Source organism: Macaca fascicularis, chromosome 14 (assembly GCF_037993035.2).
Source record: "Macaca fascicularis isolate 582-1 chromosome 14, T2T-MFA8v1.1".
NCBI classification, from domain to species: Eukaryota; Metazoa; Chordata; class Mammalia; order Primates; family Cercopithecidae; genus Macaca; species Macaca fascicularis.
Window position 1 is genome coordinate 20,101,417 of NC_088388.1, and position 142,347 is coordinate 20,243,763.

At 48.4% G+C, this 142,347-nt stretch overlaps 1 protein-coding gene and 1 long non-coding RNA gene across 19 annotated transcripts; both read left to right on the forward strand.

Moving 5' to 3' along the window:
- Positions 1–2,575: 2,575 nt before the first annotated feature.
- LOC123568784 (uncharacterized) lies at positions 2,576–77,631 on the forward strand. Of its 8 annotated transcripts, XR_006692325.2 has the most exons (7): positions 2,576–2,849; positions 3,786–4,057; positions 5,137–5,360; positions 7,418–7,530; positions 21,975–22,143; positions 29,295–29,527; positions 29,780–30,875. It is a non-coding gene; the product is annotated as an uncharacterized lncRNA (long non-coding RNA). The 8 variants fall into 8 exon arrangements; XR_006692327.2 differs by lacking the exons at positions 29,295–29,527; positions 29,780–30,875 and adding an exon at positions 77,204–77,631; XR_012423304.1 differs by lacking the exon at positions 5,137–5,360 and having other exon boundaries at positions 3,786–3,999; positions 7,426–7,530; positions 29,780–30,881.
- Positions 77,632–91,412: 13,781 nt separating this feature from the next.
- Positions 91,413–108,458, forward strand: CHST1 (carbohydrate sulfotransferase 1). 11 transcript variants are annotated; one of them, XM_074013849.1, is made up of 5 exons: positions 91,413–91,857; positions 101,677–102,444; positions 104,754–104,837; positions 105,269–105,366; positions 106,378–108,458. In XM_074013849.1, the coding sequence occupies exon 5, from the start codon at positions 106,420–106,422 to the stop codon at positions 107,653–107,655; it is 1,236 nt and encodes a 411-aa protein (XP_073869950.1). In that variant the 5' UTR covers positions 91,413–91,857; positions 101,677–102,444; positions 104,754–104,837; positions 105,269–105,366; positions 106,378–106,419; the 3' UTR covers positions 107,656–108,458. The 11 variants fall into 11 exon arrangements, with proteins under 11 accessions (XP_073869950.1, XP_073869953.1, XP_045227643.1 ...); XM_074013852.1 differs by having other exon boundaries at positions 101,677–102,022; positions 104,754–104,913; XM_045371708.2 differs by having other exon boundaries at positions 101,677–102,022.
- The last annotated feature ends 33,889 nt before the right edge of the window (positions 108,459–142,347 follow it).

Sequence of the window (142,347 nt, forward strand, 5' to 3'; positions counted from 1 at the left end):
CTGGGTGCGGTGGCTCATGCCTGTAATCCCAGCACTTTGGGAGGTCAAGGCGGGTGGATCACGAGGTCAGGAGTTCAAGACCAGCCTGGCCAAGATGGTGAAACCCCGTCTCTACTAAAATTACAAAAAAATTAGCCAGGCGTGGTGGCATGCGCCTGTAATCCCAGCTACTCCAGAGGCTGAGGCAGAGAACCGCTTAAACCTGGAGGGGCGGAGGTTGTAGTGAGCTGAGACTGCGCCACTGCACTCCAGCCTGGGGGACAGAGGGAGACTCCGTCTCAAAAAAAAAAAAAAAAAAGAAAGAAAGAAAGAAAGAAAGAAAGAATGTCCTGGGATGGCTTGTTAAAAATGCAGATTTCCAACCTTCACTTGCAAAGATTCTGACTCTAGGTCTGAAGTGTGGTGCAGGAAATCACATTTTTAATTATTATTATTATTATTATTTTTTAAATTTTAGACAGCATTTTGCTCTGTTGCCCAGGCTGGAGTGCAGTGGCTCGATCTCGGCTTGCTGCAACCTCCGTCTCCTGGGCTCAAGCCATCCTCCCACTAAGTGGCTGGGACTACAGGCATATGCCACCATGCCAGTTAATTTTTGTAGAGACAGAGTTTCACCATGTTGACCAGGCTGGTCTTGAACTCCTGAGCTCAAGCCTCCTAAAGTGTTGAGATTATAGGTGTGAGCCATTGTGCCTGGCCTAGGAAACTGCATTTTTAAACAAACACTTCCTGGAAAGCAGTGAGAGGAGCTACAAGTTTGTGCAAGGAACACTGCACCAGGAGTCAGGAGACCTGGATCTCCACCTGCTGGCTCTGGGAGGGGCTTCCACGGATGTTCCCTGAGACCGAGCACATAGGACACCAGCCTGGGGAGATGGCAGGAGACAAAGATATAGCCAGTCCTGGAGCTCAGCGGCTCACACTCCAGCGAGCACGTTTGGGAGGTGATGGGATTGCAGTTTTAGAGGTTGCTGGCTGTGCCAGTGGGCTGAAGCCGAGAAGCCGTGACATTCTGCTTGCCTGAATAGAGTTTGTTCTTTTATTAAAGCATTGAGCCAACATATACAAATAGGGAGATTTCAAGTCATAATATGATTTCTGGCATCTCTTGAAGAGTCAGATCTGGTGACTTAGACTGTGTTGCTGCATGACCAGGAGAGGCTGGAGTTGGTCTGGGCCTGCCCCTGTTCAGTTCACCACAGTCCTCACCACTCCCTATTGTCTTCCCTGCCACCCACTCATTTATAGGCTGCTTCACCCCGTGGGCATGTGAGAGTGGGTTCCTGGACTCCATGGTGTCCAGAGGCCTCCATGCTCTGGCTCTGAGACTGTAGGTTTCCCCCAGCTGCACTTGACCCACGTTTGCACACTCCTCCGTCCTCCCTCCATCCTCTTCCCACGCCCTCTGTGTTCCCTTCCCCTGGACTGTGGTCTTTTCTCTGAGACATAACTGTGGTGGTGTGGAAAGACCATAGCCTCTGGGTTCCAGTGCCCACCCACCATTCACCACTGAGTGGCTTTGGGCAAGTTAGGTAAACTCTCTGTTAAGTAACCTCAGCTTTCACCTCTGTAAAACAGGGGGAGCACTTCTCATCCACTCCTGATATTTCCGTCCTTGTAGAGGGGGCATCTGTTAACACGGTTGACCTGGGCCTGATCTTCCCCAGGGAGGAGGGGGTGACTGGCCTAACTGGCGCGCCTGGGACCTGGTCGCTGCCTGTGTGGCTCAGCCCCTTCCTTCTCTTCTCTTTGGGGCTCTGCCCACCTGCGGAGACAAGCCTCCTCTCCACGCTCTTCTCTGCCCCAAGTTTTACAGGGGCCAGCTCTGTCTCTGTGAGGGGAGGCTGGATTCTGAGGGCGACGTCCAGCAGTCTGGGAGTGAGTGGGTTTGTCTAATTCTGGGGTTCAGTATTAGGAAACTGCAGACCCAAGATGTATTCTCCCAAATCACCTCCACCAATAGTCAAGTCTGAAATTCATCTCACTTCGTTCTGAACAGGGGCTGGGAAGACGGGTACTGGGTCCAGACACCCTCAAATAGTAGTTCCTTTGGTGGCTGTTGTGAGGGGCCGTGCCTGGCAGATAGTAGTTGCTCAATAAACGGCAATTGTTATTGTTAAAACTTTTGCTTTTCCTACTTAGTTACACATTCAGAAATAGGAAAGGGGGACCAGTGCAGGGAGGGGTGGAGTAGGGTGGGGACAAGAGGAGGTGGGTGTGTGTGGGGGCTGGATTCAAAGGACTGTGAAGAAATAGATAAGGAGGAGGGTAAAGTAGCCTGGATAATGCTTCTCTTAAAAGCTGCCTTCCAGGGCCTTAGAAGTGTATGGAAATCAAATGCAAATCTCACGCATATTTATCAGCAGCCCTCCTTGGGAAATCGGCCGGGATGTGACCCTGGGGGACAATTTGGGTGGAGGTCACTGAATTCCAGAGAGTTTGCAGTGACAACCAGGGAGAACAGTTGCCTGGGAATGGGTGTGGGGGAGGGTGGGAGGAAAGAGTGGTGAGAGTAGACATGGTGGGGGTAGGTGGGGTGGGGCTGGGATCTGGGGTGTGCAAGGGGGCGGAGGCCAGTCAGGATGGACACAGGAGCCTACGGAGTGGAGCGGGGAGACTGTGTGAAGGTACAGGTGGCCGCCAGCAGCAAGGGGCACTCAGCAACTCTGCACCCCTGGACCCGCTGCCTCTCCTAGCCACGCCTATTCCTTAGACAGTCCCAAAGCTTAGAAAGACAGCATTGGATCCCGAACAAGCCCTGGCCCTGGCATCAGACAGACCTTGGTCATCCTCCAGCTGGGTGACTGTGAGCCAGTTACCAAGCCTCAGTTTCCTCTTCTGTAATACAGGTTAGTAACAGTCTTCTCCTTACAGAGCTCCTGTGAAGATGCCGGGAGCGAGTCATGGCGAGGGCCGGGGAGAGAAAGTGCTCAGTGAGTGTGAGTCTGGAGCCTTCAGACTCGTTCCAGCTGCTCCTACCCTTCACGGCCCAGCTGGGAAATCTGTGCTTTACACGCCCTGTTTCATTTAATCCCAATGAGCTCTGGCTGCGTAGCCACTATTATTACTCCCAGTTTACCGATGAGGATGCTGGAGTCCCGTGAGGTAGAAGAGCCGGGACGGAGCCAGCTTCACACTCAGGCCTGGGCTGTTTCTCCTGATGCTCTACAACCTTCTCCCAAGTGTTAGAGCTGGTGGGTTTCCGAGATGGGTAACTCTTCATTTAATACATGAAATGAAGCCCAGAGAGGTTGAGGGACTTGCCTAAGGTCACACAGCCAGTTAGAGGCAGAGCTGGAGCTTGACCAAGGATCCTGACTGGCGGTCTTGCTCTCTTTCCCGCGCAGCGTACAAGACCTCCCCTCTCAGGCAGCTCAGCCTGACGGCTGCGGGGACTCTGTTTCCCCTTCTTGGTCTTGTGGCACTGAGTGCCCGGAGTGGCGGCTGGGTGCCTCTGGGACTCCTGGGAGGTCCCCTCCTCTCAGCTGAGAGTCTGGGGGGAGTGCTGCCTGCTATGGGCTTTGGGAGACTTCCTGTCCTCTGCCCACCTCCTCCCCCATGCTCCCTCGGCCTCTGCCTCTGCCTGGGTCTCTCCCGCCCCTGCTCATCCGCTGTCCCTTCCCCTTTCCCACTCCAAGGCTGTCAGTGTTTGGGGGAGATTATGCAGTGTTGACATTGGAATATGAATTAGGTGACAGCGGCAGCCAAATATTGGAATTAGGGAAGGCAGGAGCCCAGGCGGGGATCCAAGAGTGGCTGGAACATCTGTGTCTTGGCTGTTCCAGATGCCTGACCCTGCGCCCACCTGAAAACGACGGGTCCCAGAGCCGCAGACAAGCTCTGATGCAGCCAAGGCTTGGTCCTTGACTTGCCAGCCGAGACCACAGCTAAGAGTCCCACAGAACTTGGCCCCATCAGCTCGCTGGATTCCGAGCCCCAGAAAAAGACAGATGCTTGTGTTGTGAGTTGACAGACGGAGGCAAGACGCTGCCCAAGGATGTATCCTTCATTGAATTGTCTGAAATCCCATCTTCACTGCTGAGTTTCTACTGCTCAGGTCAGCATTTGCAAACATGTGTTCCACAAAACCCGAGTTCTGCAGGCTGTTAAGAAGTTTTGTGTAGAAGGGGGTTTCATGGCCATGTACTTGGGAGAGATGTTAAACAGAGCTAAGCAGGACTTCCCAGGCAGGGCCTTGAGTAATTTAATAGGCATAGCTATTCATCAGAAGGGGGAGGGACAGAGTCTGGAGTATTTCCTAAGCTTGTTTGACATGTTCTCATGGAGTCTCTTTTCTCTTGAGTATCTCATGAGTATCTGTTCTCATGGAGTATCTTTTTGGACCAACGCGAACAGATTTAATTGTATTCTAGCAGCTGCTGGTACCTCTGTCCAGGGGCTGACATGAGATAGACACTTAATACATACTATGGATTGATACTAAATCTCTCAGAACCTGCTTCCTGCATCTGTAAAATGGAATAGCAGCACCTGCCCTGAGTGTTTTTGTTTTAGTTTTTGAAAGTCAAATGAGAGGCCTGTGTGTGGGAGTAGTTGCAAGCTGAATAGTTGCACATTTCTTGGGAATGATTACGATCAGCCCTGTCTCTTCTTTTAACTAATCTGATAAATGTAGACACGCTGACAGATTTGTGATAATACTCCCCTCTGGGGCTTTTCCATTTTCCTCTCCAGGAAGAGGGCCATGTTTAGCAGAGCATTCCTCAGTGTGAGTTCATGCCTTCCTGGGCCTTATCGCATGGGATTGCTAGTGGCAAGCTCAAGGCCAGCTTGCTGGGTGGCAGGGCAGAAAGGCAGTAGATTCCAGGACTCTTGACTCCCGAGTCCAGCACTGTGCTTGTCCCAGTGCTGCCATGGTGTCAGGTGTGGGACAGGACACTGGGGAGGCACGTATGTGACAGAGGCACTTCCTGGACCAGCTTGTGGTGACACCATGCCCGCCACCAGACACCCCTCTCAGGGTCTGAGCGCTGCCCCAAGCTCCCTGCAGGCCAGCCATGCTCGAGTCTGGGGCCAAGAGTGCTCTCTCTAAGGAGGCTGGGATCTCAGAGTGGGACTCTCAGCATCCAGATACCAAAGGGGGTCATCCTCTTCCTCCCTGTCTTCTTCCTGCAGGGGCTTCTTGGGCCACAACCTCACCTTTGCCATCCCGCTCAGTTGGGAATTGTCTGAATTAAGAGTTAAATAAGGTCAGATCTTGGAAAGGTTGAGCCACCTCCACCAGGAGGCCCGGAGAAAACTCCAAGTCATAAGCCTATTGGCCTGGAATCCCTCACTTCCCCTATCTGTGCCTCGGTTTCCCCATCTGTAAGCTGAGGAACCTCATCTAGCTCTAGAAAGTAAGTCTATGGATTGAGAAACATCATAAACTCCTTCTATTTACGTATGAAATACTTCTTGTAATTCCGTCTCCCGCCGTCCACCCTCCTGTGGGGTCCTCCTCGTGTCACCCCGTGTGATTACAGCAGCTTCCTAAGGTGTCTCCCGGACTCTGGCACTTCTCCCTCATGTCTGCCTGGAGAAATCTTTGTAGGTTCTGCTCTCCTCCTGTCCTTTCCATACTTTCAAACTTGGGATGGCTTCCTGCTGCCCCTGGGTAAGGGCTGTGTCACGTCTCTGCATCTCTGCCGCAGAGACCACTTGGGATTTTCTAGAGACCTGAACTTTTACTCCTCCTAGCCTTTGCTTTTGCCATTTCTTCAGCCAAAATGCCTTTCCTCCTCCTGATGATGACATTTTCTGCAACTTGCAAGACCTAACTTCTTCCTATCCACCTTGCTTCTCCTCTTCTCCCTTAGTGCTCCCATTGTAAATGCCTTTTGTGCTTGTTTTGTTTTTGACACAAAGTCTTGCTCTGTCACCTAGGCTGGAGTGCAGTGGCACAATCAAAGCTCACTGCAACCTCCATCTCCTGGGTGTGAGAGATTCTCCTGCCTCCGCCTCCCAAGTAGCTGGGATTATAGGTGCCGGCCATCATGCCCTGGCCACCATCCTCGGCTAACTTTTGTATTTTTAGTAGAGACGGGTTTTTGCCATGTTGGCCAGGCTGGTCTTGAACTCCGGACCTCAAGTGATCCACCCTCCTTGGCCTTCCAAAGTGCTTGGATTACAAGTATGAGCCACCATGCCTGGCCTGTGCTGGTTTTTTTTTTTTTTTTTTTGCATTGTATCATAACCAGTTAACGTACTTGATTTTCATCACTATAAATCACCTTGTGTGACCAGTGATCCCAAACATTTAGCATTTCCCTTAAGTTATAAAAGTAAACCAGTCACAGTAGCTCACTCCTGTAATCTCAGCACTTTGAGAAGCCAAGGCGGAGGATCGCTTGAAGCTAGGAGTTCAAGACTAGCCCTGGCAACAGCGAGAATCCATCTCTACAAAAAATACAAAAACACTTTGGGAGGCCAAGGCAGGTGGATCACCTGAGGTGGGAGTTCAAGACCAGCCTGGCCAACATGGCGAAACACTGTCTCTACTAAAAAATATAAAAATTAGCCAGGTGTGGCGGCCAGCACCTGTAATCCCAGCTGCTCAGGAGGCTGAGGCACAAGAATTGCTTGAACCCGAAAGGCGGAGGTTGCGGTGAGCCGAGATCGGGCCACTGCACCCTAGCCTGGATGACAGAGTGAGACTCCATCTCAAAAAAGAGAGAGAGAGAAAAAAAAAAAGACCCAAAACAAAAACTAAACAAATACAAAAAATTAAGTGGGCACGGTGGTGCACACCTATAGTCCCAGCTACTCAGGAGGCTGAGGTGGGAGGATCAATCACTTGAGCCTGGAAGGTCAAGGCTGCAGTGAGCTGTGATGTGCCAAGGCACTCCAGCCTGGGTGACAGAGTAAGAGCCTGTCTCTCTTAAAAAAAAAAAAAAAAAAAAAAGCACTCTTGTAATATCTCCAAATGGTTGAGAAGTAAAGTGAAACGCCCCCTCCTCCAACCCTACTGGTCAGTCCTGCAACTCCTGGGTAATGCCTGCTAATGGTTCCTTGTGTTCTTCCACCCGTACGCCTTTGCATATTCAATGTGTATGCATGTACCAAAATTGATGTAAATGGCCTCCATTACGGGACATTTAGGTTGTTTTCCATTCCCTACTGCTATAAATAATGCTGCAAAGATCTCCTTCAGATTCAAGTATTTCTGCAGGCAGTGTCTTAGAAATGGGATTGCTGGGTCACAGAGAACATCCACTTAAAATTTTTAATGCACACTGCCAAACTGTCATCAGAGAAGACACCCAGCAAGTCTCGAACTGATATGGAAATATCTGTCCTCCCTTGAAAGCGGGTCTGGATCTTAATTTATCGCTGTGGCCCTGGCATGTAGTAGGCTCAGTAAATGCTTGCTGAGTGACCCTATGGGTTGTCAAGCTCTGGCTCTTTATTTTCCCAGAAAAAAAGCAGCCTTTCTGCCCCTAAAAGAAGTCTACAAAGTCCACTGTGAGACCAGACCTTGACCTGTTCTGTTTGGCGCCCTGGATTGCGGAGCATACCGAGGAGTCCTGGGTACTTTCTTTGTTAAGTGGGGGGTGTGTGGATTTTGTTTTCAAAGCTGGCCTGGAGGCTCTGGGTTGCCATGGCAACTCTTGAGCAGGGCTGCCTTTTCCCTTCCCTCCATCTTGGGAGCCCTGGTTGCCATAACAACTGATTGGTCCTCTCCACTTTCTCCACCTCTGCCACAGGGCTCCAGCTTCCCTCTGGGGGCACCACTGTTCTTAGGGCTGGGGCAACCCTGATTTCACTTGACCCATGTACCTTGGGACCCTCTTGAGAGGAGATGTTAGTGAGGCCCTTATAATGGGGAGGGTGGTGGCAGAAAACAGCACGGCCACTGGGAAGGGGAGAGGGCTCAGGTGGAGGAAGAGTGAGGTTCCCTGCTCCATCCTAGCCTGGGAGAATCAGTGTTGCCTGGGGACCAGGGCAGGAAGCAAGTTCCTCTGAGGTTCAGGGGTGGTTTTGGGGATCAATGAGGTACAGGGACTGTGAGGTCTCAAGCATTCTTCCTCAACATTTCCCGTTGTAGATGGCAGAGCAGATGCAGTGGCACCCCTGAGCTGCCCTCAGGGGGTCCTCAGCCTTGGAGGAGGCAGGAGACCTGGGCTATGGAGCCACTCACAGACCCTACTGAGAACATCTTGGTGTCCATCACAGTCCTCTTCAGAATGCCCAGAATACAGGGACAAGGAGTGAAACGGGCGTGTTTATTAACACAATGGAATATTCTGTGGCCAAATCAAAGGAGGACATTGAGGATTCTGGTGACACCTGGAGACGTACTAGTAAGGGAAAAAAGCAAGACCCATAATGCTATGTGGATACTGACTGCGACTATATAATGCCAGTGTGGACTTCGCAGAGATGGAATTTGAAAGAATGCAATATAGATGCAAATAGAGTTTTCCCCACACTACCTTCTCCCCCGGCGTTTCCTCATCTCTGTCAACAGCCTTGCCACCTACTCTGTTGCCCAGACCAGAAACTTGATTCAAACTAGACTTCTCCCTCTGCCCTCATGCCCCGTTCCTGTTAGTCATAAGTCCTGCTGGTTCCAACGCTGAGGCAGCTTTCAGAGTAACTCCTCCTCCTGTTCCCACATTCACATCCCCCAGGGGCCTCTCCCAGCCTGTCTGTTCCCCCACATTCCCCCTACGCTCTGCTCCCCTAGCCCCCCTGCCATGCTGCTGCCTCAGGGCAGATGTGGCCAAAGGGCTCCTCTCCACCTCCTCCTCATTTACTCCAGGATCAAGGACACGCTTCCTGGCCCATTGAAGGCCCTTCCAGATCCACTTCCTGAGCCCAAGCTCTAGTTTCTCCCTGCTTCCAGCCATGCAGAAGGCTCTCTTTATTCCTCTTTGCCTGTGAAGACAGCTCCCTCTGGCAGGAATACCCTTCGCTGCCTGATTTGCCTGGTCAACTCCTATCCCCCATTTCAGATTTTGCCCAAGACTTTCTAAGATGGCAGAAGAAAGAGGTTTCCACTCCATTCCCCTCCTGAAAACTGTACAGAAACCACAGGAGAACAGGAATAGAAGCCTGAACTCCGTCTTTGATGGAACACGGAGACCTCTCTACTCTTGAATCTCAGTACATGAATGGGGGAGGGGGAAGCTGCTGGAGGAGGATAAAGGGCTCAGCAGAGGGGAGAAAGATCAAACCTCTGTACTTACAAGTGGGGAAGGCACTAGAGAAATGAACTGATTTTCTCTACAGAGACCCAGAAAGGGTCCAGGATCAGAGGCACCAGGTATCACAGGAAGTGGGTCAGGACTTGAGAATGGGGTGGGGGTAGTTTGAAAGTCTGTGTAAGGTGACTGTCCTCCTTACTCACACAAGAGACCAGAGGCCCTGGTCTCAGAGATGCCAAGTGTGAAGGGAAGGGGTGAGGTGTCCTAGTAAAGGCTCCCAGCCTCCTTCCCCACCCACCTCCAGGGTACCAGCACTAACCCTATGCAAAGACTGAAGTGTGTTTTCCCTGGAGGAATTAAACAACCCCAAAGAAATGACAGATGTTTATGCTCAGGGGTCTGTAGCAAATAAGCTGGTGGGAGCAACTGAGTGTCCAATTAATGTGCCTCACTCAGGTACTTCATGCCTCCAACGGGCCTTGCGGTGGGGAGCCCTTAAACACCAGCATACACCCAAGGATCACGGACACTTGAGGGACATTTTCTCATTATTCCAAGGAAGATATGAACCAAGAGGAAATGGAGATTATGCAGGGAGCAGAATACAAGGTTAAGAAACCATAACTGATCTCCTTAGAGAAATACAAGAACATATTGCACCCATTAAAAAGTAACAGAGTGAAATAAAAAAGTAATAGAGAAAAAGAAAGAACCCTTGAAAGTAAAAACATCGATGGTAAAAATTTTGAAAAGTATCAGGAGTTGGAAGATAAAGTGGAGGAACTTCCTCTGGAAATATAACGAAGAGAGACAGAGGCATGAAGCAGAGAAGAGGCAGGAGAGAAAGCGTAAGCAAGTAGGGGATCAGGCCGGGCATAGTGACTCATGCTTGCAATCCCAGTGCTTCAGGAGACTGAGATGGGAGGATTTCTTGAGGCCAGGAGTTTGAGACCAGCCTGGGCAACATAGTAGGACCATATTTCTATAGAAAATAAACCAGTTAGTTGCATATGGTTGTGTACCTGTAGTTCCAGCTACTAGGGGAGGCTGAGATAGGAGGGTCACTTGAGCCCAGGAGGTTTTTTTTTTTCTTTTTTTTTGAGATGGAATCTCGCTCTGTCACCCGGGCTGGAGTGCAATGGCATGATCTTGGCTCACTGCAACTTCCACCTCCCAGGTTCAAACAATTCTCCTGCCTCAGCCTCCCGAGTAGCTGGGACTACAGGCGCGTGTCACCATGCCCGGCTAATTTTTGTATTTTTAGAAGAGATGGGGTTTCACCACGTTGGTCAGGTTGGTCTCAAACTGCTGAACTCGTGATCCACCTGTCTCAGCCTCTCAAAGTGCTGGGATTACAGATGTGAGCCACCATGCCCGGCTGAGCCCAGGAGTTTGAGACTGCTGTTGAGCCCTGATCATACTACTATACTCCAGTTTGGGTGACAGAGCAAGACCTGTCTCTGAAAAAATTTATATATAATTAAGGAATCAATCTAGGAGGTCCAACATTCAGCTAATAGGGGTCCCAGAAATGGAGAGAGGAAGGAATGAAATTGTCAAGGAAGTGATACAAGAAAATTTCCCAGAATTAAAGGACATGTGTCCTAGATGGTAAGATCCACTGAGTATCCAATTCAGTCAGTGAAAAAAACATCCACATTCCAGGCTCATCATTACAGCCTTTCAGATGCGGGGATCAAGGCAGCTCTGTGAGGTTTCTGGAGAGAGCTGCTGGGACTTTGACAAGACAATGAGGCACTTGCCTTGTGGGTGGAATTTAAGGGGGCGCCAAAAAACTCAGTGATCAAGGTAAAAAAATTAATGCACTATTTAAAAAAGAAGCTGGGCGCGGTGGCTCACACCTGTAATCCCAGCACTTTGGGAGGCTGAGGCAGACGGATCACTTGAGGTCAGGAGTTCAAGACCAATCCAGCCAACATGGTGAAACCCTATCTCTACTAAAAATACAAAAATTAGCTGAGCATGGTGGTACATACCTGTAATCCCAGCTACTTAGAAGGCTGAGGCAGCAGAATCGCTTGAACCTGTGAGTTGGAGGTTGCAGTGAGCCAAGATCGTACCACTGCACTCCAGCCTGGGTGACAGAGCAAGACTCTGTCTCAAAAAAAAAAAAAAAAAAAAAAAGGAAGAGAAAAAAAAAGTAACCCATGATAAACAAACAGCAAAATTTTAAGTTAAGACATGGTCCGACAGGACTGGGATTTGTGCGAGGTGAGTGAGGTCAGGCTGAGTAAGTGCAGGTTCGGATCCCGTCTTTATTTGAAATTGGCATTTCAATGGGTGAATTTTTTGGCACTCCCTTGCATGTTTACATCTCAGATGGGTGCCTTACTCACTTCCCAGCCTGCACAGGAGTCCCAGCCCTGCACAGGAAGTCTCTGGAGTGGCTATGGCATCAAGCTGCTCAACAGTGACACTGGAAGTTGGAAGACAAGGAGGCAATGCCTTTCAAAAATCTGACTAAGACTGGCTCATGAGCGGTGGCTCCTCCCTGTAATCACAGCACTTAGGGAGGCTGAGGTGGGCGGATCACTTGAGGTCAGGCGTTGGGGACCAGCCTGACCAACATAGTGAAACCCCATCTCTACTAAAAATACAACAATTAGCCGGATGTGGTGGCACAGGCCTGTAGTCCCAGCTGCTCAGGAGGCTGAGGAAGGAGAATTGCTTGAACCTGGGAGGCCAAGATCACACCACTGCACTCCAGCCTGGGCGACAGAATGAGACCTCGTCTCAAAACAAGGAAAAAAGATCTGACTGAAAATGTTTTTCTAACTAGTATTCCACACCAACCCAGACTGTCAGTTAAATGTGATGGGAGAAATAAAGAGTTTTCTAGACATACTGTGTCTTCAAATAACTTGCCTCCTATGTACCTTTCTTAGGGAACTGCTGAAGGATGTGTTTAATTTAAATCAGGGCTCCAAGAAAGAAGTTAGATCCAGAAACAAGGGCTGCAACACAGGAGGGAAGAGAGAAGAGAGAAGGGAATTCCTTGGGTCATGGCTCCAGGGACACCAGGAGACAGCTATGCCTTGGACCAGAGAGCAAGCTGCCAGATCAGCAGGAATCAGAAGGCTCTAGGGGCTGGGGGAGTTTGTCTTCAGGGAAAAAACTTGGCCTAACAAATGATCTGACAGGTTTGGTGATGTGGAAAATGATATTGAGGGCATGGAAAGATTTCATCAATTGTTTTCAACAACAACAACAACAACAACAACAACAACAACAGACCTAAGTTGATGAAAAGTGAGGTAATTGTTAACAGGAAGAACAAAGAAGAAAGGAAATAAGATCATAGGGTGCTACTTGGCCCAGGAATAAAATAATATTTGTGTATTTATAAAAGTGAAAATGTGGAATGTGAATTTTAAAAGATTGAGATATTATTTTGGGAGCATAAGGGGAGGAAAAGAGGGAATGGAAGAAAAATTTCTCTAAACACACCCAGGCTGAGATGACTAGCCAAGAGAGTGAAGAATACACATATTATTTAGTTTAGTTTTATGTATTTATTTATTTAGAGACAGGTTCTCTGTCACCCAGGCTGGGGTGCAGTCACTTGATCTCAGCTCACTGACACCTCCACCTCCTGGGCTCAAGCAGTCCTCCTGCCTCTGCTTCTCCAGTAGCTGGGACTACAGGCATGTGCCACTGCACCCGGCTAATTTTTGTATTTTTGGTAGAGATGGGGTTTTGACATGTTGTCCAGGCTGGTCTTGAACTCCTGGCCTCAAGCGATCTCACCTCCCTTGGCTTCCCAAAGTGCTGGGATTACAGGCATGAGCCACCGCACCTGGCTTAAAGAATACATGTATTATTTAGAAATGGGGATAGAAATAACAGAAGAGACAGCTTTGGGGAAACAAAGTGAAAGGATAGGAAACAGGACACTTCCATTTTCACTTGTAAGCCTTTTGGGGCATATTTGGTCTTTCAGATTTACAAGTAATACTTTGATGAAACTAAAAACAAATTGGCCGGGCGCAGTGGCTCAAGCCTGTAATCCCAGCACTTTAGGAGGCCGAGACGGGCGGATCACGAGGTCAGGAGATCGAGACCATCCTGGCTAACACGGTGAAACCCCGTCTCTACTAAAAAATACAAAAAACTAGCGAGGCGAGGTGGCGGGCGCCTGTAGTCCCAACTACTCGGGAGGCTGAGGCAGGAGAATGGCATAAACCCGGGAGGCGGAGCTTGCAGTGAGCTGAGATCCGGCCACTGCACTCCAGCCTGGGTGACAGAGTGAGACTCCGTCTCAAAAAAAAAAAAAAAAAAAAAAACCAAAAACAAAAAAAACGAATTTAGACAAATAGGTTTGGCTCATATTCTCTCCTCTATGAAGGAAGATGTCCCCTATGACCCTGCTGTCCTGAGCCTTCTGTGACAACCTGAGCACAGGGCTTGTATCCCCAGCACTGACACATAGCCCTATTCTTCATTTACTCAAAGACTAAGTGAGCGATTTTTTTTTTTTTTAAATAAAGTTCGTCAAGTTCAGGATAATTTAAAAAACAACAAAACCCAACTTTTGAAGAGGTCGAACTGGGAAAGTTATGCTATGCTTTTAAAGGGGCACTTATCTTTTACTGGCTGTTACAGGTGATAATGACACTTTTTTTTTTTTTTTCCATTTTTGAGGGTCCAGTGTGTTTGGGTGAGGTTCCAGGCTGGATGGGAACACGGTGGGATTACAGGCAGATATACCTGGGCTCCAAGGCTCTCTCTGCCACTTATGAACTGTGGGCTTGAGGCAAGTTACATAACTTCCCTGAACCTGTGTTTCCTTATCTCCACTGAGGGGATAATAACAGAAAAAACACTTTGTAGTCTTGTTCAGGATGAGAAAAATGTGGGTGAAAGGCCTAGCCCATAGTAGGTGCTGATTAAACAGGATCATTTTCTTAAGCTGCAGGATATTCAGTGACAGCAGCTCTTCCCTCGACTCCACTTCCTGAATTCCTGTCCTTATGGAAACTTCTGGGAAGCTCTGGCCTTTGTCTTTGACACCACTGGACCCTGGGCTCTGTGTGGACACACTGCATATTAGCACAGTGGCTCATGGCACCTACAGCATTTCAGAGACATCCGAATAATTCCATTTTGGGATTTGTGCTGAGATGGTTTCAGTGGCTTTGCTTGGTTTCTAAACAAAAGTTATTTAGGTGGGAACAGATTCAACTTGAGGTTTTCGTGATTTTCACACGACCTTTAAATACCCCCGATTTGCAGTTTCCTTCTTTCTCTAATGAAAAACTGGATTGCCTTGTTAAAAAGAAACTTAATGTGATGCTGTTGGCCTGCAAATCTCCTAGCCTCCCTCTCTCCATTTCATTGGCTCCCACCCTCTCCTGCCTCCCTTGGCTGCTGCACCCACCCTCTAACCCAGCAGTCCTCAGCTGGCCTCCATCCACTGCTCCTTCCGTGGGAACCACGGCTCACTCAGAATTCACCAAGGCCTTCCCGGTAGCCACATCCAGAGACCTTGTGCACTTCCTTCTTCAGGCTGAATTTAACCCCTCTTCTTGAAATGTTCTCCTACTCTGGCTTTGGGGCACAAAAGAAGCCTACTAATTTGTTCCCTAAAGTTCAGTTCTTGCTTTTTTTTTTTTTTTTTTTTAACTTTATTGCTTTATTCTTTATGCCTTTAATGATCACCTCTATGTGGATTATTTTCTTAGCTCTCTTCCCCTTTCATGCCAGTGTCTCCCTGGAGTCCTACTCTTGAGTCCTGATGGACTACTGGCCATTTTCCCTGAGACATCTTGAAGGTACCTCACCTCTAGGATAGACCCAACCATCTGTCCTGGTTCCCTGCCTCTACTCCTTCCTTTAATCCATGGCCCTTGAAACCCTGGAGTCCTCTTCCCTTCATTACCACTCTCCCTTCAGCTTTTACATCACGAACATATCCACGCCCTCTGATCTAATCAGAATGGCCTCTGCACTGTCCCCAAACATGCAGTCATTCCTGTGTTATGCCTGGAATATCTGGGAGAGCACACTGTCACAGTCACATTTTTCAAAAAGAGAGTCTTGGTGTTAACCCATTATAGATTTGCTCAGAGACCAAGGATCGTGCAAAGCATCCTTTGTCCCATCAGTCTCCCAAAACCGGGCCATCACCCGGCAGAGGTGTGTGCAGGGGGAGATGGTACTTCTAGGTTCACAGTTCAGCCCTCTCCTCAGAGTCTCGGCTCCATCCTGCAGAGGAGACGTTAGAGCCCTAAGAATTTAAATTCTCCAGATTCTTAGAGCATGTCTAAAACAAATCAACTATTCTCTTGCTCCTGTGATGCATTATTATGCTAATAAAGTCGCTGTCTTTTTACTTAATCTTGCCAAGGAGACTCTCTCCTCAAGGATGGGGAGGGGAGGCACATTCCATCCCGCCATGCATCTCATACTGTTCCCCACCTATCTTGGTTTATGCTCTTCTGGTCATCTATTTGGGATATATACTTCTCTCTCATCATTGTGATAACAATCTTCCTATTCTCCAAGGCAGGGAGCTCTTAACCACTTTTGTGCCATGGGCACCATTTAATGGTCTGATAAAGCCTATTAGGCCTCTGTTCCAAAAAATGATTTGAAAGATATAAAATACACAGGATTATAAAAGAAACAGAAAACAGTAACTATTCAAAAAACCAAATTTATGATATAAGAATACTGTCCTTCTTTATTAACATAAAAAAACCACCATAATTTCTTTTCTCTCTTCCTTCCTTCCTTCCTTCCTTCCTTCCTTCCTTCCTTCCTTCCTTCCTTCCTCCCTCCCTCCCTTCCTTCCTTCCTTCCCTCCTTCCCTCCTTTCTTCCTTCCTTCCTTCTCTCTCTCTCTTTCTCTCTTTCTCTTTCTCTCTCTCTCTTTCTTTCTTTCTTTCTTTCTTTCTTTCTTTCTTTCTTTCTTTCTTTCTTTCTTTCTTTCCTTCTTCCTTTCCTTCCTTCCTTTCTTTCTTTCTTTCTTTCTTTCTTTCTTTCTTTCTTTCTTTCTTTCTTTCTTTCTTTCTTTCTTTCTTTCTTTCTTTCTTTCTTTCTTTTTCTTTCTTTCTTTCTCTTTCTCTCTTTCTTTCTTTTCCTTTTCTTTTTCTTTTTTCAGGGTCTCTCTCTGTCACCCAGGCTGGAGTCCAGTGGCATGAGCTTGGCTCACTGCAGCCTCGAACTCTTGGGCTCAAGAGATGCTCCCACCTCAGCCTCCCGAGTACCCGGGACCACAAGCACATGCCACCATATCTGGCTAAATTTTAAATCTTTTGTAGAGATGAGGTCTCACCCAGGCTGGTCTCAAACTCCTGGGCTCAAGTGATCCGCCTGCCTCTGCCTCCGAAAGTGCTGGGATTACAGGCATGAGCCACCATGCCTGGCCAAAAAGCCACTATAATTTCAAAGTACAGTAGTGATGAACATAAATGATATTTTGTTCCTCTCTCCAATATCTACCATATTATGTGTGATAGGAAAGTATCTGTTACATCTTCTTCTGTGGTTTGTAGCCTACCTTTATAATGGAAGAAAATGTGAAGTTTCGGTTAGAGATCAGTGAATTTAAAGATGTAAATTTTTCCTCATCTAAGTTATTCTGTCCATGAATTCTATGAGTTCTTAATGGGAGGCCCCTGTCAAGCACCTTAACTCCTGCTTCCTTAATTCAACCCTCCCTGACTGCCACACTTCTGTTGGAGTTTTCCCTTATGCTAAACTCTTACAATAGTTATTTGCCTATTCATTCAACAAACATTGATCAAGATTGCTCATACATGTGCAAGTCACTGTGCCACATGTGGGGAGCCCACATCATGCTAAGCAAGAACCAATTTTACCAGTAGTGGAAGAGACAGACCCATTCCCATTCAGCCATAACCCTAAACATAGTGCAAAAAGCAGATGGGAGAGCTTTAAACAAAGGTCCGAAGTATCCCAGAGAAGCAGAAGTTAACATTTCGACTTGGCAAAGAGATGGAGGAGTGAAAGGTTCCATGAGGAAGTTGGCATATGAGCTTGGCCTGGTAGAGGGAATAGGATAGAAACAATTTCAATATAGTTTAATTAGATCTTGCTGGTATTTTTCCTTTTTCTCTCTTGACATGAGTAAATACAAATCTTCTAGCAGGTGGAGATCATATTTTTTTTTTTTCTTAGACGGAGTTTCACTCTTGTCACCCAGGCTGGAGTGCAATGGCACGATCTCGACTCACTGGAACCTCCACCTCTCAGGTTCAAGCAATTCTCCTACCCCAGCCTCCTGAGTAGCTGGGATTACAGGCGCCAGCCACCACGTGCAGCTAATTTTTGTATTTTTAGTAGAGACGAGGTTTCGCCATGTTGGCCAGGCTGGTCTCGAACTCCTGACATCAGGTGATCCGCCCGCCTTGGACTCCCAAAGTACTGGGTTTACAGGTGGGAGCCACTGCGCCAGGCCAAGATTGCATCTTAATATGCTTGTTGATTAATAGCATTTTTGTAGAATGTAAGTTTCTGTATTAGTTAGTTATTGCTGTGCAACAAACCACGCCCAAACCCACAGCTTTAAATGATAGTCTGTTCTTTCTCATGGGTCTATGGGTAGTTCTGCTGACCCGGGCCAGGACTGGCTGTTGTTAATTGGACTCTGTGGTCACTGGCAGCTTGGCAAGAGTGGCCTTGGCTGGGATGACTTGGCTGTCCTCTTCTTTTTCAAGTTGTGTTTGCATCAAGTTTGCTGCTGTACCATTGGCCAAAGCAAGTCACAGGGCCAAGCACAGAGTCAGTGTGGGAGGACGCTGCCCAAGGACAAGGGAAAAGGGAGGCATAAAAAAATGTGGCCATTCATAGAATCAATCCATCATCATCTTCACAACTTAAATCTTTAGCCTTAAATCCTTAGTGGAATGGGACAGATCTAAATCAATAAAAAAATGCATAAGTAAAATAGTTAAAGGGCAGGGCGGCAATTTATAAATTCAGTTAGTGATGGTTCTTCTCCTGTGGCTATATCCTAAAAGTTTGAAGAATGTTATCCACAGAGGTTGATTGGGTCATCCTTTTACTATTATTTTTTAACCAGGATGCAAACCCATTGAACTGTCTTTTCACATTTGATGTTCCATCAGTTAAGCATCCCACACGATTTTTCATAGAGATGTTTTCTCTCTCCCTGAGGACATCTGCAATAGTCCAGAACACACTTTTCCTGGTGCTTGCCTCTAAGTTGCTGTAAATATCAGACATTCTGTCAGCAGCTCAGGGTCGCAGCTCAGGTTTCCTGAGCCAATATCGCTTGCCCCTGTGCCTTGAGTTGTGTCAGTTAGAGGCAGTGGCTGGGCAGGCAAAGTGAAGTGCAAAATATAGGTGAGAAAATGTGTTTTCTGAGTAACTGGGCAAAACTGTGTGTGTGTGTGTGGGAGGGGGGGCAAGTTTATCCATAACGGCAGTGTTGAGCTTGGTGTGTGGGGTCATGCAGACCTGAGTGTGAACCCTGGCTCACCTTTTGTGGGTCATGTGACCTCTGGCAGGTGGCTTAAATCTCTGAGCTCCAATTTCCCCTTATCTGTGACATGGAAGGAACCCACATGGATCAATTTCTCAGTTTGTGACGAGGATTAAATGAGCTACTATGCTTATAAAGTAAGCGCTCAATAAGCGTTCAGTGTTATTTCTTACAGAGTGTAAAATAATCTGAATGAGGTTACCAATAGTTGGAATACAGTTCTCTGTTAGTTCAGATAAGAGAGCCTAAGAGGCTTGTCTTTTGACCTGTGTCTTGCTGCTAACAGGAGGACCGTATGAGCCCCAGTTCTCGTCTGTAGAGTGATTCACATTGTCCTGCACTGAATTCACAGCCCCGTTGTGGCAGTCAAATAGCATATTGCACAGGAAATTCCTTTGCAAAAATAATTTAAAATCTCCTTAAACAAATACTGCACGATCTCACTAATATGTGGAATATAAAAAAAGTAGACGCTTAGGAGCAGAGAGTAGAATGGTGGTTGCCAGGGGCTGGAGGGTGGTGGATATGGGAACAGGTTGATCTATGGGTACAAAGTTCCAGATATGCAGAATAAGTTCGGGAGATGTAATGGTGACTATAATTAACAATAGTGCATTGTGTATTTGAAATTTGCTGGGAGTAAATCTTAATTGTTCTCACCAAAAAAAAAAAAAAAGAAAGAAAAAAATAGACTTTGGGAGGCCGAGGTGGGTGGATCACTTGAACCCAGGATTTTGAGACCAGCCTGGGCAATACGGCAAAACTCTGCCTCTACTAAAAGTACAAAAAATTAGCCAGATGTGGTGGTATGTCCCTGTAGTCCCAGCTACTCGGGAGGCTGAGGCAAGAGGATTGCTTTAGCCAGGAGGCTGAGGTTGCAGTGAGTCAAGATCACATCATTGCATTCCAGCCTGGACGACACAGTGCGACCCTGTCTTAAAGAAAAAAAAAAAAAAAAAAAAGGAACTATGTGAGGTGATGGATATGTTAGATAATCGGCTTGAGTGTGGTGAACATTTTGCAATATATACACATATCAAAAATCACATTGTTCACCTTAAGTATATATAATTTTTGTCAGTTACACCTCAATAAAGCTGGAGGAGGAAAAGAAGGCCCAGAACTGGGCAACAGCACTCAGGTCTGATCAGTCTGCATACCCAAGACCCCAGCACTTCTGGAAATTTTGTTCTTTTGTTTCTGGTTTGATTCTACTCTTTTTTGAGTCCCAAGAAACTGCCTGACCAAATCCAGCCTCTGTACACATTGGGTCAGGCTCACTTCGAGGCCTGTCATCTTTAGCCTGTAAGTCTCTGAACTCTCCAGAAGTCCATCTTCTAGGCTTGTGATTCTTATTTGGAATATGCTCCACTCTAACACATTTGTCAGTGTTTTTCTTTTTGATTGCACTTGTTTTTACCTCAAAAACTGAACTGGCTGGCACGGTGGTGAGCACCTGTAATCTCAGCGACTTTGGAGGCTGTGATTGAGGCAGGAGAATCCCTGAAGCCCAGGAGTTCGAGACCAGCCTGAGCAACATAGCGAGATCCTGTTTCTAAAAAAAATAAAAAATAAAAAAGACTGATGTGAATTGACATAAGACCTGTGGTTTGAATACTTGTTTTTTGGTTTAAGTATGTTATGGTGGTTATATTTTCAGTTACATCATACCCATAAAAACAATGTTTAAAATCCAGCAAAAAATAAAAATAAATAAAATAAAATCCCCTTGAATACATTTGAGGTAATGCTGTAGTTTTCAACTCCTCCCACGAGAGATCTTACGGAGTGCCTACTCTGTGCTACCTGGCTGCGGCTCCTGTTGTTAGTGGTGGCGCCCAGGAGAAATTAAAATTACAAGAGTGTTTCCTTCCAGATGTTGTTGCTACAGGCTCAAGGTGCTCTTTTAACTGGGACATCAGGCTTTCTTGAAATAGACAAGAATTCTAGAAACATGACATTGTGCCTGATTCATCGCTTCAACTTGCCGCTGACTCATTCTCTCCTTGATAGGTTCTTCAAGAGTAACTTTAATTACATCATTTACTTATTGTTTTCTTCCTTGATTTATTCTCTTTCTACAATTCTTGTTTATCATCTCAGTGATTGGCTCATCTCACCTCTGAGACTTGGGTACAATCCTCTGGCCTCTGGAAACAGACACTGAGGTTTTCATGTATCTCTGTTAATGTGTGCAAACACCCCCAGGCTTGTACACTTGAAATACATCAGTAGAAAGGGTACTTCTCAATTTGCTAGTGTTTACACAGCTTATCTTATTTAATGATCTCAGCTGCCCTACAAAGTAGATACCATCCTATTAAAAAAATGCAGGAGCAGAGGCTCTGAGAGGGGACTGTAACTTACCCAAGATCATGTAGTAGATTGCAAAACTCTTTCCAATTCTCTACCCTTCCCTGTACCCACACCTTTTGCCATTCATCTGCAATGTCCTTTTCTGATTCTGGGCTCAGCAATATAACTTGCTCTGGCCAATAGGATAATAACAGCAAATGTGATGTAAGCAAAAGCTTGAAAAATATTTGCGCAACCAATCATGTTTGCCTTCTCTCTTATACCTGTGCCATTGCCATGAGAACATGCTTGGGCTAGGATTAGAGACTCTTGGAGCAGAGCTGAGTCATCCTAGCGGTCCCAGTTGAGGCCAGCCTAGGTCAGTCGATGCCAATCAAGACCTAAGCATGTTAGTGAGCCCAGCCATGATCAGCAGAACCACCTAGCCAACCATCCCAGACCTATGAGCAATAAAGCCTTACTATTCTATACCACTGAGGTTTTGTGATTATTTATTTCACAGCATTGTTATGGCAGTATGAAACTGATAGAAGCAGTATACAGGGAAGAGTATGTTTTAGTCTGTTTTCATGCTGCTGATCAAGACATACGAAAGACTGAGCAATTTACAAAAGAAAGAGGTTTAATGGACTTACAGTTCCACGTGGCTGGGGAAGCCTCACAATTGTGGTGGAAGGTGAAAGGCACATCTCACATGGCAGCAGACAAGAAAAGAAGAGCTTGTGCAGGGAAACTCCCCTTTTTAAAACCATCAGAGCTCATGATACTTATTCACTATCATCAGAACAGCCTGGGAAAGACCTGCCCCCGTGATTCAATGACCTTCCACTATATCCCTCCCACAACAAGGGGGAATTCAAGATGAGATTTGGGTGGGGACACAGCAAAACCATATTAGAACAGATCTCTGGAATTGGGCAGGCCAAGGTTTGAATCCAATCTCTGTTATTCGGAGTGTGTGTTTCTTTTTGAGACTTAATTTCCTTATCCTTGAAATGAGGTAATATACTTCCTTCATAGGGTTGCTGGGAAGATTAAACACAAGGTGAAATAAATAAAGCCCCAGGGACATAAACAAAAAATGATGGCTTCTCACAGCAATGCTCCAGAACAAACAACAAGGGAATACTGGGCCCAGTCCCAGGACTGTCCACCTGTGAATCCAACACCTTTTCACATCAACTCCCAGGTAAGAATTAAGAACAGAATGGCTTGGTTCTAATCTTACCATGAAATGCTGCTCACCTGAATCTTCCATTGCAGTATAGAGAGCAGGACAGGCCTTTAAAAAATTAATGTTGCTTAAATTTAGGGGCCTGAAAAAAAAAGCCAAATCCAAGATTTTCCTTTGGACTTATGGTTTTGCCAAATAGATGGCAGTGACTTGGGGAAGGAGAGTTGCTTTTGTCCTGGGTATGGATGTTTTTCAGATCAAAGTCCTCCCAGCATGGTTGGGTGCAGGGGCCAGCCTGGCTTCATTTGCCCTGACTCTGTTAGTTGCCCTCCTGCTTGCACATGCATTTTTGATGACAGATCATTCAGGAAATGTGAATGTTTCCCGAGGAGGCTTTGCTTTTGTCACCTGGCCTTCTTTTCTGGGCCTCCCGTAGGGCTGCCCTTTCCCTTCCTTTGAAGCCATTGTCTTCCTGACATGAAAAATGTACTCAGGTAAGCTGAGGGCTAATTATCTCAAGAGGGAAGAAAAAACAATGAACTCAAGGCTGAAATATAGAACCACTAACTCTGTAAATTCTGAGAAGTCATAAGACACTCTTTTAAAATTAAAAAAATACATATACATTTGAAACAGTTTCTTCTTAAACAGAATTAACTTGGGATGTTTCCTACACAATTTAGCTTCCTTCTCTCCCCCTCTACTCCTACCCTAGAGAGCTCACTTCCCTTCATCATCTCTGAGGCTGATGATGGGTGACAACAGTTAGCTGCCCTGTACTCTGCCTCTAACTTATTGTATGACCTTGGATAGTTTCATAATAATGCCTAAGATAATGCCATGTGGCATTTCTGAGCTTCTGCTTCTCATAAGTAAGATGACATTGCGATTACATTTCTTTAAACATTGTTTTAGTACTGTAAAACAATAATTTATTATCTCTTAGAGTTCCATGGGCTGACTGGACTCCACTGGGAGTTCTTGGTGTCTCTCGTGTGGTTGTGTGAGATAGTGGTTGGGACTGGACTCATCTGAAGGCTTGACTGGGCCGGATGCCCAAGATGGCCCATTTTTAGGCAGAGGTGGCTGGCAGTTGATGCTGACTGTCAGCTGAGAACTCAGCTGAGAGTGTTAACTAGAGTCCCTAGACATGGCTCCTCCACGTGGCTTGGGCTTGTCGTGGTAGGGCACCTGGATTCTGAAAGAGAGCATCCCAAGAGACACAAGTGGAAGTGATGAGGCTTCTTATGATGTATACTGGAGGTACTGAGACATCACTTTTGCTACATTAGAATGTTTGGTGCTGACATTTTATGATTTCACAACTTGGATCCTCTGTCCTCTGATACTGAATAAGATATTAGTTTATGGAGCCGAGCAGAGAGCCAGCTGGTCCTGGGCACAGAGGAGGCTGTGTTCCATGCTGAAGACAAGAACATATGGTGGATGTACCATCCTAACTATTTGGGAAGGGAGCTTTGTGGCTACATGGGAGTTATTATCTACCAGTGCCGGCTGCATCCTGGCTGTGCCCACCTCTGGGCTCTGAATCTCTGCCCCTCAGTACCCCCAACTCCAACACAATTGTAATGTTAGGCATGTATTAGGCATGTGAAGATGAGAAAGAGAAGACACAGCTCCCACATTTATCTCCATGAGAAGGTAAGCCATAGGGAGAGAGAAAGACTGCTGTGCACGAGAGGGAGCGTCAAATGCCAAATGGGTGTCACAGTTGGGGTGTGCTAGAGGCACTCAGGGGAAGGAGGGCTGGGCATAGAGAGTATTCCTGGAGGAGGTGACTCTCGATCTGAATCTTGAAAGGTGGTAGGAATTACTCAAGGAAGGAATGAGAAGGGTATTTCAGGGGAGAGATCCACGTGAGTGAAATATGAGGACTGGCAGGGAACAGCAACTCACCTGGGTAACCACAGAGTGATAGGAGAGGTAAGAGGTGGTGGGAGATGGAGCTGGAGATTCAGGCAGGGCCCAGGGTCATGCAGGGCCTGGGAGGACAGGTTACAATATTCCCATTTTCCTAGGCTAGGGCATAGAAGCTCGGGAAGATAAAGGGACTTGACTAAGGTCACGTAACTTGTAAGTCACCGGTCAGGCTTCAAACTCAGGACTCTGTGACGCTTTAGTCTCATCCCTTTGGGTCATCGTCTAACTGCAGTTGCTGCTGCTGGGTTTCCCAGCTCCCTCTCCCATTTCTCTGAGGCTCCTGGCAGACAAAGGGTGTTGCTTTTCTGCACCATTTATTGTAATGACTTCAATTAAACCATCTTGTGCTGGATCAGTGAGCAGCTCTAGGGAATCGATGAGCAGGGCTGGCTACCAGGGAAGCAGAGTCTCCTCCCCTTGTTCCTGCCAATCCTAGGTCTGAGTTCCTATCCCCAGGTCTAGGGAGGGCTCAAGAGAGGAAATGGGGACCAGGGGGCAGGTAGCAAATCATGAGACAAGGAAGCAAGTGTCTATTACCTTCCTGACATTGAGGGTGCGTGGCCAGCCCTTGGATGTCCATCTTTCCTGGCCCTGCCCACTGCTGCCCTTGCTCAGCTGCCTCCCTCTGGCTAATTGGGACCTGCAGCTGCAGCTCCAAGACAATGGGGCATCCTACCTGGCTGCCTCAGTGCAGGCCCAGTGTGCAAGGAGCCTGGGCCCCAAGGAAGAGGAGCTAAGGGCCCTGTCCTAACTTGCTACATGTGCTTTGGCAGGTTGCCTCCACTCTCTGAGGCTTCTTCTGGGGAAAAACAACAGGGTGGAAATTGCGGTGCATGATGCTGTTGTTCTCCACTTGTCCTCTTCAGTTCATTGTCTCTCCTTCTTAGCATTGCTCTGTGCCTCAGAAGGCTGATCCCTGTGGAATGAATCAATGGGTTCCTATGCCTATTGGCTCCAGTGTGATTTGGCTACTGGGAGACACAGGCAGGAGGCTGGAGGGTGGGAGAAGAGAGGGTGGAGTATTTCTTCCCTGCTACCTCTCTGCTTTGATGCAGGGTTTGGCCAGTGCCCTTCTGCCCGGTTATAGCTTCTGCCCAGCAGTCCTTCCCACTGCTCCAGGTCTCAGTGGGATCCAGTAACCTCCTTTAGGCCCATGGGTGGTTTCCAGCATGATATGGTTTGGATCTGTGTCCCTGCCCAAATCTCATGTGGAATTATAATCCCCAATGTTGGAGGTGGGGCCTGGTGGGAGGTAATTGGATCATGGGGGCAGTTTTAATGCTTAAGCACCATTCCCCTAGTGCTGTTCTCATGATAGGGTTCTTACGAGATATGGTTGTTTAAAAGTGTGTAGCACCTCCACCCTCTCTTCCTCCTGCTCTGGCCATGTGAACATCTGCTCTGGCTTTGCCTTCTGCCATGATTATAAGTTCCCTGAGGTCTCCCCAGAAGCAGATGGTGCCATGCTTCCTGTACAGCCTGCAGAACTGTGAGCCAACGAAACCTCTTTTTTTTGAGACAGAGTCTTGCTTTGTGGCCCAGGCTGGAGTGCAGTGGCATGTTCTCGGCTCATTGCAAACTCCACCTCCCGGGTTCAAGCAATTCTCCCACCTCAGCCTCCCGAGGAGCTGGGATTACAGGTGCCCCCCACCACGCCAGGCTAATTTTTGTATTTTTAGTAGAGACAGGGTTTCACCACGTTGGCCAGGCTGGTCTCGAACTCCTGACCTCAAGTGATATGCCTGCCTCGGCCTCTCAAAGTGCTGGGATTACAGGCATGAGCCACAATGCCCGGGCCTCTTTTCTTTATAAATAACCCAGTCTCAGGTATTTCTTTATAGCAATGCGAGAACACACTAATACACAGCAGTTTGCAGTCTCTGGGTTTCTCAACATTCTTCTTGGTTTCTTTAATCCAGCCTTATGTAAATAGTACCTCCTCAGTAAAGTCTCTCCACTCGAACTATTTGAGCAGAGTTTTGTTTCCTCTTGGGACACTGATGTATTCTCTGAAGGCCCTTTCCAACTCTGAAGTCTTACATGTTTGTGAGGGGACGATGCAACGACCTGGCTGACTCTCAGGCACCACAGCCTGGGTTATCCCGTGACAGTTTACAGGCTGAGTGATCCCAGCTCCTCAGCAGTTCTTCCTTCCCCTCCTTTGGTCCTCAGCCCTCACAGCCTCTGCTCAGATTCCCACCATTTATTTCTTGTTTTAATCCAACTTTATTGAGGTATAAACTACGAATAGCAAACTACATCCATGGAAAGTATACAATTAGATGAGTACCTATCTGTTAAGGCTTGAATGTTTGTGTCCCTCCAAATTCACATTGAAACTTAATCCCCATTGTGGTGGTATTAACAGGTGTGGCCTTTTGGGAACTGATTAAGTCATGAGGGTTCTGCCCTTGGGAATGGGATTAATGCTCTTGTGAAAGAGGCTTCAGAGGCTGGGCACGGTGGCTCACGCCTGTAATCTCAGCACTTTGGGAGGCTGAGAAGGGTGGATCACCTGAGGTCAAGAGTTCAAGACCAGCCTGGCCAACATGGTGAAACCCTGTCTCTACTCAAAATACAAAAATTAGCTGGGCATGGTGGCAGGCACCTGTAATCCTAGCTACTCGGGAGGCTGAGGCAGGAGAATCCCTTGAACCTAGGATGCGGAGGTTGCAGTGAGCTGAGATCGTGCCATTGCACTCCAGCCTGGGCACCACGAGCAAAACTCCATCTCAAAAAAAGAGGCTTCAGAGAGCTGCCTGGCCCTTCTCATCCTTTTGCCATGCGAGGACATAGGGTTCATCCCCTTTGGAGGGTATAGGAACAAGGTGTCTTCTTGGAAGGAGAGAGCAAGCCCTCACCAGACACCAAATCTACTGACACCTTGACCTCCGGAACTGTGAGAAATGCATTTCTGTAATTTGCAAATTATCCGGTCTAAAGTATTTTGTTTATAGCAGCAGGAATGGACTCAGGCAGCATCCTTTTTACCCAGGACTATTCTAACAACTTTCTAACTGGGCTCCAGTCTTCGTTCTTCTCCCTGCAAACTCATACTCCTCAGATCTGATCATGTTACTCTCTGATCATGTGCTGTCCTGCTCATAAACTTTGGCCGGTGCTCCTTTGTCTTGAGGTCAAACCCTGGCCAGTGCTCCTTGACCTTGAGCATGACATATGAGGCCTTCATGAGCTGGACTTGAGCTTCCCAGGCTCAGCTCTCCCTGATGTCCTATGGATGCTCCACTGTCATGAACTACTTGAGTCATACTCTCTCCAAGCTCTCTGACTTTGTATGAACTGTTCCCAGCCCTAATGTGCTCTGCAACCTCACACCTTTGACCCTCAGCTTCCCTCTGTGTCTCACTAATTCCTCTTTGTCCTTGGCCATCACGAGTCTCTCTTCTGTGCTTCCAAAGTACACTGCAGGTACTTCTCTTGTTACACTTATTCTGAACCATAAACAATGCCCGTTTCTCTTACTAGAGTGTGGGCCACTTGAGGTTAGAGTGTGTGTTTCATTTCTGCACCCCTAGCTACTAACACTGTATAAGGTGCATGGTTCATTTTTCATCCATCCATTCAACAAATATTTGATCGTCTACTAGAGGCCAAGCACTCTTCCAGCATGGCGCTAAGGAACTCTACAAGACAGGTATACTAGGCATTCTGCTGTTGTATCTCTGCTCCAAATCCCACCTTTGTTTTTTTGAGATGGAGTCTCACTCTGTTGCCCAGGCTGGAGAGCAGTGGCACAATCTCGGCTCACTGCAACCTTTACATCCTGGGTTCAAATGATTCTCTTGCCAGCCTCCCAAGTAGCTGGGATTACAGGCACCCACCACCACATTCGGTTAATTTTTGTATTTTTAGTACAGATGGGGTTTTGCTATGTTGGTTAGGCTGGTCTTGAACTCCTGACCTGAAGCAATCCTCCTGCATCAGCCTCCTAAAGTGCTGGGACTACAGGTGTGAGCCACCGTGCCCAGCCTCAGCACATATATTCTGACAACACACACTACTTCTTGTGGTTATTACCTCTGTCTTACTTCAGTGTTCGCTTTTAGATTTTTCTTCTTCCTCTAATATGTTTTATTTAAACTAACTCCTTTTATTAAATGACACCTCTGAAATATCTAGTGCAGTTCCTGTTCTCTTGGCTGGACCCTGACTGATGCCATGGGGAAGGCCCTTGGGCTCGTGGACCTTAAATTCCAGGTGAGGAAGGTAGACAACAAACCAATAAAAGAAGGGTAGTAAAAAGTGTTACAGTGAAAAATTAGGGTAATGGATGGAGCCTGGGCTACTTTAGATTAGTTGGGGAAAGTCTGTCCAAGAAGGTGACATTTAAGCAGTGAAAGAATTAAGTTTCCACCCATGTAAAGAGCTGGGGAAAGATGCCCCAGGGACAGAGACCAGTCAGTGCAAAGGCCTTATGATTTGAGTGGGCTTGGATTCAAGGATCAGAAGGAGTGCTGGCGTGGGCAGAGTAGGGTGAGGGACGGGTGCTGCGGAGGAGCGGAGCTGAGAGTCAGGCAGGGGCTAAATCACATGGGCCTCCTTAGCCAAGGATTAGTTTCTCTTTTTTGTGTTTTTTAGAAATTCTGAATGTGTTGAAAAGGCTTTAGAGGGATTTAAAATATAGGAAGTAACAAGGTCTGACTTAGATTTACAAAAGATCTCTCTAGCAGCTGACGGGGGATCATCTATAGGGAGCAAGAGCAGAAGCTCTATTCTCCTCAGGGCAGACCGTAGACACCTTTCAAGGACGAGGAAAGTGAGGCCCAGAGAGTTGACAAGATCTGTCCTAGCTCACTCCATTTTAGACTTTTGGTTCCCAGACCAGTGGCCCTTTGTGGCTACACATTCTCTAACTGAGGCACAACTGACCCGGGTTCCGGGTGAAGCTTCTCAGCCCGGTTTGCAGAGAAGACGAAGTCCTTGGAGCAGCCAAGCACCCGCCCTTGACAATACTCCTGCTTCATCACAGGTCCTGTTGTGTCCAACTCATGATTTATCAAGGTACACCAGTCTGGTCTGTCACAATAACAGGTGGGGGAGCCTTGAAAGAAAACAAGGCTCCCTGGGGCCTTCTGCAGATGTTGGTGTGAATTCATAAGTCCCCAAATTTGCATTATTCTCCTTTCTTCTTCCTCAACATCTAGTCCATCACCAAATCCTTCTGGCTTCCCAAACATTTGCTGACTCTGGCCTCTTTTCTTCAGGGTCACCAGGAAACACACCTTCAGGAAGCACCTTTTCTGTTCTATCCCAGAGGGCACCATCACATACACTATGATATGAATCATGACCCCTGGGGCTGTGTGGAGTTTCTGCATCTCTCCCTCCCCACCGTGGCTACCCTCATCCAGCAACCATCCTGTCTCTCACCAGTATTACCGCAGCTGAGACCCAAGTCTTAAGGAAGCTAAGATCCAGGCCAGCAGGGGCCACACAGGTAGAGTGAAGTGATGCTGGTGGGATTTGGGGCTTACCTTGAACAGGCAGGGCATTTTGGGTAGAAGGGAGGGGTCACTTTGTAAATAGAGGTAGGAGAAAGAGAAGAATATTTCTAAATGCTTCAGGCAACAGGTTTTTGCTTTAGTGAAATAACACTTCCTCCTGCAAACTTTGGGGATGGGGGAAATGGCTGGATGGGTCCTGGGAGTGCTGCTGAGGTGATCTCGGGTCAGAAGTTTTTCTCTCACAGCTTGGAAAAAGAGGAGGGTGTAAGACTCTGAATGAAGCTGAGAGATCCTTTCATGCTTGGGAACTGAGAGACCACACAGACACGAGCTTCGGGAGACTCCAAAGCCTGGGACCCACTTCTAAGCTAGCACTGAATTCTGATTGGCTGCCTTTGCCTGCCTCAGTTTGTTCCTCTTACTGATTGGCAGGGTTCTTCTGCCCATGGCAGAACCCTGCTCCAGCCACCGGGTCCTCCCACCTGCCACAGTGTCACCTGGGATTGGCTGGGCTCTGAAAGGCCAGGCTGGCTTGGCTCTTGCCGTCATCAGATTCTTCCTCATTAAACAAATGAATCACAATCCTAATTAATTTGAGCAACAGAATTTATGTAACTACTCCCAGCAGGATGTCTGCTCTCAGTCGGCAGAGAGATTAATTCCTCTCTCTGGGAAATTCCAGCCTTGCTGGTCAATAAACCTTAATGATGACTGAAATCTCCCATCTGTCTCTGCTCGGGGCAGGTAACCCCTGCTAAGCAGACACCCAGTTGGCTCGAGGCAGTACCCCAGGCACCGGCAGGACAAGGGCAACGATCTCCCAGCCTAGATGTGTCCTGAGCCACATGGAGCACACAGTAGGTGTTTACTTAAGGACGGGGGCTACCCCTTCCAGGGAAGTTCCGAACCACTTAAAACCCATAGGAAGTGTTCAATGTCTGTTTACGGAATGAATGAAAGGAAGTGTGTGTCACTCAGATACTTATAAAATGGTCTCGAGATCCTAAACTCCAAGCAAGCTTCTCCAGCTCTTTCCAGCCCTTTTTCTCCCTCTATTTCCCATGACCATAACCCAGTTCTGTCTTTTTCCTATTTTGAACTTTCCAGACTCAGAAATTTGGCTCTTAATGTTCCCTGCCCTTGAACCGTCCCAGCCCTCTCCAAAACAGCCTTCAGCTGCGTGGGAGGGAGGGGTAGCAAAGTGGAAAGTGTTTCAGAGTGAGTGCTAATTCTGGTTCTGCCACTTACTCATTGTACTTCACCTCTCTGTTCTTAACCTTTCTCTCATATGTAAACCACACGAGGTTCTTGGGAAGATTAAATAAGAAAACATGGTGAAAATGTATTGCACGGTACTTGACTCGTTTAATTAGCGATAGACAGTGTTTTAGGTAACGGAGATACAATGGTGCTCAAGGCAGGCAAGATTCCTGCTCCCAAAGAATTTAATTTCCAAGAGACAAGAAGCAAGCTAGCGAATATGTAAGATAATCTTAGTTAGGGATCAGTGCTCAGCAAAAATAAAAAATGTATGGAGAGGGACTGAGGGGAGTGAGGAACTCCTTGAGGAGGCACCACTCTGAGACCCAAATGACAAGAAGGAACTAACCATATGAAATCTGGGGGAATGACATTCTGGAAAGAGGGTAAAGAATTGCTGCTAAGAAGATGTGGGCGTGTTAAAAAAAAATTGCAAAGTCCCTGAGGTACGACTGAGCTCCTCGTGATCAATTTGAGGCTTCTGCTCTTGTGTCTTGTAGGTGAACGGGGTAAGGTTTGGTAGGACTGAAAAATTCATCCAGCCACCTATCTAGGGAGTGCGAGGGTCAAGATGTGGACCCAGGTCTTCTGCCCTTGAGAGCAGAGTGCTTGTCACTACAGCACAAAGAAGGTGTAAGAGAAAGGAAAAGTGAGTGGGAGGTGGTGAGGGAGGAACAGACTGCCTTGTCCTCCACCAGATCTAAATCTGTCTCCTCCTTACGGTTGGCAGGATTATAGGATCTGGCTCCCATGAAGGCCTTCCACCTCCGCTGGCCTAAGCTGTCAGTGTCAGAGAGCACTGGCCCTAACAGCTCCCTTACCAGAGCAGCTGTGATTCCTTCTTCATTTCCAGCAGGGACGACCCAATAACTTTTACAGTATGGGATTTCTTTTTTCTCATGATAATAATGTTCATTGTGGAAAAAAAAATGATAAAATAAAAATCAGCTAGAATTCCAACTTCTGGCAATTTGGGTGTCTATCTTTCTGCAAAGTTCCTATACGTGTACTTTATAAAATTACGAACATACTGCACATACAGTTTTGGAATATGCCTTTTGCCTTCTGTCATGAAAAAAGTCTTCAAATGCCTTTTAACAGCTACACAATAGTTCACTACATGAATCAACTCAAATGTAACTATTTTTGGCCTTTTATTATAAATAACACAGAGAACCCTCAGTCTTTTTTACATAATGTCCTAACAGAGTAGGGAAAATGCTCCCCAATCCGGTGCAATGTCCTGTGCCCAGGGAAACACATTTTTTCTTTTCTTTTTTTTTTAAAGACGGAGTTTCGCTCTTGTCACCCAGGCTGGAGTGCAGTGGCACAATCTCGGCTCACTGCAACCTCCGCCTCCTGGGTTCAAGCGATTCTCCTGCCTCAGCCTCCTGAATAGTGGGGACTACAGGTGTGCACCACCACGCCCGGCTAATTTTTGTACTTTTAGTAGAGACGAGGTCTCACTATGTAGGCCAGGCTGGTCCATCTTCTTAGCTGGTGGGAACAGGGACATCTACACTCCCAAACACCTTGCCCTTAAGTGTATAGCACAGTTTATTGTCGTTTTCTTCTGAGAAATGGAGATTGTTGCACTTTCCCCAAATTTACCTTCATTCTCAGCCTCTCCTTGTCATTGTAATCCCAGAAAAGATACAATGGGGAAAAAGGGGAGAAAGAAGGGGGGATGTAATTTGATGCTACATTCTGAAACAATACACATATTTGAGACACATGAATATTCTTTAGCAATATTTTTATTAAATGATAAATTGCCAGGCAGGCAAGAGGTCCAGGATCAAGCCCTGGTCTCAGTATGCCAGAGTCTAAGGTGACTATGTTTGGTTTCTGCAGGGGCCTGCCATGGAGGCAGGCAAGGGAGGGAGGAGTCAGTGGTTCTAATCATTGGAGGGTGTTGGGGGTGGAGTCAGGGTAACCCATCTGTAGTAGGCCTGGAGAACAAACCTGGCAGCTGGGGCATGACTGGGAAAGCACTTGAGGACCTGGGTGGGGGCCGACATTCGTTTGCACTGGTGCTGGGAGGGTGGTCTGCCCCCTGTGAGTGGTGCTCAGGTTTAAAGCTCCTCCTTGGGGCCACTGCCATCACCATGTCTCTGGTTTCTTGCTTGGCCTGGAAAAAAGAAATCGAACCAGAGAGAGAGAAGGGCACAGCAAAAGAGACAACGAGGAGAACAGTGTGAAAGTGAGAAAAAGGAGACAGAGGGTAAAATAAGTCAAGGCAGGGAGGCAGGTGCTTTGACAAGTGGAATCTTTTTGGTAGACATTTAAGCAGCAAGAGGCACTTTTGGTCCTGGACAAGCTTATTACACATCCACAGTTGATGAGCTCTCAAGGGCCAATGACAAGTATTCAGATACCCAGTGGATCAGGGAAATGGCGTTTGCCAACTCTACTGACTACAGACCCTGCCTCTAAACTGATTTGGTGCCCTCTTTCTGCAAATCAATTTCTCAAACTTTCTGGGAGCCGGTTATTTCTCAGTGGAGCAGACAACGATGAACCAGTGCTAGGGAACAGGTCTTCTGGGGAGGGACTGAAATGCAGAAAAAATTTTGGTGGCCTGGGCTAGATTCAGGAGGTGGGAGGAGGGAAGGGCTGGGGAGAAAGAATCTGGGGAAAAGGAAAGGAGAGAGGAGGAGGGGTGGGTGTGAGTGGAAGAGTTCCGCCCTCCTTACCCATGCTCACCTCTCGCTGCCAAATAATTATACTGTCTTCTTTTCAGGCTGCAGGAAATGGTATTCACTGGAAAAGTCCAACAGTCATTGTCAGCTTCTGAGGCGTATGAATGGGGTACGGGGGGAGGCCTTGGTGTTGGTTGGGAAAACCGAGGGCAGCAAATGCAGGGCCCTCACTCTTACTATGGGAACACATCTCCATTCAACTTGGTGAGAAGAGAATGAATGTTTCAAAAGGACCTTTTATCAGGAAACTACAGGAAAGAATCAGAACAATCCATAAGTGGGGTTAAAGGACATTCTTCATTCTCAATAGCTTTTTCCTCTCCGCCTAACCCTGTTTGAGTGGACAGTGGACTAAAATGTTTCCTCTATTTTTTTTTTTTTTTTTTTTTTAAGACAGGGTCTCACTCTATCACCCAGGCTGGAGTTCAGTGGTGCAATCTCGGCTCACTGCAGCCTCCAGCTCCCGGGTTCAAGCGATTCTCATGCCTCAGCCTCCTGAGTAGCTAAGTAGCTGGGATTACAGGCGCCCGCCACCACGCCTGACTAATCTTTGTATTTTTAGTAGAGACGGGGTCTCTCTATATTGGCCAGGCTGGTCTCGAACTCCTGTCCTCAAGTGATCTGCCCGCCTTGGCTTCCCAAAGTGCTGGGATTACAGGCATGAGCCTCCACGCTCGGTCATCCTTTATTTTTTGAGTTCACACTCAGAGGCCCTTCTGGTAAGCAACCACTTCCCTTCACCCTCCAAGCTCTCCCTTTGGCCGAAGGGCATCTCTCCTTCTTTCCTTTTGAGCATCCTCCTGGCTCTGGATCCTGGAAGTGCTTCTGTACTCTGGTCCTTTCCCTGACGTTCACAATTAACTAGCCTGTGGATAATCTGGGTTCTCCCGTTCTTGAGGCAGGGCGTCTTCCAAAATATCCAAAAGCAAAGGAGTAGAAAGATCATGGGGAATCAACCCTCTCCTTATGAAAAGGCAACTGAGCCCCAGGATGAGGAAGAGACTCGCCCAGGGTCACAGAGTGAGGGAACGGTAAGCGTGGGGGCAGAATACAGCCAGCGCAGCCTACCTAGCACTACTACTATTAATAGAACCCATTAGTAGGTGCTAAGCCTTTTCCCCTTCCCCGTCCAAAGGCTCTAACCTGCGTGTGGGTCTAGGCTGATGCTACCGTCCCCTCCCCATTCCCCAGGCCTGTGACGTCCAGGCCCTGGCAGTGAGACCAGCAGGTGTGGGCATCAGGAACTTCTCCAGTGGCTCAAATAGCCGGGAGCGATTGGCCTGTCCTCCAACCTCCGTTTGTGTCAGGGATTGCTGCTCATTGGCCTAGCAGAAGTGATTGACAGGTCAATAGCCCAATGAATGATGAGCCTTGGAAGCATGGTAACAGTTACTAGTCAGTTCTTGCTTCGCGAGATCCTGGGGTAACGGTTTTCTTTTTTTCCGAAGTTGATTCAGCCATTTTTCACACTCAAAATCCAGCGTCTTCTCAGTAAAGGGTGTAAAGCAATTTTCGGCCCCAAAGAAAGAATGCGTTTGGGGCTCTAAAAGTACAAACGAACCCTTCAAGAGAAAATAAGAGTGTCGTATTGAATGAATCACTTAATAAAGGGGGTTTTGCTTTGCTAAATAGTTGGTGGGCAAGTGAGTGGGCAGGAGGGAGGGAAAGATGGCCAGGAATGGGGACAGAGGAGTCAGGCAGCAGAAGACTGGAGTCAAAAGTGCTTATTGCAGTTCTTGTAACCTGTGTGAAATGCTGTGGCCATTCTTGGGGCCTGGATAGGTTCTGGGACCTGGGGAAAAGGATGGGGTCACTTCTGGGGACTCTTAAGGTCCAGGAATCGGGGCTAAACTGGCAATGGGGTGATGAGGCAGTGCTTGTGGTAACAGCTGGCTTGGATGGTGAAAAAGGTAGCCTGGACCATGAGATAATTCCTGAGAATAGCTAGTGATGGTCAGATAAAAGGAGTGGCCCATCCTTGAAGGGTGTAGTCACATAAGATGGGGTCCCTGGAAGAATGACAGTGGATCACCCCATAACTGGTTAGAAGATGGAGTTGGAGATAAAGAGAGATGAGACAGGGAGTTGAGAAATGGAAAGTTTGACAAAGGAGAGAGAGTGTCACAAGGACTGAGAGCTGGAGTCCCAGAAAAGCTGAGCAAACCATGCTTGGTACATAGTTGTCACTCAGTAAGTGCTAGCTATTATTATTGCTCCCTTTGGGAGGGGAGGGGAGGGGTTAAGTCTGGTAGTTCAAAGGCAGTAGGAGGCAGTGAGTGGAGAACTAAAAGAGTGCCAGGAAAATAGGCCATTCTAGTTGTCTGTTTCTCTCCCCACTGTGATTATGAGAATTGCAGAAGCCACTCCTTCATTGGGGGAATGAGAGGGAAGAATTGAAGTAAAGAGAGGGTGCTGGTATATTCTGCAGCTGGAAACCCAAAGGATGGGAAGTAGGAATGGGGAGAGGCTGCCCTTGCAAGTGTCTTTGATAGAGCCTGTTAGAAGTGAGGTGAAAAAGGAGGGAACAGGTGAGAAGTAGAATGGGTTGTGGCATGGTTAGGCCCTGGGTGAACCGTGTACATTATACATAACTGTTGTTGTGATTGCTGGAGTGGGGTCGTGGGGAGGAGCCCCTCTAGTTGTCTCTCTTGGGAAAAGGGAATGGTGATGAGATTCAAGACTCCATTGGAAATTCCCAACAATCATTGCCATAAATGTCAACTGACTCAGGGACCACACATTTCTGAGGGAAGAGAGGAAAAGACTCTTCTAAATTTTCTATTTGACAAGCAGGGTGTGTACCAACAGAGGCTCCTAAATAGAGAGTGCATAGTACAGTTCATACAGGTTCTGAACAGAAAAAAATGAAACTCCTGATGTCAATACTGCATTTCCCTTGACCTTCCTACCCTCACTAGTGTGTGCTCTCTTTTTAGCAAGTCATTGAATGATTGGCATTTGTTGGGAGGAGTGCAGACTGCGCAGCTCTGAGGTAGCTAAGAGAAGGTGATGTTGAAGGAAGAGCAAAGAGTGCTTTTGATTCCCCAAATTACACTTAAATATGTATCTGTGGGGAACCAACAAGCTCTCTTTGAGCAACAGTTGAAATGCAAAGCCATCTGGACTAGCCTATGACCTAAGGAACTCTCTTCTATAATGTCTGGGGGAAAAGCAAGTAGGGAAAGGGGAAGATAAGGTAGGCCAGAGAGAGGGGAGACACAGAGAAGAAGGCAGAGACAAGATGGAGAGATCAGTGACAGCAGAGGCTGAGGCTGGACCGAGAGGGTTACGAGAGACAGCCCTGGAATGAGCTAGTTAACTTACTTGCCAAATCTTCAAAGTCTTTTCTATTTCTATTTCCACTGAATATGGTTCTCCTAATTTACAAAGGAAATTTATACAGTCTTCCATGATTCAAGAAAGGCTTGCATTTACTGACTTCTACCCACTTGATGTAAACGGTTCAGAATTTTGTTGAGGCTCCCAGGAAACTCCTGATGATCTTGCTCATGGTGTTCAGATCTGGGTGGGGCAGATGAGCTAGGCAGTGGGGTGCTTGTGGGAGCCAAAGCTTGGAAGTTGGTTTCTGGAAGGTGCTCTCATTTCTTGTCTCCATGGATCGAGGGCTAAACAAGCCATTGGATAGGAGTGGAGTGGAGTGAGTCTCCTCATTAGCATGCTGGGAGGTGGCATGGACTGTGGCATCGCAGTTGAGGTGCTAAGGTGGAGATAATAGCATCATGATAGAGGCTGTTGGCCTTGCAGTGGAGAGAACCTGATGGAGCGCAGGAGTGGGGAGTGAGGGTAAACTGGCCCTCAGTGAGGGCTAGTTTCTGATTATTGTGGATATTTTACTCATAGTCAATGACTAGAAGTGTTTCTGATAATCTGAGTAAGGTCGTAGGCAAGGGGCTGGGAGGAAAGTAGGGCCTGGGTAAGGAGGGCACAGGTACTGAGCAGGGCCCTGAAGCCACCTGTTGCTAGTCTGGAAAGGTACTCTTCCCTCCCCTCAGAAGGAAATCAAATAGGCCTGACGGGGTCAGGGGCAGAGTCAGAGATGGAGAAGAGGAAATAAACAGATGATGGCGAGAGAGGCAAACGAGTGTGATGGAGAATCGTGAGAGATGGCAGGCCATTGAGCTGACTCTTCAGGTCATCTAAGGATGTCTCTTTTTGCTCGTATTTCCCCCTGAGATGATTCTAATAAAACACCAAGGGTGATTAAAATGGATCTAGGGTTTGGGGCTTCAGAAAATGGCCTTTTTTCATTTACGGTACTGACTTCCACTAAACCCTCTCCATGCGTGGAAGCTTGTATGCAACAGAACATGGGTTTTCAGCTTGGAAGGGTAAACGACTCTCCTGTGCGGTGGCCTTGTCTCAGTGACTCCAAATATGGGAAATGTCCAGGAGGAGGGAGTTATTGACACACTGGAAGTTAGTTATCCCCTGATTTCATGAACTTTATCTCCTAGTTCTTCCCTCTGCCGGTGGGAAGTGGTGACAGGGTCTGATGGTCACCAGGAGGCTCTGAGGAGGTTGGGGAGAAGGCAGGCAGGCAGAGAAACCCAGCTGGTGGCAGGGCGGCAGGTGGGTGCATGAGTCCTCTACCTCCTTCTGCCCCTCCCGGGTTGTGTTCTGTAGCTGGACTTTCTGTGAGATTCAACTTCCCGGCCTTCCCAGCCCCCTAAGCCTGTCACCTGTCTTGTGTCTTGCAGTAAAGTGAGGAGCAGGGAGCAGGAGAGGGGGAGAGAACAGGAGGGACAGGGATGGGGAGAAACCGAACCAAGGTGATACATGCAGAGACAGAAAGACAGATCTACTGAACAGTGGCGCCGCCTCTGCGTCTCTTCTGTTGCTTTTCTTCATAAATGATTATGCTCATTTTCCAGGGATCTTTGTGTCCTCCATCAAGGATTTAGAGCCCAAGCATCACACTTCCTGAGCTGAACTTGCCCAACTTGCATGTAGTGCCCTTACTTGCTAAAAAGTGGGTACCTCAGCTTATGAAGAGTTGAAGTGATTCCGAGACAAGGGGTTTGCACTAGGTCGTAGACAATGTGAGGGCACTCCTGAGAGGTAAACACTGCCAGCTGCCCACTTTCCCTTCCACGTGGACAAACACAGGAAAAGGAGGGGAGGGGAGAAAATGAGGAGTAGGAGGCAGGAAGGAATTGTGAGTCCTTACTCTCTCCAAATCTGCTGCAGTCGCCTGGTTGAGAGAGGGTAAAAGAGCATAGAGGAAGGTGGACAGGCCTGGATAGAAGAGGTGATGAAAATAAAATGGGAATGCCTGAGGGTGAGGTCCCTGTGTCACTTTGCTCCTTGGGTAGTCGTGTTATGTAATGGGTAAGCCTGTCTCCAGGCACCAGAAATGAGATGAGCCTCCTGATCCCCATCTGAGTACCCTGAATTATTTCTTCTACTTGTGGCATAATTGGAACTTGATGCTTTTAAGATTCAGGAGTGAGGTTTTGGGTGAATTGTTTTCCTATTTAGGGATGGGAGGAATACCTTCTAATGTGTCGTAAGATTCAAAGGAAGCAGAAACTCCCCATCCTATACTATTGCCCTTCCTTGATCCCAGCCCTCCGTTCTTCCTCCAAAGTCCCCTCTGATGAGATACATGTAACAGGCAGGAGGGAAGAGGCTGCAAAGTTGTCTGCCAGCCTTATTGCCATGGGAGTGAGCACACCCCTTTGCACCACAGCAGCCTAGGACAAGACTGGAATTTTTCAAAACTTTTACAGGGAAACAAAGGTTAAAAGCAAATAAAATAAGATGGTGTGAAAAAATTAGAGCCAACGGGGCTTTTGACTGGCTGGCAACCTGGTGTGATACTAAACTTTGCCGTCAGCTGTTTGGCTCTATTGGATTCCCCAACCCGTTCTCATCTTGGTCTTGTGGAAGTGGATTCTTTGCAGAGCCCTGGGGTCATCTCCTCCGTTCTTTGGTCACTGTAGGTAGGGCAGGGCTTTCTCCATCTCACCTCCTGTCTCTTTCCTCTGTTTTGTGGTCTTGCACTCTGGCCCAGATCTCTTCTCTTGGTTGAGTAGTTGGGGTGTAAAGCCTTGTTATTCCCTAGTTTTAACCTGTGTAGGGGCCATTTTGGGGGTGGGGTGGGGAGTTAGGCTGTGCGTAGAGATGTCAGGTCATTAGCAAAGGAAATAAAATGCTGTTGGAAGCTCACATTTCATCTCTGTTCCCCTTTTGAAGACTCCTAAAATGTCCCCTCCCCTGTCTTCGCTGTCCTTCCAATGGTTACAGAATCCAGTCTTTACAGTTTTACAAAATTAATACTAAAAATACATTACTGCTGAAAGGAATTTTTCTCAAAGGAAAATAGGGCTCATTTCTTCACAGAGAAGACAAAGCTGGAGCCTAATAATATACACTAAACCTCAAAGAAAATGTGAACACACTGAATATTTAACCTAAAAGTATATGTTAGGTATGTTAATATGATATACAAATAAAAGAGTTAATTCATGCAAATGCTAAAATGGTAGGCAGGCCGGTGGGAGGAGAGCGGGCAGGGCGCGGCTGCCTTAGCCAGCTCTGGGGTCTAGCGGTCTCAGCGGGTATCTCCTTGGATGTTGGTAGGCTTATGGATGTGTGGCCTTGGCCTCAGGGGGCCTTCCAGGGCAATAGGTGAGGGATGTGGGTGGCAGAGCCTGAAGTCTGAGTGACTCCAGGCAGGCTAAGATACTCTGTGATGGGGTGCCTGACGGGGGTCAGTAAGCCTCAGGAAGTCTTGGGGGTGACACTGAAGGCGACTCAGGGGATAGGAGCAAATGTGTTGCAAAGGCAGATTCCTGGGAGCAGAGAGAGGAAGGCTGGGGAATGATGCAGCTCTTGAAGTAAACTGTCTGTGTCCTGGCTGGAGGCTGGAGTCGTGGGGGAACCATGGCCACCCTAGAAGGCCCCGCTGGAGGCCCCATTATAACAGCCCTGTGGCGCACACCTCAGAGGCCAAGGCAGTTTCTTGCCAGGTCACTGAGTCGTGGATGGAATGGGAGTCATGACGGTGGCATGGGGGTAATTTACTAAAGAAATACATTATGTTCCTGGGTATGTGTACCTTTTTAGGGAGGACGAGCGAGGAATAAGACTCGTGTCTGTGCCTGATCCCGTGGGGTGCTGGAGGAAAGGGCACTTTGGCACCACATCCTCTTTCTCTAGTTCTCCAGGGGGCCAAGCTCTTCCCCCCACCAGCTGGCTCCTCTCTGATATCGGGTTAGATGAGGTTAATTGACCAGCAAGGGAAGGCAGTGAGGAAAAAGACTGCTTCATTGAGGAACAATAGAAGAAGAAATTTTCCAGTCTGGAATTGTAAATGCGACCACTGAGGAGAAACAGCAGCTTCGACAGACAAGATAACACATTAAGGAGGTCAGGGAGTGGGCCGGGTGCAGTGTCACAGGGGCCGGGGCCTTCAGCAGGCTGGAGTCTAAGGTGCCTATGTTTGGCTGCTGCAACAGACCTGATAGGCCTCTCAAGTTTGTCAGGGAAGTATGGGAAGCATCCATGAACTAGGGCCCACAGGATGATGTGTCTGGTCTTCCTGTGGACCTGTGGATGATAGGTAGGGAAGCATGTGGGCAGCTAGAACAATGCAATGGTAGGAAGTACTAGGGACCATCTTCTTTCCACGCCTCCTGTGTGGCTTTATGTGGCTACCTGAGGCTAAGGGGTTGGTAAAACGCTTCTGAATCCCTAATGTCAGTTCCACTTCCTCTGGAGAGCCGGCGTTGAGAGAGCAGAGGGGAGCATGTCTGCAGGAAGCAGGGGAGGCATGGAAAAAAATTCAAGTAGATAAAGGTGGATAGACAGCCTGGAGAAGGGAGGCAACTAAGTCTTTTAAGTTGCTCTTGTATTCCATTGAAAATAGTTCAGCCAATTCACAGAGCATAGTCATAGCATTTTTAGAACCCTGCAGGCCTCAGGAAAAACTGTTTATTTACACTGTGCATTTCACATGAATCCTCTCAGCTGGAAAAGGTGTTCACTTTCACAGAAGCAGGCTGGAACTCGATCCATATTCCTTCCTTCCGGTTTCCTGGTTTGCTGTGGGAAGGTGGGAGGAGCAGTGGGCCACAGGGAGGGACGGCCCTGCCAGATGTCTTCTTTTTCTCTTTCTTGGGGTGTAACAGAACAAAAAGAATGTCTGCAATTTTTTTGGGTGAGCCATAAAAGAGGGCTGTAAAAGGCAGAGGGCTAGAGTGTGGGAAGGGGTAGGGTTAGGAGTCGAAAAACGAGAAGAAAGAAAAGGAAGAGTAGGCCTCCCTGAAGGGCCCCTAATCACTCTAGCAGCTGGGGAGTCTGGGACTGGAGGGGAGAAAACAGGGAATGAGAGGTGGGAGTAGGAGAGAGAGTGAGGTTTCTCCTACTCTCTTAAAACTCATACTTTCTTTTTTTTTTTTTTTTTTTTTTGAGACAAAATCTCTCTCTGTTGCCCAGGCTGGAGTGCAGTGGGGCGATCTTGGCTCACTGCAATCTCTGCCTCTCTGGTTCAAGCAATTCTCCTGCCTCAGCTTCCCAAGTAGCTGAGACTACAGGCACACGCCACCACGCCTGGCTAATTTTTGTCTTTTTAGTAGAGATGAGGTTTCACTAGGCCAGTCTCGAACTCCTGATTTCAGGTGATCTGACTGCCTTGGCCTCCCAAAGTGTTGGGATTACACAACGCATGAGCCTCCGTGCCCAGCCAAAGTAAACTCATTCTTTATGTGAGGTTTCTCCACTGTGCCTTAATCGGATAGAAACATCCCGGTGTGGTGTCCGGAGCACTGGGCGGCATCATTACAAGAGAGTTGCCTGGGCCAGTGCCCGGGTAGAGGGTGGCTCCCTCTTTTTCATCTCTGAGAGAAGGGAGGCACAGCCATCCCTCCTTTTCTCGCTCCTTCCTGGTGTCTTTGCTATCCCAGCTCTGTTCTCCTCTCTTTAGCTCTCTCTTCACATGATTGATGTTAGCAGAATGTGTAGTTTAGCGAAACGAATGCAGGGTGGTAGCAAAAGGCTGAGGTGGCTTTTTGTCAAGAGAAAAGAGCTTTGGGGGTGTGAATCTTCTCATTTGACTTGAGTTTGTAGCCAATAATTTTATCAGTGAACAACAATAAATATGCCAGAGAGTGGCTGGGAGGATGAAAGGCTAATTCTTTTCTGTGGCAGGCCAGAATCTGAGGTGAGCTTTTCAGAACATGGGAGGCCCTTGGGTTAGTTAAGTGAGATCATGGGTGAGGATATTGTGGCAGATCAGGTGACATAGACAAGCCTGGGTCATTCCTGTAAAGATGGTAAATGGTGGGTTTCTGATGAATGAGGAAAGCCTCTTCTGAAATACATCGACTCAGAAGCAGGGTCTCCAGATGGAAGTATCACATGGCCAGGGAGATCCTCACTTTGTCTCTGAAGTCTGTTTTTGTGGTTGGCAGGTGGAAGGTGTCCTCCCTCCCTTTACCAACATCTTTCGTAGCTTTCCAAGATTCATTTCCATCTTGGGTGGGGGTGGGAGGAGGAGGAGGATAAAGAATCAGATGAGCTGAAGGGGAGACACAGAAAGAGAAGATCAGGTAATCACTGAAAGGCAGAAACCCAGAAAAGACTACATCAGCCCAGGTGACAAGTCCCCCAAGTCACTTCTCCTATACCAGCTGCCTCTCAGAAAGATGCTACTTTTTTCAAAGTTATATTTACCGTGTCTTCAGAGCCTTTCAAAGGTGTAAAGAGAAAAAAAAGGAAACTATACAAAGTCACTTTTGCTAAACTTTCCAAGCTTGCAAGATGTACCTTCTGGGTGAAGATCTATTACTCATCTTGTTAATTACTCGTGGGACTTGGGTTTATGTGGGAAAAGAAAGAGAGAAAGTGGAGAGAATTTGAGTCAGAGCCAGGTAGAAGACAGCTTCTTCCCTTGTTTCCTCAGCTCCCTGAGGGCAGGGAACAGGCTCTTTTCATCTCTATGTCCCACGTGTCTAGCATATAGTAAGAGCTCAATAAATCGGCACTTACTGAATTGAACTAAATTATTTGTTGAATTTCCATGTGGGTAAAGGCACAAAATCTGTCCCTGTTGTGGAACAAGGGACCATACAGGTGCAGGAGTGGGAGAAGTATGCATTTGGAAATCTAAAGGAAAGAAGCAATGTTTCCCAAATAACCACTACTAGGAGTGCCAGTGCAATGGATGGGGGAAAAGGAAGAGGGTAAAAGGAGGTGGGATGGAGAGTAAAAGTGAGGATCTGTGTTGCCTTCGAACCTGTGCATACTTCTTCCTCAGAAAGTTCTTAAGTCTTTAGTCATCCTTCAAAACCTAGCTCAAGTGCCATGTCCTCTGAAGTCTATTCTGAGAACCCTCCCTATGCCACACCTCAGTGGTTCTTTACATTCCAATTTCTCATTCATATGCAGTATTAGTTGTGTGATCAGTTGCTAATATGAAGACTTCTCTGCTAGACTGGGAGCTCTTTGGGGACAAGGACTGTTCGTTGTTTTTATCCTCAGTGCGTGATATATAGTGGGGGCTGAGGGCAGGGAGTTTTGTCAGTTGTCCTAAAATTGATAGGCAGGTCTGGCGTCAGGGCTCCTGGTAGCAGGCAGTAGGCAATGATCCAGGCTGACAGTTGTTTGATGCCTTGGGGGCTTGACAGCCTTACCCGTTGGGGGCAGTTCCAGAGACCTACCTGTAGAGATTGGGGCTCAGAGAGAGATAAGACTCCAGTTTAAGAAATAGTGAATAGAATGAAAAGCAAGATATCAGTGTGCTCTTGGAGACCAAAGAACAAAACAGTGGCTTCACCTATTGAAACTGATGTTTGAGGAAATGACTTTTTCATTGGGAAGAATGCCAAAGGCCCAGATGCTGGAGCACAGGTTCCTGGGTCACAGCAGGATCCCCAGCCAGGACTTGATCTAGCTGCCCTGGATGGTTCTTCAGGTTCTGTGAGAAAGCTGGCCGCTTGGTCTCTGAGCTGTGGATGGGGACTGGCCTACTTCCCGGCAGGGAGCAGGTCATAACAGGTGGGCTCTGCATGTAACTGAGAGCTCTCTATTTCACAGGGTAGTTTAATTTTACTGTAGGGTGGTTGTGATTAATTTTAAAAAGTTATTTTTATTGATTTGAAATCCGTCTGTCTTATAACTAGCACCCATGGGTTCTAGTTCAACCTTTAGTAATCTGTTAAATCGCAAAATCTCTCTTCTGCATAAATTTAAGAAGCAAGAAGCAAATATCCCCTCGAACTATTGTGAGCCTTCTTGACTCCTTCAATAATCTCCCCATCCCCAATTGTTCTTTATAAAATATGTTTTCAAGTCCTTTCATAATTTTGCTCACTCTTCTGTGGACTTGCTCTAAGTCATTTATGTCCCCCTGAAATATAGTACCGCAGTGGTACTCAGCTAGGCACAGAGGATACTGTTAAATCCTTACCTGGGGATTGTAGTTCAGTTGATGCAGACCGAGGAGGTCATAGTAAGAAAAACCTGAATCCCTGTTATTTTTTTCCATTTTTCTTGAAACTCATACTGTTGCTAGATGAAGCTCTTCATTTTATACTTAATGATATTGATTTCTTTTACGTGCAAGATTTACCAACCCTTCTTAGTAAATTTCATTTTTTAAAACATTAGTGTCTATCTCTTGAGATAGTTCTGAGTCTTAATTCACTCAGGCAGTACTAGCTATACCTCTCTATTTTGTAGTATTGACACATATCAAGGGACACTACTTTTATGTCTTTGTTTTCATTATTTAAAAAAATGTTGAATGGGGTGGAACCAAGCAGAGTGTGACTCTAGTTAGTCATGTGGTGATGGGTTTACCTAGTCATCCTGTCATCCTGTGCACATTTCCTGTCTGGTTGATGTGGACATTATGACACTTTGTCAAGTACTTTACTGGTCAAGGTATATGATGTGCCATTCTTTCCTCCTGTTCTTACTCTTGGTCACCCTATCAAAATAGAAAATTTGCTTAGTGTAGCATGACTTTGTTGTCAGTGACTCTATGATGGGATAGTTCTATCCTGTTAGTTATTCTGGACTAGAGGCAGATAACACCAAGATCTATCTATCTATCTATCTATCTATCTATCTATCTATCTATCTATCTATCTATCTATCTATCTGCCTTGGTGTTATCCTCCTCTAGTCCTGCCCTTATATATATACAATATCTTTTGGGTAAGACAATATTTTCTCTTTTCTGATTCTGTGTTTACCAAGGTCTGTTCTATTCTGGTCTCTATTGTGTTGTATGGCCAAGAAGAGCAAGTCCCATATAGATAGTTTGGGATGGCAAATTGATTATTGCAAAGGCATTAAGTAGCAGTTGAGCATTAAAATCTGTTTCTTGGGAACTTGGTGGGTATGAATCTATTCCTTGGAGTCTGACTGAGGAAGTGATAAAATCAAATGTGCAATACATGTCCTGCAAATCTTGGGATGTAATGACTCTACCAAAGGATAGCTGTCCAGGGAATTTCAGCCTAAAGCAGCCAACCAGAGTTTAGATGAGAGAGAAATGACTGGCACGTTGTAGGTTAGGGATCAGGGAAAACTGTCTGGAGGAGTGAGAAAAAAAGAGAAATCTATTGTTCATTAGTGTCCTTTATTCCTTTTTCCTCCAAGATTCTCAGGAAGGTATATGAAAGGGAAGGTCCTCCCCTCCCACCTGCTTCCCTCCAGTCCTGGCACAGTTAATTTGCTAGCTTGCTCTACCATAGGCAGACAGTCTATGAAGTGCATGAGGCTTTTAATAGAGGTCAAGTCTGGTTGTAAACCCAAAACTTTTCCTATTCATGATGCTTCTAACTTGTTGCTTAGGTCATCTGGTAGTAGGCTACGCCAGTGCGTTTACTTTTGAACTTTAACTTTGGTCATTCTGGCAGCTCCTTACTGCTGCCTGGTTCCAATATCTTAGTTGGCCAAGGCATTTAGAAGTTTTTTCTAGCTCATCAGTCACAAGTCTGCCTAGATTAGGACCATTGGCATTTCTTCATTTCATGGTTGGGCAGGAAAGGGAATGAGATCTCTTGTTCCTTTCTTAAGTTTTGCCACTTTCCTAGTGTCTTGCCAGAGAGCAGGGCCTGGTCCCTATTTGCTTGAGAGGACATTGGCTCTTGGCCCCTTCCTAGACTTAGGAAATCTCCTTTCTCACTTGTCTGCTTCTTGTAGGCATCTTCCTCCTCCCCCTCCACAGCTAGAATGATCAACTAAATGAATTTTAGATAGCTTCAGCTTTCTGCCACGACAGTGTCAGAAAGCTGAAGCAAGAATTTAAAAGCCTAAGGTTACCTGGTTGAAATTGGAGGGAGAGAGAGAGAAATATAAAAAGTCATAACACAAAATTAATATCTAAAAACAAATTCTCCTGGTACAAGTATGTTCCTAACGCATTAGCTTGTCCCTGTACCTTCCCATCTTCTTCTCTGTGCCCTTGATATGCATTTCCTCTGTCCATCTCCTCTTCCCTGATCCCTGATGGCTTGCGGCTTTGTCCTTCTGGTTAACACATCCAACATGGCTACAGTAGGGAAAATGCCACTTACCAGCCTCCCACCTCCCTTGCTTGTTGTTCAAATGATTACCTCACTTCTACCTTGGCGAGATGCTACTTTTAGATTCAGAGAACCTCAGACAGTTCTAGCTCTAAATGCGTACAGAATCTATTATAAGATTTTAATGTAAGCCTCTGCGCCAGAGGCAGTGTTTGTGTGCAGGGTTTGGTTGTTTCTTTAGAACATTAGGCTTCCTCTTGTTGCGATGACTGATGTGGCTTCTGCAGTAGCTCAGGGGCAGGGAATTGGGACAGGCAATCTATTGCCCAAACTCTGGCTACCCCATGGCTATTGTTAAGAAAATTCAGTAGGAATTGCCTAGATCCAATTTCAGTGAACCTCAAGGTATTGCTTCTTTGAGACAACACGTTGTCTTTGGGGCTGTTCCTGTCATTATTCTAACAGGATTTAACTCGTGCACTTGTGTTGAGGGATAATGGTAAGATCAAGTGTGACTTGCCGTGTGATCTCGTTCTCTCTCTACTCTCACCATTCAGGCTGATTTGCTGGGGACACGAAATGCCACTGGGTGGCTGATAGTCCCTCTGTTGCAAGGCTTCCTTGCTAGACTTGAAGCCTCTTAGAAGTTGTGAATAGGATACAAGTTCAGCAGCCTGTAGATTGTGACACAGCCTGTGTTTAATACATCTAAAAATCTGCTGATCTATACATAAAGCAGAAGGATCACAACTACTGTCTTGTAGCTTTAACTTTCCTTTTCAATTGGTTCGTGTTTTGTTTTTTCTCTGGTGTTGCTGTAGTTGAATCAGAATCTGTACTACCAAGAAACTAAACTTAATTTTCCCATTTCCTGAGTGTTACCCCTTATTCCTCTAGACTGTGAATTCCTTGAGGGTAAGGGCTGTGCCTTGTTCATTTCTGTAATCCCTGTGCCTAACGGAGTGCCTTCAGTGTTGATAGTGTGGAGAGTTGGATGTTCATTAAATATGGGAGGATGCCTTCCCCTCCTTGGCTTGGTTGACACTACGCTCCTCTGGTTTTCTTTCTGTCTCCTGAGTCACTTTTCAGTAACCTCTGCTGGACCAGGCTAGGTCCTGGGGCAATTGCTTTTCTATATTCCTCTAATCTCAGCCAGATTCATGATTTTAGATTATATGCTAACGGCTCCCCACTCCCATGAGGGCCAGATTGAGATTTTAACTGCTTGTCTCCTGTCTAAAACAGAATCCTTGATTTCCTTTTCTAGTTCAACTCCCAAATTGTTTCTGCAGCAGTCTCCCCTACTTTAGTAATAGGACTTACATTTGTTCACAACCCTCAAATTGGGATCACCCTTGATTTGTCTACTTTGTTTACATCTCCACATCCAATCTGTCATCAAGTCCTGTTAATGCTACCTGTAAAATACATTCTAGACTTGTCTACGTGTTCGTTAGCACTACCGTTACTACCCGTAAGCAAGGCCACCATCATCGTGAGCCTAGACATTGGATGCCTCCTAAGTGCTTTTGCTCTTGCTCTATACTATAGCAGAGGGGTCTTGTAAAAATGTAAATCGAATTCCATTGGGTTCCTTGCTTAAAAGCCTTCGCTGGTTGTCCTTTACACCTAGACTCACATGTGTCCTTATGTGTATCCTACATTCATGGACATCTCTCTGCCCTCAGACATCTCTGCTTTTGCACCAATTGGAAAGAACTTAAATCTCCACTACAAATGTTATTTAAATCTTGTTTTGTGTGTTCCGTATGAGGAAGGAAGGAGAGCAAGCATTTATCAACTACTCTTTATGTGTTAAGTAATGTTTTCATATAATGTCACATAAAGGATATAGAACCTTTAGTAAAATAATTCTAAAGAAATCTGTTAATCTCATATGTCTGATGGCATCACTGGGCAATAGGCTGTCATGGAAGTAGACAGGTATTGCATTCAAATAATGTTGCCTCTGGTTCTAACTTGAAGAAGTCAAATAGCAGATGAAAAGGGGCTGAACGTTCTAGTCAGTAAAACAGACTTCATGCCAGAAATCTGATCCTAGTCAAGGGGGATGCAAAATGCTAGGTGATAAGCAGTAATGCAAAAATCATGAACAATCCTACGAAATGCTAGCCTATAGACAGTCTTCATTAAATGTGTATTAACCGAGTGCTCACACATTGGGGATACCTATGAATAAGACACAAAGGTCCTTGTCCTTATGGGATTTGCTTCCAGGGAAGGTTCCTTCTTAGGGGAATGCTTAGCTTTGAATAATGAGAAATCTGCAAAAGATGTAAGCCTCGTCCTTTTAAGATTGATCCTAGAGAGAGAAACCGAACTTCCTTCAGATTAGACATAGGTCCTGCCCTCAAGGAGCTTACAGTCTGGAAGAAAGGAAAGAAAAGTAACAACTGTACTTACTGCAAGTCAATAGTGCTAAAAGATTCTGGAAATGGCAAAGTAATTCAGGGGAAGAAGAGATTCTTTAGATTTGGAGTGGAGGTCTTAGGAGATCCAGGAAAATGTTATGAACGAGGTGAATCTCAGTCTTACATCAGGGATAACATTTGGGTGTGGAGATTGAGGGTGAAGAGGCCCTACCTGGCATAGCTCTGTTATACAGGCAAAGACTAAGCCAGGAGAGGGATTGTCTCCAGAGAGCCAAACAGAGGCAAACTGGCAGATAAACCCTCATGGCAGGAGGGGTTGGATACAGATGGCTCTGCAGTCTTGCTGCTCTGTTCTGCTTTGTGAAGGGAAACAATGCAGGAGCTCTGAAAATATAGATTTAAGGGCAAATTAAGGCTTTCCTTCTGATTGACTTGAACAGGCCCAGCAGGGGGATCTAAACAGTTGGTGGGAGAAAGACAGAGAGAGAGAGAGAGAGAGAGAGAGAGAGAGAGAGAGAGAGAGAGAGAATAATTGCCATTAAGTGAGAAGGAGTTGATGGGTGCCTTAAGCAAGGTTAAGGTCAAGGTCAATTCAATGGCGCAAGGCTTTGACTCCTAACTAAAATTCAGGGTAAGCTGATGAAAAGTTTAGGATTCTTGAGAAAGGTCTTGAATTTTGTAACCTAGGCATTTATTCTTTTACAAACATGTGCTTAATGCAGTGTTAAAAATAAGGGTTATGTGACATTTGCGTTTGCATTTAAGTGTTTTAATAAGAGTATGTCTTTTTCACAAAGAAGAATCAGAAAGTTCACAGATAAAAGGGAAGGGCTGAAGTAGGAAATCAGGAACTGAAACAACAGGGAAAAACCACCACACTGGATCATGTGGCCATGGAATTTTTTCTTCATCAGGTGTCGGTATCTAAACATCAACATTTTCATTGTTGTTTTGTTTAAAAGTGAACGGAGAATTAAAAAAGAAAAGTTAACAGAGCAAGTTACACAGTGGCCCAAAGTGTCATTGTCCTCACCTGTGAGCTGGAGATAATAATTTACTGCTCTAGCCAGGATGTTTGGAGGATAGATAAGATAATGTCTATCACCATCCCAGCATGGTGTCCAGCATAGAGCTGGGGCTTAAGAAACACTATTTCCTTTCCTTTCCTGTTTGTCTTTCTGTACACAAGCAGGAACACATCTTCCCTTCTGTTCTGACACCTGTTGCTTTTCCCTTTTACTGTCTCTGTTTTCTCTTGGATGTTCCATCCACTAAAACTGTTCAGTCAGTCTATCCCAGTCCTTCCCCTCTTCCCTTTCTTCTTTACTTCTTTTCATTTTAAATTTTCACCTGGAGACCCCCTTCCAGAGTGATCTAAAGCTAGTTCTCTGCTGAAGCTATTGCTGTCATTTACCAGCTGTCCCACTGGGGTGGACCTCCTTCCAGATCATGGTGACCATTTCTTAGGGATTACTGGGGTCACCCTTATAAACCTGGAAATCCATGAGTGTGATGCTTCCAGTCTTAGAAATGACCACACCTGAGTTTGTTGAGTGTTTAATCCTTCGCTGGAAAGGAGTGTTCAACAGGCTCATAGAACTTGCCTGCAGGGACACCGCCAGGCAGAAGCTATTGGCTTTTGGGACCTGGACATTAGCTTCCCTGCTGCCCTTCCTCCCTCTACCTCATTTTCTAACCTACCAGCCCCATCACCAGCGTGGGAACTCCACGGACATCCTGTCTTTCCTAGTTAGAGCCTCATTAGCATTCAAGTAGACAGATAAGTATTCTTGCTCAATTTCATGCTTAGTGAGCTTATTGAGGGCCCAGTAGCTGCCTATTGTAAGGTGGGTTGTGGATTTCTCATCAAAAGCCATTCAGTGCTGTCTCCTTACCTTTAGGGATGAGACAGCAGCAAAGGGGAAATTATTATTATCATCACTATTAATAGGAACAACTACCATTTGTGCCAGGCACCTGGCATAAATTATTTAACATAAGCTTTACAAATTTGCAAAAACCCTATAAATGAGATATGTTGTTCCCATTTTACAGATGAGGAAACAGAGGCTCAGGGAAGTCAGTGACACAGCTTGGACTCTAAGTCTTTGTTTTTAGTGCTCATATTCTTCCAAGTCCTACTACTTATTCATCTAGTAGTGAGGGGTGGGCTAGCTCTGCGTGCACATAACTTCATCAGTGTCTAAGCATGCCATTTGAAGCTCCACTGCCCCACATGGCACTTCTGCCTTAAAGCACAGCCAGTACTGTGTGTGTTTTCAGAATGAATTACTACCTGGCAGATTGGAGGGCCACCACATGGTCTTGCTTGAGCCCTTTTGACTTATATATATAAGTTCCTTTCCTCCTTTCAATTTTCCTCTCCCAATAGCCAAAGCACCTTTGCATCCAAGATCTCACTGGAGTTTCAAAATAACGCTCTACTGTAGGCAGGGCTGAGATTATTATTTTGAGTGTACAGATGAGGAATTTAAGGCTCGGCTAACCTGAACGAGCTGCCCCAATTTCTACTACGGCATATTGGATGCAGTGCCTCTATTTGGTGGTCAAGCAAAGTTATTCATTATCCAAGGGGCTGACTTGCTTGGGGTTATCAGTTGGGGGCCAGCTCTCTATAGGAGAGGTTACTTTTTAATCAGCTGGCTCGCATCCCCCTGGCGACGGGGCCCTAATGATAGGGACTTGGGGAGATTTCTAGACCAGGTTCCTCTCTTGCCTTCCCTCTTTTGGTGACCCTCTGTATTTCTTTTGAGTTTAAAGGTGATGATGTGCATTTCTTATTTCAGTCTGATTCTTGCTACTGGGTGACAGTCTTTCTACTGCTAGGGTGAGAGTTATGTTGCAAGAGAGAATTGTAGATAGGATCTCTTGTGGGAATACCAGTGTAAGAAGAGAATTCAGGGTTCTGCTGGGGTGTGTTGTGTAGTTTGACTGGGACCTGGAGCAGAAGCTATAGGAGATCAGACGGACTTACTAATTTTTTCTTTTTTTTTTTTTTTTTTGTGGCCAGATGTATAGTCAGGAGTGGTAGATGGGGTGGGATGGGGTGGGCAGGTGGTTCTCAAGATTGGCTGAAGGAACAGGGTAGATTTGAGAAAACAGACATTCAGAAACACAGTCAGGGGTGAGAAAAGAAAGGGGAGGTGGGACCTGGGTCTGAAATGAGCTGAACTCCAAAGCTGGACACAGGCAGCCGGGATGGAGGGATCTAAGATCAAACAATGCATATCGAAAGACTAGGACAACGTTTTGACAATGGTAGCTACTAGAGAAAAGCTAATTGTCTTTTCGGTGGGGCAAAACCATAGCCAATTCAAAATGGACTTTATAATTTTCACCCAGAATAGAGTTTGGGCTACAGTTGCTACTTATACCTAAACTAAGGTAGACAGGACCACTCAAAGACACCCCGTATCTGACCGTGGAGTCAGCTAGAGCTGGGTTTGGACACTGAGTGCCACCATGTGACACTGAGCAAAGTAATTTCACTTCTCCGAGCCTGATTCTTCATTTGAAAAATGGAGAAATGCTTTTCTGTCATGGTTAGAGCTAGATATCTGTAAGATAAAGCTTTAGACATTCAGTAATGGAGCTATGAGATAGTTAAGCTACAGTCAAATGTACTGGCCTAAGTTGCTTTTGAGGCTAGAGAAAGACTGATTTATGAGAGGCCACAACCCAGATCCCAAAGACCTTTGTTGAAGGCTGCCTCCCTAGCTAGATGTTCTGGGTTGAGAATTCCACGGGGTCTTAGTGTCAAGGGTCCTTATATTCAGATCTTGTGTATCCAGTCTTAAAGGGGTGACAGCAGTCACCTGATGGGCTTCTTATTCATCCCTGGGGATATCATGCTGGCCCTTCAAGCTGGGAAGAGGCTTTTTGGATCCAGAGAAACTGGTCAGATAGGGCAGGCCTGACCTACTCTGGCTTCCAAAGCATCAGAACCCCGCTGCAAAAACTCCTTGGAGGATGTACCGCTAGATATTATGCCTACAGGCCTCAGAGCCGTCCATCCCGAAACCCTTAGTCCTTAGGCCCTATTGCTACCTTTCAGATTTCCCCCACGCTTCCTTGTTCTCAAGACACTCTTCTTCCTCTGAGTCCAGTTACCTGAAGCTAGTCTGCTGGATTACTTCTCTCGTCTTTCTTTAATTTACTGTGATTAGGATTAGAGAATTCCACACTGTGTCTTCCCCAGAAGGCAATTGTCTTGGCCTTTGGGGGATCCACTCTCCTGTTTATGCTTTTCTGAGACAAAGTAGGGGTGAAGAATCTGGACATTTGGGGGCCCTTTTTGATTAGTGTTGTGGGGCTTCTCTCCTGGACCTTTCTCCAGAGTCTTTCCCAAATCCATTCCAGGCATCCTCTCCCTACCCAGAGGATCTCTACTTGGGTCTTTGTACCATTGCCCCGTCTGTCTCTGGAAATGTTGCAGTAGCTTCCTTAGTCCCCAACCTCCATCTGCTGCCATGCATTCTCCACATTGCTGCCAGAAGTTGTTGATTCAAGCAGTCATCTAATCATCAAATGCCCTTTGAGCACAGGCTGCGCTGCCGCCCTTGCTCTCCTGGAGCTTACAGTCTAATTAATTACCCTCCCTATTTCTGACTCAGCGTTTCTTTTTGTTCCCAGCTAAACATCAGCAAGGACTGCTAAACACGGCCAGATGCCTGGAGGGTGCTCCTGAGCCTCTCGTGGCAGGAATGTAGTAGGAGAAACCAGTGCTAGACCCCTTTCCACTTCCAGCCTGAGTCTCTCTGCACGACAAGCTGCACCCTCGTGCTCTTAGACTTTGCTTCGTCTCTCCTGATCCCCAGACATTCGCTTCTGGAACTCACCTCCTGGGCCCGGCCCAGAATCCGACTGGGGCTTCCTTCAGCTCTTTCTTGACTTCTCAGGCACTGGTGGGCTAACAGCCCCTCCCAATTTGGCCCCATTTCCCTGCCCAGCCTTCCCACTCCTCATTCCCCTTTTTAGATGGTTTGCTCTTGGGTCACTTTCTCTTGTATTTTAGGGCTTCTGCCTGGAATGCCCTTTCCCCTGCTTGCCCACCTGGAAAACTGCTGCCCATCGTTCCAGGCCCAGCTCAAATGCTACCTCCTCTAGAAGCCCTCCTGGACTCTCTCAGGCAGAGTCAAGTGCTCCTTCTCCTGAGCTGCCACCACAGTTTCTGTTTACTCCCACCCCTGCCATTAATTACCTGAGAAGCGTGCTTTCCACTAGATTATAAGCTCCCTGAGAATCTGAACTGTGCTGCTCTTTGTCTTTTTAAAGCCCCATTCAGGACCTGGAACATAGGTGCTTACTACACACGTATGGAATCGTATGGAATGAAGAAAGTTTTAGCTGTGCTCTTCTTCTTCTCCAGCTCAGACCTGGAAATAGGAGGTGGGGGTGGAGATGTGGGAGGTGAGGTGGGGGAGAGCAGAGCGTAAAATGAAAATAAATAGCTAATTCCTCCTAATAATGCCTGATTTCCTGATTTGATATTCTGCATTAATTATAATTACTTGCTAGGAGATAGGGTATTAATCACCGTGTGTGTGGCACTTCTGCAGAGTTGCGACACAACGCCTGGCTGCCTGGCAGCTGCGATGCTCAGAGACTCCGATGAAGATAAGCAAGGCTTGGTCAGAATTCCTGGGCAGTCACCTTAGGCCCCTCTGGGGTGCTAAGTGTCAATAAATCCAGTCAGACAGATTGTTCTCTGGATCGAGGGACCCAGAACGTGCTAAGAAAGGCATTGTGCCGAATGCAGGGGTGTGGTTAGAGGAAAGTGAGGGCGTTTGGCCCTGTGGGGGACATGCGAGTTCAAGTCAAAACAAGAACTAGTCATGGCCTCCTATTGTGTCTAGTGTCATGGTAGGCTCTGGGAGTAATGACGTTCACAAGGAATGGCAAGGAATGGGCTTCTGACCCCAGATAGCTTGCAGTCTCTCCAGGGAGCTGACTTACATATATTTTGAATAATAAGGACTCATCCCATTAGAAAGCTTTTGACTGGGCTTCAACAGGACAGGTGCGTGTTCTGACTTCATTAATTGGTGGTGTGACTTTTGCAAGCCCTTCTTTGGGGAAGAGTAAGCTAGATCCCAGAAACATGAGGGCTGCAGCCCTCTCTTTGGGATTCTTTCTGTCCCTCATCTGAGTCTATTAAAATACTACCCATTCTTGAAGGTCAATTTCAACACCTTGGTCTCTATGAGCCTTTCATTCTTCTTCCTGATGGGTAGGGTGCTCCTTCTTATGAGCTAAACCCATCAGTAGTTGGTGTCTGCATCTCTCACTGGGGCTTGCTATCACTGTGGGACTTTGCACTCCCTGTCCCCCCATGGAATGCTTTCCCCCAGATAACCCCACACAGTTGGCTGCTCACTTCTGCAGGTGTTAGTAAATGACACCTTTGTGGAGATGCCTTTCCCAAACGTTCTGTGTAAAACAATTATTCTCTGTCTCCATGCCTGCTTTATGTTTTTCATAGCTTTTTATCACTGCTTGGCATTCTGCATATTCTCCCATTTATTGTAGGCATTAAGGACGAGAGCAGGTACCTAATTTTGTCCAGTTACATTTCTATGACGTGACACATAAACACTCAAAGAACAATTGTTGAATGAATGAATGAATGAGTGAATAAGTGGGCTGTCCTCATATAACTGGTGTGTCCTTCAGGAGACCTTTGTTCCCATTAAAGGGGAGCAAGTGACTAAATAGCTCTGAGGCCTGAGAAGATCTGATATTTCATGTGATTTAAAGGAGAACTGCCTACCTTTGATCCAACATTTGTTACAGGCCAGGAATTGTTTCAGGGCTTTCATTTGTCCCATTTAGCTCTTACAAAACACTTTGAAGTATCAGTGACTCCCATTTACAGGTGGCAAAACTCCGAGGCTCAGAGACCTTAAGTAATTTGCTCAAGATCACATAGCTCAGAAGCAACGGAATCAGGATTGGAGCCTCAGTCTGTTCTGCTCTAAAGCATTTCTAGTTTTCCATTCTGCTGCCTCCCTGGATGAGGAGAGAGGAAGCTGGAACTCTCTGAGCCCTGGGATGGGCTGGATGTTCTGCCACCAGATTTGACACCCTGCCTCGCTGCCCTGTCCAGGGAGCTGCCCATCCCTAGCTTCTGTCTTGCCAATCTCCCACTTCTTTATCCTCCTCGTTAATTTTCCTTGCCTCTAAGCTTGGAGCTCCTTTAAACTCCTTGTTTTCTAGGATAGGCATTTCAAATTCCAGCCAACTTGCTGGAGTCCCATAAGCCTGTTCTTCTCGGTCATTTATCTTAAACTCCTGGCTGGCTGGGTGTCCAAGGGGGATGGCAGGACCTGAGTTAAACTTTTATCTCTCAGCAATCCCAATGCAACCCCTCCTTGCAGCTGAGACAGCCAGGTGGGAGGGGGTCCCTGGAGAAACATCAACCAGCCTGCCCACTGAGGTGAAGTTTCAGGAAGTTCATGACGTTTGCAGCAGGGAGGAGCCTGGCCCCTCCTCTTCCTGTATGGAAACTGGGATTTGAAAGGGCCAGGTGGGAAGTCCTGTGGCAGGGACTCTGGTCTGGCGAGAGTCCTTGTTTCCCCCTTTTCTTCCTTTTCACCCAATAAAACCCTGTATTACTCGCCACTCAAATTGTCTGCAAACCTAAATTTTCGTGGCTGTGGGACAAAGAACCCTGTCTTTAGCTGAACTAAGGAAAAGTTCTGCAACAGCCATGTGAAGTCAGATTGGGAAATAGGAAAGTGTCTCCTCATTATTCTATTGTTCCGGTTGAACTAAGGAGCAGTGACATCCCTCCTCTGGGGCCTAATGAGAACGAAACACAGGGATGGCTGAGAGGAGCCACATGTCCTTACCGGGAGAGAGGAATGGAAGAGGCGGTGGCAGGAAGACACTATGTGTCCTTGTCTCCTTTGGAACATCTCTCATCTCTTGGGACTACTCCTGGGCTGGGACTCTAGGTGGTCTCCTGAGCAAAAGCATGTAAGGGGCAGGCAACTTCTTTCTGGCAGTTGTACCATTTGTGTTCTGAATTTGAGGGTTTTCTAGGACCCTCAGTGGAGCATGTGTAGTCCAATATCCTGTTCAACCAGTGAAGAGACTCTGGGTTAAGCTCTCTTATTCCTTTGGGAAGGATGATGGCCTTCAAAGGGGAGTCATGGGAGAGGAAAGGGCCCTCTGGTGGGCCCTGGTGTCTCAGGGATGGGGAGAGGTCCTGGGTTGTGTGTGTGCGGAGGTGTCTTATGGGCTACGCTGGCTACTTGAGTCCCGTCCTGGGCTCTGGGGCATCTTTGAAGCTTCTGTAGCACTCCTTATGACACACCTGTGCAGAGTGATGGTCTCACCCATCCCCCCTTGTGCATTTCTGCAGGACCTTGGATCCTGAGGGAGCTGGAGGGCATTTGGGAGGAGGCGTGGGGTTGCTGTGTTTGATTCTGGGTCTTTTGAGGCAGAACTGGGGGCAGGTACAGGCAAAGGGGGCTGACCTCAATGGCTGCTGAAGTCTCTTCCAGTTCTAACATGTTGTGATTTTTCTCGGAAGAGGCTGGCGATAAAGGCAACGTCTGCACACTCTCTGGCTCTTCAGTTCTTACTTTGCAAAGACACACACTGGACTGTGTTATAAGGAGCCAGCCCCATGGGGCCCTAGGAATTGAAAGGGGAGAGTGGTGGAGGCTAGAATGGGCAGCAGTGGTGCTGAGAGGCAGATCTACCAGGTGAAGTCTCTGGCATGGCCGGCAGGGACCTGGAGAAGTGAGCTGGAGAGGGTGGGGCATCTACAAGCCATCCCAGAAGAGCTGGGCCGAGGGTAGAAGCAGAAAGAAGTCAGACCCAAGGTCCTGGGGGTGGCAAGCTGGGGGAAAGGGGAGGGAGGGAGAGGTGCAGTTGGGAACTTTCTGGACTGGAGCAAACTGCCTTAGGTGCCAGCCATCCTTCCCTTTTTCAGCCTGAAGAGGAGGAACTAGAGATGGGGTGGCTGGGCTGGGAGATTCATGTGTGTGTGCGCGTGCATGCATGTCCGTGTGTGTGTGTGCATGAAGAGCCCAGGCTGCTCCTCAGGGACACGCGCTGCTAAGCTGTCCTAGCATGTGACCAAGCAGAATAGGTGCCAGCACAAAGACTGTTGAAGTGGGGACCAAAGTCTCTTCCCTTTGTCCTCTCTCTTCACCTCTGCTCCAGCCTTTGAGTGGAGCCTGGACCACCGTTTCCTTGCCCTGCTATGGTTTGGCATAGCCCCTGCTTCCCAGTGGCAGAGTTCTGAGGTGACACCAATCTAGTCCCTCCAGGGCTCAGCTGGGACAAAGAAGGTCTCACCCTTCCTCATCGCAGGTACCCTGCCTGCCTCCCTCTTTCTTCCCTGTCTTCTAACAGTCACTCCTCCCTACTTTTCTTCTTTGTTTCCTTTTATGTGATCTTAGATTATAAAAGAAATATGAGCTCATTATAGAAAACTTGGAAACGTATACACAGAAATAAATACATAAGAGAAGAATCTCAGAACGTCACTGCACTCACATAGGTAACACTGAGCTTTGATGCGGCCTCCACCATTCTTCCCTTTCAATTTCTAGAGGTCCCCTGGGCCTGGCTTCTCATTGCGCTGAGTTTGAGCACTGTTTTTTTTCCTGGTTTGGTGCAGCCTGCATATACTGTAGGTATAGTATTGCAGCAAGCTTTTTCTCTCTATGGCATATGCATTTCTCTGTGTCATGAAAATTCTTCAAGAAATTTAATATATTAATAAAAATCTATCCTAAGGAGCTGTCCTTATTCATTTGATTATTCAACTTTTAGCAGGCATTTTGGTCAGTTTTTTACCATTACAAACTAGACTCAAATCAGCCTCTTTGTGCATAACACTTTGTCTGTGTTTCAGATGATAATATTTTCCAATTGTTTGTACATGAGGGGTGGAGCCTAATCCAGAGACCCATCTGCAAGTCTAGCTCTGGACAAAACTGCAAAAAAAGTCCTCACCCTTCATTCTTTTCTGAAGCGTCCAGTGCTTTCCTGTGGTCTATCCTTCCTTTCACAAGTAGCCAGGGAGACACTTTTGAGAAATTTTTCTATTCCTTGCCTCCCAGTTCCCCAAAAAACAATACAACAAAACCAAAGGCCACTCCAGCAAGGAGACCGCCTATTTGACTTTTGCATGAGGTGCCTTCTCTTGGCGACCTTCTGTTAAACGTGGATTGGTTAATATGGTCTGTGACCCATCCGCTTTAGGCCCTGCCTGGGCAAAACCTCTCAGCTCAAGCTGAGAAGATGGATCACAGCCAAGGGCTCAGTCTTCGTGCTCCATCCTAGGCTGCCATGGGAGCCTCTTTCCCAGTTCTCCCAAGAAGCAGCTGCTGAGGAAGCAAAGCCTCACACTGCTCTCGAAGCAGACTAAAAATCAGCAGAGGCCAGTGGTCTACTAGGCAGGGAGAGCCACATTTTTAGAAAGAGGTTGAAGCCAAGATCTAAAGGGGAGAGAAAGGCACAGCATTGTTGGGAAGATTCTACATGGAGCCCATGGTGTAGAAGAAACATCCCATTTCAGGTTCTTCAGGGAAATCAACCTTAGCTGTTTGCTAACTTGTGTGTTGGACCAGAGCACGCCAGTGTGTTTGTTCTCCTGTTCCATATTGTTTATCAAGCATATATGGTATGACTCCCACATATCCAGGCCCCAGGCTGGTGATGAGCAGGTTCAGGAAAAGAGCATGACATGGGGTCTCTTCAAGAAGCACATTGTCTGACTTGGAGGCTGGCGGGCACACAGATTCCTAGGACAGGGGCATGAGAGCTCAGGAAGCAGGCAGTTCACTTCAGCCTGGGGAAATTCTTCACTTGAGAATAGTGTAATTCCAGCAGGGCCTTGAAGGCAGGACAAGGTTTTGAGTTGAAGAGATATGAGAATTGGCCTTCTGAGCAGCGTGGGCAGGGGTGGAGAAGTGGTGTCAGAGCGGAGGAGGCGCTGTGGTGTTCTGGGTACTTTGTCCCAGGGTGTGGTCTGCAGTTGCTTCGAGGAGGCATTTTGCCATCCTACAGGGATCTGCAGGTGATTTGGAATCCTAAGGGTGAGGCAGGAAGATGATAGAAGGAAATGTGGAAAATGGATTTCAGCCTTAGTGAGAAATTCCCCAGGCAGCTGGCAGTTGGTCCCGGGCCACCTGAGAGCTGCTCATGAAGTGCTTTCCCAGGCTGGACTCCGTGTGATATTCAGCTCTGAATCTCCTTGGGGGAGGTGGCTTCATCCTCGGTGTGAAATGAGGCCATGCTCCTGAGAGCACTTAATCGACTTCTGAACACGGTGGTAACGTACTGACTTTGGTGCTAGACTCTCTCCCAAGAGCTTCCCACGCGTTGCCCCGAATCTCCCAGGTAGCCCAGCACAGCCCCATTTCACACGCCGGCAGGCTAGGGCCTGACAGTGTCTGCCGCAGTGGCACTTGAGCTTCGGTGGCTTTCCTAAGCTCAGACGCCAGCTTCTAGATGATGTTGCTCCTAGGCCCAGACGCCAGTCAGATGTGAGGAAATGGAGGCTCAGAGAGGCTGGGAGAATGAATGAGGCTCAAACCGAGGTCCAGTTCTTCTCTACACCCAGCACGGAAGGCGGCAGGGGTGGTGGTGGGCTTGTTGTGAAGAGATGAACAGGGTGCCAGGAAGAAAGATGGAGTGAAGAAAGGAGAGGACACCAAAGATCTTTTTTCCCAACCTGGCCATGTTGCCCAGGGCTAGGCCTTAGGTACCCATTCTTGATATGTACAAGTCTATGTGTGGTCTCTTGTCAAGCGTAGGCCATTTAACTCTAGACCTCAAAGACTTTACGCTCCTGATGGTAGCTTACACAAAACCGGTGTTGCGGTGTTGCATGGCTCTGCTCCCCTGTGAGGGAGGCAGGATGGGCTGAAGGACACTTTCAGAGAGGGTATGTCTTCCTTGAGTGATGGGAGAACAGATTGTGGTGGAGAGTGTGGACTCACCGACTTGGCCTGGGTTCAAATTCTGTCTCTGCCACCTGCCAGTTCTGTGGCCTTGGGCAAATTATTTGCCTTTCCTGTGCCTGTTTCCTCATCTTCATTATTAGATGGGATGATCATCATGCCTTCCTTATGGGATGTGTTGCAGATTAAACGAGTTCAGGTGCTCAGAATGTTGCCTGCCTCAGAGTCACTGTGATGTGAGCATTTGCTCCGATTGCCTCCCTTGGGCCCAGTACTTGTTTCTCCTGGAAAATGTCCCATGGCTTCTCCCAGGGTGGCATCCGCTAAAATGTGAAGCTGAGTCCTGCCAGCTGCCATCAGGGCAACTTCTCCGGGCTTTGGGACTCTGCTCTCGTGGCTGGAGCTCTTTCCTTCTGGTCTTCTCACCCTGCAGTCCTTAGTCCTGGAGTAATAACTAGAGTATTCAAGTACTCTAGCATTAGATTCCTTTTCAAAAGGAAATCCAAAGGGTTCCCTGGGCTCACCTGGTTCAAATTCTTTCTTCTTCAGAGACTGAGGTGAGGGATATGATGAAGTTTTTTTCTTCAAATAGCCTGATTAATCCTTTATTCTTTAATTCATAGTACCCTCCACCCCTTTTTCCTTTTTCTCTTTTTTTCTTCCTTTCTACCTTTGTTACATGCCCAGACATGCCACAGTACCAGGCGTTATCAGTACCAGCTCACATTCCTTTCCTTATTTGGAAAGAAGACCAGCTCCCTAGCTCATTGCACACACCCCTTCCGCTTTCCTCTCTCTCCTTTATGTGCCCACCTTATCTAAAAAAAAAAAAAAGTTCAAATGTTTAGCCAACTGGGATTAGTTCAGATTGTGCGACCTGACCCTGGTCAATGGGGAAAGGGTACAGGGGCAGGACTTGCGTCAGGAGTAAAGGTTCTCGTGCCCCTTTGTTCAGGTGTGTTCTCATGGTGACTGGCCAAGGAGGCACCCCGTCTGCACAGAAGCTAAATTGCTTTGCTAAGAATCCTTTGTTTGAGTGTCCAATGTCCTTAGGAGTTTGAACGTTATTCCCAACAGGGGGGCGCAAGAGTTCCCCAGAGCCACGTGGTCAGCCCTGGAGCTGGTCCTCACCTGGGCACTTATATTTCCAGTCCTGTGATGGTGCCCAGCACACCATTGACACTTGACTTCAGAGGTTTGTGAGGGCCCTGTGGGTCTGAAGCCCCAGGGCATGGGAGAAAAGTCTGTCTGGGCAGCTAGCAGAGGTTTAATTAGGTGTGATATAAAGTGTGTGACTGAAAACGCTTCTCACATTGGTTTTAAAGAACACACTAGCAGGCTGGTGGGCAGCGGAAAGAGGAGGAGGAAAAGAACCACTTTTTTTCTTTGCCTTGGAGAAGAAGAAGCTGTTCCAATCCAGTGGAAGAAGAGCTATGAGGCCTTGGGTGGAGGGAGAGGCTGACTGAAGATGAGAGGCAGTTCCAGCCCCGTTGGGCTGATGGGAAGGGGAAGGAAGGCACAAACAAGAGAACTGCTAGCTGGTGGTGATGGGCAGGAAGGTGGTGCCTTTGCTATCATAACTTGGTTAGAGAAAGGCAAGTATCAGGGACTTGCAATGATGGTTAGCAGGTGCAGAATCTCAGTCCTGTCCCCTGTCTCAACCCCATGCCATCTATACCCTGGGCTGCTTATGGGACATTGTCTATCCCCTTCCTGCAGAAGGGTCTAGCTTTAGAGCCCACTGGAGCTCTGGGCCAGACCTGGGGAGCCTCTTGGAGTCAGCACATCCCAGAGATTCTGATTTCATAGGTGTGGGGTGGAGCTGAGGAACCTGCATCTTTAACAAGCTCACTAGGTATTTCAGTGGCCAGTCATCCATGGAGCACATTTGAGAAGCCTGATTCTGGGATCTGTGGAGTTGACAGACTTTTTTGAGGAGGGAAGCAGGCAGCTGCTTGGGAGGGCTGGCTATTTATTCCACAGGTCATTGACGACCTAGCACTTGCTGAGTGGGCCCTGCTGAGTGAGCCCCTGCTCATGCCCGGTGTGGGGCTCTTTAGGTGCTTCAGAGGAGCTCTGCCCGCAAGGAGCTTACATATAAGCTGGGAGATGGCCTAGCAACAGATCCCTTGGATGTAACTCAGACTGAAATAAGTGTTGTCAGACACAAACAGACAAAAGCTGTGGCCTTTGAGTAGAGAACAGGCTGGAGAGGATGGTGGTGCTGGCTTGGGGAAGGCCTGGCCTGCCATGCTGAGGAGTTTGGACTTTCTTTTCTAGGAGGCTCAGATAAGCAAACCTTGGCCCCATGAGGTCAAAGACTTGCTCCAAATCACAAAGCTAGTTAGCAGTGAGAGCATACTCCAAACCTGCTCAAGAGAAGTCACTCCAGGCGTGTGGCGTGATCTCAAGTGCCTGGGAACCTTGGTCTTGTGTGAAGATGGATCATGTGTGAGGGGTGCTTTGGGTTTTATATTGTAAAGCATGGACAGTGCTGGATGAAGAAAGATTCCTTTAAGAAATGATTGTCAACACCCATGCACTGGGGTGAACAGACAATAACCGGAACAGGAGATAGTCGGGTTCAGGAGGCAAGAGACGTCTCTGGGTCTCCTTGGTACTTTGTATAGGATGAGTGCCCACCAGACCTTTGCCGAATGACTTTATTCACAGACTCTGTGAGATCGTGGTCCCTCTAGTTTATTGGTGGTGAAGAGAACAGGCAACCCAGGGTGGGCGAGGCCCAGTGATTGCCTGTGCCTCTTAGGAAGACAGCAGTTCAGGTCTGCCTCTGACCTTTCCACCAACCCCCAATTCATCCTCAGCGACTTACAGGGAACTCTAGAAAATTCTCAGTCTACCTGGGGGAAATCCACAGTCTTTGAATGGAGTATATGTGAGGGAGGGAGGGTGAGAGGCAGTGGTGAGTAGCCTGGGTTGATGACTTCCTCCTTCCTCTGTGAAGTCTAGGCAGCGGTACAGGCGCGTGGCAGGGGGTGACACAGCTTTGCTGTCTGCTTCTGCCAGTCTTCCAGTCATGCCTCCACAAGTCGATCAGTACCTTATGAGGAAAGCAAGGGACAAAAGGTAACAAAGTCCCTGCTTTTAGATCCCTGGAGGCAGCCAGACTCGGCAGGGACAGTTGTGGCAATCCTGGCGGGATTGAATGTGGGGTACACCCTAGAGCAACCAGAGAAATAAGCTCTTTCTCCAATCTGGGTTGGAGGCCAAGAAAGAACCCTCATAGTCAGATGATTTGGGTTTGAAGTCTGGTCTTGGCTGCTAACTAGCAGTGTTACCTTGGCAAGTCTCAACCTCTGTGGGGCTTAGTTTCTTCGACGGAAAACATTTGAACACATTATAGCCGTCCTAAGAGGGAAGCCTGGGCTCATTTTATTCTTCCTGCAGAGGATAAGGCCCCATGTGTCATTCTGGAGATGGGTTTTGGGAACTTGGTTGTGAGGTGCTCTGGCTACTGGCTTGGGTAGGGGTAGAAAGGGTGAGATGAAGTTTCCTCCAGGAATCTTAACTTCTTCTTTTTAGAAAGTTTTATTTATGATTGGCATATAATAATTGTACATGCTTATAAGGTACAGTGCGATGTTTCAATGCATGTATACATAGTATAATGATCAAATTGGGTAATTAGCATATCCATCACTGTAAACATTTATAATTTATTTGTGATGAGAATATTCAAAATCCTCTCTTCTAGTTATCTTGAAATATGCAATGCATTATTGTTAGCTATATTCACTGTGCTGTGGAGTAGAACACCAGAACTTATTCTTCCTAACTGTAACTTTATACATTGTTGATCAATCTCTTGTCGTATACCTCTCCCCCACTTCCCCTCACTAGCCTCTGGTAGCCATCATTCTACTCCCCATTTCTGTGAAGTCAAGTGTTTCAGATTCCACATAGGAATGAGATCATGCAGTATTTGTCTTTCTGTGCCTTGCTTATATCACTTAGCATAATGACCTCCAGGATCATCTATGTTACCGTAAATGGCAGGATTTCATCCTGTTTTATGGCTGAGTATAAGGAATCTCACCTCCTGATCAGGGGTCTAAAGAAGAAAAAGAAAAGGAAAAATGTACTTGCAGATTTTCGTTCTGACACACCAACCTTGAGCAAGAGCCCATCAACTTCAGCCTGATACCCACCCTCTCTGCCTTCATGAACTGGGTCTAGCTTGGAGCCTTGTAGGGAAGCAAGTTGAGGAGATAGGAGGACAAGGTGTGGGGTGGGACCAGGTCACGGGTGGAGTGTCTGCAACATCCTCATTAGGATAGAAAAGAATTTCTTCTTACCTGGAACATGGGTTAGGACAATAGAGAGAGAGAGAGAGAGAGAGGGAGAGGGAGAGGGAGAGAGATCAAAAAGAGAACTGCGAATATTTGGAGGCTGATATCTGTGCACCCAGCAAGGTGAGGAGAGGACACATCCTTTGTCCTGAGAAATTAGGTTCTGAAGGCAGTGGAGCTCCTGAGGCTCTTTCAATTAGGTGGCAGGGTGGGGTAGGGTTGGTCGAGGTTCACAGGGTTTAGGCATCTTAAAGGACACTGCAGCCATCTAGGCAAGACATGAAGAGGGTTTGTACAGCTGGCAGCTATAGGAAAGGGAGGGGGTAATGGACCTGAATGGCAAAAGTCAATCTGATTTTTAAAAATCGGGCTGTCTTCCTCTATTGAGCTGTTCATCTGCTTCTCTTAATCCAAGTCATAGTATCATAGAACCGAAAGACGACCTAGCGATCATGTGGTCTCAACCCCTTTCTGTTACACATTTAGGGAAAACTGAGGCCCAGTTGAGGGACATGCCTCAGCCTCAGTGAGGCATAGGATGAATCTAGAGGTTAAATCTATCTGCCTGTGGCTTTGTATCTGAGGGGTACCTCCTTTCCAGTTCCTGAAAAAGAGTGAGGGTCCCATTCTGTTAGGTGGGAGTGAGTCCAAGTTAGGCCGGGATATGGGAAGTGGGGAGTTTGAAGCTGACCTAAATCACTGACCTCGCAATGCTAGGAAGGTGTTCCCTTGATGCTTCTGATAAGAATGAGATCCAGACTCCATTTTAAAAGGTCATTTTCTAGAAAGCCCCCATAGCACTTCTTCAGCTCTATATGAGGAGTAGCAACGAAAAATATGAATTTGAGCTTGTAAAATGACCACCTAGAAATGCAAACTGAGATCTGTCAGAAACTTCCTGAAAAGTGATCTAGAAATCGAAACGTGATGGCTGTCTAACTGCCCCAAGCTGGAAGAGGCAAGAATTTCAAAAGGATATCTCAGCACCTGTCATGGCAGACTTAGCTTTGGAAAATAACATTCTGAAAGCTAGGTGACTAATGGCAATTGAAGGTGCCTGAAATAGTGCTCGGGATGCAAAAACAAATCCAGGCTACTGTGTGGTTTGCGATGTTAGAAATGTTTGCTTTTTGGTGTTGTAAAGAAATAGTACTTGAACATAAATTTAATCTTTTAGTAAGGCCATTTTTATTTTTTGTAGATAGGGTGTATTTGTCAGTAGTTTTGTCATGAGAGTACACCGAACAAAGGAGACAGGGCCATTTATAACCTGACGTGTCCACCTTACTGCTGTGTCTGGTTTCTATTGGCTGGCACGGGACTTTATAGTTTGTATTTGTTTTGATTGGTTAGTAACTTAGAACTTTTTAAAAGAGGCAAAAGTAGAGGAGAACAAAGGAAGGAGGAATAACTTGTGGAATGTTCAGAAAGGTAAAAACACCTTTAAATAAGGAAGAGAAACAGGCTATGATCTAATATTTGTTTGGACTAGTGTAAGTATGTCAGGGCAAATACTTATGCTAAATTGTGGGAGCTAAGAACATAAATTATATTGATTTTTTTATTACGGCTAGCAGATATTTAAGAATGTTGGCACAGGTCTTTGAATACATTTTGTTTCTAAGAGAAGTTACTATTTATTCCTAATTAGATGAGGGGGAAAGTCTTTGAAGAGAAACCTCTATTTTACTTTTTTTACAGTGAGGATTCCAAATACTTCACAAGGTATAAGGCATGTGCAAACATAACTCTTAGAATCCCTGGAGAAGGGCGCTGGCCCACCCAATGGTTTAGTTTCTTGACTACTGTAATTATGTATCCATAATGTGTGTTATAGGAAAGGAAAAGAGGTAACCAGGCTCTGGACTATAATACTCTAGGTGCGTGTTCAGCATCTGACATGTTTCTCAATAGCAAAGGCCTTGGACACGCTGTAGACGGCTTACCTCTGCTTTAACCTGTTTTACCCCAGTTGTTCCCACCATGCTAGAACATGTCAAAGAGAAGGGAAGCTGGTCCCAGTCTAGGCCATGCAGATTTCAGAAGCTGTGTTTGAGTTGACATCGGTGGGGAAAAAAAGCAGACAATAGACTTGGGGTTAAAGAACCTGGATTGGACACTCCCGTTATCATCAGCTGGGTTATATTGCTAACCCTCAGTTTTCTCATTTGTCAAACAAGACATTTTTGAAACGAGAGCTACTTCTGCTTCATGGTCATTTTATAATGAAATGCAAAGGCCCTTCGGTCTGGGATTGGTGTGGTGTTTGGTAGGGTGGACACGAAGACTCACAAGAAACATTAGATAGGGAGGGTTCAGGAAATGAGTCTGCCTAGGGAAGTCCCGGTGTTTCCTCCTGCATTTGCCGAATTGCGGTGTTTATCTCTTTGCCAAGAGGGGAGATTTTTGTCTAGTTGGTTTTAACTTGTTCTCTTGACACTGTGGAGGGCATTATACTCTCAAGTGTATTAACTATTTTTTCATCATCATAATGGGTTTCTTTCTTTTTAAATGGACTCTCCCCGCTGTGCTCCTGCATGGTTTTGGTGGTAACTTTTTCCAGGTTAGTGAGTGGGTAGCCCTCCTGCCTCACTCTCAGTCTCCCCCCACCCCTGGGAGTGAGGTGGGGTAGGGGGTTGGGGCATGGGATAGGGGAGTATTTCCTTCTGGCAGGCTGGCTGCCACAGTCATCTGTAAGGCGTGACAGCTAGCAGGTACCACCAGGAGGCTGCTCAGACCTGCAGGAGGGCAGCAGGCAGTGTTGCTTGGGGTGCCAGCAGTTCCTGAGCTCCCAGGCGGAACACATTATTTATCTACCCTCAAGCCCTTCCCCATGGGGTCCCAGCCATTGTCTTCTGCACAAACCCCTGCACACTGCCCCAGGCACTCTCACCCTGGGGCGAGTCAACCAACATCGGCACTCTCAGTGTCTTTCTCTTTCTCATATTTGAGTCCCTGGTTGTTTTCCTGTCTGTCTGGCAAAAAGACAGAAAACACTTTCCTCCTGCCCTAAACATGATCATATCCAGAAATGCTTGCAAGATACCTTTTTCATGTTCAGTGCTAACCTAATAATTCCTCTCTATATTAATATAATTTCCCACTTGAACAGAGCCGTGTCTCATAGCACACTCCGACGTCTGCCTTTTGTCAAGTTGCTTCTGTATCTGTCATTGCCCTCCAGCTAAAGGCCACCAGAAACACACGTGAGCTGAACCAAGTTGGTTTATTGGCCATTGCCACAAAGGGTAAACGCACCTCATGAGGAACATGGAGAGTGTTGGCGAAAGGGTGTTGGAAAGGACCTCTTATAGGATTTGAGTTGGGTTAGGTGATTTTGGGACTCGAGGACTCAAGGAAGCAGGCCTTCGCTGTGAATTGCATGCTGTTGGGAAAAGGAAAGAAACGTGTCTTAATACGTTTTATCCAGAAGGTAGGAGGAATGGAGCAAGGCAAAGGCCATAATTGGTAAAGAAGCTGCAGTCACTTGTATTAGCCAGGATCGGAGGATGTCTGGTCATTTTTGTGACTTGGAGAACGCTGAGGGCTGACTGAGAGCGCCAAGTCAGTCCCTGGCAGGGGCTGTTTTTCTCTTCCCCAGTGATCCCTTTTGGCCAAGGGCAAAGCCAAGCTGCAAAACATGAATCTGTGATATTCAGGTCTTCACCATTGCCAACATTTTGCTGATTAGGAGGTTGTTCAGAGACTGCAGTCTGTCGTTGGATGAGTTAGTCTCTCCTGCTCCTTTTGTGGCAGGGTGAGTTTTTTAATCTTCTGATGTGACAAAAGCTGCACAGTAGCATTGAAGACTCTGAATAGAAGACATCAGCCAGCTGCAACACAGGCAGTGACCAGAAACAAAGATTGCTATTGGTTCTTATAATAGGCCCTGAAGATAGGAGCCTGGATTATCAACTCCAGACAATGAAAATGTGTCCCAAATCCAACGGATCTTTTTCTAGAAATCCAGGTGGCTTTTTCTTTTAGCCTACTTACAGACTGTTCTACTTGAGTCTGTAGTGTCTATATGGCTGCAGCAAGAAAGGTTTGCTGTAGTGTAAATTCCCCTCAGCTAACTAAGAGCAAATTAAGGACCGTGTGATCACCCCTGACAACTGTGGCTTATGCATATACATTTTAACTGGTTGGTTTGCTTCTGGTTTAACTTCTGGCTTCCAGAGCCAGAAGTTGCATAACTGATGTTGTCTTAATAGGGACAGGGAGAAGTTTTGGACCGTCTCCTCTGGCGGAAGGATCCCTGCTGTGGGAATTGCAGTTTGTACACTGTGCAAAAAGAGAGAGTTTGCTGTCCCCTTTGACAGTTCTCAGGTAGCCTCTGCTTGCCTCTTTTTGAAAGTTTCTGGACATTCTTTTCAGGGAACATGATCTACTAGAGGGGTGGTAAATTTGAATATCTGAAAGTCTCTAAAAATTGTCCTGAAAACAGGAAAAATTAGTGTATGGTAGGTGGGTGTAAGCCTGATGGCCACAAAAGAAGATTCCCAGTGGGGCAAAAGACTATGTGACTATATTGGGAATGTCATTTATTGCAACAGGAGGGATCCAGTTTTTATTATCCCTTCATGGTGAGAAGCTTTCCTGAGTGCAGTTAAACACTTTCTGCAGGGCAGTCAGAAGGGAAGACATTGACATTACAGCAAGACTATTTCCAATGAGTTTCCATTTCTGATGGGTTAAGTTTTGCTGATAGGGTTGTAAATAACCTAAACAGAAGTATATTCTTGACATGGGGCCAAAGTCCATTTTTTTTTTAAAATTTAAGTTTGGGATTAATTATAGAGGGAAACTTATATATCAGAGGACTTTTAGAAGGAAAGCGCCCTTCTAAAATATTTAAAGGGACAGTTATTAAATGTTTGCTGTCAGTCAAACACAGAGTGGTGGCTATGGGCTGAGACAAATACATTGGAGAATTATTTTTTCTTCAGGGACAGAAGACCTCAGGAGGTCAAAAATAACAGGATCAAGATGAGGGAGGTTGGGTAAGAAATCCTCTAGTTAGATGATGAGAGTGTCAAAGTACAATAATAGGATTGGTGGCAAAGAGAAAAAGGTGCTAAAGAATCAAAATTAATCTCATTGCATAGTTTTGGGTAGAGATCGTCCAGTTCTGTAGTTGGCGGCTTGTCTGTTGTCTTAGCTCAGCGGAAGCTGTTCTTGTCTGAAGCCAGCTTTTTCTGTTGTTGAGAATTGGTAAAAATCCTGTTTGAAGTTTTCCAGTGGAATGGAATGTCTGGTAGTTAGGTGATGTCTGTCTGCAGTGGGAAGCCCGAACCCAAGGCTCAGCATCTTGGTGTTTTTCTGCTGTGTTAGTTGTTGACAGTGCCTGGTAAGGGCTTTTGGGTCTCGAAGGCTGTCTTTGTCTAGATATCAGAACACCAGAACACCCAACCTCCAGGCTTTCAGGTGGCACAGAAGCTGCTTAAGTGGAGCCTAGCAGAGGTGATGACACAATAGTCTCAGATGTCTGTACTGAGTCCAAGGTCCCACTTCCAGGCAGCAAGGGCTTTAGCTGAACCTTGCTAGAACTTCTGTCTCTATTAACACCCTCTCCCCTACATGCCTGTAGTGGAACAAATTTGGGATTATTGACTCATTGCTATGAAAGAGACACACTTCCTGGGAAATGTGGGGCATCTTGACATGCTTTTTCTTTCTCATATGTCCTCCTTGACTGCATTGGAAACTCTGTGGGGGCTGAGCCTATGTCTAGCGCTCTCCTCGAGTTTAATGTTGCACCTAATTTAGAGTGGGTGGCGGGGGAGCTCAGTGAGTGCCCTTGACATGATCAGCTGGACAAGGCCTGGAGGGATTTTAACCTTTTAAAGAGGGACTGGTTTCCTGGGAGAGCCAAGGCATATGCCACTCATTTCTCTAGAGGCCAAAGAGGCTGAAGGAAAAAGGCACAGGAAGACATGAACACAGACTCATCTATAGGAAAAATGAGGCTGAGGACTCCAAAGAGAGCAAATCCCAAACTAGAACCCTCCTTCCTGTGGTTTTCTAAGAATGGGAAGTTGAACTCCTGTACCTGGACTGAGTTGGGAACATGCAACTACATGGGGTGGGAGCTCCTGGGGATGCAGCGAAGGCCCTGAGAAGGAAGGAGAGTCATAGTGCTGCCTTTTCCTGAGCAATTGATGTTATAAGAAGAATCGTTACAGTTTTCTCACCTGTTTTTCTTGCTCCCCTTTCCTCCATCTTCCTTTTCTTCCATAAGAAGGAGTGGGATGGAGACAGGGTGGGAGCAAGGATGAGAATGGTTAGGCTGGGGAATGAGGCATGGGGCAGGGAGAGGGGTCTGGGGCTAGTGGGAGAGGGCCTCGGCCAATAACCCTGCAAGACCCCTGAGCCTGTACTGATCCTCCCTTACCTTCCAAAGATCTGGGCAAGCAAAAACTGAAGGTCACAGTCCCTTGGCCTGAGAGGACTACACTCCCCTAACCCTGGAAGACACTCACCAGGCCCAAGGGCTCCATTCTCTCCCTGGGCAATAGTCTCTCTCCTCTCCGACTTCTCTCTTTCCAAATCCATCTTCATTAGTAACTATAAACGTCAGAATCGGAGCCCTTGGAAGGCTGTTCCTAGATAAATAATGCTTTTCATATTTAATTTACGAGTAGTTCTGCAGCCTCTTTGGGGTATGCTGGGTTAATTAAGAGCTAAATTAGAAGAAGCTGCTTCTCCCCAGGGAGACTCAATTAAAGTCTTTCTGACAAAAAAAAGGAAAAGGAAAAGAAGAAGGAAAAGATGATCGAAGAAGGAGGTCCATTGGGGAAAGTGTCCCTTCATTATGACCTTTAACTAGGGCTGGCTGCAGGGGAGCTCAGGGCCCCGTAGTTTAGCTTTTTCTTCCCTTTTGGTTTGGAGCCTCCCCCAGTCTCTGAATCGGGCAGCTCAGGCTGGTGGGAGGTGCAGGGTACTGATCACGGTGAGCCAGGGCAGCTTTTCTGGCTGGCAAGAGGTTAATGTCGTCCGCCTCTCACCCCTGTAGCCTGGAAACTAGTCTGGAGCTGCTAGGAGTGGGATGTAGTTCTGGGGAGATGACGCCAGCCTCAGGCCAGGCTTGTGGCTCTGAAATTCCAACCCCCATTCCAAGTGCTTCTATCCCCAGACTCAGCCCCCTTTCCTGGGGCTGAGCAGGTGAGGGCTTCTTGGTCTGTGTATCCTGAGCCTTTCATGGGCAGTGAATGAAATTCCCCTTTCCATGGGAGAGATTTTTCTCTTCCTCTGCCCTCCAGCGGGAAGGCTGGGGCCCTGCTGCCAGGAGAGGCTGCTGTGGCAAGGGGTAGGGGGAGAAGGCTCCGCTCTGTTGGGGCTGCATCTCCTCCCTTTGTTCCCCCACCCCCCAATCCACACACACTTCAGGAGATCAGACTGCAGAACTTGAACAATGTGGTCTGCCCCTCCTATTTATAGCTGAGGAGACCAAGATCCTAAAAGCGGAAATCAATATGGCCAAGGTTCTAGAGTAAGTTGGTTCAGAGATAGGGCGAGAATTCTAGGCTGCTGCCGCCAACACACTCAAATGTGCATGTGTGTACACACACACATCTCCAATCCAACAGCCCCCATATGCTCCTGTAGGGAGAGGCACACCCACTGCATCACAAGCTGATTCTCTGTCCCTTGTTCATGCTCACCCATAAGGCAAGAGCCTCTCCACACACCTGGAGACCCCGTTACATATGTTGTTGTCACACAGAGTCTGTACACTTGCATACTGATAGATTCTGTCAGCAACTGCCATGTCCCCAGACAGAATCACTAAGTGCCAGATGATCTCAGGTTGTCTCCTGACCTCATTGCCACATGCTTACCCTCCTCGCATAAGCCTGGGGCTGGCTGGGAAGCAGTATCTGCTGAACATGAATGTGCACATGTATGCGTGCGTGGACACACACACATATACAACACAGGGCTCAAGTTCTCAAGTCCAGACTGCTCTTTTGTTGTACAGAAAGGATACAGCACTCTTTATGGCTGTCCCTCAGCATCCCAAGCAGTAATTGTAGACTGCAGCAAGTCTACAATGAACCTTCTTATTCTTGTGAAAAACAGCGAAAGTGACATGCATGATGTCAGAGGGAAGCCCTCAGTGGAAGCAGGTGCAGGATGTCCCTCTAATCCATGGGACTCTTGAGAGGGGACTGCTTGCTCCCTCATCCATCAAACTAGCCTTTATGACATCCTGTACTTTAAGGACCTGTTTCCCTCAAAGGGATCCTACAGCAACCCAGGCTGAAACCTGGTCTCTCCCTCTTTACCGCTGGTCACCTCCTCTGCATCCTGTAGGAAGGGGCTGAAGCTAAAGTAGATGGGGCAGAAATTCTTGTAGGGAAGGAAGCTTTTCCAGTTCTCTTTCTGCATGCACCTTGTTTCTGATTTTTGGCTTATCTCTAGTTTCATAGCCAAATTCGTGCCTGTGGACAGATTTGGCTACTTTGACTAGCCCCATGGAGCTTCTCCTAGAGCAGTTTCATCCTTCCCCTTTGACACCTTTCAGATATTCACCTGGGCAGATCCCCTGGGAGGATGGGCTGCCCAAAGCAGTGTTGGGGGCTTCAGTTCTGACTTGAGGGCTGGGTGGGCCTTGGGGGTCATCTTGCCCAACCCCCTCATGCACGGAAGAAAAGGAGAGACTTGGCTGGTGCCACACAGCAGGTCCAGGGCAGACCAGACTCAGACCCCGGGCCCTGGGCACCATCAGCATCTTCTTTCTGCCACTATGCTCCACACATCATAGGGCTTTCTCTGCCATTGCCTTTGCTTTCCTGCCATTGCTTCATCTTTATCTTGCATAGGTGGATCTTGTTTTATACAACGGATAAGTTCTTTTAAAAGTTGTTTGTAAAGAGAACTTTTGTACATCAAATCACGTTGTGGAATATGTTCTCTTTTCAAGGGGAGGTTGCCTTTTATGCCCCTTGGTTTACAGAGCTGTAGTTTAAAAGGGGTCTACATATTTGCTTTGATCCTCAAAAGAGCCGTGGAGACGGCAATTGGGCAGCACAGGCTTCATTATTGAGATGAGGACATGGAGGCCCAGAGAGGTGAAGTGCCTCCCAAGAGAGTGGAAGAGCTGGGTCTTAGCCCTGTCTGCCCCACTCGATCACCGAATCCCACATGAGACTAAAAACTCAGTTTGGAAACTGGATCACCTTGGTCTAGTTCTCTATTTTCCAAAGCATGTTCCCTAGCACATTGGTCCTGAGAAATCCGCTGTGATGAAAGGGTTCCTGGTCACATAAGGCTGGGCTGCGCTGCATGCTCTGCCTCCCTCTTGGAGATTCGCCATGCGTATTAGCACATTAAAGGCCCTGGGAAGTCCTGCTATGGAAATCTGCTTAACTCTGCTTTTCCCAAACTTACTGGACCACAGAACCCTTTATTCCTGGCGACTTGTTCTGTGGAACACACAGTGGGGAACATTGATCTCAGCGGGAAACATTGATCTCAGTGGGAAACATTGATCTAGTTTGTTTTTGGTGTTAATCTGGATTTTTGCCCTCTTAGGTTGAAGTGAGGGCTACTAACACCCATCTTCCTGCCACCCCCAGACTTCTCTCCCTCTCTCCCCTGGGCATCCCCAGTTTCCCTTACGCCCCAGGGCACAAGAATCTGTAGTTGTTTTCTCTGACTCCTTAAGCAGAAGGGACAAGAGTAGGGCGGGCTCATGGTGAGGTCGGGCAGAGTGACGTGGACAAGCTTAGTAGGCCAAGTGGCACAAGACCAAGTGATGCTGGAGTATGGAGGAGGAAGTGGAGCCTGTACATACATGGAGGAGTGGCCCGGGTCAAGTCCACTGGCCCTGGGTGTCTGTTTGGGGTCTCTGGTTCCACCCATGGATCCCAGCACCCGTATGGCCTCCCTGCTCCTGAACACCCTCCCAGTGTCCTCCATCATTCTCTTTGGAGCCATTATTCATGTTTCAGGGGATGTCCCCTCATCCCACTACCATTCTTCTGACTGCTTGGATTTTTGCCTTTCACTTCTGAAGGAACCTGGCTGAGGTTCTGTGAGAAGCCAGGCCTTCCCGTCACCTCCTCTCCTTTCAAGTACACTGTCTGCACCTTCCACCTGGGGTGGGGCACATCTATCGTGTTGGGTTCTTTGAGGCTCAGTTCAGGGTCGATGGTGATGGTACCTTACTCAGAGCAGGGCCTTCCAGGCACCTATTGAATGAAGGGGGCAGTGTTCACTTTGTGCCCTCTCACAGTGTAGCCCTCAGAAGTGCCCCCAGTACGGACAATGCCTTAGAGTGGAGGACAGGATGGGTCGCCCATCTTTTTCCATGCTCTCTTTACGTGCCTCCTAAAGGCCAAACAGCCCTCTGCTGTAATCCCGGATTGACCTGTCAGCCCTTAAAGCCAACCAGGGCACTGAAGGCTTCTTAAGGCAACGTCTGCCTGGGCCCTTCCCTGGTGGCCTACAGTTGGCTTTTTGGAGCCAAGGGCAGGAGTTTCCTTTCCCCTGATGACTTATGATGGTCTGTTTCCTCCTAGCCTAGTGCCTTCACAGCCCCATAGCCTTTCTTCTAGACCGTCAGCCTGACCATTCATTACAATGTGTAAGAGGACAGCAAAGTGTTCTAGATGCAAGGTCAGACCGTTTGGCCTTGGGAAAGTCATGTTTTGTCTCTCTGAGCCCCAGTTTTTGAATCCTCCAAATAAGGGAGACCAGTGCCTTCCTCATAGGGATCTAGTGAGGGTGAAATGCAGTCATAGATCCAAAAATACTTTATAAATTTTAATAAAATGCATGCAGCTTGTCAATTCCCCCACTTGAGAGTGGAGAAACCCACCTTCCAGGGTGTCAATGCAAATGAAATGATGGCACTTAGCCCATAATATGTGCTTGGTAAAAGAGAACTTCTTTCCATCGTGGTTACGAAATCTTTCTCCCACTTGATGTCAGTTACTAGAAAACCTGGGTCTCAGGCACATTAGCCTCTGACCTGAGTCAGCCTCAAGCTTCTGCACATCTTTGCCTAAAAGCATAATAAGATTCCCTTCCTGTTTCTGTCCTTCCAAAGCAAGAAATGATGACATTACCTCGAGCGTGGTGCCTGCCGCATAATCAGTGATTCGTGTGCTTCCCTGCCCCCTTGGACAGTGGCCTCCATGGAGGTGGGATTGGGACCCTTTGCTGAGGGCTTCCTGTGTGTTGAGTGAATGAGTGATCCAGCTGAAAAACCAGTGTCTGCTTTGTAAACTAAAAGTAAAATCCTAAGCTCCCCCACTGACTGAATGGACCCCTGCCTTGGCCAAGGGGTCCCTAGAAAAACCTTACAACTTTATTCCTCACCATGACAGGACAGGAGGTCAGATATGTCTGGTTGTATCCCCCTCCTTTTCAAACTTTAGACACAACAACTGACAAGCATTAATGTGAAAATAGAGATCGTAAGACTGACAGAATCATTTTGGAAATAATATACCAAATTATAAACAGGACCCCAGGCAAGGCTAAGTCACACACTATGTATACTTAAAGAATAAACTATGTTCTGACCGCCACGAGGTTTTTTTTTCTCTAGCAGCTAAACAAGCACTGGCCTCGAGATAAGCAATATTACGACAATTACAGCTCACCACAGTTCACAGATGCTGACTACCTGAGCCCCTGTTCCACCAGCCATTGCTACAGCTTTGATTGGACAAGAGGCTGATTTTGGTAACGTTCTCCTGATAAGTTGGCCACCGACCAGGGACTGACTCTGGTCAGTTTACAGAGATGGTGCATTCACACACCTTTGTGTCCTGAAAAGCCCCTTTGACCTATAGGGCCTAATGGTAATACATTTCCATATTAAATCTCCACCCCAATGTAAACAGAGGTCATTTGTAATATATATTTGTTCAATACACATGTGTCAGCGTCAGGGCCACCTTCATGAATACTCACAGCTCTTCCTCTTCCTGCAAACTGATGAATGTTTATGTTCAGCCAAACCTTTCAGCATAAAACTCCTACCCCAACCTCTCCTTCTTTGAAATACCTGTCTCTGGTCTTGGCTGGAGGCTGTGCTTCCGGGCCTGTGGGATGGCCACCTTGCAGTTGTAACCCTTTACAAGAAATAAAGTTACTTTCTCCTTTTCTAAATTTACAGCTCTTGTTATTTTTATTATTATCCTATATTTTTACTTAACAGTTTTCTACCTGGACACCTTCTCAATTTGTCACTCGTGGGACTCTCAGAGCCATACCCCAGGCTCTTCCGACCTGCAGGCCCAGCGGGGTTTTTCTCCAGCCTTCATCCTGCCTCACAGCCGAGTCTCACTGTCTGGGCCCTGTTCTCCCTCCTTCCCTCCCTCCCTCCCTCCCTCCCTCCCTCTCCACTGCCTCCTGCTAGAGTCCGTTTCTGTGCAAAGGGTGTGGCCTGAGGTCAGCACAGGGCAGCAAGCCTCCTCTGCCGGCAGCCCTTGGGGATAAGGACGAGGCAGTAGACTCACTGTAATTTGGGGCCTCGGTGGGGCAGGGCCACTCACGTTGGCATTTGGATCTGCACCTTTTCTCTGTCCCTGAAGAGAAGGGGCTGGCGGGCGGCATGGTGAGTAACCACACAGGCTTTTTTTGCAGCCCTGTGTACAAGGTTTCGTCCCTAGGACAGGGAGAGTCTCTTCCCATCCAAGGCTCAGGTGAGGTCCTCTATACAAAGGACAAAGGCTGGTGTTTGCCTTCCCATCACGCATGGGAGAGTTGGCGGGATGAGGCCAGAGCTCAGCCTGGTGCCCAGCTTCGGGGTCCATTGGACGAATTATCTTGCTGGGTCACATTGACCTTGCACTGAATGGTCATCTCCTCGACTTGCTTGGTGGCTGCTAGTGACCACCTACTATGAGGAACCTGGCTCTGAACTGGGCCCCCCGGGCTTATGAGATGAATGAACTAGAACTCTGATTTCAAGGAGCTCTCAGTCTAGTGGGAAAGGCAGGTGTGTAAACATATAAAGGCACAAACTGGAGGTGGGCGGGGTGTAAAAAGAGAGGGGATGGATTCCACTTTCACTGGAGGCAAAGCGGGAAAGGCACAACCGGAATGAGATGCCAAAGCTGAGTAGCTGCTCAGCAACAGAGGAGCTTGAGGTGGGGAGAGCGGGCCTCAGTGGCTCCTCTGTAAAATGGATGGCAACAGCCCCGACTGTGGTACCCGGGGTGACATGAGGCAGGGTCGTCTGGGACAGCTTGGGAAAAGCGGTGGCCCAACAGCCCCACAGCCCTGACCAAGGGGGAGTCCTGTGGTGGCGTCAGCGTTAGCCCAGTGGAAGGACTGGAGGCAGGGCCACCTCTGAAAGCCACAGGCTTCAAGTCAGTGTCAAAACGGCAGGTGGAGGGTGGGGCTTACAAAGGGTTTGTGCAGACTCTAGGGCTGCTTAGCATGTTAAATGGCACTTCGTCTGGATTTGGCCTTCTGGGGAATTGTTGACCAATCAGCAGCCCCTGAGGTCACTGTGCTGTCCCAGGGCATGGGGATGGGGGCAGATCAGAAAGGAGGTCACCATGCCCTGCCTCGAAGGCGTGTGCCCCGAGAGCTCCCCCTCCTCCCTGCAGGAAGGGGGCCTAGAGTGAAGGGGCCAGAGGGTTGTTGAGGGAGTGGTGAGAGCTGGCATTAGCTGAAAGGCTCTAGGAAGTTCCCTCCAGCTTGGAGCGGGTCCTGTTCTCTGGCACCATGCGGAGGTGCTGACAATTCCCTCTGCATGCCCTTAACATTTGCCCACTTGTCAGAGTTCACTTATTTTATTTATTCCTTTTTGTAAGACACATTCGAAACAAGGGCCTGTACTTGTGGGGGCCAAAGTCTCCTCTCTCCGCCATTGTCCTCCACTCTCCACCTCTGGCTCCAAAGGCTTTGCATATCTCCAAGCAAGATCTGGAGTGCCCTTCCAGGAACCCAGGATTTTTCTGTTTTTTTTTGCAAGTTTGAGCAGAGGTATCATTGGTTGGCAGAGGGAGTCAATAATTGTGGGAACGGGGCAGGAGCTGACAGAGGGACACTTTACAGGTGGTCTTGAAGCCATAATAATAAAATAATGGCTAGTGACTGGGCACGGTGGCTCAAGCCTGTAATCCCAGCACTTTGGGAGGCCGAGGTGGGTGGATCATTTGAGGTCAGAAGTTCGAGACCAGCCTGGCCAACATGGTGAAACCCCGTCTACTGAAATACAAAAGTTAACTGGGTGTGGTGGTGTATGCCTGTAATCCCAGCTACTCAGGAGGCTGAGGCAGAAGAATGGCTTGAACCCAGGAGGTGGAGGTTGCAGTGAGCCGAGATGGCGCCACTGCACTCCAACCTGGGCAACAGAGCGAAACTACATCTTAAAAAAAAATTAAAAAAATAAATAAAACATAAATAAAATAATAGCTAGTGTTTATTTAATATCTGCCATGTGCGTGTTACTTTGTTAGAGGCTTTATTTACACATGTATCTCCCTTGCTCCACTGAAGTACGTGCTATTACCACCCCCATTTAAACCAGGCCCAGAGCAGGGATGAGAAGAGCCAGTTGCTTCTCGCTTGCTTGTTAGGGGCTCTTCTTCCCCAAGCGGGGGCACTCTAAAGGTGAGCTAGGGCACCCCTCTGCCTCCAGCCAGATTGACTTGGAAGGCCGAGGAGCAGGCCCAGGGGCCTTGGGTAAAAGCTGCTCCTTCTTCAGAAGTCCCTGGGTGCCTTGTTCCAGGTCACAGTCAGAAGGTTGTTCCTGTGGTCTAACTGAAACCATTCTGTTTTAGGGTTTTCTAGAGGGACAGAACTAATAGGACAGATGCCTATATCAAGAGGAGTTTATTAGGAGAGTTGACTCACACAATCACAGGGTGAAGTCCCACAATAGGCCATCTGCAAGCTGAGGAGCAAGGAAGCCAGTCCAAGTCCCAAACCCTCAAAAGTATGGAAGCCGATAGTGCCGCCTTCAGTCTGTGGTCGAAGGCCCGAGAGCCCCTGGCAATCACTGGTATAAGTCCAAGAGTCCAAAAGCTGAAGAGCTTGGAATCTAATGTTTGAGGGCAGGAAGCATTCAGCACAGGAGAAAGATGGAGGCCGGAAGACTTAGCCAGTCTAGTCTTTCTATGTTCTTCTGTCTGTTTTTATTCTGGCCTCACTGGCAACTGATTAGATTGTGTCCACCCAGATTGAGGGTGGGTCTGCCCCTCCCAGTGACTCAAATGTTAAAGGGGGTTTGGCAACACCCTCACAGACACACCCAGGAACAATACTTTGCATCCTTCAATCCAATCAAATTGACACTCAGTATTAACCATCACACCTTCCTACCCCCAACAAATCCCTGGATTAGAGGGAATGTCGGCTGTGCTGCTCTCCTGAACTTGGGCAGTGGAGGGTGGGGGCAGGGGGGCAGCATTTTCTCTGTTATCAGGTCATTGACTTAGGTCCCCACCCGTTCAGTGGGTTGAAGAACGCGTCTGCAACACGGAGATCTCTCTTATGTAAATGCTCTTCCTTTGGGTCTTAGGCCCCTAACATTCTCCCTTTGTCCCAGGGGCTAGACCCCAGGCCAGAGGCTCTCTATCCCTCCCTCCACCCTCACTTCCCGGCCAGCAGTCCCAGCTCTTTGACTATCCTTACCGCTATTGCCTGAGAAGCGGGGCAGGAAGCCAGTGAGGCACCCAGCCACCCTGGAATGTGTCTCTTTGCTGTTTCCACAGCCTGGCCCAGGCCTCTTCGGGCTGTGGTTGGAAGGCTTTGCTCTTTAAAAAGATGTCTTTCTTTTAGAGAGTGAAAAAGAGTTTATCATTAATGTGAAGAGACCCTGTAGGACAGATGTGTTCGGGGTCCGCATGGAAAATAGTTGAGTAATAATAGTAGAATGATTTTGGAGATAGGCAGAGATAATTTGCCCCCAGGGAAGACTTTTCTGGAATGCCTAGGAGATGGGCTGGTTGGTGTCCCCCAACCTTCGAGAGTCCCCGTATTCTTCTCAGGCTCTGCAGGATGCTTAGGTCCAGTGAGAACCTGGCAGAGATGGGGCACTCAGTGGTGCTTGATGGATGGATGTGTCATTACAGGGGCCTTTTACAGGCAGCAGTTCTGGTTCAGATTTGAGTGGGGGCGTGGGTAGCGGTGAGGGACAGGGCTATTTTAGGGGATGCAGAGACCCTAGTCATCCCAGAGAAGGGCCTGTTTATAGTTTGTACCTGCCATGGAATGACCCTGAGTGGTGAGGAGTTTCTTACCTACACAAAAGGAGCTGGGCCTGGCCAGGTGCAGCCAGTGACCTGGAAAGGTGTCCTGTGGGGTGCGGATGTATTAAGTGGCCACAGGAGTGCTGAAGAGCAGCCGGTCCCAGGCATTGGGACTCTGGGCTTCCATCCTAGCTCTGAGCCGGCTGCCCTCTCTGAGCCTCGATGTGCTCACCTGCAGAACAGAGATGCTACTGTCTGTCTCACCTCCCTGCTTCCTCCCTGGCTGCCCTATGGGTGACAGGAGCAGTTGATGTGACACTCAAAGTGGACCAGTGCCAGGGGACTTAGGGTCTGTAGGGGACTCCCTTTATGAGTAAAACAAATCCTCTAGGTCCCAGGGCATTTGGTTCTTCCTTTGTTCTGGCATTTGTCGTGTGGCCTGGTTCCTTACTTTCTGGCCTGTCTGCCCCACCCCTGCCCACCCCCACTGCACTGGTCTGGGAGCTCCTTTAGGGCAGGGGCGGCTGCTTGTGCACTGTCACCTCTCCCACATCCACCATGAGACTCAGACACAGAGCTGACCCTTCATGTTGGCCGAGTGGGGACTGCAGAGGGCAATGAGACACCACCCCAGGGAGCGAGGCAGGCAGGTCCTGCTGCCACCACCAGAGGTACTCGCAGTCCACAGAGAGTGCAGGGGTGGGTATCCATGGGCTCTGCACAGATACGGCTCAGGGGTTCAGTGATTTGCTCAAAGCAACTCAGTTTCACCCCAGGGAACCTGGTGTGATAAGCAAAGCCAGGTGCGTGATGGTGATATGCTGCACTGAACCCTGGCCCTCCTAAACTCCCGTTATTATTATTATTATTTTCATGGTAACTCTTTGATACCTGGAGATGGCTGCTTGGTCCCACGAGCTTTACGGCCTCTCAGCCCTAAGACCTGCAATCAAATTCCCAAATCCTTCAACATCCTGGGCCCCCCTTGGCCTGTCAACACCCTTCTTGACAACCCACAGGCAGGGAGGAGCCCAGGAGGTACCTGGAGCCCCAGTGGGGGCAGGGCCTTCCTCTCGATCACCTCTTTCTGTAAGGCTGTGCCCAAGCAGCGCTTTGCAAACTGCTCTAAAACTCTGCTTAGATCATGGTTCTCAATGGTGGTGAGTGTTTCTCTTTCAGATTCACCTACTCTGCTACAGGCTCAGGACTTAGGGTCATCAGCATCTCATTCCCTGGCACAAAAATTCCAAGAGGTACGTACCACTGTTTTCATTTTGTGGATGAGAAAACGGAGGCACAATGAGACAAAGTTACTTGTCTGAGGTCTGGTGGCCAGGAAATGGCAGACTGGGATTTGAACCCAGGACTGTAAACCAAGCTGGCTCTTTTTGAGAGGCCACAGGTTCAGCTGTAGTCAGCTAAAGCCTTGGATTCCTCTGGGAGGGCTGCCTCTCGCCGCACTCATTGCCTGACTGTTGGCTTTCTGTATGCCTCTGGACCTGGGATCTTCCTCACAACGAGGCCTGGGCTGGGTTTGTCTGCTGACCCGTGGAGGGAGCCTGGGAGGCAGTGACAGTAAGGTGGAGACCACTGGGCTGCATGGGGACCCGGGGAGTCACCCTGAGCTGGAAGGTCCCAGTGAGTTGTCAGCCACTCTGTGGCACTCACTGCATTCAGGAGCCAGGGGGGCACTTGGCTTTCGAGGTTAGCAGCTTCTTGAGGGCTCCAGCTCTGGCCCAGCCGCCTGGCTCTCAGACAGCAGTGGGTTCTGGAGGGTCCATAGTGGAGACCAACCATGAACTTTCCCCAGCTGGACAGCCACAACCAGGTGCAGTTTGATTGGATTTGAGGAAGGGAGCCGGGCTGGAAAGGAGTGGGAGTGGAGAGGCCGTTTGCTTTGGAATTAAGTGCATTGAAGCAATGGATATAATGGCTTGGGAGTCAGCAACTCAGGCGCTGTTTTATTGTTTGTTTTAATTTCACTTAATTTTTGAATAAGTAATACACTCCTGTGGATTACGAAAAAGGGTATATCGTGGAAAGTCTTCCTTCTGCCTCTGTTTCAGCCACGTGGCTGCTCTGCCAGAGGAGGCATGGTTTCTCCGTGTCTGTCTGGAGATAATCTACATGCACAAGCAGATACGTATAAATGGTAATTTTAAAATATGTGTTTGCGGGGCCGGGCGTGGTGGTTCATGCCTGTAATCACAGCACTTTGGGCGGCTGAGGTGAGAGGATTGCTTGAGCTCAAGAGTTTGAGACCAGCCTGGGCAACATGGCGAAACCACATCTCACCAAAAACAAAAAAGAAAAACCAACAAACAAAAAGGCTTAGCTATTCGGGAGGCTGAAATGGGAGGAATGGGAGGAATAACTTGAATAACTTGAGCCCGGGATGTTGAGTCTTCAGTGAGCCATGATCTGACGACTGCACTCCAGCCTGGGTGACAGAGCGAGGCTCTGTCTCAAAATAAATAAATAAATAAATAAATAAATAAATAAATAAATAAATAAAAAAACCATGTGTTTGCATACTACCTGCAAAACAATGTTTTGCACGTTGCTCTTTTTCACTGAATAGTGTATCTTGGAGATGCATATTAGCATACAAAGAGCTTCCCCATTCTTTAATCAGGCCTGGGTAATATTTAATTCAATTGATGCAATATCATTTTTTTTTTTTTTTTTTTTGCTGAAATGCAATTTACAGACAGCAAAATGGACAACTCTTCAGTGGACAGTACAATGAACATTTGCATAAGTATGCACCCATGGGACCACCCAAATAAAACTAGAGGATACCGCTGCCAAGATGTTCCTGTTATTCTGACTTCTATGACCCTACCTCGGTTTCCTTAGCTCGAAAATGGGGCTTCTATTGGGACTGACTCACAGGGCTGTTGTGAGGATAATGCAAGTACCCAATACAGTGCCTGGCACATAGGATAGATGCCAGCATGATTATCATGAAATCCCTGGTTGCTACTCTTTCTCCTGCCTCTATTTGGACTCTCTGGTTACCTCCAGTTCCCCTCTCTCTCTTACACACACACACACACACACACACACACACACACACACACACACACTCTCTCTCACTCTCACACACCGTCTTGCCACGGAGATAGACCAAGAGGGTCATTGTGTGAAGCCCAGGCTGAGTGAATGGCCTCATTGTTCCTGGGCTGAGTTCCCAGAGCCGCCCGTGTGGCATTGACCAGGGCTGGGCTGTCTAGTGGGATGTGCCCATGGGCCCCTGACCAAGGGCTGGCCACACCTGGCAAGGACACCCATCCCCCTCCTTCCTCAACGGGAGGAGGGAAAGAACACCAGTTGAGGCTGGGGCTGGGCAGGGTGCCTGAGGACACCTCCCATTCTCCAAGCTGTCCACTGTCTCCTGAATGCCAGGGGCTGGGACTGCCTGCAGATGGTGCACTTGGAGCAGAGAGGCTGGGGGCAGATCAGGAATGGGGACTAGGCGAGAAAAAGGAAGTGAAATCAAATTCACTTATCTCTCCTTCTCTCCCCTCCTGGGATGAATGAGTGTGGGCAGCCTGAGGGCCCCGCGGAAGCAGCCTGCAGGGGAACCACCTGGAAGCAGGCCTCCCCTCCCAGGGAACACAGGCTCCAGAACCACCCCAGGAGGCAGGACCTGTGGTGGCCTCTGCAGGTCAGACTCTCCAGATGTGGGAGTTCTGTGTACCGGTATTACACGTTATCTGTCCAGCCCACTGAGCTTCTGCAGGATTCCTCAGAGGGGAGGCCTCAGGGACAGCCCTGGCATCTCTCTCCTGCCCTTATCACCTCTGATGTCTGCCCGCGGAGACGTGTGCCCGCTCTGCGCTACTCATCCTCATCTGCCAGCGGGGAACATGCCAGAAGGGCCTCCAGTCTTCTTGACAGTAGCCAGGGTTACACAAAGGGCTGCCTTGGGGGCCAGGAGGTAGTGAGCCCGCGTGGGCAAGAAGGAGTGAGGACTAGGGGTGACAATGTGTAAGAGGTGAGTGGGTGGGAGGCAGGATGGGGGAGCCCTGCCTGGAGGCCAGTGGGAGGACTGATGGGCCCTGGCGGTGGGAAGGGTTTATCAGACAAGGAGCATGCTTTCTGCGGGTGGAAGGTTTCTTCCCGACTTTTCCTTCCTGCTACCTGGCTGCTCCAGGGCCAGTGCCTTAGTGGCCTCATATTGTTTTAGGACATGTCATGGAGTGGCTCCCTGGGCACAGACACTGTCCCTCCTTTCCTTCCCTGCCAGTTTGGGCACCTGCCCACAGAGTTTGGGAGCAGGGGCTGTCTCCTGGGCCTCCGCTTGCACCTTGCTGCATTCTGAGCTGGATTACAGATCTGGCTTGGAACTGCCCGGCCAAGGGCTGAGGCTTTTGTGGACAGGGACGGAGGAGGGAGCTCAGCCCTGCATGGAGCCTGCCTTCTCTGCGCCAGCCTCCCTTGCCATGGAAACAGCCCCATGGAGGCCCGGGAATTACCCGGGATGGGAATTTTAATTGCAGCCCACGATCTTGTTCTGCAGTGCGCCTCCAACTCCCATCACCTCCCCAACCCCAGGCCCTATGAGATATTCACTGTGTCATATTTTTAGATCAGACTCAGGGTTGGGGGCCTGTCTTTGGCCTTGTTTGCTTTTGGTCAGTCTGTCCCCTCATGGCCCTGTGACTGGGTGTCTCAGGATGTGCCCCGGTGCCAGATGTGTTGGGGTGGGCAGTGGGAGGTGGGGACCTTCCTAAGATGAACATGGGCCTATGGCCAGCACTGTGCTTCCACTGCAGGAAGGCTCTGAGTGGGGAGCTGGGGGAAGCACTGGGTGCCGAGAACACTCACTGTGGCTCTCAGGCCACAGGGGAGAGTGTGGCAATGGCCAGCAGAGAAGGTTAAGGAAGGTCAGCGTCTATGCTGGATCCCTTCCTCAAAGGCTAGCTGGAGCAGGCTTTTTCCTCAGAAGGAAGGGACATCTGGCTTCCTCTGCTTTTTTCTTCCTCCCAAGAACTTTGGGCTTGGAAGAGACTCACCTTGGCAAGCTCTGGACTGGACCCATGAGGTCAGAGGAAGGAAGACGAAACTCCTAGAGCATGGAGCCTCCTTTGATGAGCAGAGGACCAAATCTCCCCCAGCACAGCCCACTCCTGCCTTCCAGCTACCAGTCCCAGGAGGGCCAAGAACCCTGGGTGGCTGGGGCAGTTTGGGCAGCAGGTGTGTTGTGCAGTGGGCGGGGTCACAAGATAGGAGTTCAAATCCTGGCGTGGCTACTTCCAAGCCCTTAGTTTCTCTGTTTCCCCGCCAGGATTTGCTGGCATCCTCTAATTTATCTGGGGGATTTGGTTCTGTAACTGGAGAAGGAGGAGCACTTTCGGTGGCTCCAAGAATAAACAGGGAAGGGTACCCTTCTCGCTGGCCCCTCGGCCTGGATTTGAGGCTGGGATTAGAGGTTGCAGCCACAGCCAGATACGCTGTTTGCAGAGAGGACTTGGGACACTGCGGCAATGCTTGTGGGGGTCCTGGAGCCCAAGGGCCTCTGTGTTGGGGAAGATGCCATTCTCCCTGCTTCTGGTGGCCTCAGCCTGGAGCTATGGGAGCATCAGGGCTTGCCCCTTGGCCTGAATATTAGCTCCCCAACAAGGGACATAACAAAGGAAGCATGGTGAGGCTAGGAGGAGGCACTCCTTCAAGTAGCTGCTTTGTCTCTGGCAGTTTCTTAGAGCAGGAGCAGAGAACATGCTAGAGGTGAATGCGGGTGACAGGTTGGTCTGGGAGTAACTTAATGTCCCTTTGAAGGATTTACAGAAACCCTTGTAGGTGAAGTAGCTTTTCAAGGGGCTTTGACTGGAGGACCCAGTGAGGCATCTACTTGAAGAAGATGTGGCCTTCTATTCATGACCTGGCAAGGCCTGGCAACCTCAGACCCATTGACCCATGGGGATGGTACGAGGAGGAAATGGGATCATATGTAGTGGCTGGCAGAAGTAAGGGCCCTACCTTTTTGTTTTACTTCAACAACAAAGAGGTTGATTCATCCAGAAGAGGAATTCATCCAGAACAGGGCAGAACTCGGGGAGAGGAGGGAAGTAAGAGGGCTTTTCCGAAAAAAGGGGACACAGTTGGAGGCTCGATTCACTTCTGCATGGCCTTGGGTAAGTCACGCAACTTCTCTGGGCCTCAGTTTGCCCAGCTGTGAGATGAGGGAGTTGGTTCAGCTCACCTCTGGGGCCCCTCCGGCTCTATTTTGAATGGGTTTCCACATCACCTGTGGAAAGATTTGCTGGGCCTGTCTGTTTTTGCCCAGGTTTTTCTAGTTGGAACTTTTTCTGCAGGTGTTGTGGGCTCTTGGGCTTGGAGTCTGGGCACAGCTAAACCGTCTTCCGTGTGCTTGCTGCCTTGTCACTGTCCCCCGTGAGACATGGGAAATTGAGGATTGCAGCAGCAGATCTTAAATCAGAGCCTGGGCCATCCATCTCCCAGAACAGACTGAAATAACAAGGTGGGTGGCACAGATCGCTGCCACATGGACAGGCGAAAGATATTAAAAAGCCAGAATCTTGAGCCCCCAAATCCCTTAACAAATTTCCAAATCCCTCAGGGACCTGCATGCGGATGAGAGAAGAGGGAATATCTCATTTTAGAGTTCCCTAGGAGGGCCAGGGGGCCACATTTCAGGAAATGCCTCTGACTGAGGGCTTCTGAAGGCCCTGCCACCTGCCATTGGCCTCCCTAGCCTACCTGACCTCTAGCTCCTCCCTGCGGGCGCCCCCACCAGAGTCAGCCTGGCCAGAGTGGCAGAGCAGAGTGCCCAGGTACGTGGAGCCAGACTGCTGTGGCGCGCTGTTGCTCACCAGCTCTGTAAATTTGGGAAAGTTGCTTAACCTTTTTGGCTCTGTTTCCTCATCTGTAAAACGGGAATGACATTGGTTACCTCAAGGGGTTGTTTTGAGAGTTAAATAATTCACACAAAGCAAACAGCACAGGGCCTGGCCCATCTTGAGACTTCAAACATTAGCCACTAATATTAATTTCCCTACTGTCCCATAAATAAGCCCACCCAGCTGCTGTTTCCTTTCACAGGTTCTCCTGCTCTTCTGCCTTTTTACATTCCAACCATCTCTCAAGCCTCAGTTCAACTCCCTCCTCCTCCTCCAGGAAGCCCTCCCTGAATGACCCTCCAAGGCTCCACCTTCCTCTGACTTCCAAGGCTATTTTTTTTGTGTGTTTGATTACATTTGTAGTGACTTTTCTTTGCTGCTTCATTGTGTAGGATCCAAACTTCTTGAGCACAAGCCCTTTGCTTCTGTTTCCCCCTCCCTCTTTTCCCCACAGCACCTGTGACAGTGCAACCCACACCATAGGTGCTCCTAAAACACCCCTGTTTGTCAAGTGGGGGATTCCAGAAACTGGAAACAGAATCCTCGTGTTTCTGAGAGCGGGTCTTTTGTCTATTTTTAGAGTTTAAATGTTCTTCAAAAATTTCCCAAATTCCACTCTATCTTTACATTACAACCACACCAATCTTTTCATGTCAGCCAGATGTACTTTTCCCTCCTCTCTACCCGAAATACATCAGAATTTGAAAAATGAGGCGCTGGATCTGGTAGTGCAAGATAGAGAAAGCTTTCTCTAAACCCTGACTATTCTCGTCAGCCTGAAAACTTGGGGAGGGATTAGCTCTGGGTGAAAAGGAAGGTTCTGATGGCTCAGTCCAAGAGCTTCGTTTTTTATAGAGGGACAGTCGGGATTTGGAAACATGAAGTCTTGGCTTTTGGAAGGTCAGCACCACTCTTGTTAGGCATCCCAGTATGCTGCCACTCCCTGGGCGGGGGTGGGGAGGGGGAAGGCAGGTGGAGAAACAGACCTGGTAGCCTTGGAGTCAGGACTGAGGACTGACTCTGCCATCCCAGGTGCTATGGCTACAGGAATGCACACTGGAAGGTGCTGTTAGTCCCTCCAGCTTGATGGGGGCGGGGATGAGTTTGCAATTGTGACCAAGATAAATGGCCATTTGGTCTAGTGGGACCCCTGGGGCAAGGGCCTTCATACCATCTGCTCTGGGTGGAGAGACGGAGACTTTCTTGAAGACTCAAGACTCCAGTCCTCCAGGGAAGTACAGCTGTCATGTTCTCTCTGGCCAGTGAGTGAATGTTTGTTTATGGCTACCCTGAATGCAACAATGTGCAATTATTAAGTACTCACTCCCGTGCCAGACACTGCCGAGTGCTCTACACACGTTGCCATCCAGTGTTCAGCTGTACGGGGTGAGGATCAGTACCTCTGTCTTCTGGATGAGGAAACTGAGCCACGGAGAAGCTGGATCACTCACACAAAGTCACCCAGCAAACACACAGCAGGTTCCTCTGACCCAGGAAACTGCTGTGCTAACCATTCTGCTGTGCTTCACTTTGTGGGATGGAGGCAGCAGCTGCTTGCCCATACATCGGGGACGAGGCTTTCCCAGAATGCCTGGAGTTTTCAAGCCATGCACTGCTCTCTGCCCCCTAGTCCAGCAGTGATGGAGACCTATAGTTGGGAATCTGAGATTCCGGGTGGAGATGGACACTGACTGTTCCTCTGCTTCAGAAATAATCATTTGGTCAGAACTGAGGAGCATCAGAGGTTCAGCCAGTCGAAGCACCTTCCCAGTCTCTGGATGAGGAAACAGGCCACTGGGGTGGGCAGCCTCAGTCATGTCAGATGTGGTGGCAGAGCTGGGATTCCTGGCCGTCCTCTCCAGCTGAGGGGCCACTGATCACATGGTATTGCTCTGCTCATGCACCCTGTTTCTCCTCCACTCCACTCTTGAGAGGTTCACCAACCAGTCCCTGGTGCCCGTGCAGGCCAGGCCTGCAGAAGATGCTCAGTCAATATTTGTGCAGAGGATAGAGGACCAAGGTGCTCGGCTGGTCAGCTCTGTCCCCATTCTTCACCCATAAAAGCAGTGGTAGCTCCAGATTTCCACCTAGAAGGCCAGGGGCAGTCTGGTAGTAAGAAGGTGGGCAGGGTGGAGGAGCGGCCTAGAAGACGGTCAGCCAGCAAACCCACTCTAAAGTCCCTTAAGACACCCCCTGACCCTGCCCAAGAGGGACAACTGCAGCAGGGACAAATGATTAATCCCCACACTTGGGAAGCAGAGGGGCGGGGGAGGAGGAAGGGCTAGGAGTGTGTGTGGAGGTATTGCACACAGAGGTGGCTGGCTTCAGTTCTGGGTTCTGAAGTCCCTCTGTGCCGCTGGCTGGGGAAGAGGTAAAGGACAGCTGGGCCAGGGGCCAGGCTGGGGCTCCAGCCGGACTTCCGCGGCGGGGGGCGCTCGGGCGAAAGGTTTTGGCGGCCCGGCCAGCAGCGCCCTCGGAGGTAACGGAGAGGGAGGTTACGCGGAGAGGTGCCAGAGACAGCCAGTGCCCTTGCCCGCGGGCCGCCAGAAGCCCCGGTGGTGGGCGTGGCTGCCCCCGGCGGGTGGGTGGGCGCGGGCTCTGGAGCCTGGCTGCGGAGTGGGTGTACGGGGCGCTCACGGCTGGGGCGGCGCGGGGGGCGGGAAGGCGCGCGCCTAAGGGGTGGGGAGGAGAAGGGGCGGGCGGCTCGGGGGTGGAGCCGGGACCGCAGCGCCCGCCGCTCGCTGGGCGCTGTAGCCGCCGCTGCCGCCGCTGCTCTTGGCTCGGGGACGCGGGCGGGCGCTCCGAGAGGCTCCGGCGCCTGCGGCTGCTGCTCTCCCCCGGCGCCCGGGGCTGCGGTGCTTCGGGTCCCGGCCCCTGGCCCGGCGTCTCTCGGGTCCCTGAGCCCCGGCCCCGGGTCCGGTGTCGGGCCGGGGAGAACGCATTCAGCTGCTCTAGCCGCCCCGGGCTTGCGTCCCCGGGCCATGAAGAGGGGCCCGTGAGCCGCGCGAGGAGTCGGAGGAAGAGGAGGGAGGAGGGAGGCCGAGGAGGAGGGCGCGGGAGGCGGAGGATGCCACCGCCGCTGCTGCCCCCGCCGCCACCCGCGGGCCCCCGGCGACCCTGACTCCAGACCCGAGGATGGAGCCGGCGCTGGGCGCTGCAGCTGCTCCCGGCGCGCCCCCGACCAGGTATTGGCCGGGCCCCGCGGGGTCTGGGGCGGGCGGGAGCGGACACTCCGCTGCAGCAGCCGGGAGGGGCGCGGGCGCGGTGGGAGACGCCCCTCCGCTCGGGGACAGCAGCTACTGGCGGTGCGCGGAGGAGTGGCGGCGGCGAGGGACGGCGGTGTGTTGGGCGCAGGAAGGGGCTGCCGAGGCTGGTGGCCGGTGAGAGCAGCGATCACCCCAGCCCTCCCTGCCCCCATTAGAGGAGGGCAGCAAACTTGAGACGCGCGGTGGTCCCCGAGGCGCCTGGCTCCCCTCAGCTGCCGAGCGCACTCGGAGGCTGCTCCGGGCTCACCACCCCACAACCCTCCTGGTTTGGGTCTGCGGAGGCGCCTTGAGACCCTGAGGTCCCCGCGCCGGCACCAACTTTCCAAACCCAGCTGCACCCGGAGGCGGGGGCGCAGTTCCCTGCTTCCTGCTCCCAGCCCTGGCCCGGCCTCCGCTCGGCCCGGCCTCCGCACCCAGACCGCTGCGATGAGCTGGGCCCCTGTGGGGCCGGAGCCGCCGGATGGTGCAGAGCCCCCCACGGGAAGCCGGAACAACCCTCCCGCTCTTCTCTGGGTAGGACCCGGGGAGTAGCCCCTCCCAGGCTCCAGGGACCCAGTGCTGGCTTTCGCGGTAGCAGCCCAGAGTAGCCCTAGCTGGGATGCTGGGCGTTAAAAGGCCAGGCTGCCTGAGGAAGGTGAGACCTGGGGGTTGTCCTGGGTTGGCACCTTGGCCTGATTTCAGGTGTGCCCCCTCCCCCACCCCGGGCCTGCCCTTTCGCAGGACTGCTTTCCTCAGCTCTGGGGCCGGCTTCCTCTTGGTGGACTTAAAACTGCTCCTGGGCAGGGGACTCCCTAGGTAAGGGCCACTCCTAGTGTCCAGGTGCCCGAAGACGGGCTTGGGCCATTGACAGGGAGCTGGAGGCTGGGGCAGAGGAGGTGGCTGTCCAGTCAAGGACAGAAATTCAGTCCAGCATCTTCTGGAGGGGTGGGAGGAGCTGGGGGCAGGCTTGGGCGCAGGAGTCAGGCACCCTGGCTGGGAGGAAGCTGCTTTGACAAGCAGAGGGACGTCAGAGCCAAGCAGGTGGGAACCAGTGGGCCAGGTGTCTACCTTCAGAGGTTCCTCAGCCCCTTGCGGTGGGGCCCGCTGTCTCAGGCAGAGACCTTACCTGGGCAGGCAGTTTCCAGGCTCCTGTCCTCAGCAGTGGGGACACTTCCAGGCATCATGATGACCCTGTTTCTTTTTCAAAGTGCTTTCACCGTCATGACTCACACATTGCATTCACCAGGGAGGTATCAGGCTTCCAAACTATTCCATTCCCCTCCCTCCCGGGTCTTTAGGGAGCTGCTGGGGAAAGGAGTGGGTGGATTTGCCCTTGGGCCTTGAACCCCTGCAGGAGGCCAGGAGCCTGGCGTGGCACCTTTCATTTTCCTGTTGCCAGTCCCTCATCCTGGCGGTGAGCAGCCCTAGGCCAGGCTGCTTCACGGTGGTGGGGTGGGGAGGGGAGGGGCGCCAGGGAGAGCAAGTCTTTGCTAATCATCCCCCAAACTCTGCTGGGTCTTTGAAATCATGGCTAGGTGCCACCCCCAGCCCCTTCACTCCACACCCAGCTTTCCCATCTCAAAGCAGAAATGAATTTTCCCTAAAATCCAAATCTCCCTCTTTGCTGAGTAGTTGCAATGCTTTTGGCCAGAGGTTTCCTTCCCAACATCCAAAGTCAAGCTTCCGTCTGTCCTGGCCCCTGAGCCATCTCTGCGAGGCACAGGCTCCTGCTGGGAGAGGGATGTATCCTCCTGACCACTCTCCCCCCAGCCCTTGCCGACAGGGCCCTAGCTCCTGGGCAAGAGTGGTGCTGATGGCGCTGATAGGGGGGTCACATGGGAGGAGGAGTACCTCTGTGTTCCGCTGAGTCTACAGGAGGGGCCCAAGTGCCAGGCCCTCCCTGGAGGGCCAGGTTCATGCCCTACTGGATTCCACTTGCCTACCCCTCTGTCTCCCTCCCTTGTCTGCTGTGGGTCTCTCTTTACTTTCCCAACTCCACTCTGCATTGGTGCGGGGAGGGAGCATTTTATATTCATAATCTGGTTCAGAGAAGGTCCCGAAGCCCTGAGTCACTGTATGGTTTCCATGGAAACAGACTTGTTCAGAGGACTCGGTGTAGCGGCTGTGGTGGGGGAGAAGGGAAACATATAGTAAAACCAGGTTCCACAAGTGTGGCGGGACTTGGACCAACTCCCTTCGGTGAGGACTGTGAGGGGTGGGCAAGGCTCTGGCCTCCCCGTTGGGGGGGCTGCGTCTCCCCACCCACTGGGGTCCCACCATTGGATGCCGCACAGCTGCTGCTGTGACTCTTGGCAGGCTGCTGCTTCTTCCACGGACCTTCTGGCTAGGTGCCTGGCCTCATGGCTACCTCTCCCTGCCTCAGTTTCCCCCTCTGTAAATGGAGAAAATAATTCCTACCTGATAGCGTTGTTGTGAAGATCAAATGCAGTAATATATAAGACACATTTAGAATGGTGCCATAGTAAGTGTTCCAAAGCATCATTCCTAGGAATTAAGTCAGGACATTGGAAGAAACTCCCCAAGCATTTCACCTAGATTCTTACCCTCGGTCCCAGCAGGTGGTCCTCACGTCTGGCTGGGCTGGCCTCCTGCTTTGAAAGAGCTTCTCCCCAGCAGCCTCGGCACACCCCCAGCTGGGAAGCAGCCAGCCATTTCTTTCTACAGAGCATTTGTTTCAGGTTCCTGAGGGCCTGGCACAGTGTTAGGCAGCTCTGGGTTTTGTTCAGACCCTACCTGTCTAGCAGCCTTGTGGGAGTAAATCCAGATGGACAGGCAGCTTCCTGCCTCAGCCTTCCTGCTAAAGGGAGGGGTCAGCCCTGGAGCCCCTAGGGGTTGGGGCAGACAGAGGAGCAGAAGAGGTCCAGGCAGAGATGGTGGCTCTCTGTGACAGAGTGAAGGGGTTGGGGTGGGGCAAGCCACTGTCCCTGATCCTAGAGAGGCTGATTCATCTGTCTGGAGAAGCATCTATTTCCCTCTTGATCAGCCAGAAAGGGACAGGGAGCTCTTTAGAAAGGTTACAGATCCTGCACACTCTACTAACCCCAAGTTAGAACCTCTAGTGCTCAAGTGTTCCCAGCATGCCCTGCGAGTCTGGACAGGCTTGGGGCTCCAGCCTGAGCAGCTGCTGATCAGTTATCGTCCTGCCTGCTGGGGCAGGGTGAGGGCTCCCTGCCCCAGTGCCTGCCTCAGCAGCATTGAGGAGTGCAGCTAGGGGAGATTCTGAGTGCCACTGATGCCTTAGCCGGTCTGCCTTACCGGCCTTTCTCTATCACTGCAGCCCTCCCCTCCATGGCCCTCAGGTTCCCTGCTCCATGGCAGGGCTCCCTCCTCCCCTTCTGTAAGATGGGCTTCATCTCCAGGCTCCTTAAAGACATCCCACGCCCATCACAACCAGCTGTCAGAGCTGCAAAGCCTGCTCTTTATCTGCTGGCCCTTCCTTCTATTTCACAGATGGGAAAAGTGAGATTTCTGGGGTTTGCTTGTATGGCCAGAGCCCAAGCTAGTTGTAGCCTCTCTCAGCTACACACCAGCCCTGGGGATGCCCTTCCCTTCTTTCTGGCTCTCCAAGCAGCCCCAGCTGCTGCCCGGCACCCCCATGGATACCCCCTCCCAGCTCTCAGTTTCCTGCCAACGTTCTACCCCCCGCAGGTGTCTCTGGACCATTTTGCTGTCCTCACTGGTGTTCACAACACCTTCCAATTTAATATCCTCTGCAAATTTCATTAACGGACTCTTTACTCCCTCTCTCAGGATCATTAATGAAGATGTTAGATAAGATCTGACCCAATGCTGAGGCTTGGCAGCCCTGCCCCCACTCCAGACTCACGGCCCTCCAGCCCCTTCCTCTGGGCTTGCCTCCTCCACCGGGGCCCTTGGGACCTGCCCCCTCCTGCTATTATGCCTCATGACAAGTGCTTAGGGCCAAGTCTGTTTGAATTAATTTTGTAAGATTACTCGAGGCGCTGTATCAAATGCTTTGCTAAAAATCAAGATATATTACCCTGCCTGCGTTTCCTTCATCTACCCGTCTTGTAATTCTATCAAGAAAGCTATCAAGTTTGTCAGGCATGATTTGTTCTTTATAAATCCCCACGGTGCCGCATGGGGGCACAGGGTTCCCGCGTTTTCTAAATGTTTAGAGATTCCCTCTTTGTGTTTGCTCCTTGATTAGAGCTGGAAGGTGGTGGGCTGGGAATTGTCAGGAATGCTGACAGGGATGGGGAAGAAGGCGTGGCTCCTTTTCTCCCGAGTTTCTGCCAGTGTCAGTGAGTTGTTTAGGACTCACTGAGTCCCTGCGGTGTGTAGGGGCCCCAAGCTGGGCACTTGGGGAGGAGGGATAGGAGAGAGCTAGGGGAGGGAGATGAAGGGGGGCTGGTGCTCTCCTTCAAGGATTCTGCAGGGCAGGTGAAACAGACAGACGAGCCTGCTGCAGACATTCTGAAGGTATCATTGATTGAGAGATTACTGTGTGCCAGCCACTATGCTAACAGCTTTATATGCCAGATGCCATTTAAGCCCCTCTCCTGCCCTGGGAGAGGTGTGTGACCTCACTTCACGTGGGTACCTGAGAATCAGAAAGGGTTAAGGCTGCCCAGGACTCAGGTCTGGGTTTCACCCTCTGTTTATGCTGTTATGCTGCTCCTAGCCATTTATGACACACAAAAAGGGTCAACAAAGCTGAATGGAGTGATTTGGACATTTTAGGAGGTCAGAGTGGGGATGGAAGGGAAGCCTTTAGGGAAAGCTTTGGAGAGATGAGGACCTCACTCGAATATGCACCTCACACACAACCCCCACAGCCTGAAATCCCTTCTCCTCCTGCCACTTCCGAGTTGCGTGAACAAATCCCTTAACTTCTCTGAGCCTCAGTCCCGAACCTGTGAAATTGATTCAGCTGTAGTTCTTACCCCTAGGCATGCGAAGAGGATCCAATGAGGTGAGGCGTGAAAGGTACATACCAAGGTGCTAGGCCGCGATTGTATATGAGCAGCCGCCATTGTGTTCTACAATGGAGGTCCCTGTTGATGGCAGGCAGAGACACTCATCTGGTTGGCCATATGCCCAGTGGGTGGAGCTGTGGCCCCTCCTAATGCTTCTCACCCAGCAGAAGAGGGGTGACAGGGTGAGCCTCCCTGGCATCTCGGCCCAAGGGCATCCTTGGGACCAGCTGTGGGCTGGTGATAAGCTTTGGGCTTAGAGAGCAGGGAAGCCTCAACTGGGTGGACAGCCCAAACCCAACGCCCCATTCCAGACTGTTTCAGGCCAGATGGTAATAAAGACATTCTTTGGTGTCTTTTTGGTGGCATAGGATTTGGGCATTCCTGGGCTCCCTGGTCATAAAACCACTCAAAGCTCCCACTGCTTGTCTAGCCCAGACCCGGAGCCACCGTGTAGGGATCACGGTGTGTTTGGGCTTCTGCCTATCAGGTGCAGCAGTCCCATGTCCACACCCACTTGGGATCATTTTCATTCTTGTCATTCAGAGGAGAACCCTCTGGGAAGCGGTGAGATGGCACACAACTATCCGTATGCCAGGGGAACCAACCAGGAAGGGCCGCATTGGCAGCCCCCAATCCCCACCAGTGGATGCCCCAGGAACCTGATCCTGGGGAATGGCCAGTAGATATCAGATGCACCAATATGTGGGTCGGGGGTGAATGCTGTGATTGAGATCGGCACCAATGTGTCCTGGGACCCTGGTGGCAACCTTGGCCCTGGTGCTCCCTCTCCCTCCCTCTGGCTGGGTGACACTCTTGGTGTGGCCTGGGGGTTTTAGCTCTGTGATTAGGGCCAGGGCTTGGGATTCTTTAGAACCAAGTCTGAATCCTAGCGCCACCGCAGGCTAGGGGTGCATGATTGAACAAGTTCCCACACTTGCTGAGCCTCACTGCTCCTCATCTGTGAAAGGTGGCAGTGGCACCTGGCCTGTGGGATGCATCCCCTGATGGGAGCCACGTCTGTGATAGTCTCTGAGTATCCGCGTCTGCAGCCTCCTCCATCCCATGTGACAGTCTCAAGGCTCAGGATGCTATTGATTCTCCACCTGCAGTCCTCGTCCCCATGGGGCCAGCCAGGCCTAATGGCCTAATGTGCAGGTGGCTCAGGCTGGAGACTCCTGGATCCAGAGACAGGCGGGCCCCTCTTCCAGCCTGGCCGGCAGCAGCTGCCTGAGTTCCAGCTCCTGTTGATGTTTCTCCTCCTTGAAGCTGGGAGGATGGGCCGGAGCCCCGTGTCCAGGGGGTGGGGCCTCGGTACTATTCCAACTCTGGCTGTGGCTTCTCGGTGGGGCGGGGGACAGGAAACCGGGGCTTTTCCGCCCAGTGTCGGGGCTGTAGAGTCCCGCCTACCACAGGCCAGGCTGTACCAGGACTGGCCTGAGACAGGGAACCGGGACCTTCTGACTCATCCCTCCCCCAGAGGAGCTGGGCACACTGGGGCCTTGTGTCGTGGCCAGGAGGTCAGCCACTCTCCCCACTGCTAGGGAAAACTTTCCCCTCAGGTTGGGTTTGGGACCACCCCCTCTGACTCCCACCCTCCACGGCAGGATGTGAGGTGCCTTCCTTACCCCAGGCAAGGTCTCTGCAGCCACAAGTCAGGGTCTCCAACCACGCAGGCCGCTGGCGCTTCAGTGGAGCAGGCTGTGGCATCTGTTTTAACTTTTAAAAACATTTCCAGGCCAATGGTGCCTCTTTGGGCATTTAGTAGTCCATAAAAATCATGGTCATGGCTCTTAATAAGCATTTGCTCTGTGCCTACCACTGTGTTAAGCTGTGGGCACCCATCGGCCTTCTGTCTCACTGCCCAAGTATTAGATTCTGTGATCGTTTCTCCCATTTCCTACATAAGGACAAGTGAGGCCTATAGAGGTTAAGTGCCTTGTGCAATGCCTCATAGCTATAAGGCAACAGCAGTCGGATTCCCAAATCCAGGCCTCTGTGGCCCCACAGCTGGGGTGCCTAAACACCCCCCAGACTGCTTCCCCGAATGCCTGTGGGCACCTTCTCCAGGAGGCTTGAGACATCCATGGGTATCATGTGGACATTGGAGTTCTCTGCCCTGGAGACACCGGATCTCACAGAAGGCAGCTGGGCATCCCTGCTGATAGTGAAAAATCGGTAGACCCGTCGCTCTCCAGGTGCTTGTCTTGGAAACCATGACTGTGAGAGCTTGTCCCCACTGGAGGTGCCCAAAAGATGTAGTGGTTCTGCCTGTGGGGCCCAGGGACTCTAGGGATTGTTCACAAGTACCATGTTTGTGGTGGTCCAGGTTCTGGAGAGAGGGTCCATAGACCTCACAGTGTTTCAAGTTGAGGTGGGCATGACCCCAAAGAGAAGGGGGTCCACTGGGCTGACCTAGACCACAGAGGCCGAGTCTGGATCCCAGCAGCTCAACCCCCTAGAAGATTGCACTGGTTGGATTGTGTGTTGGCATACTGCCCACATGGAAGGATGCTCTAGGACACTGTCCCATGAAACTCGCCTTTGGATTTCTTAGGTACAAAGTCTTGAGGATGGGTTCATGGTGGCATATGCACAGGGCTCTGTAAGAACTCCCTCGGGAGAAATCTTGCACTGAATTCAGTGTCAGGAATAGCTGGATATCTCTTGAGTGGATGCTTTAATCTTTATCTCATGGGTCCTGTGAAACAAGTAAATGAAATATTTTCCTTTTCCTACTGGCTGCCAGGAAGCTCTGACTTAGCTCAGTAGCCCACACATGGTGTGACTCTTGTACACTGACTTGGCCTCTGGTTCTTTCAGACTCTTACACTCTTGTTTTCCCCTTGCCTTGCCTCATTTTCATCACCTCGTTTTCCTTAGAGAAAAACACCTTGCTGTTTTATGTGTTTTAGTCTTAACTAAACAAACATTTATGGCGCATCAGTGCTGGCTACGTCAGAGCCAGGGGGTAAGCATTTCCTCTTTGCAGTCTCCATCCTAGAGGCCTGTTTGCCAGCTCCTCCTTCCCTGCCCCATTCCCTTATACCTTGCTCCAGTTCTTGGGACCCCAGAGCCTTGGGGCCCCATTCATCACGGCTCCTGAGTTTGTCCGGAAAGACTATGTTCAGGTTCTTCCCCCGCCCTCACTGTGTTGCTTCTTCATCCCCCAGGGCTTCACAGTAGTTTTTCAGGGAGGATTTGCTGGGAGAAGAGTCATTTCCCCAACCCAGGGCTCAGCTGCTCCTGTAGCCCCAGGCCCCCTCTGAAATCCAGCTTCAGTTCAGCTCTGGCCCTGTGTCTCAGCAGTCCCCAGCTGCCTACTGTCCTTAGTGGCCCACCTGAGCAGACAAAGCCCATTTCTGGTGGAAAAGCAGTGTCTTTGACCCTGGTGCCTTGGAAATGGGGGGGGGGGGGGAGGGGGAGAGCTGGCTGGCAGTGCCCGGGGGTAGGGTGGGAGGCACAGTGAGATGCCAGGGCTGATTTTCAGTACCACAACCTGTCATCAATCACTTCTCTACTTCCTACATGGAGTGGCTTCACTGTGTCCCCCAAAATTAATAAACTCAAACTGAATAAAAACGTTCAGTGTAGACAGTGTCTCCTCCTACCTCAGTCTTCTCGAGGCCCCCTCCATCTGGGGCATCTCCTGTTACTAGTTCAGTGCAAGCTCTTTCAGTGATTGTTTATGCATATAGGCAAATATACATGTCCACCTCCCTAAACAAATCTGAAATGGTGGTGTACTATTACACATGTGTTTTCTGGCTCTAGCTTTTGAAACTTACATATGCTGAGTGACTGTTTCTATCAGTATATTCATGTCTGAGGAGGCTTCTCTGATATAGTCAGTTGGAAAGATAATCCCCTGGACATGCTCATAAGGAAGGGGTTAAGCTTCTAGGAAAGGGTGGGGTGTCCATGCGTGGGCTTTCAGAGGTTTGGGAAACTTCTAAATTGTGTGTGTAAAATTGTGGGCACTAGTGGCATTTCTTTTTTTTTTTTTTTTTTGAGACGGAGTCTCGCTCTGTCACCCAGGCTGGAGTGTAGTGGCCGGATCTCAGCTCACTGCAAGCTCCGCTTCCCGGGTTCGGGCCATTCTCCTGTCTCAGCCTCCTGAGTAGCTGGGACTACAGGCGCCCGCCACCTCGCCCGGCTAGTTTTTTTTTTTGTATTTTTTAGTAGAGACGGGGTTTCACCGTGTTAGCCAGGATGGTCTCGATCTCCTGACCTAGTGATCCACCCGTCTCGGCCTCCCAAAGTGCTGGGATTACAGGCTTGAGCCACCGCGCCCGGCCACTAGTGGCATTTCTAAGGGGAGGGATTGTGGTTCGAAGGGTCTGTGGCCCAGAACAGGTGAAACAAGGCCTCAGCCTTGGGTTTGACGGGATTTCTCTACAGCAAAATGTGGGGCTAACTTGGCAGAGGGCAGCACCGCTAGGTTCTAAGACCTCCACTCCCTGGGTCTGCCACAGATCAGGCTGAGTGGGGGACAGAGATGCCCAGCCCTAGAATCTTCCTGGAAGAAGACTGGGTTTTTCCCATTCCCAATGGAGGGTTCCCCTGTCTGCTGTGTGGGTGGCCCCAACTGTGCCTGAGAATGAAGTCTGGGGCCTTTCCGGGATTATAGAGAACACCAGGGTTAGAGCCGGGAGGCCCTTCAGTCATCACTGGATCTATGGTGTAACCCAGGCACAGAGAGGCCAGGGGGTGAGTCCAAGGTCACCCAGCCAGGGAAAGGCAGAGGCTGTGTGGGCCAATCCTGCCTGTGACATTCAGGTCTGTGCTTCTTCCCTGACAGAGCACCATGAGATGAGCAGGAGAGGCCCTTGGGAGGAGGCGAGACTGCCTGTTGCTGCTGGGCTCTCCCGGTGCGGCTGAGGTGGGGGTGTACCGAGCAGAGGCCGCAGCCCGGGTGGGCGTGCCATCCTCACACCTCACTGCATCTTGCGACATCACCTCCTGCTGGCTGCATCCTCACATCAGGTTGTAGCCAACAGTCCCAGAATTCTGAATACAACAGCGGTGACGGGACTACGAGGCGGCACCGCAGGATGTGGTCACTAGAGGGCAGCAGGAAAGCCACTGCGGTGGCTCAGCAGGAAGAAGTTCCCAGGCCAGGAGAGGAGCTGCAGGAAGAAGGGGCGGTGGGTAGAACCAGACCCCGTGGGCTGCAGGATGATTTGTTCTAGGCCCTTTCCTGAGACGGAAAGCAAAGCAGACATTTACTGATGACGATACTAATTGACATTTAGTGAGTGCTTACCCTGCGTCAGGCACTGTACTCACTAATTAGTCCTCACAACAGCCTTGTTATAATTATCCCCATTTTTGCACGTGTGAACACAGAGGCCCAGAGAGATGAAGAAAGCTAGCCAAGATCTCTCAGCCAGTAAGTGGCTGAGCTGGGATCAGCAGGGCTGGTGTCAGAGGCTGGATCGTGTCTGTATGCCTGGCATTGACTAAATGCTTTAAGACCTTCAATTCTTACCAGCCCATGGGGAAACTGAGGCTCAGGGACAGCTGGTGAATCACACAGGCCCACACACCTGCTGACTGACGGATCCAGGTAGGCATGGTTCAGGGTGTGAGCGCTTACTGTGAATTACAGTTCTCTAACATAGAGCTGTTCACTGCTCCCAGTCTGTGCCCTCATCTCAAGTTGGCTGATAATGAAATCTGAGCTTTCTATGGAGACTAAAGGTTCACCAACTTGCCTGCTTTCTAACAGAAATGATAGATCCTGGTCTCCTGTATCCAAGGTTTGCTTGGATTTTTACTAAGCAGAGGTAGAGGGAGGCCAGGCCAGAGGTTGCTAGAAGCCTAGGGGATGGGCTCTGGGCGCCACGGTTTGGCTTGGAGGATGAGGGCATTGAGGAGTCTTTCGCAGTGGCTAAGGCTCCCTTGGAAACAACAGGACCTGGCCCCAGGGCCTCTGGTTTCCAGGGCAGATGCCTTTAGCATACCAAGGACACTTGGCCAGCCCCGGGCCCAGCTCTGCCAGGTTGGGAGAGTGGGGGCATTTCCAGGAGGGCTGGACTTCCCCCATCTTCCCATTCCCAGGCCCAGGCTTTGCCCTCCCTGGGGGTACAAGGGAATGGCCTGTGGCTGGGCCTTCAAACGCATTCCCCTCCTCGGTGTCCAGGCCGCACCTTATGAGGCTGAGTCTCGCTGTCTTAGGGATTTATAACATCCAGCTGCTTCAGTGACTTCTGATTTATTAGCAAAGCAGCAGCTTCCAGTCCTGGCCTTAAGTTTCTCTGGGTGGAGGAAGAGTTGGGGGAAGAAACTCAAATGGCCCCCTCCCTAGCAAGATGGCAAGATGTTCCTCTTTAAATAAAACCCTAGGGTGGATTCTGCTTTTGGAATTGGAACCCCAGAATTAAGTGAAGACTCCTTAAGGATTCTGTTTCCTGTCTTGATGAGGACCAAGGAGGGTGGAATATGAGCAGAATTAGGGAAAAGGATTTGAACATGGACTTCCTAGCACATTGCCTGGGCTGGAATCCTGGCTCCTTATTACGGGTGTGAGATTGGGGAAGTTATCTAACCTTGAGGGGCCTCAGCTTCCTTATCTGTAAAATGGTATTGTGACAGTATCAACTTCATAGAACTGGCATGAGGGTGCGATGAGCTGATGGCTGTGAAAGAAGCATGTGCCTGGGAGGAACATTGTGAATGGCCAGCAAGTGCTTGCCTTCCTTGGTATTATTTGACCCATAGCATCTAGAACAGTGCCCAGCACATACAGGAGTTCTGATAGATGTCTGTGAATAAATACAAAGGAAGTACATCCAAATGAAATGATGCTGCAGCCAAAGAACAGACTCCTAAATAACTTAAAAATATGACCTGGCACTATTATTGATGATATTCCCTGTCTGTTTCTTGAAAGCCATTCACATTCGCCTTGGGGCACTTGGGCAGAGCAGGCCTGCACTTGCAGGGGAGTCGGGTTTAAAGTAGAGGGGTCTTTCTCCCCAGGTACCTGGCCCAGCCCCCTGATGGAGACCGGCATCCTCTGCCACTATGGGATGAGGTTGGGGTGGGATGCAGTGTGGTTGGGATTGCGGTTTTTCTCTGATCACGTTGAGAAGTTCCTAAGAATCTAAACTGCGCCCCTTTCCCTCTTGCCTGCCACTTGGTGATCTGACACTGATTCCTAAAGAAGTGAAATTTCCTATTTAAAACAGGACTTGATTTCTCCATCTGAACAGTGGGAGTGAGGACCCTGACCTCCGAGAGTGCTTATGGGGAATAACACGGTGCTAGAAGCTGGGTGAGCTGAGCCAGGCAGCACTGCGGGTTTGGGAAATGAGGATCCACTCACCCACTCCCAAAAGAGTCATGCCAAATAGTGGGGTGTGGGAAGAATCTTCACAAAGCACTTGAGTTCACCCCATTAGCTGTGAACCAACAGATCCACAGGACCAGATAGCAAAGGGAGGAACATGCTTTAAGTCTCAGAAGCATCTGCCTGCCCAGTCCCCGTCATGCTGATTCACAAATGGGCTGGGGCCAGTAACGGAATGCATGTTTGGAGGCCAAATACGTTTAAGCTGGAGGAACAGGAAGCCAAATCTCCTTAGAGGGAAAGAGCTGGACTCTGGGGAACCTACCAGATGAGGGTTAAAGCAGGCCTGAGAGCTCAGGCCGGTTCCTCTACCTCTGTGCCTCGGCTTTCTCGCCTGTGAAGTGGGCAGATACTGACTTTTACATTTGGTTCTTGCTAGAAGGACATGAGCTGATGCAGGGAAGGGGCTTGGCACAATAGATGTTAACGGAGATAATGTGATGATCTTGGTGTTTTAATTCAGACTCCGTGAGTTGCATCAAGGTCAGGAATGCTCCCTGGTCCACTTTTGCTTTGAGTTTCAGGTAGCTGGTGTCACTTCGGTGTGGTTTGAAGAAGAGTTTCTCCCCAGCTGCGTTGGAGGTGCCCTTTTGACCTGGAGGCCTGGGGTGAGCCCCCTTGCCCTTGCTGACTTCTGCTAACCCGCTTCCTGGGGGAATCGCTGCACAAGTTGAATTTTAAAGGGTTAGGATTGTTTCATGGATTTAAAATGCAGAACCTTGCCAGCCTCCCTGCCTGCTGGGTTCTGGTGTGAGCAGAGGACTGCGGTTTATTAGGAGGATGTGGTGGGGTGGGCGAGGAAGGTAAAAGTGGGATACAGTCCAGGACTCAGAGGGCCACTCTCCGAGGATCAGAGATGGCACTGGGTTGTTTGGGGCGCTGAGTCAGGGATGGATCTGGAGAGCAGGCAGAGAGAGCCCTTATTGCCTGGCCTTCGGGGCAGACTGTGGGGCACAGGACACAGAAGAGAAGGAGTGGGGAGGAGGCACTGAGACCCCAGCTCCACCTTCTGAGCCCTTCCCCTCCCTGTCTCTTGCAGTCTGCTGGCCACAGGGCTGCCGCACTGGCTGGGACTGCCAGCTGGACCTGGAGACGCTGGTGGCTGTGGACTCCCCAGCTTGGAGCAGCCCCTCTTTGGTAAGTGGTTGAGCCCTCCTGCATTCTCCCTGGGGGCAGCCCCAGTCCCCACTGAGGTCTGGTAGCTGAGCCAGCCTCCAGAGAGGGTGCCTGCAGGATGCTCAGGTGGGCTCCTGACCCTGGACTCTAAGCAGCCCCATTTGCTCTTTCTGCTTCTCCATGGTCCCTCCCCAGTCCCCCTTCTGTGGGCAGAGGGGGCACAGGAGGTAAGAATGGAGGCCCCTGACTCCCTAAGATCTTTGCAGGCCAGTTCACTGTGTCAGTGGGCGTTATGTGACCTCCATGGCCTGGACCCTTGTCCCTAGAGACTAGGAGCAGACCCTGGGTGCTGGGAAGGGTCGCCTCTCAGCAGACCCTGGACACCTGTCTCTGCTCCAGAGACTCTTAGAGACTCCATGAGCCCCAGACGTCCACATCTGGAGTAAGCGGTCACCTGCATCCATGAGTGGGAGGGGGCTTGACACAGTTGTCCACCTTGCCTGGCCGTGCTGGCAACTCACCGACCGTGGTCTGCAGGGGTCCTTCACGCTCAGGCGATTGGGGTCAGATGGAGGCACCTGATAGGGACTCTTCTTCCCCCTAAGGATGGGCAGAGGAGAGGAAAGAGGACCACCTGGAGAACTGGGCGCCAGCTCCTGGGGGTGGGAAACGCTGGCAGGCGGGAGGGGCGGGGTTTGAGGCAGGCCCTGGCCATTCTCTCAGTGCGGGAGTAGGGAGAGTCAGGCTCTTGCCCTGTGAGGCCCCTCTAAGGAACTCAGAGCTCACGATAGGAGGCTTCCACAGCTGTCTGCAGTGGGTGCAAGGAATATTTGTTCAGCTCCCCAAAGCTCCCAGGAGTCCCCCAGAGAAGGGTAGTCTAGTGTAGAAGCCGCTTAGGTCTTCAAGGTGTGTGGTGAGCACTGGACAGGGGGTCCGGCGTTTCCCTGGGTCCCCTGGAGACCAGCTCTTCCAAGGGACAAGCCAGTGCCCCTACCGTGGAGGCACCTGACCGCTGACTGCCTTTGCCCGCAGACCTCGCCCCGTGGAGAAGCAGCCCCATGAAGGTGCCCAGCCATGCAATGTTCCTGGAAGGCCGTCCTCCTCCTTGCCCTGGCCTCCATTGCCATCCAGTACACGGCCATCCGCACCTTCACCGCCAAGTCCTTTCACACCTGCCCCGGGCTGGCGGAGGCCGGGCTGGCCGAGCGACTGTGCGAGGAGAGCCCCACCTTCGCCTACAACCTTTCCCGCAAGACCCACATCCTCATTCTGGCCACTACGCGCAGCGGCTCCTCCTTCGTGGGCCAGCTCTTCAACCAGCACCTGGACGTCTTCTACCTGTTTGAGCCCCTCTACCACGTCCAGAACACGCTCATCCCCCGCTTCACCCAGGGCAAGAGCCCCGCCGACCGGCGGGTCATGCTGGGCGCCAGCCGAGACCTCCTGCGGAGCCTCTACGACTGCGACCTCTACTTCCTGGAAAACTACATCAAGCCGCCGCCGGTCAACCACACCACCGACAGGATCTTTCGCCGCGGGGCCAGCCGGGTCCTCTGCTCCCGGCCTGTGTGCGACCCTCCGGGGCCAGCCGACCTGGTCCTGGAGGAGGGGGACTGCGTGCGCAAGTGCGGGCTGCTCAACCTGACGGTGGCGGCAGAGGCGTGCCGCGAGCGCAGCCACGTGGCCATCAAGACGGTGCGCGTGCCCGAGGTGAACGACCTGCGCGCCCTGGTGGAAGACCCGCGGTTAAACCTCAAGGTCATCCAGCTGGTCCGAGACCCCCGCGGCATTCTGGCTTCGCGCAGCGAGACCTTCCGGGACACGTACCGGCTCTGGCGGCTCTGGTACGGCACGGGGAGGAAACCCTACAACCTGGACGTGACGCAGCTGACCACGGTGTGCGAGGACTTCTCCAACTCCGTGTCCACCGGGCTCATGCGGCCCCCGTGGCTCAAGGGCAAGTACATGTTGGTGCGCTACGAGGACCTGGCCCGGAATCCCATGAAGAAGACCGAGGAGATCTACGGGTTCCTGGGCATCCCGCTGGACAGCCACGTGGCCCGCTGGATCCAGAACAACACGCGGGGCGACCCCACCCTGGGCAAGCACAAATACGGCACCGTGCGAAACTCGGCTGCCACGGCCGAGAAGTGGCGCTTCCGCCTCTCCTACGACATCGTGGCCTTTGCCCAGAACGCCTGCCAGCAGGTGCTGGCCCAGCTGGGCTACAAGATCGCCGCCTCGGAGGAGGAGCTGAAGAACCCCTCGGTCAGCCTGGTGGAGGAGCGGGACTTCCGCCCCTTCTCGTGACCCGGGCGGCGCGGGTGGGGGCGGGAGGCGCACGGTGTAGATTTTGATAAAATGGACCGTTTTTAACTGTTGCCTTATTTCCCCCTCCCTCCCCCACCTCATCTTCGTGTCCCTCCTGCCCTCAGCTCACCCCACTCCCTTCTGCCCCTTTTTGTCTCTGAAATTTGCACTACGTCTTGGACGGGAATCACTGGGGCAGAGGGCGCGTGAAGTGGGGTCCCGCCCCCACCCCACCCCATTCAGACACACGGATATTGGGTCTCTGTGCGGACGGTGACAATGTTTACAAGCACCACACTTACACATCCACACACGCACACGGGCACCCGCGAGGCGACTTCTCAAGCTTTTGAATGGGTGAGTGGTCGGGTATCTAGTTTTTGCACTGTCTTACTATTCAAGGTAAGAGGATACAAACAAGAGGACCACTTGTCTCTAATTTATGAATGGTGTCCATCCTTTCCCCATCCCTGCTTCCTGCCCCTGACACCCACTTTCCCCCTTAGAGCAGCGAAACTGCCCCCTCCTGCCCGCCCTTGCCTGTCGGTGAGGCAGATTTTTACTGTGAGGTGAACGTGGACCTGTTTCTGTTTCCAGTCTGTGGTGATGCTGTCTGTCTGTCTGAGTCTCGTGGCCGCCCCTGGACCAGTGATGACTGATGAATCTTATGAGCTTCTGATTGATCTCGGGGTCCATCTGTGATATTTCTTTGTGCCAAAAAGAAAAAAAAAGAGTGGATCAGTTTGCTAAATGAACATTGAAATGCTTTATGTGTGTTTTCTGTAAATAAAAGAGTGCAATAATCTCTGCCTGTGATTGTGGGACCTTCTGAATAGGTACCAGAGGGTCTCAGCGGGGTCTGGGTGTTCCTGGCTTTGGGGAGGACAGCGAGAAAGAAGTGGAGGTGGGAATTGAATGACAAGTCTGCCTTTCAGAACTCTTGTCACCCTCAACACTGAGTTTAGTTTAGGGTTTTTTTTTTTTTTTTTTTTTTTTTTTTTTCCAGACAGAGTCTGGCTCTGTTGCTCAGGCTGGAGTGCAATGGCTCCATCTCCGCTCAGAGCAACCTCCCTCTCCCAGGTTCAAGCAATCCTTCCGCCTCAACCTCCCGGGTGACTGGGACTACAGGCGCACACTGCCACACCTTGCATGCCTGGCTAATTTTTTTTTTTTTTTTTGTATTTTAGTAGAGACGGGGTTTCACCGTGTTGTCCAGGCTGGTGGCAAACTCCTGAGCTCAGGCATTCCTCCTGCCTCGGCCTCCCAAAGTGCTGGGATTACAGACTTGAGTCACTGCCCCCCTGCCGTGTTTTTTTTTTCCTTCAGTCAGTTGAGACCAGGTAACTTATAGCCAGGGATAATGTTCAAAGTCTTTAACAAGTGGTATGGCTTGCTGAATCAGAGTAGCTGAAGGTAAGAATGACATCCTGGGATCCCTTCTTGTGCTAACTGTTACCCATTTAGTTGGTGGGTCTGGGTCTACCATAGCCAGGGAGGGGGAAACTTCAAGGGGTGGGGTGCCTCAGGGCAGTGGCTGCTGACCCACAGGCCTGGAAGTATTTGACTTTGAATAACGGTACAGGTTTACTGGTGTCTACGCTGGCAGAGAATCTGCTGTGCTTACTCCCCTTCCCTTCCTTGGCAATCTAGCAGGTTCCTCCAGACAGCTTCCCCAGCTCTTATTCCAAGAAAATAACCTGTCCCTGGGGTGGCTGCAGGTCACAGCTTTGTTGTTCTGAGACAGTGGAGTGTCTGGTGATTAGGCAGCCCTAGGGGTACGAGCCAATTGGAAGAAGGGCTTCCTGAGGAAACTCAGTCCTGGGCTATTTTACATGTGTCAGGAGGATGTAGACAGTTCAACAGCTCTAGCAAATGCCTTAACTAATAGTGGCTTAATCAAGATAGGTGATTTTCTTTTATAAAAAATTTTATTGGGATAAAATAATAGCATATAAAATTTACCATCTTAACCTTTTTAAGGTGTGCCATTCATTAAATACATTCATAACGTGTGCCACCATCCAGATCTGTAATTCTGTTCATTTTGTAAAACTGAAACTCTGGACCCATTAAACAAAAACTCCTCACCTGCCCACCCACCTCCAGTGCCTGGAAACCACCATTCTGCTTTCTGTCTCTAGGAATTTGACTACTCTAGTACCTCGTGTAAGTGGAACCATACAGTGTTTGTCCTGTTACGACTGGGTCATCTCACTTAGTGTAATGTCCTCAAGGTTCATCCATGTTGTAGCGTATGTCAAAATCTCTTTTTCTTTTTAAGGCTGAATAATATTCCACTGTATGGACATACCATATTTTGCTTATCCATTCATCCCTAGATGAACACTTGGTTGTTTCCTTGTCTTAGCTACTGTCAATACTGCTGCTGTGAACATGGGTGTACAATGATCTCTTGAGACCCTGCTTTCCATTCTTTGGGCATATCTCCAGAAATAGAATTGCTGGATCATGTGGCAGTTTTATTTTCAATCATTTGAGGAACTGCCACACTATTTTCCACAGTAGCTGAATGATTTTACATTCCCACCAACACTGCTCAAGGGTTTCAATTTTTTCCACATCACCAATTCTTGTTATTTTCTTTCTTTTTTTGAAAGTTAGCCATGCTCATGGGTGTGAGGTGGTTAGATAGCCTATTTTCTTTCACTCTCATTTAAGAGGCATAGGCTGTTCAGGTCTGGTATGGTGGCTTCCAGGTCATGTGCCCAGATTTCGGGGTCCTGGCTCTTTCTATGTTGTTGCTTCATCTTTCTAAGGTATTGCCCATGGCTATATGGACCTAGAAGGCTTGCCAGGCAGCAGGAAGGAAAAAAACAGGAAAGGACAGTACACCTCTGCCATGTATGAGAACAATCTCAAAATTATAGACATCGCTTTCATTCATGTCTGATTGGCTACAGCCTGGCCACTTGGCCGTACTTAGCTGCACTGGAGGTTGGGAAATGTAGTCTTTTATCTGGATGGCCATAACTGTTAAGGTGGCTGATGAGTCCAAAGCTGATCTCCCTGAGATCCAGTTTCTCTTCTGTGCAAGAGAGGCAGGTTAATTTACACCATCATTCTTTAAGACCAGGAAGCTGACTTGGAAAAGCCTCTGTCAGGACTGGTGGGCAGGTCCTGGGGCTCTTCTCAGCCTGTGATCCATAGGAGCTGCTTCTCCAGGCTGCAATGAGGAAGCTGACTCATCAGTTGGCTTCATGGCATCAGTGCCCAGGTGGTCCTCACTCAGTGCCCCTGGCTGGCTGTTCCAGCACCCAGGGAAAGTTTGCTCCAATGGCCACAGCTGGCTGATTCTTCCGCTGTTACGGTAAGTGATGCCGAGGCACTTGTCTTCACCTCTGACTGCCCTGTGGTGGATTGTCCCTGAGCCAAAGACTTCTCTCCTCTGGGTGCGTGGCTTCAGGTTGGAAGTGGGAGACACTGGAGATCTTGGCCTCGCTGGAGAGAAACCCTCCCTCAACTGCCATGACAGAAGACTTTAATAAGGCTGGCTGGAGCTTTTGGAGGAAAGCCCTGTTTAGTGATGGGTTCATTCATTCATTCATTTATTCATTCAAGTATGTGTAGGCACTGGAATTATCGGCATTCCTTCAAGAAACGCAGTCTAGAGGAAGGCAAACAGGCAAAAAGATAGGGAGACCCTGGGTGAAGTGTTCTGCCCACACGGGCAGGGCTGGGCCTCATACCAACTTGGTCCTGGAAAACACAAGGCCACTGTAATGAGGCACATGTTGGTTTGCTAGGCCTCATGGTCTCATTCTACCTGTCTTTGAGCTTAGAGAAATCAGGGAGGTCTTCCCTAAGGAGGTGGTGCCTGAATTGATTCTTGGGGATGTAGGAGCTGGCCCTATGGAGAAGCTGAGGAAGAAGCGGTGCAAAGGCACAGAGTGGGGAAGGCCTGGGGCATTGATAGCTGCACAGGCTTCAGGCAGGGTTGTGTGGGGCCAGGCCATGTACTAGATCCTGTGCTCCACTCCTCAAGCCTGGAAAGCTTGCCAGTTCACCAAGGGCAGTTTAGCCTTCAAGGGATTTAGTTTTTATGACCATGCCCACAGGAGAAATTCAGAAACCAGAGAGCTTGCCTGCTTTCAGGATAATGACCAGACTCTCCCAGCACTGTTTGAAGTCTGCATGTTCTAGCCCCTGCCACCCCAAGCTTCATCCAGTACCACGGTTCCCTCCACTCTTCACTCTCCAGCCTTCCTGCTTTGATTTCATGAACACATGGTGGTGGATTGTTGCAGTTACAGCCTCCAGTTTGTTCATGCCTCCCTGTACCCACACTGTTTGGTAGTGTCTTCCCACGCTGACTCTGGGTTCCGCCACATGCCTTGCTCTGGTCAGTGGAACAGTAGCAAGTGCAGAGATGTGAAAAGTACTTGAGCTTTGGAGCGTGCTTTTTCTTGCTGCCTCTTGGAAACCTTCGACTGCCATGTGCAGGAAGCCCAGGGTAGCTTGCTGAAGAAGAAAAGCCCACCAAGAGGAGTCCCAGCCATCGATCAGCCAGTTCCTCACAGACTTGGCAACTGTTGAAGATGCATGAGTGAGCCCCAGCTGAGATCAGCCACTACATAACCCAGAGGGTTGGAGCCATCTGGCTGAGCCCAGCCAAATTTCTGACCTACAACATTGCCTGGATGAGGCCAGGCACGGTGGCTCACGCCTGTAATCCAACACTTTGGGAGGTTGAGAGGGGTGAATCTCCTGAGGTCAGGAGTTTGAGACCAGCCTGACCAACATGGTGAAACCCTGTCTCTACTAAAAATATAAAAACTAGCTGGTTGTGGTGGTGCACACCTGTAATCCCAATGGGAGGCTGAGGCAGGAGAATCGCTTGAACCGGGGAGGCGGAGGCTGCAGTGAGCTGAGATCACATCACTGCACTCCAGCCTGGGCAACAGTGTGACTCTGTTTAAAAAAAAAAAAAAAAGAAAAAAAAGAAAGGATGTTATTTTAAGCCAGTAAGTTTTGGAGTGACTTGACAGAATAAAAACTGATACACGTCTTTCTCTATCCCATTGCAGGGTCTTTGCAGAGACTGTTCCTTATTCCTGGGTTGTTCCTGGTCTCCTCTTTACCCAGTTGATGTCTCCCTACTCTTTGGATCTCAGCTTCATTATCAACACTTCCTTGGTTTTACAAGACTAGTTCAGCTATCCTGATGATAGGCCCTTATATAGCAGACTATATACCTTACACGTCTGGATTATAGACCCTTATAGCACCTTGTATATCTCTTTTATAGTGTTTACTACAGTTGTAATCATACTTTTTATTATAGGACCTAGCACAAAATAGGTGTCCAATAAACAGCGATTGAATGGATAAAAGAATAAATAAAACAGGTGTTCCCCCTCTGATAAAAGAGCTGTCTTGTCCAAGGCCTTCACTTGGGAGTGGGCAACGCCTCCAAGGAATCTGAATGAGACCCGCAGCAGCACACGCCTTCACAGGCTGTTTCACACAAGTTAGAGGAGGCCGAGCTCAATTTTGTTCCAAGAGTCCACATCCTTCCCCGGCAGTCAGCAGCTCTAACTCTACAGACCAGCATTGGCTATCCTGTTTCATTGTCACGATGCCATCACCTGCCTTGCCACTTGTTACAGTTTCCAAGGCTAACACTCTGAAAGAGAATAACAGCCAACAAGCATGTGTATAGAATTTGACAGTTTACGAAGCACACTTCCCCCTCCTGTTAGTCACACCTCCACAGCGACTGTCTCTGCTGATGCCAAGGCACCTCTTTCTAGCCAGGAAGTGGTGGTCAGAGCCCCACTTTGGCAGGACAGGCCTTGTCCCCATGGCTTCTGTGTTTTGTGTCTTGACGGCTTAGGTCCTAAGGAGTAACTTCCTGCTCTTGTCTCCAGGCTCAGGGCCCCTCTCACCCCATGGGTCTGGGGTTGTGTCCTGTTATTTCTTTTCATCATGGACTTCCTCTGTTTGTGTGTTCCCACCTGCTTACCCTTGTTCCTCTCCTTGCCAGCAACAAACACTGGCCTCCTAGTCACACTTCCCTGGGATTCTGGGGCACTCGCTGGGCCCCACTTCCTATCATCTTTGAGGGTATTGTGCAGGAACAAACCTGCCCTTCCTGAATCATCCCATTCCCAGGAAAAGTACTTGCTGGGGAAGGATTTCTCCCTGCAGGAATATCTTTACTTCTGGGGAAGGAAAAGATGTCGGGGAAGCACCTTCACACACCCAGTGAGAAAACACAGGCTTCTGCCTCCTGAGCACTGGCAAGCAGGTTGGAATCAAGTCCTTATGGGCAAGTAGCCAGGGTTTAGGCCTACCAGGGAGTCGAGCTGCAGTCATCAGCAGGGTTGGCTTTGTGTCTTTGTGTGGTGCAGCCGGGAGACTAATGCCCAAGTTAGAGATCTGGCTGGCCTGGGTGCCTAGAGTCTTCCTGAGCGGGGGACACATGGGACTATCCTCAAGTGTCACAGGGCTTTGAAGCACTCCCTAGAAACATCTGCTGCCCTGCCTGCCTGTAGTTGCACCTTCTGCTCGTTAGAGATGCCACCTGCTGATGACTTCTGATTGAATTGGGTCTTATTCCTCTTGGGAAATGCTGTGATGAAAAGCGTGGTTCTGATTCCAGTTTCATCTCTGCTATTTGCTGTGTGATATTGGGCACAGCACTTAAGCTTTCTGAGCTTGCCTCAGACGGCTACTACGAAGGCTCCATAAAGTAATGCAGTTACATGTATAGAATGGTGCTTGGCACATAGTGAGTGCTCAGTAAATGCTAGGAATCATCACCATCATTATCATCATCATTTTACTCACAGTGCCTAGCAAGGTGCCAGGAATATGATAGCCACTTAATGAATAATGAATGTTTGTTGAATGAATGCATTTTTTAGTGAGCTCTCCTAATTTGAAAGGCTACCAATGCCCAAAGTTACACCTGAATAAAATGCACAGCAGACAGTGTCACCTCCTTATTAGTCAAGGCCTAGAGCCAATGGCTAACTAGGGAAGAGAAGTGAGGGACAGCCAGAAATGCCCACAGAATGATCACGAAGCGTAGGGATAAGCTGGCCCCCCGGCACAGGAAGATTCCTGCAGGTTCCAGGTCCTGTTGGATGAGCAACCCTCAGGGAGAAGCTAGCTGAGTTAACTTGCCATTTTCAGGCCACATTCCCAAGATCGTCTAGCTTCCTGGAAAAATGGCCTCCTGGGGTAGCCCAAGCCAGCTGCCAGCTACCACCACTAGGTCGACTGAACTTGACCTTTCTGCCCTTTTGAGGCATCTGTACTTGTGGCGCTCCTTTTCCATCCACAAAGGACTGTTTTAAGCATGGGGAATTCAGAATGTTTTCCTCCTAAGGCCCAGGGAGCCCACTGTCTAAGGTATGCAGTGATGGAAGTTGTAGAGTTGTCGTAAGCTTGGATCTTCCAGCTTCCTCAACTGGGTCTGGGAACAGCCAGCCAACCACACCCAAAGTCTGGGGACATCCTCCTCAGGCAAACCCTAGCAGCTGGGCTGTGGGCAACAATGCCTTTGTCCTGTATTGCTTCCTGCCTTCTTCCTTCCTTATAACACCTCAGCCTTTAGCAATGTCACGCTGGCTTTGGGCTGGCTTTGAGATGCTGGGTGTGGCTTTGGGGACACGGACATTCGCACTAAAGATTGCAGGAGGCATTTAGAGCTATCCAGAAAAAGTGGAAAATCAGTGATTCAGGTGAGAGGAGACTCAAATTGAGATCTTGTTTCACTGCATCTTGCTGCATCAAGCAGTAATCTTCCTAGAGCCTCAATGTCCCAGCTAAAAAGCCGGGGGACAATTATTGAAAAGAATGTGTCTTCTGTAGCCATTGGATATAGAGGACTACTCATGTCCATCCAGTAAAGTTTAACATATAGACCGAATATCTGTCTCTCCTGTCTTAAAAAATCTGTTTATTCCTTTGATTACTGAGAAAATGTGTTAAAGATTTCATACCATTACTGTGGATTTATCTATTTCTCCATGTATCCCTGCCATGTTTTGCTGTATCATGTTGAGGCTGTAATTTTAGATGCATCCAATCTAAAGTTATGTATATTTCTTGTGAACCAAACCTTTTATCATTACAAAGTGTTCCTGCTGACCATAGTATGTGTTTGCCTCAAAATCTATTTTGTCTAATGTCAGTACAGCAACACTAGCCTCCTTTGGTTTCTTATTCGTGTGGTTTCTTATTCTTTCAGTTTACACACGTCTTGCAATTACTGATGTATTTGCATTTATATCTGCCATCTGATTTTTGCGTCCTACTTTTCTCACTCATTGTATGCTTTTTCATCTCTTGTTTTCATTCCTTATTTCCTTTTTATTATATTTTCTTCCCTCCACTAATTAGAAAATTATGTATCTGTTTCTATTCCTTTAGTAGGCAACCTTAGCAACTACAGATTCCTTTCTCAGTTTATCTGAGTCTAAAGTTAATCAATATCCTTTTATTGGGAAACACACTTAATACCTTAAAACACTTTAATTACATTCCTCCCCCACCCCCCCTTTTTTTTTTGAGACAGAGTCTTGCTCGGTTGCCCAGACTGGAGTGCAGTGGCGCAATCTCAGCTCACTGCAACCTCTGCCTCCTGGGTTCAAGCTATTCTCTTGCCTCAGCCTCCCGAGTAGCTGGGACTACAGGCACATGCCACCACGCCCGGCTAATTTTTTGCATTTTTAGTAGAGACAGGGTTTCACTGTGTTAGCCAGGATGGTCTCGATCTCCTGACCTCATGATCCACCCGCCTCGGCCTCCCAAAGTACTGGGATTACAGGTGTGAGCCACTGCACCCTGCCACATTTCCTTCTTTTAAACTACTATGTTGTTGTTGTGATGCATTTTAATTTTTTAAAGAGACAAGGTCTTGCTATAATGCCCAGACTGATCTTGAACTCCTAGCCTCAAGCAGTCCTCCTGCCTCAGCTTCCTAAGTAGCTGGGATTACAGGCACAAGCCATTGTGACCAGCTGTGATGAATTTTAAACAAATGCATTATATGTGGTCTTTTATTGTTTTTTTTTCCCCAAAATAATCAATTTTGGGGGGACATCATCTGCACACAATAAAATTTATTCATTTAAAGTATACTGTTTGATGAGTTTTGCACAAATGTGTAGTTATGTAATCACTGCCACACTCAAAAGATAAAATATCTCTATCAAGCCAAATAATTCCCTTGTGCCCTTTCCTTTCCCCATCCCCAGTCCTTGGCAACCATTGAACTGCTTTCTGTCACTTTAGTTTTACCTTTTCTAAAATTTTGTATAAACGCGATCATACACTATGTAGTCTTTTGTGTCTGGCTTCTTTCACTTAGATGGCTCTTGAGATTCATGGTGTTGAATGTTTCAGTGATCTGTTTCTTTTTATTGTTGAACTCTCTTCATTCCTTTGTGTGGATACAAATTTCCACCTGGTATCACTTTCCTTCTGCCTGAAGAACTTTATTTAACATTTCTTGGAGTGTGGGGTGGCTGATAATAAAGTCTCCCAGGTTTTGCCCGAAAATGTTTACATTTGCCTTTGGTTTTAAGAAGATATTTTCCCTGGATTTAGAATTTCAAGTTGATAGTTTTTCTTTCAGTGCTTTAACGATTTTTGCTTCAGTGTCTTCTGACGTGTATCGTTTTTGATGAGGTATCTATCATAATTCTCATCTTTTTTTTTTTTTTTATCTACACATTATGTATCTTTCCACTGGCAGCTTTTAAGATTTTCTCTGTGGCTGGGCGCAGTGGCACACGTCTATAATCCCAGCACTTTGGGAGGCTGAGGTGGGCAGATCACCTGAGATCAGGAGTTTGAGACTAGCCTGACCAACACGGAGAAACCCCGTCTCTACTAAAAAATATAAAAATATAAAAATTAGTCGGGTGTGGTGGCGCATGCGTGTAATCCCAGTTACTCAGGAGGCTGAGGCAGGAGAACTGCTTGAACCTGGGAGGCGGAGGTTGTGGTGAGCTGAGATCTTGCCATTGCACTCCAACCTGGGCAACAAGAGCAAAACTCCATCTCAAAAAAAAAAAAAAAAAATTTTCTATATCACTAATTTTCAGCAGTTTTGATTATCATCTGCCTTGGTGTGTTTTTCCTTTATTTTTATCCTGTTTGGGGTTTGTTGAGCTTTTTGTATTTGTGAGTTTGTAGCTTTCTTCAAATGTAGAAAAGTTGGCTGGGCATGGTGGCTCATGCCTGACATCCCAGCACTTTGGGAGGCTGAGGTGAGCAAATCATTTGAGGTCAAGAGTTCAAGACCAGCCTGGCCAACATGGTGAAACCCTGTCTCTACTAAAAATACAAAATACAAAACAAAACAAAACAAAAAAAGCTAGGCCTGGTGGCACACACCCATAGTTCCAACTACTCATGAGACTGAGACGGGATAATCGTTTGAACCTGGGAGGTGGAGTTTGCAGTAAGCTGGGATAGGGCTGCTACACTGCAGAGAGAGACTCTATCTCAGAAAAAAAAAAAGAATAAAAAATAATTTAGAAAAGTTTTAGCCATTTTTTCTTCAAATATTTTTTTCTGTTCCTACCCCTATCCCCCTGCTGAGACTCTAATTACCTATGTTAGGTACTCTGCCATTGTTCCGCAGAAGACTGAGGCTCTGTTAGTTTTTTCCAGTCTTTTTCCTCTTTGTGCTCAATTTGGATAGTGTCTAATGCTTTGTTTTTAAGTTGACTGATCTTTTCTTCTTTAATGTCTAATCTGTTGCTAATCCCACTCAATGTACTTTTCATTTTAGTTTGTATTTTTCATCTCTATATGGCCTTTGGGTCTTTTTATGTTTTATATCTTCCATTTTATCTTCATTGTGTTCATGTTCTCCTTTACATCTTTGAGTATTTATAGTGTTTTGAAGTCTCTGATGACTAAGTCTAGCAGGGGAAATGCCAGATGCTTATAAAACCATCAGATCTCATGAGACTCACTCACTCACTCACTATCAGAAGAACAGCATAGGGGAACCACACCCATAATCCAATTACCTCCATGTGGTCCTACTCTTGACACATGGGTATTATGAGGATTACAATTCAAGATGAAATTTTGGGTGAGGACACAGCCAAACCAAATCACTTGGCCTCTCAAAGTGCTAGGATTACAGGCATGAGCCACCACACCCAGCCAACGTTTCTTTCTTAATTTTTTTGTTTTGAATTGCTTACTGTGGTAAAGGAAATCCTGTAGCAGTTTAAAGCTTTGAGAGCAAAAGTGTAAGTCCCTTTTCATGCCTTTTAATTCTGTATTTAAAAAGATATTACTTTTCATACAACATATATACTTTTGATATATTACTTTTTAAATAATTTAATGCAGTTAATGTTTGATTAGATTTATCCATATACCACTTTATTTATTCTTACACCTCAGAGTTTCTTTCTGATATTTCTTTTTATTTTATTTATTTTTCTACCCTGGAATATAACTTTCAGTGAGATTTCATAGTGGTAAACTTCCAGTTTTTGGATATCTGACAATGTCTTTTTCTTACCTTTGTTCTTTCAATATATCTTCTCTGTGTGTAGAATTTGGGGGTGATATTTATTTTTTCAGTATGTTGAAAATATCATTCTATTTTCTTCATGGTTTCCATGACTGCTGGTGAGAATCAGCCATTATTCTAATAGTTTTCCTAAAATAATATTTGTTTCTTGGTTGGTTTAAAAATCTTGTTATTGACATAAGAATTTGCAGTTTTACCATGATGGGACTAAGTATAAATTTTTTATTTAATGTTTGTATTCACTGGGCTTTTGAATCTGTGGGTTGATGTCTTTTGTCAGTTCTGAAGTTCTCAGCTATTAGTTTTTAAAATATTGCTTCTGCCTCATTCTCTTGCACTTTTTTTTCTTGGAATTCTAATTAGACATATATTAGACTGTTGTACTTTATCCTTCATTAAAAAAAAAACTCTTAATTTTTTTCTTTGTCTTTTTCTGCTCAATTCTAGATAATTTCCTGGTAATTATCTTTCAGTTTATCAATTCTCTCTTTAGCTGTATCTAGTCTGTAGTTAAGTATGCCTATCCAGTATTTAATTTTAGTTATGATGTTTTTCATTCCTAGAAGTTATCTTTTACTTTATCAATGTCACTTAATTATTCTTTACTGTTTCTTTTCTTGTTTCCTGTACATATTTTAAAGTGTATTTTTTATTTTTAAAAACATAATGCACATAATTATTTTATATTTTAATCAATAGGTCTAATACCTGTGTCCTTTGCAGGTCTGTTCTACAGCCAATTGTTCTGTTGCTTCTTGGTTATGATGCCTTGTTTCCTTGTGTGTTTTGATGAGTTTTATATTGCAAGTAGCCCATTTTCCTTTGATTTTTGCTTATGGAAATTTGTTATAGCTAGGATTGTAGAGGATTCTTCCAAAGAGTATTTATTTTTGCTCTTGACAGGCTCCTGGGGGCACTACGTGGCAGCAACCACTCCAAATTAAATTCTTGGCTTGTGGGGTCTTGAACAACCCAGATAGTATGAAGTTGGCTTACAAACTTGTGTAAGAAGTGACTGATTGTTCCAGATTTTTAGTACTTTTTCTGTTTTCCACTTAGTGCTTAGTTTTAAGACAATCAATTTTCTTTGTAGTCCTCATGAAGAAGAGGTTCTTCATATTTCTCCTTAGTCCTAAACCTGAGAGCAAGCCCCTTGGAAGTCTCAGCTATTCTGTGGGAGAAACCCTTATTAGACTTTCCAACTTGGGAATATCCTGGGCTTTGTTAGCTCTTCCTTGAGTGCTAGGATCCTGGGAATACCAAAACTCTGTTTCACAGGGTTTAGTAAATGTCTTCTGGGAAAACATCAGCTGCTTTTCTCCTGTTACCTTTCTGGTTTCTACCTTCACCGCATTTTTTTTTTTTTTTTTTTTTTTTTTTTTTTTTTTTGCCGTGTGCATTATTTACTTTCTTGCCAGTTTGTCTTACATGTAAGAAGATCTTTTATTATTTTGTCTAGATTTTTAAAGTTGTTTTCAATAGGAGAGTCATTCCAGGCATCTGGCATTTAATATTACCAAAAACAGAACTGCTGGGGTCATGCTTGGTGTTCTTCGCTATTACCTAGCACATAGTAGGTCCTCAGACACTATTTGGTAAATAAATGAATGAACGAGAGGATGAATGAACATGTAGGCACACTGCTTTGCCTGCATGAAATGTTGGAAACAGCATGAGGTCAGAGACCTTTTCTGATGAGTTTACCACTGTCTGAAACTTTATGTAATGACCTATGCCAGGGTCTAGCTAATGTCAACTGATCTTGACTCAGACTCGTCTGGAAGCACAATGGGAAATTTGTTCCCATAGGCAACCCTTGCCCTGTGCATAGAGCAACTCTTCTAATCTGTGGGATGTTGGGAATGGATGATGAGGATGGGTTTCAATGACTGTTCTCTGTTCTTTTCCTGGTTACTCTGGGGCTGTTGGCTGCAAGTCTTCTCTCATGGTGATGGAGTGTTGTCCTTGGTCTCCTTGGTGCTGTGTCCAAGCCCTTGCAACTCAAAGTGTGATCCACAGACCAGTATCAACTGCATCAGCTGGGAGCTTGTTTGAAATGTGAAATCAGACTTACTGGTTCAGAATCTTCACTTTTAGCAAGGTCCCCTGGTTATCTATGTGCACATGAAAGTTTGAGAAACATTGCTCTTAGAACTTTCCAATAGGTGTGTGCTATGAATAGGTTGCAGGTGTGCAATAAATGGGCTACAGGTGTGCACTGAGTGGATTACAGGTGTGCATCGAGGAACTGATTCTTAACAGCCTTCAGATGTTTGTGTAGGATGACTAATACAGTTTGTCTGTGTCCCCACCCAAATCTCATCTTGAATTGTAGCTCCCACAATTTCCACCTGTCGTGGGAGGGACCCGGTGGGAGGTAATTGAATTGTGGGGCAGGTCTTTCCTGTACTGTTCTCCTAATAGTAAACAAGTCTCACGAGATCTGATGGTTTTACAAAGGGGAGTTTCCCTGTACAAATTCTCTAATTTTCTCTTGCTGTGGCCATGTGAGAAGTGCTTTTCACCTTCCGCCATGATTGTGAGGCCTCCCCAGCCACATGGAACTGTGAATGCATTAAACCTCTTTTCCTTCCCAGTCTTGGCTATGTCTTTATCAGCCCCGATCAGAAAACGGTCTAGTACAATGGCCAATACATTTTGTTTGCCTGGGATTTTCCCAATTTTAGCATTGAAAGAACTGCATCCCCGGAAACCTATCAGATCCAGGCTAACTGGGATGATTGGTCACCTTACCAGCTGAGACTGAAAGCAGTCTCTAGTTCAATGAAGGGGGTGACAGGGAAGCTGCATAGAGTCTCTAGCATGGAGAAGCTCTAGAAGAAGGCTCCAAATCTCTGTCTTTCTATAAATTGTCAACTTTAACCTATTTGCAGGTGATGTTCCCTTTTAGTGGCATCCTTGTTAGCTACAGGGAGAGAGCTCTAGCAATACACACACATTCTGGAAATTAGAACTTCGTCATTATTTTTAAATGCTTGATATAAAACATTTGATTGCATTCACAATCCATTCACTTTATCATAAGAAATTTCAACATTACATTTGTCAAAGAAAGAAAAGGAAGAACTGTTAGATTCTTTTAATAAAATTTCAAGTGTTCTACATTTTTGACTGGTTATAAAATGGTCTGACATTTTTTATCATGTACTTGTGTGAACAAGTTTCCTGTTGATTGTGACTTTCAAGTATTTGAAGAGATCATCATTAAAAAGCCCTGATCAAGAATTGCATATGGCCATTTCATGCATAAAGCCTGACATTAGAAAAAACTGTGTTCGTGGAAGAAAGCTCAACTTTCTCATTATCTTTTTTGAAAAGATTTTATTGGGAAGTTTTATACATATTCAATTTTTAATATTCTTCCTATTACTTTGTACTTATTTTTCTTATCAAAATTATATAATGTACCAAAAAGTAATATAGTTTTTTTCACCCAGCTTCCTGTAGATGCTCCCAAATTATCTCCATTTTACCCCAATGTGCCATGCAAATGTTATGTTCTCTGTGTGCGGAGGCATGAGTGCCTTGGAAATCTTGCCGTAACCTTCCGAGCTCCCCCGTTCTTTGAACTGATTGGGATCCTTCTACCTACTGGGAAGGAGCAAGGCAAATCGCCACACCCTCTAGGAATCTCCACTCCCTGCCTTTCCTCCACCTTCCCATCTCCCTCTGTCCCTGTGAGGGATCCCTTCTTTAGTGGAAGAAGCATTTCAGCTACCTCAAATGGCTGCTATGGCAAACCTAGTGCTGCGAGGAGCAGGGGTGGCCTGACTTGGGGGTGGGCTTCAGTGCAGAGCTGCTGCTCCTTTTGGGGGCAAAATTGTGATGGAGGGTAGATGGGGTCAGAGCACTCAGGGCGTGACCTGAGATACCTGCATGCAAGCCTGCAGAAGACACCCCCTGGCATGGGGTCCCCCAGACACTTGGCTCCCACACTTCCTGGATGGCTCCAGGGTCTCCCCAAAAGATGATTCATCACAAGGCCATGTTCTGACCACAGCTGGTTTCCAGTGGCCTGTTTTTCTAGGGCCCCAAGAGTATATCTTATCTCATTCCTTGCACTACTAGTAGCTTGAATTTGACTTTTGCCTCCAGAGTTTTCTAGAACAACGTGACTGGCAGGGGTGATGGGGGGGGGCTTATGCCTGGGCTTTGGAGTCAGAAAGATGTGGGCTCCAGTGTTGGTGCTGCCACTTACTAGCTCTGGGATCCAGTGCCTGGCATTAAGTGCTCAACTAATGAGGATTGCTGTTATTATAGTTGACCCTTGAATAACATGGGGTTGAACTGTGCAGGTCTACTTATACATGAATTTTCTTCTGCCTCTGTCACCCCTGAGACAGCAAGACCAACACTCTTCTTTCTTCTCTTTCTCAGCCTACTCGATGTGAAGACAATGAGGATAAAGACCTTTATGATGATTCACTTCCACTTAATGGACAGTAAATATATTTTCTCTTCCTTTTGATTTTCCGAATGTATGACTTTCCGATTTTCCGAAAATGTCATATTTTCCTTTCTCTCACTTACTTTATTGTAAGAATACAGTATCTAATATAACACACAAAATATATGTTAATTGACTGTTTCTGTTATTGGTAAGCCTTCCAGTCAATAGTAGGCTATTAGTAATTCAGTTTTTGGGGAGTCAAAAGTTATATGTAGATTTCCCACTGTGCAGGAGGTCAGTGTTCCCAACATCTGTGTTGTTTAAAGATCAACTGTATTATTTCCCCCTCACTTCCTTGAGTTGTTCCTTTTCTTTTCTTTTTTGCAACCAAATCTTGCTTTGGATCCAGGTGGTTGTAAACTCCTTTAGTTTTTCGTGTAAACCTGACATTGTAAGGAAACAGGATTCCAATAGGATACTGATGTGGAAAAAAAAAAGCAAACAAACCCAAAAAACAGGAAAAAGCCTAACTTTTCACACACAAAACAATAATTCTGGTTATGAGGATAATTAATAAATGAAATCCCTAGGAAATATCCAAGAGATCCTATTATAGAAAATAACACTGAAACTGTTATGTAACATCCAGACCTACATGTACTCAACTCAGTGTTTTGAAGCCTCGCTCCAACGGTCAGTGGTATTTGATGAATGACTCTTTGGCTACTCTCATTGAATGTTCTGGCTGGAGGGGAATTGAGTCTGTCTATTTTGAAGTTTGTTGGTTTTTGGCAGCAGACTAGTAATTAATAACTATCCAATAACAAATCACATTGATATTTTGCTTTTTGCCATTTTCTAAGCAAACCTTAATATATAAAATAATGTTTCAAGTTGGGTTGTCTTGGAAGTAGGCTCTGAGACAAAGGTTATTGTGCAGGATGTCTATCAAGGAGTGTCTGTGGGATGAAGACCTGTGGAAGTGATGGGGAGGAAGCAGAATTGGGAAGAGCGAGAAGTTAAGCTGGGAAGCAGGCCCAGGATCATCCCAGTCCAGCCCCAAGGGGAGCTCTGCAGCTAGCACTGGCCCATCGGCATTGTCTGAATGGACCAAGATGGCCAGGCCTTTATCCTGCCCACCTCTTTGGTCTGCCACTGGATGGAGGCCACCCTGGGATGGGTGTGACATCCGGTGGTGGCTCTCTGCAGTTGAGATGGATACTGAAGGGCACTCCCAGCAGCAGGAGCACCAAGGCCCTTCCCTGAAGGAGGGTCTGGGCTGCATATTTCTGTGTTCATTACAGAAGGTAAATTGGGGCTGGGCTGGGGGCCTGCAGCCTTGCTTGTCCACTCTGGATATTATAGTGGCTCCTTAGGCATATTCATGGAACCTCTATATTTAGCAAACCCCCCAAATAGAGCTCACTCTTCTTTCATTGATTAGTAAACCAAAGCTCAGTCCGAAACCTGCCAGCAAGTTGTGACAGAAATCTCTCAGCCAGCCTGTTCCCTTTGTGGGGTCTCAGCTCAGGTGTCCCTCCTCCAGCAAGCCTAGTTGACTCTGCAAGGCACTCTGGGTGTTCCTGAATGTACTCTCCATGCCCACACTCACTCTCCATCCATTGCACCATGCTACCTCCAAGGGCTGCTCACTTTGCTGACTTCCCACTAGGCTGTGAGTTTTTTGAGGGCAGAGATCACACATTATTCTCTGTGGGGCCCTCATGTACTGGGGAGAAGGGGGGTGCTCAGTGGTGGATGTTTGCTGAGTTACAGTTGAGTTTGTTAAGTGCTTATTTTGTGCCAGGGATGGTTGTAGGGGATTTACATGTGTTTAGTCATTAAACCTTCCCCAAAAAGCTGGGAGGTGAGTCCTATATGTAGGAATGAATGAATGAAGGTGATGGCAGCGGCAGCCCACCTGGAGTGGCCAGTGTGAAGATGCCAGCTTCAGAAGGGGAGGTGCAGTTTGGGCTATGTGTTCCATGGAGTTAGTGGGAGGTGGGAGCAGGCAGAAACACCACCCCCTTACAAGTTGAAGGAATGGGAGCCCCACCCTCCCAGGCACAGCTGCAGCTGTAGACCTGGGCATCCTTGCACTCTTGGGGGTCCTGGAAGCTCCCCTGTCCCTGCAGGTCAGAAGTGCCTGCTTCTGGTGCCTGCTCTGATTTCAGAGCAAAGTTGAGGCTGAGCCAGGGTGCCGTTGCTATCTGGCTGGGTGTGCACATGTTCGGGGCAGCGCTGACATGCCAGCTGCCTACTGCCTTGGGCCCCTCTGGACTCTGGGTGCTGTCTAGTATGGGAGGGAGGCCGAGGTGGGGACTGAAGGCAGCTAGGTGCAGGCCTGCAGGTGCCCCTTGGCATGAACAGCCTGGGTGCTGTGGGCACTGTGGATGGCAGGCTGATGGCAACAGAAGGCAGACAGGCTCTTGGGTGGAAGGAGGCATGTGCCTTGTGAAGCTCCACATTCAAGTGGGGTATGGCCTGAAGCATGGACGCTGGGCTGCCAGTTCTGCTAACTGAAGCGAGAACTTATGGTGCTTTTTCCAGGCCCACCCATGGCCACCCATAGACCAATCAACACACACTTCCTCCCCTCTGAAGCCCATTAAAACCCTGGACTCAGCCAGACTCAGGCAGTTGATGGGATAACCTGCCTGTGGATAGGAGATACCCATTCCAGGTCTCCTCTCTGCTGAAGGCTGCAGAGACATCAGGGCAACTTGCCTGTAGATAGGAGCTACTCATTGCGGATCTCCTCTCCACTGAGGGCTGTAGAGATGTCAGGATGACCTGCCTGCAGATAGGAGTTGCCCACTCCGGGTCTCCCCTCTGCTGAGAGCTTCAGACTTGACGGGACAACCTGTATGCAGATAGGAGCTACCCACTCCAGGTCTCCCCTCTGCTGAGAGCTGCACTTGTTGGGAAAACCTGCCTGCAGAAAGGAGCTACCCACTTTGCATCTCCTGAGAGCTGTACTATCATTCAATAAAGCACCTCTTTACCTTGCTCACCCTCCAGTTGTCTGTGTACCTCATTCTTCCTGGATGTGGGACAAGAGCTCGGGAGCTGCCAAATGGCAGGACTGAAAGAGCTGTAACACAAACAGGGCTGCAACATGCCCTCCCTGCTCGCCATGTTGCAGGTGATGAGGAGGGAAGAACTGCAGCTCTTTGGGGAACCAGACCTAGGAGCTCCCTGAGCCAGGGCTGTGACACCTTCTTAGGGGCTCTGTGGTTCCTGGCATCTCCAAGCTTCTGGGTGCCACCACATTCCCCGTTGCCTGCAGTGGAAGTTGCTTGAGGTATGCCTGGTCTAGCCACAGCCTTGCAGGGAGCCAGTGCCCATGCTGGTGCCTGGATTTGCCTGCCCCACTGCAGCCAGCATGCCTGGCTGTGCACAGTGGCCAGACCCTGTGTTTGCTTGCTCATGCACCCCTCACTGCTCTATGTCTGGCTTGCCCTTGGAAGGCATGGGATCCAGGCTGGTAGTGTGAGTTGAGTGCAGCCTGCCAGGCTGAGTGAGTGGAATGAACCCAGTGGGCCCAAGCAAAACTCGGGCAAGGGCACCACTGGCCACAGAGGTTTCTGGCTAGTGAGGCAACACCCCAAAGATCCCTTGACAAAAGGACCCAGTCAAAGTCCTTGATAGCTTGGCCCATGGTGTCTGAGGTCCACTGTTGGCCTCACATGGAGAAAAATGTTAGGGCTTTTCTCTCTTAGTCTTTTGACTCCTCTCCCCTGATCTCTAAGTTATGGGCCTCTAGGCTTTTTTGGGTCAGTCTCAGGAAGTTCAGAATTGATTTAAGCCTCTTCTCTTTTCTGACCTTCACATCAGTGGTCCATGCAATGATATGTGGATGAATTTTTCTATTACCTCTTATCCCTCTTTGGGCTTCTTTGCCTGCATCTAATGTGCTTGATAGAGTTCTTTAATTTTTATGATTTTATGAAACTGACATGATTTTATGTACATGTATTTTCATTTGTATACACTGTATAGTGGTAAAGACCTAGTTCTATTTTTTTCCCTCAGCATTGTTTGTAATGATCTATCCAGGTTGGTGTATGTGCCTCTAGACTGTTGCTCCTAATTGCTGTATCCACCACACTTACCCATCTCCTAGCAAGGGAGCCCTAGCTTGCTTCTAAATTTCCTCTTCCCCCTTTCCCCCTTCAAACAGTCCCAAAATGGAGAGCCTCACGCTCTCTTTATAGATCTGCATGACAATTTCTCTAGGATCTATATCCAGGAAGGAATTTCTGAAAATGGTGTATACGTATACTTCATTTGACTAAATAGACTTATACTTTCTACTCTTAAAGGGCCTTGTACTCTTCAAGCCACATGGCTCACTACACTGTGAAGTCTCTCAATTAAGATGCTAGAAAATAATTAAACAATATAATTTTGGAAGTACTTTGCCAGCTGAAAAAACCACAGGGATTGGATTCAGCCTACAGGCCTTCACTTTACAAAGTCTGAGTTGGAGGCCCACAACCAAACAAGCCCTAATATTGACCTTTGCTTGCAGAAGTCGTTCATTCCCAACACTTTATTTGTGTGTCTCCAAGGCAGGGTCAGGGTTCACACTAACAGGCCTTGAGCAAAGCTTCTGTCCTTCCTCAGACAGTCCCTCGTCAGAGTCCCCCACACAGGTGGTTGGCGAGTGCTGTGTGTAGTGAGGAAGAACAGCAGCCTACCTGAGCTTGCCTCTCCTGCCTCCTCCAGTCTTCCAGGACCATCACTCGGTTAGAGCAGATGAGATCTCCCTGACAGCATGTACTCCCTACCTGTGTTCCCCCAGACAGCTCCAGCTTCCTGCTGGTAGCCTCTCCCCGGAAGCTGAGGAAGGCGTGGGTGAAGGCCTGGGGAGGAGGACTATCTTAGTTAATTTGGGCTGCTGTAACACAATGCTGTAAACTGAGTGGCTTAGAAACAACAGAGAATGATTCCCCACAGTTCAGAAGACTGGAAATCTGAGATCAGGGTGCCAGCATGGTTGGGGTCTGGTGAGAGCCTTTTTCCATTTGCAGGCTGTCCTTTTCTTGTATCTTCACATGGCAGAAAGATGGCAAGAGAGCTCTCTGGGGTCTCTTTTATACGGGCATTAATCCCATTCATGAGGACTCCACCCATGACCTAAGTATCTCCAAAGGCCCCACCTTCTAGTAGCATCACCCTGGGGACCAGGATTTCGACCTGTGGATTTGTGGGGGATGCAGACATTCAGTCCACAACAGGGGCCCTTGATGCCTGCTCTAGCAACTCCAGCAAAAAAGAAGGTTGCTGTCGCTCATATCCTGGTGAGTCTGGGAAAGCCCTCTGCAGTGGAGAATGTCCAAACCATTGTGTGGCCTTAGACAATAGTCACAGGTGGCCAGAAAGTCCTCAACGTTTGTTTTTAAAACAAAAAACTATAATAGCTTTAAGTCTTCCTGTTGTGAACCAGAGCATCGGTGGCTCCAGCCTGCTTGGGTATTAATCCCTAAATTTCCATTAGGGCTTATGGGGATTAACTATTGCCCCCTGTTGGTGTCGGGACTTGCTACAGCCAGAAGCCCATCTCCCTTTATGCAACAGAGGGAAGCGGTCAGGATGTTCAGGTTCTGGAGTCAAACAGTCCTAGGTTCAAACCTGACCCTGCTACTTCCTGGCTGTGAGCAAGGAAAAGCTGCATCATGTCACCAAATCTCAGTTCCCTCAGCTGGAAGATGCTGATGATATGACCTTATGAGGTGCTGTGAAGATGAGATGAGCTAATAGTTGTAAAGCCCTCTGGCCAGTGCCTGGGACATGACAAGAATTAAATACATGGGAATTTCAAAAAGCAGCTCAGGGCATTCAGGGGGTGCAAGAGAGTTAAGAAAAATATAGCAATCAATAAATGTGTGCTTGGGCCTGTCATGTGCCAGGCACAGGTTCAGTTACTACAATGCCTTGGGCTGCATCCTGCTTGCATTGATGGAGGCTGCCCGAGGGACTTGAGGTTGTAATCAGGTGGTGGAGAGAAAAGAAGGGCTTAGACATGCTGTGCATTGGGGCTTCCACTCCAGACTCCAGGGAGAGAAGTGATTTAAAAACGTTTATTTGCCAAACATTTACTGACTTGCAAATATTGGAATCCATTTTGGTTAGTTTTAGCTGAAAAGGGATTTATTAAACTATATCAGATTACACAGAGTCATTGGAAGGGCAGGAGAAACAGACTCCAGGTGAGGTTTCCAGGAGGAAGTTTCAGGACCACGCCATAGAATTGGCTCGATGGGGACATTGTTGGTGTTGCAGTAGCTGCCCTCGAGCCGGGTGTCAGGGGCCGATGTTGTCGTAACCATAGTCTCTTCTGTCATTGGAAGTTTACCTTGTAACTACAGCCACCCTGAAGGCTGGACCACTAAACAGATATCCTGTGTCTGTTAATCAGGGACTCTCAGGGCAGAGTCTGATTGGCAGAGTCCAGGTCACATGCCTTCGTCCTAACTGCAAGGGAGCCAGAGGATTGGGTTAAGACATACTTAGGGAGGGAGAATCCATCAAGAGGGAATGTCCCCAAATGCAAAGCCCCTCAAGGGAACATGGGCAGCCACAAATATGGAAAATGTCCCTAGGCACCTACTCAAAGCACCATGTGGAGGATGGGGGACATCTTGGGGGTGGGGTCAGACCCAGTTCTTTCAAAAGTACATATTTGGCCAGGTGCAGTGGCTCATGCGTGTAATCCCAGCACTCTGGGAGGCTGAGGCGGATGGACCACTTGAGGCCAGAAGTTTGAGTCAGCCTGGACAACATGGCAACCCTGTCTCTACTAAAGATACACACACACACACACAAAATTGGCCAGGTGTGGTGGTGGGCACCTGTAATCCTTGGGGAGCTGAGGCACAAGAATCACTTGAACTTGGGAGGCAGAGGTTGCAGTGAGCCAAGATTATGCCATTGCACTCTATCCTGGGCGACAGAGTGAGACTCTGTCTCAGAAAAAAACCCACCAACATTTATACATATATATATATAAAATATATATATATAATTTGCATAAATTTATGAGGTGCAAGTACAGTTTTGATATATGGATATATTGCATAGTGGTGAAGCCTGCACTTTTTGTCTAACCATTACCCAAATCGTGTACCTTGCACTCATTAAGTAATTTCTCAGCCCTCACCCCCACACTCTCCCACCCTCCCTAGTCTCCAATGTCTATTATTCTGCACGGTTGGAATTGGAATTGGATCCAGCTCTTGGAGGTGCTCCTATCTAGTGGGGTAGATGAATATCCACATAAGACCCGTCAGGTGAGTAAATGGACTTAAAGGGGCATGGACCTTCCACCATCCACTGCATGTGTATATCTAGTTCTAGTGGTCCAGCTGCTGAGAGAGAGAGAGAGAGAGAGAGAGAGAGAGAGAGAGAGAGAGATTGTGGATTTCTTGACTTCTCTGAGTCTCAGTTTCTTCATACGTGAAATGGAGACAGCAACACCTATCGCATAGGGGCTGATGTTCACATTAAAGATAATACATGTAAACCATCTGGTCTAATAGATGTCCAATGGAAGGCAGTTCTCATATAGGCACTGGAGCAAGCATGATCACATAAGGTTCTTTGGGTGGGGGCCTGGATGCCACGCTTTTGGGAGGTGGAGCAGGGGTTGGGATCTACTGGGGGATTCTGGGACAGTCACTCTTTGCTGACAGTGGTATCTTTGGGACTAACAGAACAAACCCTCATGTGTCAAGCTCCAACTTCAACTATCACTACATGAAACATCCTGAGACAGCCCCTCTCCTGACAAGGAAACGTTCCTCTCTCCACAACATATGTCTCACATTGGGTGTGTTTCCCAGAGTCCTTATTCAAACAGAGAACAGTGAAGAGCAGGACTTTGGATTTGGGGCCAGTGGCCCGAAGGTGGATTCTGTCCTGCAGCTGGGGATGGATACCCTGCCGAGGGCTCCAGCTCCCTGGGTGGGCGCAGGAGGCATGGGAGTGACATCCATCCAGAGTGGGCAGTTTCTTACACGGTCAGGTCCTGGGGAGGGCCTTCTGGGACATGAAGATACACGGGGCAGAGGCTGCATGTGACCCCTCCTCCCTGGTCTCCTCACTGTTCCTTCTGTAAGGTGCCAGACAGAAGGCTTGGTGCCTTCTCAGCCTGTATGACACTGATGGTTGTTTGGAGGACTCCATAGAGGCAGGACAGGACAGCCTGACCACATTCTCAGAGGCCTATAATGGGTGCATCTGGATCCCAAACTTCTTGCTTCTTCTCTGGGGAAACTGAGTCAACCTTGTCACCCTTACCCTGAGCTTCCACTTGCCCACGTAGGCTGCTTCCCAGAATTTTATCCAGAGGGTGCCCCAGGGTCTATTCCTGAAGAAACAATGGCCCAGAGCGGGCAGTTTGGTGACACAGGACGAATGGAAAGGATTTGATATCAGGCATACCTGCTTTTGACCTCTGGCTTCTTCTCCCTTTATAGTAATTTGGGGAAACGACTTGCTGCCCTCATGTCTAAGATGGGCATTTAAATTGATCTCATGGGATTACTGAAGATAAAACATGAAAACATATATACCTGGCAGAATTTCTGCCTCAGGGTAGGCTTGACAACCATTTGTATCCTGGCCTTTCTGTTGGTGTCTGTTTGTCTGTCTCTCTCTCAGAGAAACAGTAGCTGCAAAAGAATCTATTTGAGTCAATCCACAGGCAGAAAGCATTGAGTTAGAATGAGTAATATTTTAAACATTCTGAAAAATGACAGGAATGATAGATACATTTGATCAATGATGCAAATGATCCATGGCATGACCCTCTAGAGGGAAAGACTGCTCAAGAAACAGATGGGAAGTTTAAAAAAAAATGCAATTTTGACCGTTCAAACCCAAATAATCGAGTATGTATTAAAAAGAGAATAGTGTCTAAAGACATCAGGTTTAAAGGGACAGGCTCAAAATGGAGAGAAAAGATACCAGTGTGGCTAGGAGTTTCCCTGTTACAAGTGGCAACTCCTCTCAATCTGGATTAAACCAAAAGGGAATTTATTGAAGTCTAGGGGTAGGTCTTATTTCAGGTGTGGCTTGATTTAGGAGCTCAAATGACATCATGGGACATGGCACAGGAGCCTATGCTGGCTCCATTGTTATGAACTTGCATAGGCACTCCTCTTATGATAGCCAGGTAGATAGCAGCCACTATTCCAGACTTAACATGTTTCCAAGTTCAAGTCCAGTAGGAAATCGAGCCCAGTGGTCCTAGCAAATGTCTCATTGGCTGGATTGGGTCATGTGGTCATTCCTGAACTAATCACTGTGGGCAAGGAATACAATACTTTATTGATCAGGTTGGTATTACATGTTCACCAGTGGCAGTGGGGACAAGGTGTAGTTAACACCAGACCTCTTCGCACATTGAGAGTGGGGGGAGGGTGGGTTCCCAGAAGGAAACAAGCACCATTGCCAAAAAAAGACAAAATGATGACTCAGTGGTCAGAACACCGGAGGACCACTCAGTTGGGTGTGGACAAGCAGTGTCAGAAAATCAGAAGGCCAAGTGAGCTAAGGCTTCCTAAAATTTCAAGGATAACAGAAAGGGATGTTTACAAATTTTACAGCAAAAAGAAAATTGAGAATAAAAGACCCCCTTCTTGGGTTAAAATGGTTTTTTTTAAAACCTGTAAATAATGACTTTAACAAATTTATTCATGTAAATAATAAGCTTGTATTATTTGTTTCTAATTTTATTGCAGTTGGTTTTTTGGAATTGACTGATTCTGAATAAGGTTTTATTTGTGGCTTGGTATATGATCAGTTTTGCAAGTGTTGCCCGAACACTTGACAAAAAGATACAGTCTCTATAGACTATAAGTTCAATATCTACTAATTCAGCTATTAATGGTACAGCTTGTATCTCTTATTGCTTTAAGTTTGCCATCTTGATCGTAAATGGATTGAGTGGAGTATGCTAGTTTCCCACTATAATTGAGTTTCTGTCAATTTTTCCTCATGCATCCAAGAATTTATGCTTAATGTATTTCGATGCTATGTTTTCTGGTCCATTAATGTTCATGAACTGGACCCTGACTTCATTATTGATCATTACTTTTATCAATATCAAATGACTCTTCTTTGCCCTATTTAATTCATTTTGCCTCGCATTTTATACTTTCTGTTGCTTTTCTCTTTCTTTTTGTTTCTTCTCCTGATATATTTATGCTTTAGGCCCAGCAGAACTTGGGGAAGATGGCATACTACCTTTCAGTGGTGGACAGAACATGATTCTTCATCTTCTATTTTGCTTCTGTCCCTTCTCTTTGGACTGACAAGGAATATACAAATATGCAATGGAAGCATTTAGACTTCTGAGAAAAGTTATCTGCACTCACTTGGCTGCTCTAAATGAGTTCTGTGCTCCACACTGAGCAGAGAACTCGTGATCCACAGATCATTTTGGAGGGAAGATCACTGAATCACTCTCTCTGTCTTTGAGAAGGTAGAGTAGGAAGTATTGCTGAAGATAAATGTACACCATTCCACTTCTCAAAAGGGGGAAGAAAGTGGATTCTGATCTACAGTATACAGATCAGCAAACTTTTCACCGTGCAAGATTTGGCTTAATCTCCTCTCATTAGGCCCCACCTCCCAATACTGTGGCACTGGGGATTAAGTTTCCAAAGCATATGTTTTGGGAGACAAATTCAAAGCATAGCAGTACCCATCCTTCAACTTCATCAACTTTCCATTCAGGGCTCCATCTTGTTTCACTCCCAAACACATTCTTTCCTTTCACCCTCCCCATTATTTTGAAGCTAATTACAGACATTATATAAATATTCCACTGTGCATCAAAAATCATAACTATGGTACCATGATCGCACCTGTATTTGTTGTTTATTATAGTATAACACAAAACTTACTGGATACATTAACTTAATGGCTTAATGGCTTAAATTAATGGTTAGATCCAGAAATTTGATCAGATTCAGGTTCAATGTCTTTCTTTCTTTCTTATTTGGCAGAGTCCTGCACTCTTTAGGAGCCCAACAGGGAAAACAGAAACTACACTGGGCATTTCAGCAGAGGTAACAACTCCAGGATGCATCACCGTCTCTAGGAATGGAGGACAAGGGGAAGAAGTGGGAAGACAGAATCTGGAACTACAGAGCTGGCTCTCAGACATGCCAGGGGACACCACTCAGCAGTTGCTGGGTCCCCTGAGGGAGTGAAGTGTCAGTGCTGGAGCAATGGCAACAGAATCCAGCAAGCCAGCAGGAAGTAGCAAGTCTCTTCTCCTACCTTTCTTTCTCTTCTTGGTGTCCTTATTGGCAGAGCCAAACATGGAAGCAGCCAGGAAAAGATAAAGGTGTTTTGCAGAGTGCCAGCCCCAGCATCTCAAAGCAGAGCATAGAAAGGGCAAGGAGAGGAGGGGGCTTGGAGCTGAGAGATAATCACTGAATAACTGGCATCCCTTTTCACAGTAGTGCTGCATATTTGTTGCGGGTACGTGATGCTTGGATGATTCTCTTTTTATGTGTTGTTATCAGCCACTGATGATGATTACCTTTATCCATTAATTCACATGGGACTACAAAATCAGCAAGGTGATGACAAATGTCATGATATCCATGTGGACAAGATGGAGAGACACGGAATGGATAGAAAAATATTTGGGTGGAGTAGCATTTAGATAAACACACCCAGTGCTGATGAATGGCTTTTGTCCCTCCAGAGGGAGGTTTCTGGTGGTTGGGTTTTTGTCCTTGACCCTGTACTGGTTAGCATTTTTATCACTGACTTGGATGAAGGTAAAGAGTATGGAGGAATTATTTTGGAGGAAAAATATATTTGCTGAGTTTAGTGTTGTTCACTTTTTCTTTCACATCTTGGGACTGATGGAAATTGTTAATATCTATACAGTCCACTGGGGAAATTCCACAAGACTGCCCACACCCTAAGGTGACTGGCCTGGAGTCTGACTATTCCAGTCCTCACCCGGTGGTTCCCAGGGCTGAGGGGATACATACTTCAAAACTGGAGGGAAGTTACACTTGGCATACACCCAAAACCTATTCACAGATCACTAGCTGGAAAGTTTCGTTCTAAAGATGTGGTTATGGCTGGAATTCTGGCTCACATCATAGCCACTTCTCCCCATGAGGTTCCCAAAAAGAAGAGCAAGTGGAAAGTCAAGCCACTGCTTTACTATTTGTTGTGTTGATGTCTGACCTTTCAGTGCAGGGCTCTCTGATAACCTAGGCTTGGCCCTATGGATTTATCTTGAGATTTAAGGGATTGGGAGAAGGCTTTTGCTTCTTCTAAGCCCATATCCAAGCAGTTTCCTGAAACCACAGACAAAATATGTCCAAGCTCTAAGATGTAGCTAGAGACGAAGCTCTTCCCTGCAGCTTACAGCCTCTTGTTTCTGCAGCACAGGTGCCATGAGAAGAGACCCTTAGAGGCTCTTGTCTGAGCGGGATTAGGGTGGGGCAGGCAGGAAGAGAAGACCCCAGGCTGACTTACGGATCTGATGTCACACACTGAAAAAGAAGAGATAAGAGCGAGTCTCATGCGAGGACCATTTTAAAATACATGGTGACTCTGCCCACAGTACATGCAGCCCACTCTCCTCTTGGGACCTGTAACCCGATTATCAGCTCCTGTTCTCTGGGTGTGTGTGAAGCGGTTAGGGTTAGGGTTAGTTATTTATTGTATTACATATTACCCCAAACTTAGTGGCTTAAAATAACAAGCATTTCTTCTGTTTGTTTCTGAGGGTGTCTGTGGGTTGGGAAGCTGGGAGTGGCTTGGCTGGGTAGTTCTGGCTCAGGCTCCCTCATGAAGCTGTGATCAAGGTGTTGGCCATAGCTGCAGTCATCCGAAGCTTGATGGGGCTGAAGGAGCCATTTCTGAGGTTACTCAAAGGACTGTTGGTAAAAACCTTTGGTTCTTTGCCACGTGGGCCTCCTGATGGGGCTGCCTGTGACATAACTCCCCTCTCCCACCGCGATGGGGGAATGGGGGAGGGTTGTTGTGCGCTGAGTCTGGCAAGTAGTGCAGAGACTTCATACCACATTTAGACAATTAGGTAAGACACATTTTCTGCTTCCCCTTCGACCCTCATCTTCCCCTAACTCGAAGCTCCTCCTGAAGCCAGAGAAATTGAGAAAAGACCCAGCCTCACGACCTTGCCAGTGGGTAACCCTGGCTTTGGAAAGGCATCCTGGTTAGGGAGTGGATGGGAAATGAAGCTTAAACTTGGATGAGCATGGGCCAGGGAGAGAGCAAAAGACAGCCATCCTTAGGCTTCCCATCCCCAGACATGGCCTCATCTCCAGTCCAAATTATCCTGTGGGCTCTGTCTCACCGAAAGCTGCCACCAAGACGTGGAGCATCAAGTTACCCCAGCCAATGTTTTGTCATCGGCCCTTGATGGGAGTCCCTGGTCTTTGTGGCTCCTGAAAGCTGTTCTGAGCCTGAGATTAACCTGAGATGTCCCCCAGTGGCTAAGTCACAAGACGAGGGCAGTCGGCTGGGGGTTAGGATGTGAAAGCCACAGTATAAAGAGGAGTTTTGTGCTGCCACTGGCAGGGGTCAGTCCACAGGGTGGCTGGCATTGGGGGTACTTGTGCTTGGCCTTCAGTGGATGAGGAAGACTCTCCCCTACCCTGGAGGTACTGAGACTTTCCCTTCCTCTTGTTAGTGCAAGGACCCTTGCCATTCACGGTAGTTTCCCTGGTGTCTATGCTGCTGCTGACTGCTAACTCGTTGTCTCTTGCCACCCTCATGCTTGTCATGGGCCTGTGGTCACTTTATAGGCCTTTGCTATAGATTCTGGTAATAGTCCCCAGACCCCTCCCCGATCCCCTGTTTTGAGCTGATGCTGGATAGTTCTGCCATCATGCTCTGGATCATTTCACTAGCTAAGATTGCTGTCTGGGCTCCCTTCTTGAATCTGCCCAAGGGAAAAGGAAGAAGCAGGTGACTAACTGGGAGGACCCACTTACTCAAACGGCATGAAATGTTGGGAAAGCATTACCTATTCATGCATCCATGCGTTCGTTGTCAGTCATCCACCCAACCATTCATCATCCATGAATTCATGTGTCTATGAATCCATCAATTCATCCATCATCCATGCATCTGTGCATCTACCCATCCATTTATCCATCCATCCATCATCTGAATACCCATTCACGCAACCATCTATCCAACCATTCATCCATCCATCATCAGGATACCCATTCACCCATCCATCCATCCATCCATCCATCCATCCATCCATTCATCCATCCATCCATTCATCCATCCATCCATCTGTCCATCCATCCATCATCCATGTATCCATTTATCTAATCACCATTCACATCTAGGAATCCATCCTTTCCCCATCCATCCATCCATCTGGCCAACCATGCATTTACTCATCATCCATCATCTATCATCTCTGTCTGTGGTGGACACTGTGATGTGCTGTCCAGATCCCCTTACAATGGAGGACTTTTGCTCCAACTGCTAGGAATGCTGGTGTCAAACAGCTTTTAGTGGCCAGTTACTTCAGGGATTATCTCAGCTGAAGAGAACTGCCTTGCCCAAGATTGCACCCTTTCCCAAGGAAGCCTACATCCAATGACATCATCGTGAGAGTATAAGGGCCTGATCATCTTGGTGCCTCAGCACAACTCTGCAGGCTGTTCTTGCTCCAGAGCTCCCACGGTGTGGGGCCTGCATTGCAGCTTGAATTTCCCTTTGCCTGCTCCTGCTTCCTTCCTCTCCTTTGTACAGGTGTTGACACCAAGCATGCTCCTTATTAAACATCCTGCACACTAAACTATGGCTCAGGATCTGCTTCCTGGGGAAGTCAACCTGTGTCTCTGACATCATCCTTTCATCTATAAATGCATTTCTCCAACTACATATCCTTTTATCCAATAAGTAAACATTTACCTTAAACTTGCTGCATGTGTAAGAGTTGGGTATTACAGGGGAGAGGCATGAACTAAAAATGGCTCCTGCCCTCAAGGAGCTCACAGACTGATAGGAATGATCAGACTTGCCTACAAACAGCTGTAACAAGTAAATCAGAACAAGGAGTGGTCCTTTCAGCTGAGGAAATCGGGGAAGGCTTCATGGGGGAGGTAACACCTGAGATGGGCCGTGAAGGAAGGGGGATAAGAAATGGAATTTGGTTTTGTGGAACTGGAATGAAAGTGGCTTTTATGCAGTATGAACAGCCATTTAAAGCATGTGGAATGGAAATGAGACCCATCCACCTGAAGGTGCCACGGCTGGGCATAGCTGGACCTTGGATAACCTCATGACACCCACTTTCTCTGTCCCTACAATGTCCCTCCCTACAGAGGAGCCCTCCCTTTACTCCCAGCTCTTTCTTCCACCTGCCTCCCCTCTGGCCCCACAGGAAGCCAAAGCCCCGTGGTCTGGCCATAGTGGGGAGGGGCTGAAGGCTACAGCAGAGAGGAGGGCACGATGCTTTCCTGGCTGCAGAGAAGAGGAGGTGATGGCATGCCTGGCAAGCTCTTTAATCCAGGGCTGCTCACTCCCCAGAAGGCTGCTTCCTCCAACTCACTTCTGGATTAATAAGAAACCAGGTGGGCCCAGCTGGTTGGTGAGAGTCATGTGCTAATGAGGCCAAGATTGCAGCATGACCCCTGGAAGGGCCTGGAAGCTTAACGTGCAGAAAGTCTGTTCACAGGCAAAGATGGTAACCCTGACCTTGGCTGGGTACCTGACCCCTGGCCTCTACCATTGACTAAGCCCTGACTCTGATCACAGACTAAGCCCAGTGTCTGGCTGCAGAATGAGCCCAAACACCAATCAATCAATTAATCAACCATCTGACAGCTCTGTGTGGAAGAGCTTCTGTAGTGGCTGAATGTTATTCCAGGATGCTGGGGGATGAAGGCATTGCCTCCGGGGCTCACCTGGGTCTAGGGTAGCCACGCTCGGGGATGCTGGCTTCTGCTCACTGTCGGGATGGATTTTCTGTCTATTTGCTCCCCCACAATAAGAAGGGCTGCTCTTTTAGGCAGTGAGCTCCCCGTCAGAGGAAGTGTCTAGTAGGTAGCTGGTGGACAATCACCCATCAGTGACTTTTAAAGAGGATGCTGGCACTGAGTGAGGCCTTCATTGGACCAATGCTTGCTGACTGAGTGACCCGGGCCAGTGAGTTTCTTCTTGAAGCCTCGGTTTTCATGTCACGACAATGGGGATAAAGAAGTGTACAATGGCTGGGCAAGGCGGCTCACGCCTGTTATCCCAGGACTTTGGGAGGCTGAGGTAGGAGGATCTCTTGAGCCTGGGAGTTTGAGACCAGTCTGGGCAATATAGTAAGACCTCATCTCTCCAAAAAAAAAAAAAAAAAAAAAAAAACCTTAAAAAATTAAGCAAGTGTTGTGGCGAGTGCTTGTAGGAGGATCACTTGAGCCCAGGAGGTGGAGGCTGCAGCAGAGAGCCGAGACTGTGCCACTGTACACTCCAGCCTGGGTGATAGAGTGAGATCCTGTCTCAGAAAAAAATAAAAATAAAAAAAATAAAATGAAATAAAATAAAAGAAAGAAAGAAAGAAAGAAAGAAAAAGGAGTGTTTACTGTGCACTTCCTGGCCCTGTGGTGAGTGCTTGATGAGACTGTGTGGGTGATGCTCTGAGCACTGTGCTAAGTTAGTTCTCAATACATCGTAGGCATTTTTATTATTGCTGTAAGACTATTCCCAGCAGGAGGGCTGTTGAGGTTTTCATTTCAGGCATTTGAGAAAGGGCGCAATGAATCTTGCCCTTCTTAGCAAATAGCCATGGTCAGAGGCTGGGCCCATGGACCAAGGAAGCGACAAGGCTGTATACTCAGCAGGGCTTGCTTCCCCACCCAAACTCACCCTCTCTCCTAAGCCCTGTGGGCCTTGACCTTTTATCCTGGGAAGTGAGAGGAGCCAGGGAATGGGGAATACCTGGGAGAGGAGCCATCCATAGGGAATACCAGGAAACACCCTGTTCCTCCCTGCCCCTTCCCAGCTCAGGCAGGATTAGGGCCATTCTGCAGCCTCAGCGAGAATCTCCGTGCCTCCGATGGTTACCATGGCAACCCTGTGCAGCGAGGAGCAGTGGGGGCCTGACTAGGCATTGGGAACCTGAATTTCCAAGGCAGTGCGGCCCTCAGGTTGGCTGCACAGTTCTGATCCTGCTAGGGGTGGGGCGGGAACAGGGTGCTCAGGGATGAACCAGCCTGCCCGAGACCCAGGACCTTTTTCCTCAGAGCTGCTAGGGGCAAACGGCATCTTGGCTCAGAGTCCTCCAGTTGCCTGGTTTGTGCCCTTCACAGAGGTCCCTCATGGGGAGGCTGGCTGTCTCCTGTCCTTCACCTGGGCCCCTGCTTTCCTCTCAACCCCATGGTGATTTCCCTATGTCTCCCACCAACTCTGACTCAGGATGTCTCTGATGCCCTCCTGAACTGCCCTCGTCGTGGCCAAGACGCTGCCAGGGAAAGAACTTGAGAGGGCAGAATGAGTTTATTAAAATTCAAATTTGGATCGGGCACGGCGGCTCATGCCTGTAATCCCAGCACTTTGGGAGGCTGAGGTAGGCTGAGGCCTGAGGTCAGGAGATCGAGACCAGCCTGACCAAATAGGGGAAACCCTGTCTGTACTAAAAATACAAAAAATTAGCTCGGTGCAGTGGCGAATGCCTGTAATCCCTGCTGCTTGGGAGGCTGAGGTAGGAGAATCGCTTGAACCTGGGAGGCAGAGGTTGTGGTGAGCCAAGATTACGCCATTGTACTCTAGTCTGGGCGGCAAGAGTGAAACTCCATCTCAAAAAAAAAAAAAAAAAAAATTCAAATTTGATCAAGTCGCTCAGTTATTTAAGAACCTTCAATGGCTCTCTAGTGCCCTCAAGGGAAGGGTCAAAGCCTTTATTATGGCTTACAGGCTCTTGGTGCCTGCTCCCTTCCCCTCAATCTCCTTTCCTACAGTTTCCCACCTCACCCTGCTGAGCTCCATGCACACTGGGAAGCTTCAGAGCTTTTGAAGTGTTGCACGCTCCTCCCTGGGACTTGGCCTCAGTTATTTCTCTCTTCCTGAACACCGCTGTTTACTTACCTGGCTGTCTTCTACCCATTCTTCCTTTGTTAGCCTAGACCGTGTATCTCCTGGGAAGCTCATGTCAGGATTAGGAGCCCCTCTATATTCCCAGATCACTGTTCTCTGACCAGAGCACAGACCCTCTTAGGTTAGAATTTCCCACTTACTTAACATCTTCTTCCTTCAGGGAGTGGTACTCCCAGCTGTGGCCTTGCTCCATAACATTTGAGGAAAGGATGAATAAATGAATGAAGGAGCTCCCCAACAACCTGTCACAGGCTTCTCTCCTGGGGGAGGAGGTGACATGGGCAGAGTCTGGCACTCCCTGGCGACAAGATGGGAGGCAGAGAAATTAGTTCTCTCAGAATGTTAGTGCATCAAATTTCAGAAAGCAAAACAAAAGAAAACAAAACAAAATGCCTGGACAGCTGGGTCCCCTACACCAGTGAAGAACTAGACACCATTGAAACATCTGGCCTTTGGGAACTGGTTCAGCAAATTGGGTCTGTCTATTCCATGAGGAATTGTGCAATGATTAAAAGGGACCACTGAAAAAGAAAAAAAGAGGCCTGGAAAATCACAGCAACGACTATACAGAAAAATAGCAAAATGGTTGAGATAATTGGTTATAAGTAATTCATTATGATCCTGGGACACACAT

Excerpts from the sequence above, each read along its gene's own strand:
- CHST1 (XM_045371709.3), top strand. The coding sequence starts at position 106,420 with ATGCAATGTTCCTGGAAGGCCGTCCTCCTCCTTGCCCTGGCCTCCATT.